This window comes from Sebastes umbrosus, chromosome 8 (assembly GCF_015220745.1).
Source record: "Sebastes umbrosus isolate fSebUmb1 chromosome 8, fSebUmb1.pri, whole genome shotgun sequence".
Taxonomy (NCBI): domain Eukaryota; kingdom Metazoa; phylum Chordata; class Actinopteri; order Perciformes; family Sebastidae; genus Sebastes; species Sebastes umbrosus.
The window spans coordinates 10047289-10186806 of NC_051276.1; the positions used below are offsets into that span (position 1 = coordinate 10047289).

Sequence of the window (139518 nt, forward strand, 5' to 3'; positions counted from 1 at the left end):
CCATCCATATGGTTACTATCCATAAATTAATTTTCAATCATTCACAGTCCGGTCAGAGATTCAGGTGTGTTGTGCTAGTAGCGGCTAATGTAGCCTGGAGCCAATAGCCTCATGCAGAGATGTGGAGCCGGCTACAGACGTCTGTAGGGCCCAATCTTACACCCGGCGCAAAAGCGGTACACAGCACAGCGCAACTTTCAACACTAAGTTTCAGACCCACGCAGCTGTCATTTTCACAACCAGCGCCCAAGTTGTGTAACGGCCGGGACACACTGGCAACGTCAGCAGCGTGTGGTGGAACCTCTTGCTTTTTATTCCGGTGCCCATGTTAACAGATTAGAGCAGCCACACAGCCTGCGTGAGCAGAGCAGTTCGGCTGCTGCGCGGCTCGGCTGCTGCTGCGCGGCTCGGCTGCTGCGTTTCGGATGCGTCCCTTCCAGACATGGACTTGTGTCATGAGCAGCACATTTCCTCTGACCGTCTCACACTCAGCGGCTTCCCCCACACATGATTTTTCTAACAAAATGTGTCATGATGAGTCCACGAGGGCTGTTTTTACGCCGACAGTGCACACACGAACAGGCACGGCGCCAGGATTTCAATTTTAAATGGGCCAAAGTCCTTTCATGCTTGCGCCCAAACTTTTTGTCAGTAATGTAGGCTACTACTAATACAATTTACAAGGGCGTAGGTTTGCATGTGGAATATTTTGACGGCTGACTTGACCGCAATAAATAAAAATGGTGAGGACAGGGGTGAAACCATCCCACGGTGTCATGTTATTTTATTTAGTTAGTGCTGTTGACTGTACTGTAGGTCAGGTGTCGGGGTGGAAGTGTAGCTTCCTGCGGCGCTGTCCGTAGGTAGGCTATATGTTGTACAACATACCCATTAATGCAGCAGTAATCCAATCATCATCTTAGTGAGTGCTTTTATTTTTCATTAGTACTTTTACTTTAGTATAGGAATTTGAATCCTTCCAGTGGTTCACTGTACTGGGCAGTACGATCGCTAGTGGTACTTTAGTTTACTTTATACCAGTGCCATTCATTGTCACTGCTTTATACCTTAATGTTACCTTTCTGGTGTAGTGTTGTTAGCTACTTCTGGGTCATTTTTAGAACGACAAATTTAATATTGGTATTTTCTTGGTACGACTGCAGATTCCCATCAAGATGTCGACTTGGTGTTTCAGGGACTTAAGACACTCATTGCTTTTCACTGGTAATCATGAACAAAGTAATCACTGCATTCAATGACTCATTCTCTTGATGAATGGCTCCTGTCCTGAGTGAAAAAAAATAATACATATAAAGATAGATTACAGATATAGATAGATAGATATTGAGCAACATACAGCATTTCAGTGGATTTAGAGTCACTGGACTCATTCTTTTGGAGAGTCTTTTCCTCTTATATGCCTCCATCAGATCATCATGATGTTCTATAATGCACACAAAAATGTTGTGTCACTAAAAGGTGGTTAAGCTCTATTCAGTGTGACTGTGTACAATTGTTTGATGCTGCATTCGTCTTGAGAAAAGCACGACAGACGAGCACTCGTTCAGCCCACTTCCTGTCTGTCTTTACACCATACCAGACTGTTTTGGGTTTTACATTTGCCTAAGGGCGTTTCCACACCTTTTTGACAATTTAACTAGACAGTTTCAATTTGACAAGACAAGACATTTTAAATTTGACAACACAAGACAGTTTCAATTTGACAAGACAAGACATTTTAAATTTGACAAGACAAGACATTTTAAATTTGACAAGACAGTTGAAATTTGACAAAGACAAACAAAAAGAAAAGAAAAAAAAAAGAATAGACAAATAAATACCTAAACCTAAATAAGTAAACGTACCTTGTTTAGTTCAGTTGAATCGAACCCTGGTGCGTTTACCCTCTTGGTGCGGTTCGTTTGGGCAGATCTGAACACAGCAATCGCACTCGGGTGCGCACCAAAACAAGCGAACCGAGACCTCCTTGAAGGGGTGTTCTCGGTTCGCTTCCAAACCAACTGCGTTATGGTTCGGTACGCTTCATTTATGGTGAGAACATGATCCGACCTCGATCCGGCCCAACTGGAGAAAGCATTGCGCCTTTCTGGATTAAACCAGCTCCGGTAGCAAGCTGCGCTGTGCATGTCAACACCAGACACCAGACAACATTACTACAAAAGAGCCTACGCTTGCCCTCGCTATTCACATCAGTACTAAACAGTTGTAACGTCAGGCTGTGTTGAAGACAATGGGCATACCTGATGGATCTTTGGAAATATTTTCGGCCAATGAGCATGTCAGAGTTTAGGAGGGTTAATGCACGCCTCCTCCTGAACTGTCTTGATATGCGCCTTTGGCGGCTCCAGTGCATCAATACGTTGTTTTCCAGTCGCAGCCGTGCCTCATTTTCAATCTGTATCGTTTGCCTTGAGTGAAAAATTGCTACGAGGTAAAAAAAAATAAAAGATGACCAGGGCCAAGATCAAGCCGCGTAGTTGTCCCTCCATTGTTGCGTTCTGGGAGTCTGCTCTTCTTTGATTACTTCTGGGAGTTTTCCAGCATGGAAATTCTGACCAAAAGTTTGGTCCGCTCTTAAATGCTGTTGTGTGAACACAAACCAAACTCGAGGCAATATGCAACATGGTAACAATTTGGTCCCTGATTCAGACCAGAGCAAACAAACGGCCCTACTTTCATGTGGTTTGATTCCCTGTTCACATGGTGTTCAGGTTCTCTTTCCCTTTCGATAAAGGTTTGTACATTTCCTCCAATGAAAAGGAGAGGAAACTGAATTAATGTTCACTATATCCCCTTGCACTGTGCATCAAAAAGATCCCCTTAACCCTACACAGCATAGCTTTCCTCTCAGTATACACAGAGGACCCTGTAAGAGAAGGAAAAATGATATTTTCCATATCATTATAATTGATCTTGACCTCGGTGCAACAGATGAGCAGAAAGCAGTACAGTCAGCCTGAATGCAAAATTCATGTCTTATCTTAAAGGCTCAGAGGTTTCAGCCTCCTCCCTCCTTATCATCAGAAACACAAGTTGCAGCAGTGTGCCGGGGTAAACGGTGCAGAAATTCTTCCATATGCAGTAGACTCTGTGAGTCTGACGCTGAATGACTATGGAAATAAAATAGGTAAAAACAGAAATGTAGAGTTGTACTGTAAAATTTAGAACAAATTGTTGATGAGCTGCAGTCTCTATTTCCCAGTCTGCCTAGCAGCCCATGAGACCATCAGTCACCTCAACAACTGAGTCCATCGGACCCATCAAGTCTACGGCTTTCACTCAAACTGCCTTCAAAACTGTAACACCATTTCATCTACAACTCCGAGTTAGCTTAGCATCACAACCGACAGACATCAACACTTTCCCAGTTGAGGTGAGCCCACTCCTTCCTGTTGGGCTGCATATCTGTGTGCTGCAGGCAACTGCTCATTAGATATTGTTAAACTGGCTCATACAGGAGGATGAGGTTAGCTAAAACACTGTGATGATGGCTGACTTCATGCAGTTTGTGATGAGAGGCTTTTCGCATTAGTTTTCCCCCATTATCCTGCCGCAGCGCCTCACAGCAGAGAGGACACTTGGAACTGTTATTCACGTTGCACTACAGCAGAACAAGTGGATCCGTCCTCATTCAGCCTGAAAGCACTTCTACTTGTATATATCCAAAGTGACATGTGTGTAACAGCAGAAGAGGTTTTTATTTACATATTTTGCATTTGCAAATTAACTAGGGCCCGACTTCATTTGGTCATGGAAAGGTGGAACTATACTGCTTCAAATCAATCGGTTGAATGTTTCAGATCAAAACTACCCGGTAGATTTTTCAATGTGTTTCACGATAACTACTTTTGTTGGACGATATATTGTCCCAGAAATAATTACAATAAACAATATTATTGTAATTTGGAGACCACTGATATAATGATAATATAAAAGCATAATAATGCAAGTACACCCTTTCAAAGAGCAATGAACTTTTAACAACAAATACAATAAAACCACACAACCAAATCAATAAATAAATTGATTCTCAGGTTCTGGTAACAAAGATGTTCAATGCCCAAGTCTTCTAATGGTATGGAGGACTCTCGCTGTTTATTCTGGCATCATGTCGGCTGACATGTTGGAGACATTCCGGTGTAAACAAACGTGCATGTAAACACAACGGGCAATATTGAGGTCAGCAAAAATGAACGAGGTCATGTCCATATATAGTGCGATAAGTGCAGTGACATAGGATCTGGCTCACCAGGTACAGCGTGTACCTGTAAGGCTGAGTTCTTACCTCAGAGGCCGGAGTTGGAGTCCGACCCGGGGCCCTGTGCTGCCTGTCATCCCTCCTCTCTCCCCTGCCTTTCCTCTCTGTCTCTCTCACTATCAAATAAAGCAGAACTGCCAAAAAATAATCCTGAAAAATGAGGGACTAAAGTCTTACCCAGCATGCACTGAGCGACAGCAAGGAAAAACTTGGACAGGTTGTCTATTACAGAGGTAACACAGAGGCTTTACTGTATGAACAACCATTCACACACCTGTTTCGACCTATGACCTTATGCTGCCCTCCCATTTTAGTTTGTTCCATTTTGGTTTTGTCTCTCTTAACTTCCAGTCGCTAACGCTGACTATACATAATAAACACATTAGACTCATTTCACTCACACTACTATAAACTTCTCAAAAGTTGGAACACGTGTCCACATTTATAGGGAGGATTGAGGCCACCGACGGGTAGCATTCTGTGTGTTGCTTTAGTTGCACTTAAAGGACAAATGAAAGAGAGATTGAGGCAGCCAGTGGTAACGCAGCAGGGTTTAAACATTAATAGAAATGCAAAGTTCAACAAAATTATTATAAAAACTCCATTACGGGACTTTTATGGGCTATTATCCAACTATTCATGTTGTTTTCAAGATTCAGGTGGTTCACAGCCACCTCTGTCTCTGTTGTTGTGGCTACGATCATGTCACTGATGTGACTTAAATGTGACCAAAAGTGTGCACACCTGGTTAAAACCTGTGATAAAACAGAGGCTCTATTTATTTACTTGAGTATTTTCAATGTATGCTACTTTATATTTTACTTCACTGCATTTATATTTGCATTCATTCATTTCATTTCAAAAATGTATTTCGAACATGTAAAAGAAAAAAAAAAGAAAAAAGAAAATTATCATAAAAACAAGTGGGCAGCCAGAAAAAAAGTAATATTTACAGACAATGGAAACATAAGCAAAATAAATTGTCAAACACTTGATGCCTTGGTTTATATATTCGAAAAGGAGTGAGAAGAAGTACAAACTTATTTAATCCCAAGTACCCCTTCTCCATGAGTCATTCATTGATAATTAACCAGCTTCCTTATTGAGCTAAACAACATATACTCTCATGTTCCTAAACTTGTCTAAATAAAATTGTTATTATTACCTTTTATCTCTGTCATACAAAAATATAAATTAATTACTGATATAATTATCCTTATCGAAAATTATTTGAGGATTTGATAAGGATATAATAAATATATATATATATAATTATCCTTATCAAAATAGGTATACTGTACTCCCACTGTATATATAGAGTACTGGCTCCATGTCTGTGGGCCGGATGGATGGTGTCTCTGACTGGAACATCAGCTGTGGCCCCGCCCACCTGATCCAGCCTACGTCACTGTCATTACCTCTAGTCGTCACACCTGCGCTACACTTTGAAAGAGAAGCACACGCGACGCCTGTCAACAGCATTTTGCCGCAAATAAGTGAATGTAATGAGTGATTTTAAGTCTGTGGAGTCAGTCATCTGTGCTAAAGCATGACCGGGTTCCAGACCCACGTCGTTATGGTAAGTTTTAAGCGTCTTTCTACAAGTTTGCCGACTCTTTATCCATCTGAACTTCCTTCATTAGTTGAGATCAGCTCTAACTCTCAGCCGGTGTTGCGGTTAAAGGCAGTATGAGGTGTTCTCTCACACAAGTCATTTAAAGGAGGATATATTACTGTAGGATTGGTGGCCACGTTTTGTCGAATTAGACTCAAATAAATTGGGTTTGGGGATTTTCCGGATTGCTAGTTTGTGTCTATACAAGCCTGTTGGCAGAATGTCACATTTACCTGTCAAAGTCTCTGTTTGTGTGTCTGAGTCCAGGTGTGACATTCCTCAACAAGTAGCTCATTCATTGAAGCTCTTTGTCATATGGACAACTGCTGGCTTTAAATGAACAATTAACATTGAATAATGAAACAAACAAAAAAACTAATAAAAGCTGCATTATGCCCTGATTAGGGTGTCTTCCTGGTGTATTGCCCCAATCTCAATGTAATATTGCGTCAATTTGAAGGTGCTCTTAGGAATTACCACACATTTCCTAAATTGGGGGGCAAACTGTATTTTATGAATTTTTAGTAATCTGTCTTCAATTCGGCTTGGTAGTAATCCGCCAAAAATGGCTTTTACTCACTTAACATGTCAGTTTTTAACATCTGCCTTGCCGCACGTATCCCTCCACACGCTCTGACAGCGGAAGCGACAGAGAAAGTTGAAATTGTATCAAAATAAAATGCTTGGGTTGGGTTTTTTTTGGAGGGGGGGGGATTTTACCCACTCATGTCTCCTAAATTCAATTCAATTCAAACTTTATTGCAGACTCAAGGTCCAGATAAGAAAAAAAAAAACACAACAACAATACATTACATATAAGACATTACAATACAGGAAGCACTATAAAAAGTCATGATTAAAAGATTAAAAAAATCCTAAAGATTAAGAAAGTTTCTTAGATATTTCTGCTTCAGTTGTTGTGAATGGAGGTTTGTATGATTTTTCACATTCATGGAAGACAATATTTTAAGCATGAGATTTTAGTTTCATAATAAAGGCAGGGGAAGTAAAAACAGGGACATGTGTGTGTGTGTGTGTGTTTGTGCTTGTTGGGAGATGTCCTGCATGTGATCTTTTAGCAAAGTAGGGCAGGGTGGATAATGGGTGTGGACAGCAATCTGGTCTGTGATTGCCTTATTTGGTTATTCAATCTGGCCAGGTAAGGCTACAGTAAGTGTGCTGTGTTTGTCCTCAGCTGACTTCCATGCTCAGAATATGGAGTTATGGAGTTGAAGCATGTCTGAAGGAAATCCCCACCTGCCCCAGCCAGCCATGCTTGTTGCCTGATCAGAAGTGCGTTTATTGGTCGGGCAAAGTCTTAAGAAATATTGCGACATTTTCACCTTATCCACAAATACTAAGGAAGAGAGAAATATGACTCATGATTGTGTTATTTGTTTGGAGTATTTAAACTTTAGATAAGTATTCCTCTGTACACAAGTAATTTCCTCTAAGCGGAACTGAGTCATTGTAAGGAGCAGTCTATGAAGGATACAAATATTAATGATTAAAAACACAGTCAGGGGGGGAAAACCAAATGAAGTAACTCTAATGGCTGCTACATTATTATGTAAAATACTAATATTTTATATAGTGGAGACAGCGGTATTGTTCCTCAAGTTTTGCTAAATCAAATAATGCAGTAATTATTTCTGAATGTAAAAAGGGATTTATAGCACCTTTTTATAGAACTGACAAGGAAATACAAACAAGTGGTTAGGGCTGCAACTAAAGATTATTTTCATTACCTATGAATCTGCTGACTATTTTCTTAAATTGATCGATTAGGTGTTTAATCTGTGAAATGTCATAAAGTGGTGAAAAAAGCAGGGCTGCAACTGAGGATTATTGTCATTATTGATTAGTCTGTCAATATTTTTCTTGATTAATTGTTTAGTCTATACAATTTTAAGCAGGAGTTGACACATTTAAATGTCTTGCTCACAAAACCCCAAAAGGTTCAGTCTAAGAAAAACAGTATTCAGGTTTTCGAGCTGGAGCCAAGACATTTACAGAAGTCTTTGCTTAAAATGTTTTTAATATCACCAGTGCTTGAAGTGGGAACAAAAATAGTGTCAGTAGTCCCCTTATTCACATGATGGCGTATGGATCGGTCGGTATCAGCAATCATTATTACATCTGAATTTGTCAGTGCATAAAAGATACTCAGAGATATTGGGTTTGAAGCTCCTCCCTCAAGAAAATTTGAAGGTTTTTGACTTAAAACTACGCAATTTCACATCATTTTGGACAATTGTTATTAAAACAGATAACACAGAAAAAGCTTAAAGACAACGCTTGCTATAGTAAGATAATTATTTTATTATTTACACACATCACAGTCTTCGCCTGGACATTTCATTCTTCTACAAATGTTTGCCCTGTAAAATCATATTCTGTAAATCAAAAGAGCAGATTCATTAATTGTATTTGTTCACAAATATAAAAAAGTTATGATGAACAATTCACTAATTATTTTACAAAAAGGACGTGAGTATTGTATTGATAAATTACAGCACCCTCGTCTGGCGTCTGCTCGTCCACACGCTTCAGGTTCTTTTTATGTTCATATTTGCAAAAAAACGCTGCCGTTATGAATCTCCCAGAGAACCTGATATGGAGACATCCCGGTACCTCAAAGAGTAAAATGTATACCAGCCCAATTCGAGCACTGCATATTACTCATTTCTTCAAATTGTTGCTGATTCATTTTCTATCAGTTTGCGTATTGATTAATAATCGTTAGAGCTCCGCAAATGGTCAATGAATTGATTCTAAAACCGAAATGGAGCAAACAATAACTACATTATTATGTTTTTAACACATTGACTGTCGTCGTCTTTTTTTCCAAAGGTTTTTTCGGTATTGATCTGGAACCTCAAACCCAGCAGGACACTGTCGGACGTCCACTGCAGAGATGACCTGGAGTACTCCAACGGCAACCTCTGCTGTTTAAAGTGTCCAGCTGGTAAGAGACACTGTGTTTAGTCCACTGAGACTGACGTTCTGTCACCACCACCAGAGCTATGAAGCATGTTGAGCTTGATCATGATTGGTTATTATTAAGCTAGAGTGACGGGTTCGCTTGAAGGGTCAATTAAAAGTGTATGTGTGTGTGTGTTAGGTACTCGTATGCTATCGGCCTGCACCAGATCAGGAGAGAAGGGAAAGTGTGTGGAATGCGATGATGGGACGTTCATTCAGCACGCCAGCGATCTAAAGCAGTGTTTCCCGTGCACATCGTGTCACTCAGGTAATTCTGCTGGATGGCTTTACACTATCGATTGAAACCGCTGTGGAAGAGAAATCAATATTCAACCTTTTCAAAGTGCTCCGAGCATAAACTCAGACTTAACAAGGTGTTTTTCTTGTTGCTTTCTCAGATCAGGAAATTGTAAGGCCGTGTACTCACATTCAAGATGCTGAATGTCAGTGCAGATTGGGAAGATTTTGCGCTCCTGATGAAGCGTGTGAGGTGTGCAGGAAGTGTTCAAGGTGAGTCGATGCAAACCAAACAGAGAACACACCTGATGTTTGGTTCATTCAAAGTGAGTGATGGAAGAACAATTGGAGACCGTTGTTCCTAAGACAATTTCACTCATTTTTAATTCCTTCATGCTTTCAATTCATTTTTTTTTTTGCCAACCTCCAAACTAGGTGTAAACAAGATGAAGAGATAGTGAGGAACTGCACCCATGATGCCAACACGGAGTGTAAGAAAATGCAACCCAAAGATGGCTCAGCCTCAGCCTCAGGTACACGACTCAGTAGAAGCTAGAACCACCTGAAAAGACACCGGTCATCACTGGAGACATGAAAAAAAATATATCCCACATATTCTTGTTTAAAGGTCTGATTTCCAGGCCAAAAATGCATTACTTTACATACATGTGAAGCTGCAGCACCATGAAAGAAACAAAGTATGACATGTATTATTACCATAATATGGTGCTTATGATTGTCATTGTGCTTTTTTTTTATCAGCAAAAGCCTCTGTGATTGTGCCACTGGTGCTGGTTGCTGCCGGGATAATATTTGTGATAATTGTTGGTGTGGTCGCTGTGTACCGACATCGCAGAACAACAGGTAGGTCAACTATTTCTAGGAAATGGAAAAACAAAGTAGCAGTATCTTTGATGTACAAATACTACAAACTGGCTGGGAAATATTTAACATCCTTCATTTCCAAGTACTTTAAGAATAGACTGTAGTTGAATTCCTGCCCTGCCTCCATCAGCACGCACTGAAAGGAACAATGACAACATCAACAGGTGCAGGCCTAAAGGGCCTGGGCCCGCCCACTTGTACAACTGGCCCATCCGAAATGACTACTGTAGGAGAACATGTATTTTCTTTACTGTTATTTTTAATTATTAAAGTTAGCGTTTACATTCATAATAAAGACAAAAATAGTTTCCCTTTCTAAAGACGTAAAAGACGACATTTATTACACTACTATCATGTGAGAAGTCTGGACCAATCACAGCAGGCCACTGACGTTATGATTGGTTCTCCCAGCTTTCATGTCAGTTTCTTGATGCAGTCACTGTCTAATGTTGTAGCTGCAAATGCACTGAGACCAGAAGAAGCTGGAGCAGACAGACGCAGGTAGAGCTGAATATTCCTGCCGGACATGATTGTCTCCATCTTACCTTGAAAACAATAGAAACAATAGAAACATAGATGGTTTCTGTTGAGACAAGCTGATTTTTTGACACCGCAGTGCGCCGCTCGTTCTCCTGTTAAGAGTCAACCCAGCTCACCCAGCAGTCCATCAAACTCAAACTGTCGCGGGTAAATAATAAAGTTTTCTCGGCATTAAAAAAAATGTTTTAGAAAATATTTAAAAAGTGTTATAATCAACCAGACGCGCTAGTCGCCTTCTACAGCATATTATAAGTCATCTCTGTTGTAGCGAAAGGGAGGAATGCAAAAACACTATTAACTTCTGTAATTAAAAGGCCCAGCCAAAATTACTTTGGCCTATCCAAAATTTAAATCCAGGCGCCGTGCCTGGTATGACAAAACACATTTTCATTTCTGACAACCAAACTTTGGTGCACTATGGAACTGCTTGACTGGCTTAAGAAACTCACAATCCTTTATAGCAGTAAATGAAGTGCCGTCTTGGGGCCTGATCTTTAAATCTAATGATATTCTTGTCAAGACACTGGGATGTACTAGTACACCCTGATTCATCCACCAATAGATGTTGTTCAGTTGGGACTATGAGGACATTTCAGGACACAGTCAAACATTTCTCCTGTGTCATAACTTTATTTAAACCCAGTCTCAGAAAAGAAAAGTCTTATTCTTGGTAAAACAAAAACTGAGTTGCATAAGGCAGTTAGATAGTTAGTTAGTTGGTAGTTGTAGGGCTGCACCTAGCCGTTATTTTCACTATCTATTAATCCGTCTATTATTTTCTCGATTAATCATTTAGTCTATAAAATGTCAGAAAATAGTTAAAACTTTCCTCACACCTCCCAACATGATGTCATCAAGTTGCTTGTGTTCCATGAACAAAAACTCCAAAACGTTCAGCTTACTTTCAAATCAAAGAAATACAGGAAATCCTCACAACTGACCAGCTGGAACCTGCGAACGTTTACTTAATTGACTTAAGCAATTTATAAATTCTCAAAATAGTTGCTGAACATTTTGTGTCAATCAACTAGTTGATTAATCGGACAAATTATTTCAGCTGCAAATGGTTCCAGATTGATTTTAAAAGCGATGCCCATGTTGAGGATTATTTTGGAAGGGTTCAAGCACTTAAAGGGATAGTTTGGATGTTTTGTAGGTGTGGTTGTATGAGGTACTTCTCCATAGTCAGTGTGTTACCTACAGTAGATGGTGTTTATAGAAACAGACAGGAGTACAAGCACGGGAGCAAAGCAGTGTACTACTGTGGACGGGGGCAGCAGAAAAACAGATTTAACACACCTCCATCCATCCATCATCTGCAACCGCTTATCCCGTTAGGGATAGATTTAACACACCTAAAAAAATCCATTCAGTTTAAGTGTATGCTATATTTACAATATTTTCACCACTTTACCTCACCGTCAGACAGCTCTTAATATAGAGTACACTTCAACAGATTTTATTTTTTAAGGCATTTAAAATCCGTACCCTCTGCCCCCGTCCACAGCAGTACATTGCTTTGCACCCGTGCTGCTACTCCTGTCTGTTTCTATAAACTCCTTCTTCTGTAACCCTTCTACCCTTTAAAGTAGACGCTTGAACTGTGTTTTTGGTCTCTTATCTGCAGCGATAAACTCCTCTATGGTACTTGTTATGGCTTTAACAGGTCTTCTGCTTCAATGCTGTGGGGAGCTCTTTGTCTTTCCTTCCTCCAGTAATCGATGCACTCAGGTGATACTGTTGCAAATCAGTTGGCATGTTTTATGCAGCTCGTGCTTCCAGAGACACAACATTAGCCGATGTCTACACACATACAGGTTTCATCCACTTTTCCAGTAAGGCATGTTGTCAAGCTCTGGCTAACAGGGCTAACAGGGTCAACTGCCAGAGCATTCCAGCATTCCAGGTGGAACTTTCCATCTAAATTTGTCGTTTAATCATCCGCAATTTATACGGTAATTAGACCTGCGAGACTGTAATTATTAGATTCTCAGGGCGTATCACACAGAAACGTGTTGTGTACTGAATGGTTCAGTATGAGAAGTGACGACCAGTGACGTCACTGCAGGCTTTGTGTCTTTGACACATACAGTAATGGGCAGAGCTCCACACAGCCGTGCCAACCTGCTGCATGTTTTAGCAGCAGAAGGGGTGCAGAAACCTGCCGGACTGGACTGAAAGTGACGGGTATGATGTTGACTGTTTCCGCTGATGATCACACAGCAGCAGCAGCCAAGGTATAGCAGATGATGTGCTAATCAAGCGACAACCTCCGAGGCCGAAGAGTGAAAAACTGCAGTTCCTGAAATGGCCACTTGAGTCTCCATAGACCTCCATGTTAAATGAACCCACTTTACAGCAGAAATAAACATATTAATAATGAATAAATAATAATTAACATATAATTCACCAGTTTAAATTATATTAAGGCTTAATATGTATGCATAATTAAGGGCGTGGCCACTTTGAGTGACAGGTGGGTGCTGCTAGATGTCACCTCAGCTAATTCCTCTCGACCGTGTTTGTGATGTTGGTGCTGCCTTTTGGAGATACTTTCATGCACATAATCGGACAAATGTTATGGCTGCTGTGTGGTTAATTGTACGACCGGCATCCTGTTGGCCAATGTGCTGGCGTTAGCTGATGGGCTGCTGCTGGATGACCTTTGTGCCTTTTATGGTGAATAACGTTAACGTTAATGCACTAATTGAAGGAGCTGACGGGATTGCATTTCACTGGAGTTATAACGTTACCTTGTATGATTTCATGTGATTGATTGAAGAAATCTTTGCTCCTGTTTTTTTTGGTGAGGGAAATTTTGACGTTAGTATTATTTTATTTATATGTTGGCACCAGTACCAACCGTCAACCAGGAGCAACAAGACCACAGGGTTAACGTTAGCCGGCTACATATAGCCTGGCTTGTTAGCCTTAGCTAGCTTGGTGAGGGTGTTTCAGCAACTAGGCTTCATTCAGCACCGCCTCAGCTCCATCCACGCTCCACCCCTTTTTCCCATTTTCCCTTTTTGGATTTGCAGCCAAGATGGCGGTGGCTGGAGCCGCCCACTTTGAGCTTAATTTTTACTCTTCAGAAACCTATGGATGACGTCCAAGGGACTACGTCCATATTGTATACGGTCTATGGTGCTAACACTTCCTGCTGATGATGTTGGAATACGGTGTAGTGGGATAAACTGTTATTAGGTCGGCCTATAATCAACACGTTAAACCGCCGTCTGTATCATCATTCAGACCCAACTTTAAGCTGAACTGCTTCCAGTTGTTGGCAAGTACAATAAAACACCTTTCCATTTGGACTCAGCCATGACGAGCCCTGTGAAGATGGTTTTCCCAGTCTCCACTGTTTGCCATGCTGTTTGGTAAACTCCGCCCAGCACAAACTGGTGCTGCAGGGGTCAGGGGTCAGAGCTGACCTAAAATCCACTGCTTGTTGTGGTCAGAGTTGCTGCAACACATGTTAGAACCAACAGCGAGCAGCAGCAGTTTTCTACCTTTTGCTGTTCTGTGTTGATTTATCCATTAAGATGAATTCAGGTCACACGTACTGTACGTGCTGTCAAATAGCTGCTTGGCGCCTTTGGGGAATTCCTTTAAGTTGCATAATCCTCTCCACTTCCTTTCTTCAGACTCTCGGGGGAATCTATCTAACAGGCTGAAACCTGGACAGGTGAGTCACTAAGCAATAAAATACATTCATATATACTTTAGAATTAATTAAAACAAGTTTCCTCAGATTTTACGGATGGGTTTTAATCAAAGAGTAAAGATGAATACAGCAGCCGGTTCCTAATGTAAATACGAAGGTGTTTTAAAATGACCCTTTCTTCAGAAGGACGTAAAAGATGTCTGTTGTACATGTTCCCCGTCTTCTCCAGCATCCCTTCGACAGCTGTCCAACTGATGAAAGGAGTAACGGAGAAACCCGAAGGCCGAGCTGCTCCAATCTGATCCTGTCCCGGCAACTGGTGAGAGCCAAATCCTCCTTCGGCATGGAGGATGAGCGTAAAGTGCTGTGTGAAAGCCTCAGCAGCTCAGCCAGCAGCTCAGCCAGCAACTCCCAGCACAGTCTAACCGGCCTGCCCTCCTCTGCCTTCCCCGCACCTCCCCCCCAAGCCAGCATCGTGGTCCCCAGGCAGCCCGACAGGAGGGTGAGAGCAACAGCTGCTTCCATCCTTGCTTCCTTCCTTGCTTCCTCCCTTGCTTCCTTCCTTCTCTCCTACTTACTCCTTGTGTGTTTCTATTTAGTAATGCTTTGCACTCTTAACAGCTGACCGGTTACACAGAGGCCTGTACTACGAAGCAGGATTTAGGGTTAGCGAGGTAACTTCAGGGTTAACCCTTCAGGGTTTTCAGTCCTACAACGGTGGTTCACTTCTTACCGGGGTAGATCGTCATGGTAACTCATGCTGAACACCTAACCTGCTCCATGGCAGGTTATGTTCTGGACAAGAGTGACCTGTCGATCACAAGGTAGCCCCGCCCTAAAGCATCCCCTGCTTTATCGTTATTTTAGAGGGTTTTCACAAGCCATAGTCCAATTTGGCTAGTCCGAATCAGAGTGAAATTTATACTTTTGATACATTTTCTATGAGGTGCGAAGGAGCGAATTTATCTTTTTCATCAGCAGCTCTCGAGAGCTGCCACTTCTATACAGGGAATTGCGGTCTATGAAATATTGCTGTCGAAAGTGTTTTCACTTTGACTCTGCACACGAATCCCCTCTCCAGTCTACCTCAAAGTACTTTATAAACGTCACTATATTTGTGGACTTTATTTAGCAGATTCTGTATGATCTGTTCAGCCAGCTTGTTGCACCTGTTAAAGGTTAACGTGAAGAGAGTGATCCTTATCGGCCTGCATTTCTTCCATTCAAGCCTGAAATACCTCTTTGCATTTCTTTATAAATTTATTTGACAAACACATGATTTATAATTAAAGCAAGGGAGCATGGGGTTTCTGGACATGTCAAGTAACTGAATAAGAGATGAGTTATATTCGCCAGGTGTTACAATTGATGACTTCCTTTAATTTCAACAGACTTCTTCGGATATTAATGATTGTTTCTCTCATTTTTCATTCAGGAAGATGAGCAATTTCTTAAGCTTGTTCCTGTGAATGGTAAGGTGTTTTTATTCCCATTCCTTCTCTCAAACATTAGACCCTCCTGATGTCACTCAGGTGCACATGGAGCAGTGTGACATACTGGTACACTTCTGTTAAACCACAGTGGATAGTCAGCCTCAGTTGTTCATGATGCCACACTCTTGTTGGAGCCCTGCTTTGTGATTCAGTGTCTTAAGTCAGGTGTACTTAAGCACAAGTTCTTAATGTTTATAATAAATGCTATTCCTACAATGGTGACTACATACCTGAGTGAGGTCACGAATGAAGGTCTTTATCTTTGATTGCAGGTGAAGAGTCTCTGAGGAAATGCTTTGAGTATTTTGAAGACATAGACTTCAACCACCACAAGAGATTCTTCCGTCACCTCGGGATTGTCGACAACGTGATCAAAAGCAAAGAGCACCTTCTCTACGAAGACAAGATCCATGAACTGCTGAATATTTGGGTGGAGAAAGAGGGCAGAGACGCCACCTTAAATGACCTGCTGAAGGCATTACTCGATTTGAATCAAAGACGAACAGCTGAGACTGTGAAGGAGAAAGCTATTCTCAATGATCATTACTTCAGTGAGAACTAATGAGAGGTGAATTGTTTTTTAGAAAACATGGTCTTGCGAGTAGCACTTATGGTGTTGGTTCATTGTTGCTGAAAGCTTATGCACCATCCAGTACTGGTTGGAGTAGCATCACACACGGCTACTGCCCATAGTGGTGTTTTGGTATGAATAGTGAATCTGTTCAGCCATGAAAAAAAAAAAAAAAAAAAAAGTGAAAAAGAGAAAACATGAGTAGTGTAGTTGCTAGACTCACTTATGGTGTCAGGTCGTTGTTGGCGGTAGCTTGTTTATCGTCCAATACCGGTTGGATTAGCACCTCACAAGGCTACCTACCACCACAGTGGTGTTTTGGTAGTTAATTTATTTCAGCCAAAAAAAATCAGCGCTGGTACGCTGTTAGTGCATTCTACTTCAGTAAGGACATGTCACTGCACTTGTACAGCTCTGATGTGGAGATGCAGGGTCTTGTGTAGTCAAACCTGACTTCATTACTTTCCTGCTTGACCTTGCACACACTCCAACATGACGGCAAGTGATTGATTTCCTTCGGCTCTACATGGAGTGAAGTATTTAATTACAACAAGTGTTTGCTGTCTTGTGTACAAAGACTTTTTACTTATATGAAAAATGAGCCCAAATCTCAAGACAGGCTGATTGTTTCACACAGTGACTGTGATGTTCATCACAGCTCATTGATGGTTTTGTTCCTTAAGTTGTGTTTTATTTATTCAGGGACAAATACAACTACCTGTCCTCAGGAATTAATGTATTCATGGTCACACTGATTGAGCAATGGAACAAATTGCATTGAGATCAGTGTGATGACTACAAGTATATATGAAGTTATTATGGTTGAGAGAGCAGTTATGTCTGTTTTTTTTTAATTTAAAAGTGTGTTGTGTGCCTGGCTCTATTGTATACGTGTTGATTGATCATGGTTCAGCTTGGCTGTTTGTTTACTAAAGCACCTGATCAAAAATGGATTCATGTGTTTTATCTCCTGTCTGTGTCGCATTTCCGGTCCGTTATTACAATTCTGTCATAATCACTGACATGTTGGAGGTTCTAGTTCTCCAGGTTCTCTAAAGGTTCTACTGGGGGCCAATATAGCATTGTAGTACTGAGTGCCTTATCTAGTTTTTATAAAGTGGTTAGGTCAGGTCCTGTAGTTTGTGTCATATTTTTTCACATTTACTTTTGAACTGATTCTACAGACCTTTTTCAAAGTTGTTTTTTTACAGAATAATTACAACTTGGTGGGCTCTGAAATATAAAATTTAAACCAGGCTTTGATCAAATGTTTAAATATGACTTGAATGTGTAAAGAAAATAATAAAACACAATTCCAGTGAGTTCCATGTTTTTGTGGTATTCTTCCAACACAGTGGTATTGGTTGTTTTTTGTGGGTAACTGTGCACTGATGCAAATTCACAGACTTGAATATAATTTAAATTTGCTGTTATATTGTTCACTGTAAATTGAGTTGACAAGTGAGCTAGCTAGAAAATTGAACCTGGCCCTTATTGGTGGATGAATAACCAAACAACATTTCCAAGGTTCATTTAAGATGACTACAAAATGAAGAACAGATGATCTACACGAGACATCCAAAGCATTATCAATTTATTTGAATGGGATATCAGTTTTCTGGTGACTTATTAATCAGCTGCCTTCATGGAGAATACAATAATAAATCAAGCTTATGGCGTATTACAAACATACAAAGACAAACTGAGTATGTGTTTTTTAAAAGATTTAGTGTTATGTGTTGTCATACTGGATATACTGTAAATATTATCTGTTAATGCGACATATTTGCAACAAATCTGTGTTGGGTAATTCAAGTCGAGCAATAGTGAAAGTGGAATCAATAACACCCCCCTCCCTCCACCAACATCCGTTATTTATTTGTCTCATTTTGTTTTTTTTTGTTAGAATTGCCCTGTCCCGTTAATTCTGTTATGTCACCCGATGTATTTTATTTATTTATTTTTAACTTTTGTTTGTTTCTGTTTGTCTTGTCAAATTGTACCTGTTTTGTCTTGCTTCACTAAATAATAATAAAAAATTAAAAAATAGTGAAAGTGGAAAAAGTGACCTTTTTCATGGCAGATGTTATGGCTCTGTTCCATTTAAGTGTCTTGGTTAAACATGACAGTGAAGCAGCATGCATCATGCCAGGGCCCTCAAGCTGCCTTAGCAATAATTAATTTCATTAATTACACCGGTGCTATGACATTTCAAAATGTCTGCCATGATAAAAGTCAATTAGTAATCTTTAGGATTGTTCTAATTATTGATAAATCTATTGAATATCTTTTAGATCGACTGTGCTGGTCTAAAACATGTCAGCAGGGAGACGTTGTCAGATGTCTTGTTTTGTCTGACTAATAATCCAAAACCCAAAGAATAGAGCTTTAGCACAGGTGTAAATAATAATGTTAACTCAGTTCTGTTGTTATTCCAGCATGCACAACACCAGGAGCTCCTCTGGAATACAGCCATCATTAATATAATGATTAACATATGTGCTTTTCCAGCTATGACATGGCAAAATGTCTGCTGTGAAAAAAAGGTCTATATAGAAGAGGAAGAACATATTTTATATCTGAGAAGTTGAAAGTAGTACATTTTTGCTTAAAAAACATTACTTAAACAATTACTTGATTATAAAAAAACAGTTGCAGATTAATCGACTAATCTAAACTAAATAATCCAGTGTTTCCTATATTCTTTTAAATACTGATGAATAAAGTATAACAACACAGGACATGACTTTTAATTAATTAATTCTTGACTTCCGTATTTTGAAGCACCAAGTCAGATAGATTGGAGCTTTCAGAAAAGTCAGAGTTTCCCAGTTGTAAGTAGGAGGACTTGAATGTTAACATGAACAATATACACAAGGTGGAAAAATGTAATAAATCGGCACAGCGCTGCTTTAATCTAAATGCCAAAGTCAGCATGTTAACATTATCACAATGACAACGCTAAGCAGGTATAATGTTTACCATGATCACACTGACATTACCATAATAATAAAAAAAAGTTATTACTATTTATCCTGCGTGGGTTATGAATATGTGTAACAACAACAATCTATCCAATAGTTTTTGAGACAGTTCGGTGTGGACTGTCATCGCGGACAAAAAGCTAGAGAACAACTAAATGGAACTTCGGGTGGGATTGTTTTGTCGTAGGTCGTGTTCTTCATTGCTCTGACTCCTGCTGTATAGTTTTGCTGTGAGCCTTATTTCGCCTCATGGTGTCCACAATGCCGTTTATCAGCAGCAGGAGCACAGTAGGCCTCAGAAACCTCTGTTCAGTAGCTTACTGCGCACCTTTGGCCCTGATAGCAGCTGCTCCTTGTTGTGACGGTGACTCAGCAGGCGACATGTAAAGCGTCCTGCTGAGCTCGTAGATATTAGCACTTCCTGCCACTGGCCAAGGTTGATGGGTGGGTGGATGCTGTGTTTGAGTTCATTCCAACGGCGTTCTGAGGGACAGGTATCAGAGGATTAGTCACATCTTTAACGCCATTTCATCTGACAAACATAAGTTCTGCAACAACACATTAATCTGTGTTCATGCTGTGCAGACTTCCCTTCATTTACCAATCATTTCTGCTTGCCTCATTTTCTCATTCAGCACGCTGCGTTAGCTGTTCATTTACTCTGTGTCTTTGACTTACATTACCATTATGAATATTGATGGGATAACCATGTCCGTCAATTCAGATACTATAGCCCTACGGTGTGTACCTCGAAGCCACGGCGCATAATAGAGGTGTCGCGGAAACATTCAGCTAAATGATACCTCTGCTGTAACAAATCCGCTGTCTGACTCTCATGCATCAAACTAATGCTCACTGAGAAGAACATTATTAAACATTCTGTCGCGGCCGTCTCGTGTACCAGCCAAATTACCACTCAGGAAAAGGTGATTTGAAGGTACATATCTATTAAAGATCTGAGAGCTTGGCTGCTCAGCGGCCACATTACACTTTGTTACACGAAATACAAATGTGTTTGACTTTGAAAATTGAAATCAGTCTGCACTGTTAAAGAGCTCTTGCAATACAACGTATTTTTCAAAACAAATCTTTATCATTCAGTATGAATGCTGTTGGATGGTAGGGGGATGAGTGAAGGAAAAACACATAACTCTACTATTACTGTTCTCACTGAGTGGCTGTGAAATCAAAGCTGAGGAATCCAACCACATCTAAGAAAGCGCCCTCATCAAAACTTTTAATCCAAATCCCAAACAGATGCTATTAAAACCAAATGCAACTCCATATCGCAATCTGATACCACTAAAACGTGATTCATGATGTGTGATTGTGGGTCGCAGCAAGGATAATGGAAATTTGAAGTTGCTCAACATAAAAGCTCTTCTGCTCTTCTGCCATGTTGACAGCTGTATGGAGGCAATAGAAATTCTCTGACTTTAGTATTAAGCACCTTTAATAAGCACTAAACACAAAGTACAGCTGAGGCTGATGGGAATGTCGTTAGTTCTGCAGGTCTTTGGTCATAAAATAAAGTATTGGAGAAATTAAAATGTTGACCTGATGATATCAATCGTCCAGACATTTACAGCAAAACGAGCAGAAAAGTTAGAGGATCCCTATAGGCATAAGGATTCATCATCTGGGAACCATGAATATGCCAATTCATCCAGTAGATGTGGAGATATTTCAGTGGGTAATTGATCAGTTTGACCTGATTGATGGTGGACTAACAAAGTGACTATGAAGTCATCAACCAACAAACCAACTGACACCTATAGAGCCATGCCATTAGCATGGAAAAAAACTACTTTTATCCCTGCATTTTATGTGTGGTTTTGAAATCCCTCCAGCTGACGATCAAGTCGTGATCACTCATGAATCCACTACTGCTTCCAGTATAGAACAAATGTTCATTTAGATGACTTCAGTCAGAATTGTTAGTATTTAGCATCCTGATTTAATGATGCTAAAATGCTTTGTTGCTTCAGAACCTCTGCTTGGGAGTATTTTAAGAGGGTTGTTAAGTGTCTGATAACTGGTTGAATGTTGGTATTCAGCACTTGGGCTCTACAAACAGTGTTTGTCAGATCACCATCAATATAAAGGCACTGTCAATGAAAAAGAAAAATCAGAATGGAGCCTTTTAATGAATAGAAACCTCAGGATTTAATGTTCCAGCCTGCCAGTATGGTACTGTACAGTATTGTGACCAAAAGCAGCTGATTAACTTAAATGTCATGTCAGTGTTTCTCTTTCCTCATTGTGATCTTTACAACCAAACCCCGGTTTGAAAACATTGACCTCTGCTAGAGACCAGACACTGCTTCTCTGTGATATACGTATACGCTCAGACACAAAGAGAGCCCAACAAATGGAAATAAGATGTGCATGTTGGCTGCAAAAATGAGATGAGGGATGAAGCACCTGCCGACCCGTCATCTCACAGAAAAAAATCCCTGCACAGGAAAATAAAGCAGAGACTGCGACTGTGAGAAAAGCACAAAGGAGTATAGATGTTGACGACTGAGTCATACGTTGATTCTGGCATGTTTTCACGGATGTAATTCTGTTCAATTAAAAGGAACTGGATCACGTCACTGTAATAAAAGGGTTGAGTCATCATCTTAGGTATGCCTATTATGATTATGCTTTCAAATATTTGTAAGCTAATTGTGGGGAAACTACTTTTCTATTCTTTGTATGAGTTGTCATACTGAAATAAAACAAGGTGACGTATTTACAGTATACATGTGCTTTAAACCACATTAAAAATATTGATTACAGCAGATTACTGCATACAGTATACAGTAAGATGTATGCTGCTGCGGTCATGTGTAGATGCTGTGTAGATTTAGAAAGGGTCGCTGGTGCTTTTTAGCGTATTTCAACACGTTATTTGGTTTTACAGCCCACAATGTCACTGTTTTGATTCAGTCTCACCGCTCTTGTCAGTGTTGTTTTCAGCAAAGAAGCTCGCACCAAACGGCTCCCAGACAGCGTTAGCAGCCAACTGGTGAACACAGTGGAGCGTTTAGCAGCTAAAGAGTCAGATATTTCCCTCAGGAGTTGGTGGAGACCAAACACAGAGCTAAAAGGAGGGTGAATATTGGACTTAAATTCGTTGGGTGGACAGAAACATGACTCCAAATGAATTCTAATGTTGCTTAACGTGTAAATAAGCCACCGTTTGTCACATCAACTTTAGAAGGTGATGATATGTCACTGTTGCCAAACAATCAATTAATGCAGCTTTAATATCCGATTTTTATCAAGCCTTCAACAGGAACCTCATTCACCGAAACACCCTCTGACTCCTTTAGCATCATTTGTCCCTGTTTTAGCAATTTGACTGCAGTTTCCTGTGATTATTGGTAAGACCCCAAGAAGCCCAGCTGCCACTCCAGAGAATCCATTCCCATTCTGTGATAACAGCTCCATTGGCTCTCCACAGCTGCCAAGGATTTCATGGAGCTGAAGGCAGAGAACCAAAACCTCTAGTGTGTGTGTGATCATGGACCAGAAGGCCCTGTGGGATCACATTGACATCCAGTGGCGATATTACTGCTGGATCCTTTTATTGAAGAAAACATCTCTCGGGTTGTTTCCCTGCATCGCTACAACAACACTATACCTGTAATAAAGCCCTGTTCAGCTCGCATCCCCTCAATTTAAAATCACGTTTTCATGTACCTATGTTCATTTAAGAATAATAAATTCGATTTCCTCCAAAATGATCGTGCACAATTCTGGTCACATGCATGCAAGTGCTGTTCCAACAGGATGCTGGCTACTTCTTATGTGCAATTTTGAGTGAATAGGGCCTGATTCTGATGATCACTCCATTCAGGCCAAGTAAGAAGGCGATAAAACAGCCTGCCAGTCTTTATACTAAGAGCTCTGTTAATCAGTGTTGAGAAGGGAATAAAATGGCATTCAATCATACTTTTTTTTTGGCCTTCAGGGCTACTTCATAGGACATAAAGGACAATAGAAGTGTAATTCAGCGCTAAAATATGAAGCTACAAGAGAGAGTGTAACATACTACCTCCTTTGTCGGGAACAAGAGGGAAATTTGCCCCGTCCCCTACTCTGAATTTGTTATACTGATGCACAACACTGTGGAGGATAAATTGCAAAAAGGTAGAAAAGGTCACTGTGACAGAATTCAGGATGACTTTCTCAGAATAAGAAGGGGGTAATATCTTATTCACAAAGTCAGCCTTCTATTCACCGCCATTAGAGCGGCTCCGCGCTGTAGATCAGTATGACATCACAGTTTTCAGAGTCTTGAGTTTGGTCCCGGGCAGAATCGCTCATTCCACTTATTCCACAGCATAATAACCCAAATGTCAGTATCAGTGGGATTCCCAGCGGGGATCGTATATTTCCTCCACCTCGTCTGTGAGGACGCTGAGCTTTCTGACCTGAACTGCTGCAAAATCAAGTCAGCTGACGTGCGAATCAGCAGTTGACATAGCGTGCATTCAAGGACAAAACAAAAAAAGACGATTTGAATATGTAAATATGTGTAAACAAAACCAGCCATATGATGTCACAGCTGGTAATTATCACCAGATGATGTGTGGTGTGACATCTTTTAACCAAATTTATTCCAAGCCAGTATTACAAGTTCTTATTCTTTGGAATTTCTGCTGTATATGACCTCAGTTATCTGGAATAATACCACTCCATTTCCAGTAACTAAGTCCAGAGGAATACACATTGAGGGATTAGCACAGACTGGTCATTTTAGCGCGTGCCTCACAAATATATAAGCATTGCATTTGTGGCAGGTGAGGCCAGTTTTGATGTCTGTTTGGACACAGATCTGGCATCTCTTCCTTTTAGCCCCTCTTTCTTGGGGGTTTGTAGGAAGCTGCTGGGGCTTTCATACTTCTCACCTTGCTGGCACGAGAGAGAGATATGTTCCTGTTACTAATATTATATTGTTTCGTGTGGAAGGTTTGGTTCCCGTGGCATGACGAGGAGAGAAAGGGGGAATAGTTGTTATTAAAACTAATACGAGTTGACTGGAGACACCAAGCCTGATGTGCTCAAGTTCTGCATCTCTGGCTTCAGAAAACAGCGAGAGAGAGAGAAACCACCGCAGGACTGTAAGGATGAGACAAAGTCCATGCCATGCCAGAGTCCAAGAAGGAGTAAAAGGAAATACAGCACATTAACTCAGCCTGGAGCTGTCCCACCGTGTCACACAGCCAACTCTGCCCACTCGACTCAAGCCTCCTCATCCTCAACACTGCTGCCACTGCTGCTGCTGAGGCCGGTCACACTGAGGGGGGACCGAGAGAGGCATTTGAAAAACATCACTTCAAGGAGTCTGTCAGAGGATCTGAGAGACTTTGATAATATAAGGCAGGGACGTGCACTGACAGCTTGATTCTTGTCGGTTTTAGAGAACAGTGCTGGAGGACAGGGCCTCTGTTTGGGAGATAATGTTGATGCACCTCCCCTGAACTGTTGTCAAACCATTAAATGATTCAACCTTGCCGTGTGGTTGGGGGTGAAACCAAATTGTGGTTAGACAAGTCACAATTTGGCTTTTGCAAATTTTGCAAGGTACTTGCTTTTTGCACACAACTTTGCAGCAAAATGGGGTTAGATTTAGGTCAAGCTTGCTTTTATTGGAATGTATACCATCATCTTTATTGCTGCAACACAGAGTCTGCACACAACAGCACACATTACTCTGTACGCATACCTGCTACATCTGACTTATAGGTGTGCTACTCTTTCACAAAATATTTTCTTTTTATCTGTCATTTTTCTTTTATATATTTATATATATATATATATATATATATATATATATATATATATATATGTGTGTGTTTAACTGATGAATGAATCTGCTTTGGTGTGTCTGTTTTTGCTGCAAGCCAAATTTCTCATATGGGACAATAAAGACTGAACTGAACTATACTGTGCATGCCATGTGCATGTGTTCCAAAAAATCACAATGAAATGTAATTATTGACTATTATAATACATTTAGCAAGTAGCAAAATAATACAGTCAGTAAAACAAATAGCCAATTTCCATATCCGTATATGTGCATCAAAAACTGAGCATATATATATATATATAGCTTGCAGGTTTTTAGATGACACTGAGAGCAGCATATAGCCTAAGACCATTCAAATGCATGAAACACACTACTACACAGAGGAGCAAATGAGATAGTGACTAAAACTGCCTCCAGGTGGAGCTGGAAGACAACAGATCTTTAGGGGTCAGCCATCAGCAGGGTCCCTTTTACATTTCACACATACAGTCATTGTAATCACAGCCAACTACCACACAGCCTGTTATTTGAGTAATTTCACCTGTATTAGCAATTCATATGTTCATACAAACCTAGACTTGTTTAGTGACTGTAGAGTTTAACCTTATTGTTTGTTTTAATATTGCATGTGTGTGCTTAAATTATATTTTCATTTTCCCTGCTGAGTCTTATTGCTTTAAACCTCATTTCATTTGTATCATTGGGCAAAAATCCCATAATAACCTTTCAGCATATTGTATTTCAAGTGTTCTGAGAGGAAACTAGACTTCTGCACCTCCTCATGGCTCTGTTTACAGGCTTTAAAAAAGTTAGCCTGTGATGGGAGACTTTGGCCAATCACAGGTCATTTCAGAGAGAGTGTTCCTATTGAGCGTTCCTGTACTCCAGCTGGTGGGCGGTGCTTGGTATTTCCTCAACAGATCTCAACATGGCTGCCGGGTCACAAACTTTCACATTTTTACAGCTAAACAGTACACTACAAGATGATTCTGAAAACATTTGAGGAGAGAAATAGGCATTACAGTAACAGAATATTGATTCATATTTGATCAGCGCTGCCTGGCTTGACCGTTTGATCGCAGTTCGCGAGTGATTGACATAGACGGCAGCTGGACGGCAGGCTCCAGCTCGGCTCTGATTGGTTGTTTTTCTCTGGTCTGTGAAATCTTGCAGATGCCATTAGGAGCACCGGACGACACCGGAGGACACAGAGGAACATCATTTTTTTTCAGATTACCTGTCTCATGCACCACTACGACGAGTATTAGGGCCACATTGAGGAAAAAAAAAAATTGAGATTTCGATAATAAAGTCATAATATTACGAGAGTAAATAGTTTACGAGAAAAAAAGTCGGAATATTTTGAGAATAAAGTCATGAATTTACGAGAAAAAAAAAGTCATACGTTTATGAGAAAAAAAGTCGTAGTATTATGACAATAAAGTCATGATATTATAAAGTAGTAATTTGATGTGTAATAGAGTAGTGGGCTGCCTGTGTGAAAATGAAGAACGTGGAGTATCTTGTGAAGTCATTCTTTAGTTTTGGTTTCACAAATCACCAAATACTTCATCTTTTGGCACATCAGCACCACATTATCATCAGTATGAGGACCTTGAAAAGATTGTACAAGAAACTGTGTTTATTCTGAAGAAAGAACCACACAGACCTGGGGGAAATTAACTCTTTTGTTGAGGAGGAAATTCTTTTTTTTCTCGTAAAGTTATGACTTTATTCTTGTAATGTTTTTTTCTTTTAAGGTTATGACTCTTTTTTCATTTAATTATGACTTTCTTCTCGTAATATTATGAATTTATTGTCACATTTTTCTTCCCTCAATGTGGCCCTAACACTCCGTCGTACACTCCTGTCAGGATATAGTGACCGTTGAATCGTGATTAGATAGTGTGGAGTGCTGCTGGGTAGACTGGTGACAAATAAAACCACATTTCCCACAAGGCCTTGCGCTGTCAATAAGGAAATGGGTCAAGTAGGTAAATAGGGGTAAATATCGCTTCCTGAAATGAACGCGTTACCTGTTTACGTCGCTCTCGTCATATGGAGTATATGTAAATGAGGTACATTAATGTGTGAATTACTCAGACTTTGTGTGAATGCTAGCAGCAGCAGCAGCAGGCTGCGGGACTTATTGGGACTTTTACCAGAGTTGGTTTAAAAAGTGTGCTAATGTTGAGAGAGAAGAGATGACGTCAGGCTGCGGGATGTATTAATGTCACTCTTTAATTCTTTGCACTTCACATGTTGTCAGAATGTGAGCTGCAAAAGGTTAAATAGTTCGCTGCATTGCGTCACGTTGCAGATGTAACATTAGATAACAACCTGCCAGTGTTATAATACTGAGTCATGAGATGTGTCACTTTGCCAGAAAGCAGTTTCCTTTCCACTGACGTTTTATGACACTAACACGGTAACTTTAGCACTTTTGAAAAGTCAGCAAAAAGTTTTCACTCCATTGTAATCTATTTATATTTTGTATCTTTGTTTTGGCAGAAGAAGATATGGCTTTTTGTTAGCTGGATGTTTCTTATTACTCTACACCCAAACTGGTTAAAGCAGCAGTGGGTAGAAAAGGAGCAAATATGATTAAAAAAAAGTTACTTTTATAATATCCTGATAGTAGTGCATGAGATAGGTAATCTGAAAAAAATGAATGTGCGACCTTCGCTGGTGACCTCTGGTGTCCTCACAAGATGTTCCACGTTCCTCATTTTCACACAGGCAGCACGCTGCTCTATTTCCCCTCTAAAATAACACATTAAATTACTACTTTTTAATAAATATTGTGACTTTGTTCTCATAATACTACGACTTTTTTTCTATTAAACTTATGGCTTTATTTTCATAATATTATTACTTTTTTCCCGTAAACTTATGACTTTATTCTCAGAATATTACGACTTTTTTTTTCTCGTAAACTATTTACTCTCATAATATTATGACTTTATTCCTTGAAATCTCAATTTTTTTTTTTCTCCTCAATGTGGCCCTAATACTCAACGTAGTAGTGCATGAGACAGGTAATCTGAAAAAAAATCATGCTCCTCTGTGTCCTCCGGTGTCCTTCGGTGCTCCTATTGGCATCTGCAAGATTTCACAGACCGGAGGAAAACAACCAACCAGAGCTGATCTGGAGTCTGCCGTCTCTGAGCAGCTGTCAATCACTCGCCAACTCCGATCAAAAGGTCAAACTAGGCAGCGCTGATCAAATATGAATCAGTATTCTGTTACTGTAATGCCTATTTCTCTCCTCAAATGTTTTCAGATTCATCCAGTAGTGTACTGTTTAACTGTAAAATGAGAAAGTTTGTGACCCGGCAGCCATGTTGAGATCAGTTGAGGAAATACCAAGCACCGCCCACCAGCCGGAGCACAGACAATAGGAATGCTCTCTCTCTCTCTGAAATGACCTGTGATTGGTCAAAGTCTCCCGTCATGGACTATACTTTCTAAAGGCTGAAAACAGAGCCATGAGGAGGTGCAGCAGTCTAGTTTTCTCTCAGAACACTTGAATTACAATATGCTGAAAGGTTATTATGGAAATTTTTGCCCAATGATGCCAAAAACTTGTTGTTTCCCACTCCCACTGTCCATCTTGTTTCTAGGCAGCAGATGCAGCAGGCTGGTCTTTCACCCACCTCTGACTGCTTCCCCCTCAGCCACCGCAGCTCAGCTCAATGTGGAAGTGAGACTGCAGCTGGAGTAGAGAAACACGAAGTGAGAGCACATAACACAGTGAGTATCAGTTAAAGAGTAACAGGGAAAATCACGAGATAAAGCCAATAACTTCTACCTGATTGGTGTTAAGTTCAGTATTAGTAGGAAGTGTTGTCGGTGTTGCAGCAGCTGCTTGACAAGGTAAGGCGAGCAACACTGGTGCACATTTCTGATGATTAATAAATGTCCAGCTTATGATAAAAGAGTTTGATTTTATGGATTTGATAGAAATAGCGTCAGTTTAAGGTTAGAAGAATATATTGACCATGATTCAATCACTTCTGTTGCAATGTAGTATTTTCATCCAGTGGACAAGTTGACATTGTTTAAATGAATTAAAGTTAGTTTTTACACGCTTTTATATTTTTCTTTTTTTCCTAATATTCGTTTCATTTAGTTAACATTCAACTGTGGCAGTTAGCTGCTGCATTGATCCTGTGGGTGAGCAAGAAGGTGTTTAACATTGATTTAGTGCATAAGCTTTTAAACAGGCTAGATCTGGTTGAAAAGTAAAAGTTTTTTTAGACATATTGCCTTTGTTTCAACACCATTTCAATGGCAATGTGTCAATGTGAAGTTAGAATCTGTCCTATACAGAAATATAGTCTTTTAATTGCTTTTGAAACAGTGGCTATATGTTACCCAGATGTCTAAAAACCTTTTTTCCAAAGTTAGCCCAGTCTTAAAGGGATAGTTCAGATTGGGTTATATGAGGTCGGCTACTTATCTGGTCGTCACGCCTCCAGTTTGTAGAAACAGACGGGAGCAAACCAATGTACTGCTGTGGATGGGGGCAGCAGCAAAATGGATTTTACACACCTAAAAACATCAATATCAGTTTAAGTGTACGCCATATTTCTAATATTTTTCACGGCTTTACCTCGCCATCAGACAGTCCTTTCTGACGAGGAACTGAAGCCGTTATCTATGCCTCTGAAAGACAGTAAAGTCAGTCAGGATTGCGGGTCTCAGAGGGTTAAATAACAAATTTCATTTTAAGGACTTCTGAAGGCACAAATTATTATCTGCATAAAAGATGAAGTTATGAAATAAATGATTGGACAAAGAGCCAAATGGATTTCTTCCAAGAGAAATGCACAAAAAAAAAATTTTGGCTGTAAAACAGCAACAAGTGATTGAAAACTGCTCATTTCTGTGTGACGAAGCTGTTTTAGTGAGGAAAGCTGAAAGGACAGAGACTGACTGACAGGTGCTCTCCTGCTCTGAACATGAACACTGGACTTTGTGGTGTTTCAGGAGGCCTCAGTTATACTCTCATAGTAGTTTCACATTTTCTCCACCAGCTGTGTCTGATAGCCTGAAATGAAGACAGGAAGAAAAGACTTTGTTCATGTTAGTTTATTCATCATGTAAAGCGTCACTTTGTTCACACATCCCATCAGTAAAGTCTGTTAAATGATTATATGATCTCATGTTCACAATCAGTTGGTTTGACCAGAATCTCAGCCATGTGAAAGAGAATAATGAATGATCTCCTTATTAATTATGATCAGGATGATTACACTTCTAGAATACCTCAGAACAACAACAACATTTGGTCTGCCAAACACATCAATGTGATTTATATATCTCTTTGCAAAGAGAGCAAAGTATCTACAGGATAAAGGAGGTCTTTCTCTCTTAAGAGCCATGCAGTGGAAGAGACACAACAACATACAAATACATCACTACAAATATTCATCACACATTTAAAGCTCAGAGAGGTTTACATCTTCATGTAGAGAAACATCATCATCATCATGAGCAGTGAAACAGACAAAGGACGGAGCGCCACTTAAAGACACTCAAACATTTACAACTCATGAGACAATGTCAAAGTACCGCCCACAATGTTTGATTGACAGCTGATCTCTGTGCAGTGAAGACATGATGCAACAATCAGTGACGAACGTGGAGACTAAATGAGTTTCAGAGTTAAAACCAAGCAGGAACCTCGGGTGCTGAGCAGTAAAGCCAATGCAGAAGTGCCAACAAACTGCAGTTCCTCTTAACGCCCACTAAAGGCTTCAAAAGAGAGTCAATCCCCATAGACTTCAATGTTAAAACTGTACAGCAGAAATAAACATGTTTTCAGCCTGGTACAAAAAACTGTTCTGTTCATGACAACTCATTTCCCCGTTCATGATAACTGAATATTTATATAACTCACCCGTTTAAATGATATTAAAGTTATGCATAATTAAGGGCGTGGCCTCTTTGAGTGACAGGTGGGCGCTGTCACAGCCGCTAGCTGTCTGCTGGGCATCGCCTCCGCTAATTCCAGTCATTGAACTCGACCTCTCAGCTGTGTTTATGGAGAATTTTTCATGCAATATTGGACGTAATAATCGCTTGCTATGCGGGGGCGTCGGATGACGGTCTGGATGACCTCCGTGTCCGCATCGGTTTCCGACAGGATATCAGAAACTCTCCTCGTTTCACGGAAACTTGGCTAAATGCTGGAATAACGTTACCGGACAGCGCAATTCGAGTCCTCGTTCTAATTAGCGATCTGACAATTTAACCCACTGTCCCTTAAATGACTTCTGTCTAGTTGAGTTTACAGAACTCAGCAGTGTCTCCACCATTAATATAATAAAACCGAAATCCAGCGTAGAGAGGCTCAGTGAATGTGGTCTGGACGCTGTGGAGGAGAGTCATGGTTTCAGAGACGCTGTAGAAGGACAGAATACCTGCACTGTAATCCAGGTACACTCCTATTCTGGAGGACAGAGGACCTGAGATGGGAGTTTTAACATTGTTGTACCGAAATGTATAACTGTTATTGTCACAATCTAACGCCCAAGATTCGTCATTGAATCCAAATCTACAGTTACCCGGCAACTCTCCATCTTGGCAACACTCTCTTCTGATATTATTGTATGTGACTGCTACATAAACTCCCCATATCCCACTCCACTCCACCTCCCAGTAACAACGTCCAGTCAGAGTCTCTCTACTCAGGACCTGCAAACAATCAGCGAATCTGCCTGGGTGATTGGAATAAGCCTGACTTTGACCCACTAATGTTGCTTTTCTGTTCCCCTCAGTTAATAACAGCCATGTGTGTGCTGTGTTTGGATCCAGTGTGATTTCTCGTGAATATTTTAAGAATCCAGCTCTGGTCTTGTACTCTGGTTGTGGCAGTAAAACATCCACTTCAGTCCCTCTCAGAGAGACGGTTGTCCATTTCTCTCTCAGAACGTCCTTTAGTTTATCTCTGACTTCTGACAGAGCCGCCGTCACGTCCTCAAAGTAGCGCCGAGGATGGATATCGATGCTGGATGTAGACTCGCTGAGCGTCGACAGTGAGGCGTAGCTGTATAGAAACTGGTTGTGATCCTCTGTGTGTGACAGAAACTCCAGCTCAGCGTCTCTCCTCTTCAGCTCATTGATCTCCTGCTCCAGCTTCTCCTGAAGCTCTTTGACTCGACTCACTTCGGTTTTCTGCTGGGATCTGACCTGCTGCTTCACATCACAGCTTCTTTTCTTCATGAGACGGATCAGCTCGGTGAAGATCTTCTCACTGTTTCTCACTGCTTTATCAGCAGAGTGATTGACAACCTCCACCTCTTGCAGGAGCAGCTTCACATCATTCTGTCCGTCCTGGATCCTCTGCTGGATGTTGAGTCGACTCACCTCCAGCTCTCTCTGCCTCTCAGTCCTCTCTGCTGCAGCTGAGACGGTGTCATGGCCTTTATGTTCATCCACAGGGCAGAGATAACAGATACACTGCTGATCAGTACGACAGAACATCTTCATCACCTCGTGGTGACGAGAGCAGATGTTCTCCTGGAGCTTCTTGGAGGGCTCCACCAGCTTGTGTTTCTTTAATGGAGCCACATCATAATGAGGCTGGAGGTGTTTCTCACAGTAAGAGACCAGACACTCCAGACAGGACTTGAAGGCTTTCAGTTTCCTCCCAGTGCAGACATCGCAGGCCAAATCTTCAGGTCCAGCATAGCAGTGATCAGCAGGAGCAGCTTGGAGTCCAGTCTTCTCCAGCTGCTCCACTAAATCTGCCAACATAGTGTTTTTCATCAGGACAGGCCTCGGTGTGAAGGTCTGCCAACACTGAGGGCAGCTGTGGATTTGCCTCTGATCCTCTCCATCCCAGAAGCCTTTAATACAGTTCATGCAGTAGCTGTGTCCACAGGGAATAGCCACCGGATCCTTCAGTAGATCCAAACAGATGGAACAAGAGAACCTTTTGTGGTCCAGCTGATTTTCTTGCTGCGCCATTTCACCTCTCAGAGACAACGCTCGTCTGAGTCTCACTTCCCGAGAAGCGAAACTAGTTTGAGCTCTGATCTAAACAACATCTGCAGTGAATGGGGCCTATCAGCTTTCACTTCACCACCATTTAGGTTACACCCATTTTTCAAACTGTAGATCTAAAGGGGAGGGAACAAGGAAATAAGAGGACAGAGTGCAGCTTGTTGTGTTTGAGAGGAGGAAGAGGAGGGAGGGGTTATCAGGCTCTGCTTCATTACAGGAAGAGGAGCGGGACTTTGTATCCTAAGTTACAATAGACATTACAATAGTGCATAGTTGCACACTGTTAGCCCTGTAGCGGAGCTGAAAATAAATGCACTCACGAGCATGCATGACATCACATCCGTTGGATTTTCCCAGAAGAAAACATCCCGCATTCTTCACATTAAAAGCAGTCTACAGGCTGATCGAGGAAACCCAGAAAGCTGCTCATTTTTTGGGTTAGGTTACAACCTGTTCACATATTGGCAATAAAATATGATTAAAACATGTTTATATGTGTAAAAATGTACATACAGTCCCTTTTAAAACACCAAAGTTACAAAATAACACAAACAAACTAACAGGCAGCAGTAGATCAGCAACTCCTGAGTTCTGCGATGTAAAATGATGACAATGACAATGTTTTTGTCAAAGGAGTCTGTGGCTTTAAAGAGAGCATAGATTCCCCATCGGAACGGGCTGTCTGATGGTGGTCTGAAAGTCTGGAAGTGGTGAAAATATTCTAAATATAGCGTACACTTAAACTGATATTGATTTTTTTTAGGTGTCTAAAATCTGTTTTTCTGCTGCCCCCGTCCACAGCAGTACATTGCTTTGCTCCCGTGCTGGTGTGTTTCTCCAGAATCCATCTACTGTAGTAATTCACTGACCATGGAGAAGCACCTCATACAACCCCTTTTCAAAAACATCTGAACTATCCCTTTAATCCATCCATTTAGACATCCTTTGACCTGCAAATCACCAACTCAGTGCTTACTGGGCAGTGACTCCCTCATGTTGGGACTGAATCGGCAACATGTCCCTCTGTCTGTCTGACCACTTCACTGTCCTGCCACCACATCTGTTCTGATTTTGTTCTTTTGTATTGTTTTAGCCTCCAGGTCTCTCCAGGATGTTGTCCATTGTGAGCTTCTACATATGCTACCTGCTGTCCCTGGGCCTGGGCCTGGCCTGCGTGGTGTGCGTGTGTTTGTGGAATAGCCAGTGGCTTGGCGGTTTTGCGTGGGACGGTTCGGCCCTGCAGTTCAACTGGCACCCCGTCCTGATGGTAACGGGTCTGGTTGTGCTGTACGGCAATGGTGAGTGCCTTTTTTTGTATTTTTGAATCAAACTGTTTCATTTCTATTTCTCACTTCTGCTTTTCCTCGTAACAGTTGGCCTGTATTAAGATAATTACACATTACAGGTTTCATAGAGACTTAATGTATAATTAGATGCATAATTTCAGTTGCACAAATGTGAGCTAACGTCCACAGTGACTGTTTTGCTTTAAGTGCCACACCTCAGTGATTGCAGGCTCAGTTTCTTTCTGATGAAAAGTACAATTTTATCAATTTTCAGGAAGGAGCTGTAATGTGTCTCCACTGTGGTACATTATGTTGTAATGATGGCTACTGTTTGGATTTATGTGAACACAATCAGTCCATACAAGGTAGGAAGTAAAATCACAGTAGATTTGTTAGCACTTTGCTGCCTAAATGTCCATAGTAATGTGTGGAGAAAGGAATATTTGGTCATTGATGCATAATGCTTTGTGGTTGTCCATCTGTCCGTCCATCCGTCCCATCCTCGTGAACGTGATATCTCAGGAACACCTTGAGGGAATTTCTTGTCTGACTTGATTTTTGAAATTGTGTATCCCAGTATATAAACTGTGTTCACACTACTGATAACACTCGGCATTTAGACGTTTTACAGTAAACAAGAGGCACATTCACTTCATTTAGATTGTTAGGCATAGTTCATGTTTTTGTTTTATTTGTCGTTTCAATTACAAAATATACAGTTGAAATATATATGCAAATGTTCGTATTTGCTGAACGACGGTACTACAACTTCTGTGTCCGTCACATGATGCCATTGGGCCTAAAACGACTTTTTCCACTAGAGTTACATTGGGAAAGAGACGTCTGTAACTCAGAGGATAATTTATTTTGAGGTGAATCAACTTCCCAGTATGAACACTCTAATAGTTCTTATTTAAATCATTAGGTCCTAAAAGTTGTAAAATGCACTAATAGCTGTATTCAGAGTTATTTCCCTTCCTCCGTTCATGTGAATGAGACCCTGACCGAGGCTGGAGCGAGGGCTCGGAGGGGGAGTTAGCAAGCTGTGACGACAGCGTGACGGCTGTGACCCCGTGAACGAGCCATGTGACCTAGTGGATGCTACTGCGCCTGCTCCATGGGCTCAATGGATGCGGAAAATCGCTGGAAGATCCGGGTTCCTTTCTACTCGGAAGTCGCGCGATTTTGTCTTCATGCACCACTTAGACACTTTCATAGGAATGAACGGGGCACCGCCTCCAACGCTGTATCCAGTTCTCTTTATACATCTACGCAATATACAAATGAAACTTTGCATCTTTTCTGTTGTTGCCTCCTCCCTGCAGGAGCTGTGTTGTACCGCATCCCCCTGACCTGGGGCCAGAATAAACTCCCCTGGAAGCTGTTGCATGCTGCAGTGATGCTCACCTCCCTGGTCTTGTCAATTGTGGGGCTTTGTGCTGTGTTTGGCAATCACAATGCTCAAAACATTCCCAACCTCTACTCTTTGCACAGCTGGATTGGAATCGCTGCTACAGCTCTTTTCGCCATACAGGTATACGACTTTACATGCAGAAACTGAATCCCTGTATTAGTCAATGAAATAAGGTGGACATGATTTTTTTCTTTTTTTTCTTCATTTTTATCTCATTCTGAGACATGATTGGGCTTTGGTTATGTGCCTTTGTGTTCACTGTCCCTTGTGTTCACTGTCCCTTGTATTCGTCCATCCAGTGGGTGGTGGGTATGGCTGGCTTCCTCCTGCCCTGGTCCCCCATATCACTACGAGCCCTCCTGAAACCCGTCCATGTTTGGATGGGAGGCAGCATATTAGTGCTCAGCATTGCTGCCTGCATCTCCGGAATCAACGAGAAACTCTTCTTTGTTCTGTAAGTGCCATATTTCCAAGTTAGGGATGTCACGATACCAGAAATCTAGTAGTCGATACCAATACCAGTGAATTTCCACGATTCTCGATACCAATTTGATACCACGCTAAAAAAAACAAAAAAACAACAACAATAAATCCCCTGTACTGTAATTCAACACGCACTCTTTTATCAAAAACATTTGAACATTACAAAAAACAGAGGCATGTAGACTTTAAGTAATAAATACAAATAATTGACCCATTTTGTTCAATTGATAGTCAGACGACGGACACGACATACTGACCGTGAACGCATCTGGTCCGTCAGCTCAGAGTAGTAGGAGCAGGAGGCAGAGTGTTTATTGTTGAAGCGAAAAGCAAACGCACCTATTTGGCAATATTTCACGTTTAATCCCAATGCTATAAGGGAACCATAACGTAATGAGGTAATCGCCGCGAGGTGGATGGAGCCGTCACAGCCGGTGTGCACGGAGCAGCAGCGCCAGGTAGACCCCCGCAGCGGAGCCCCGCAGCAAAAGCGCTTCAGGAGAGGCCAGACACACCGCCACATGACGGCAAAGATTAGAGTCAGCGCTCTGCACATGTTGACCGTCATCTTTTCTTTTAAAATGTCCGGTGTAATCGGTAACACCGGTGTTGTCACAAGTTTATTAAACGGTGGGTCCCTACCAATGACCATTACAGGCATCGTACGGTACCTTCGGTACTGTAGAAAAAGAGTACCGTCACTTTTTAAAAAATGTTGGCGTTGACTTGGTACCGAGGTATCGGTTCTCGTGGCATCCCTATTCCAAGAGTTACTTTTTATTTATATTTTCCTTAAAGATAAAGTGATAAAATTGCCCTCCTGAATGTGTTTTTTTCCACAGCAAAGGCATTGGAGGTCCGGCGTATTCTGCCCTTCCACCCGAGGCTGTGTTGGGAAACACATTGGGAGTTTTGATCGTAGCCTTCGGCTTGGTTGTCCTTAAGATTTTGTCCAACCCTAAATGGCAGCGACCAGACTCCATGCCTGAGGACCTAGTTTACACGGTGAGAATATCAGTGCAGTTGATATGCAATAAAAGAGATTAGAGGTTATATTTTAATCAAGTATTTAATAATCATCTTTATCTACTCTCTCCCACAGCCATTGCTTCAAGAAGAAAATGAATGAAAAGAATTTAAAAAAAAATGCTCACTGCATCAAATCCGTCCATGCAGAATCAATTCAACCATCACAGATCACAATCCAAAAGTTCCACTTTGAATGTAAAAGCAGCTGTCTGAATCCTGTGAGAATTATCTAAGTCTGTTGTGGATGTAAATATTTATTTGAAATTATATTTAAGATTGCTTTTTTGACAAAGATTAAAAATGTGTGCTTCATCAAAGCTGTGACATTTTTCCTTTTGCTCTGTATAAGCTCTCCCATGACGCACTCTAGCTAGTTAGCAACGGGAACCTTGAGTTTTAGAATAGTTTACCAGAGGTATGTTCTCCTTTGGTGAAGAATGGATTGCCAAGCTAAAAAATATCCAAAGCTGGTGTTGGTTCATATTGTGAGTTTAATTGCCTGACTAATGCCTCTGACCCAATATTAGTGACAGCGTTCAGCAGTCCACTCCCTTCTGCAAAGAAATTTGCACAATCACTACATTATGAGTCACCCTGAGGTCCTGCAAGGTTACAACGAGACCTGCCCCAAGGCTGTCCATTAGAATAGTAGTTCTGAGTCGACACCCAGTGGTGTCCTGCTGTAACCCTCCTGTGTTGTACACATTACATTACATACATTCGCTGTAGACTTCCCTGTGGGGTTTTCTCTACTTCTGCCTTTTGTGGTTTTGTCTAACAGAGTACCTCAGCAATGATTTGTTATTAAAGTGGACCTATTGTGCATATTTTCAGGTTCATACTTGTATTTTGGGTTTCTTCTAGAACATGTTTACATGCTTTAATGTTTAAAAAAAAAAAACATTTTACGTTTCTCATAGCGGCTCACTCTGTTGTGATTGGTCAACCGAATCAAACTCTTCGGACTCCGCTCCAGCTCTGCTCTAACTAGCTTTGTTTGGGGGTGTGCCAAACTAGCCACTAGGCAAAGTGTGTTACTTGGTGACATCACCACGTTACGGAAGAAAGGCAGGACTTTGTAACTTTGCAGACCTTTTACATGCACAAATACCTATATAACCCCCCTAAAGGAAAGGGGAAAAAGCACGAAAACATAATAGTACCCCTTTAAGTTAAACTTTTACAGCAAACTCTTGTATGTACTGTATGTGTTCAGGTCAAGGGACCCCCTGATAATGGCTATGACAGTTTTTCCTTGCTAAAATTTAGCTTAACTTTGGAGCACTATCTAGCCTCCTTCGCGACAAGCTAGTATGACATGACAAGATCGATTGTGTTATGCGTTAAAGAAATTAGTGGCGTTAAAACAAATTTGTGTTAACACGTTACTATCGTGTTAACTTTGACAGCCCTAGTGTATATATATACAGTATATGTGTGTGTGTGTGTATATGTATATATGTGTATATGCGTATGCATGTATAAATATATGTTTTTATGTATTTAAATATGTATGTATGTATTTATATGTGTATACAGTATATGTATATATTCCTATTGAAGGTGACAGCAGGATAGAAGCGACTCCAGCATACAATGGGTGGGTAGAAGTCGTCTTTCTAGTCCAGGTGGTCTCCGTGTATCTGGATGCAGGAGAACAACCCTAGCTCTTTACCATTGAGTGACATCGCTAATAACCCTGATTTGATTATAATGGCTGTGAAATGTGAAATTGAATGGCAAAGATGTGATGCAGATTTGTCTCACAGGTCCCCCCTCGACAGCTGAAGCTGCTCTCTGGGCTGCGTGACAACTCGGCCGAGCAGAAATGAAAGAGGGAGAAGATGAAGTGAGTTCATGCACCACTGATCATGATCAGTCACTGCTTGATGTGTCTGTATCTTTGTCTCAGAAATGAAAGGACTGGCAGCGGTGCAGTAACAGCCTCCACTGATGCTGCAAAGGCGTGACAGTGAAAGTGGAGGAACACGGAATCACGATGCAACAAACACATGCAACGAAATCCACAAATGGTAAGAAACCTCCCTCATGAAAGACATGACAAGTGTTAGAGAAATCACACAACAAAGGCACAACAGAGCCCTCTGTCTTTCATGCCTCGTCTGAAACTTTCATATGAATGATATGACTTCAGGGCACTTCACACACACGAGCATTATGGAGGCCAAAAGATTGTGTAATTGTTCTGCATTCTCGATCTGTATTGTCTTCTTTCACACAACCACAGCTATCCTCACAACACACACCGATTCCCTCCAGCAACAACAACAAAACAACACCCTGCCAAAGCTGCATCGCGGAGTCATCAATGATCAGACTGGTTCATGTTGAGAGGAAAAAAATCTTGGAAGAGAAGGTTGACCTAACACAACTAAGACATAAACACATCATTTTACAGCTACATGATGTGGAACATTAGCTGAAATTGTTGCACTTGTGTGCCACAAAGTTGTTGTTGTATAAGAACAAAAATCCTCCGTCCTGTTTTACACAAGGTGGCAGCAGAGTAGAGTCCAGTCCAGTGAATGGTTTTACACACCTTAAGGATACTTGTGCTGGACTCTTTTGATCAGTGTTAAATTAAAAGATTGGCAGGAAAAAAAGCCTCCTACACAGGTCAAAGATGCCTTCATGGACTTTCGGCAATATAGGGCGAGGGTGGTAAAAATGGTAAAGGAAGTGTGGCATACCAGCAGAGATGTGACATAATTGGAATATGGAGACAATTTGCTATTAATGTCACTATCTATTAATGTGCCACATGTATAATAGTAAACAATAATACATGTTTATAATAAGTTAATTAAAATATCAATTAACTACATGCTTGATGGACATGTGTTCCTCTTACAGCGCAGCTCTGTGCCTCTTATTTCTAGAATGAGAATAACAACATACTCCAATTAGTTTAATTATCATCTTCCAGCCAAAAGCACTTAAAAATCCGACAAAGCATATTCAGGGTTTTATTACTAATGAGTTTAGAGGAAGCAATGCTACATTTTAATGAGAACAAAAATTCATAATCTTACTTTGTTGTCTCTTTTTTTGTCTCTTGATTACTCTGCCTGTCTACACATCCAGTGGATATGGAGCAATAGAAGCATTCATTTGGAGTTGCATTAGTGGCTACCTGATGAATGGAAGTCCAATATTTTTAGCTCATTTTGGTCGCCACTCTTTCCCTTAGGACTCTTTAGCTTGTGTTGTTCACCTGCCGCTGCTTTTTTCAAAACAGCGGCCTGCTGCAGTGGAAACACAACACTATGAGAGTAAACCACAACAAAGTTGTGGGGAAAACCAAAACAATTAGCTGAAAGATACTAAAACGCTCTGTAGAGCTGAGATGACTGCAGTCAGGTGATACATAGATACATCAGCGAGCCCTTTCATGGGCTGTCAGATTTTCACTACGCGATTATTGTGGCCTAATGAATTCACGATAACTGTATTATCACGATATCTATAGGAAAAAAAAGAAAATGGTATTTGTCAAATTAATCTTTAATTTTGTTTATTGTGCATTTTGTCTCTTTTTTTGGCAAATTAATTACACTGAAAATACGAGTGTAGGGAAGAGAGAGAGATAGTCTGCAACATAACTGTACAAAAGTGGGATTTAAGAGGCGCGGGATTATTTACATGATATCATATGTGTAGAATATTATTAACATGATATCAGTATTTCATTTTTTAAATATCATGGTTATCGTCAATACCGGTATAGGGTATTGCGACCCCTTCACATCCAAGTACCAGTATTCATATGATCCATTGTTAATAGGCTAAAATGTATTATATTTTGGCCTTTTTTTAAAGATTTTAGTGTAAAATAAAAATGATTACCAATGAATACATGATTAGCAGTATTTACTGTATGTAGTTACATCATTTTTTTGTAAGTTAAAGGGATATGAGGGTTGGAAGTAATACAAATTAATTGATAAAAAATTATATGATGAAAACAGAGTCATGTTTCATCATTTTCACCAGCTTACATTCATCATTCACAACACTAAATTGCCATTTATCATTTAAGGAAAGTGGTCTCAATGGTGGAAGTAACAAAAAATAATTGAATAAAAGCCTCATCATATCACGACTGTTTTAGTCAAATTGGCTTTAAATTAATCAAATCACTTGATAATTCATCACTCCATTTTTCAATTTACATGCATCTTCATCAACTCCATTTTTATCAATTATTTTTTGTTACTTCCGCCCCTCATAAAGGGACATCTTTAATGTAGGCTACTTTCTTATACTTCCTAGAACAGGGGTCAGCAACCTTTACTATCAAGAGCCCTTTTAGGCAAAGAAAAAGTAAAAAAATCTGTCTGGAGCCGCAAAACATTTGAGCATTGTGATGAAGGTAACACAGTTTATAGTCTAAGTATATAGTATATAAGTCTGATGCAGTGAGGGCCAAAGTGCAAATGTACTATGGAGTATTGGGGCCACATTGAGGGGAAAAAAATCAGAGATTTCCAGAATAAAGTCATAACTTTACGAGAAAATAACACATAAAAATTACTACTTTATAATATTATGACTTTATTCTCATAATAGTACGACTTTTTTTTCTTGTAAACTTATGACCTTATTCTCGTAATATTATGACTTTTTTTTCTCGTAAACTTCTGACTTTATTCTCATAATATTACAACTTTTTTTTCTCGTAAACTTCTGACTTTATTCTCATAATATTACAACTTTTTTTTCTTGTAAACTTCTGACTTTATTCTCATAATATTACAACTTTTTTTTCTTGTAAACTTCTGACTTTATTCTCATAATATTACAACTTTTTTTTCTTGTAAACTTCTGACTTTATTCTCATAATATTACGACTTTTTTTCTCGTAAACTTCTGACTTTATTCTCATAATATTACAACTTTTTTTTCTCGTAAACTTCTGACTTTATTGTCATAATATTACGACTTTCTTTTCTCGTAAACTTCTGACTTTATTCTCATAATATTACAACTTTTTTTTCTCGTAAACTTCTGACTTTATTGTCATAATATTACGACTTTTTTTTCTCATAAACTTCTGACTTTATTCTCGTAATATTATGACTTTTTTTCTCATAAACTTCTGACTTTATTCTCACAATATTACGACTTTTTTCTCGTAAACGTCTGACTTTATTCTCATAATATTTTGACTTTTTTTTTTCTCGTAAACTTCTGACTTTATTCTCATAATATTACGACTTTTTTTTTTCTCGTAAACTTCTGACTTTATTCTCATAATATTACGACTTTTTATTTTCTCGTAAACTTCTGACTTTATTCTCATATTACGACTTTTTTTTTCTCGTAAACTTCTGACTTTATTCTCATATTACGACTTTTTTTTCTCGTAAACTTCTGACTTTATTTGCGTAATATTATGATTTTTTTCCTCTTAAACGTCTGACTTATTCTGATAATATTATGACTTTTTTTCCTGTAAACTTCTGACTTTATTCTCATAATATTACGACTTTTTTTCTCTTAAAATTATGACTTTATTGTCATAATATTACGACTTTTTTTTCTCATAAACTTCTGACTTTATTCTCGTAATATTATGACTTTTTTTCTCATAAACTTCTGACTTTATTCTCACAATATTACGACTTTTTTCTCGTAAACGTCTGACTTTATTCTCATAATATTTTGACTTTTTTTTTTCTCGTAAACTTCTGACTTTATTCTCATAATATTACGACTTTTTTTTTTCTCGTAAACTTCTGACTTTATTCTCATAATATTACGACTTTTTATTTTCTCGTAAACTTCTGACTTTATTCTCATATTACGACTTTTTTTTTCTCGTAAACTTCTGACTTTATTCTCATATTACGACTTTTTTTTCTCGTAAACTTCTGACTTTATTTGCGTAATATTATGATTTTTTTCCTCTTAAACGTCTGACTTATTCTGATAATATTATGACTTTTTTTCCTGTAAACTTCTGACTTTATTCTCATAATATTACGACTTTTTTTCTCTTAAAATTATGACTTTATTCTCATAATATTACAACTTTTTTTCTCGTAAATTTCTGACTTTATTTGCGTAATATTACAACTTACGATTTATTCTCGAAATCTCAGATTTATTTATTTTCCTCAATGTGGCCCTAATACTCTGTCGTACCGTCGTACCATAGACCTACAACAATAATATATAAAAATAAAAATGTAAACAAAAAACACTTATTCATTTCCATTTTTATAAATCCACAGGGAGCCACTGGAGAGGGGCTGAAGAGCTGCATGTGGCTCCTGAGCTTCATGTTGCTGACCCGGGTCCTAGAACAACTATATTTAATGACCCCAACTGGGGTGGTTTATTATTGCATATCACATTCCATCACCTGGTATTCCTCCAGTAAAGAGATGTGGCCCCATTAAGTCTTCCACATGGTTGTTTAAACATCACTTCGGTGTCTTTAGCAGTTCATGTTGGTCCCATCATGGTCCCGGGACGTCTCCCGGTGAGGTCATCGTAAAGGTGGGCGTCAGTGGGCGGGGCCACCGCTGCCGGAGGTCTGCGATGAGGAGGAGTGAAAGCTGAGAGAGGAGGAGGAGAAGCAGCTGACACTCGGTTACTGCAGCCTGCAGGAGCGCTCAGCCCCAGGACCAGGACGGACCAGGACCAGGACCAGGACCCGGACAGTAAGTTCAACTCCAGCCTGAAAACATGCAAAAGTTACCTCAACAATAATCCCAGCTAAAGGCCTGATGTTACTGAGATCTACTGTTACTGAGATCTATACTGTTAGTCTGATGTCTGATGGTGTTGCTGCAGGTTTTGCATTGAGTGTGACCTGTTTACATCATGCTTTGTCCTGTCTTTCTAAAATCTGTGATAATGCAAATGATAAAAATGTGAGCTAGAATTATAGAAACAGTCTTTTTTTAGGTCAGTTTTTACTCCATTTAAACAAATCTGTATTGTGTTAATTGTGCTTTACCTCTGAGCAATTACATGAGTTATTAGTCAGTTATTAATTGGTCAATAGTCAGAAGATTTATTGTCGATTGTTGCTAATTGTTGAAGTCATCTATCAATAAATACCAGACATGTTGCTGTATTGTTCAGTATATCTTCAAAGTGAGGATTTGCAGCTTTTCTCTGTTTTTGTGTTATACATATAATGGCTTCATTTGGGCTTCCAGTTGTTGGTCAGACCCAATGCGAAGATGCCACTTTAGCCTCTGGAACTGGTAATGAGCTTTTTTCCAGTATTCTGACATTTACTTGATTTAACGATAGATTAGTCTGAAAATAATCTATAATGAAAATAATCTAAAAAAAAGTCTTATTATGCACCTAAGAAACAATATTCTCCTCATATCAGTCAGGTTGTTTTTCTTGTTTTGGTCATAATGATTTTAAAAAAGGTCTGTCAAAAGACATTGTGCCATAGAGAAACTGTTCCAGTCCAAACTGGTCCTTACTGGTGTATTTCAGTGTCTCTGTGAAGCTAAGAGTGTTTCAGAACAGGGCATTCTTACTAAACTGACATTTGACCTTTTCAACCAAAGCATAGTGCCCTCCAGCAGGAGGTGGGACTCCTGTCTGACTTCCATGGAGGTGAAGTATACCTATATACACCTTCCTTACAGCACGATGCCACTGAGATTATAAGAGTTTTTTAAAGAGGATTTCATCTACATTTTGTTTGAGCATGATTTCTTCTCTCCAGAAACATCAGCCAGTGTTTCTTGAGCAGAAGGCAGCAGAGGTTTCAGATTTCGAGATCTCTGGTTCAGGGAAGTTTCAGGGAAGTTCTGGACATTATGTTTTGTGCTCGATGCAAAGAGGAGCCAGAACGTCCTGGATGTGTTCCTCTGTTTTGATCCGATGTTGCTAAGTGGCTGCAGCTTTTGTCCAGTCCTCGTCCTGTCGTATAACGGACACTCTTACGCCTGAGAAATCATGAAAGGGATCATTCGTTGTTGTTGTTTTTATATCTTACATTCAGAAATGAGCTTGTCTGGAGACAAAGTTCACTTCTCCAAGCATTACCTGAACTGAACCTATAGTTTAGATGTTGACCATGTTTTTCTGATGACAGCATCGCTGTGAGGACTGACACATTGTACGCAGACCCAGAGGCTGTGGGCTTCATTCCATCTGTTCATTTTGTAATGTGTCTGTGTGTGTGTGTGTGTGTGTGTGTGCTGTTTCTAGCTTGTGTAACCACTGCCACGTTACAATGAGCAAAGTGGAAACCCTGCAGCTGAAGGATCATCTGTCTCCCACCACATGTTGTTACACAAAAGCACAAGATTTTAGCTTTTTAAGTATTAAACATTTAATGAGTCGGGGAAACACAGCTGTTGACGAGTCTGCGGATGATTCAGCCGTGTGGGGATATTTGAGTCACGTTGTGTCCGACCGTGAACTCTTGGGTTATATGATGCTGACTTGGAATTGTGATTTATTCTTCATCGTTTTTTAGAGGGGAGGTAGAGCAGAGGTGTTTTTCTGTGGGAGTTTGGCATGACGTCACCCTGCAGCTCTGCTTCAGGCTTGAGCCCAGCTGTTCCTGGACTCATTTTCTGAACTTATCACAAAGAAAACTATTGGATGATCATCTGTTGACACACAATAATTTGCATAATGGTGTTACTGTTTCACATAAATTTATATTTAGCTACTTTGTACCATCTATTGACATATCACAATAATAATTCAAGCCGTAGCCGGTTATGAAAATGTTTTCTTTCACTGTCTTAAAGACCTACGACTGTGTGAAGAGTCCTCTGCTGCATAGGACATTATATCTTTACCATTACTCAAGCACAATGTGCAGTTTTTTGAAAAGGTATAAAAATACATGTTTGGACAGCGCCTTTTAAAGGCACTATATGTTACATTCAGAAGTTCCTTGTTATTAATGACACCTCTGGCCGTTAAGCGAACTGCAGTCAGCATCCTGATGTCTCTCCACGTAGTCCATTAATTCCGGATAATGGACAGCTCGTTGGCCATTATCCCTTACATAATGTTCTGTAATGTTCCTTTATTTTATTTGGACCACTGGCTCCATGATACTTACTATAGCTTGCAGCTAGCACATTACTTTATCAGCTAATGTTATGAAGCAACCAAGCAGATCCATGCAGCATAGCTACTGTAAGTTATAGCAAGCTGGCCAACCATAGCTTAAGACAGCACTCAAGACAGTATTTTAGCTGCACACTGTTGGCGCTTTAGGGGAGCTGAATAAACGCATATAAACGTCATATTCTTTGGAATATGAATAATGAATAATAATTTCCCGGTAAAACAGTCCAGAGTCCTTTACATAAAAATCAGTCCACAGGCTGTTATAGGCAACCGAGAAAGTCGGGGAAGGTCTCCGTTTTTAGGTTCCGTTACACTCTGTACACACATTGGCAATATAAAGCGATCAAAACATGTAAATTGTTCAATATAGTACCTTTAACTGGCTGCAAATTATTATTACATTTCAAAAATCATAAACGCAAAGATTTAGCAGATAATTACTTTAAAGCTGCATTAACAGATTTGCAGTGACGGAGGCTGTAAACACAACATCGACATATCGTCACTTTATGAAGTAGTGTTAGCAAACGTTAGCAAACAGTTGGGCTTTTACGCAGCCAGCAGAGTAACATCAGCATTTATTTGGTGTTGTTTAAATCCAATATTCACTCTCATTTTAGCTTTGTGGTTCTCCACCAACTCCTGTGAGAAATATGTGGCTTTTGAGATTCTAAATACTCTAGTAATACTACGCTAGTTGCTAAAGTTGTCTGCTGTGTGGTGCTATACTGTAGGCAGGAAGCATACTGTAGGTTTATCAGAGCATTTTCATTAAAAACAGCTGCCGGCTCTTGCTGGAAATGATGTTGATGAGGGCGGAGAGGGGGAACAGTACAGAACAGTACATCTACAGACTCTTAAAACCAAAAATGAACACTACGGGAACTGCAGAGTCTTTTTCAGAGTACAACTTTCACATTACATAGTGATTTAATCTGTTGTTATTAAAAATAATAAAATAAAAAAAATAAAAGCAGCAGAGTCAGAAATAAACTCTATATCCCCAGTTAGTTACACATTAGTCCTCAGTGTGTAAAATCAGTGGAGTGCTCCTTTAATTAATTATTCTTCAGTCTGGTTCCTGTCAGATAAACAGAAGGCACCGTTGTGAAGAACCATCTGAAAGTGCTTTTCTCTTTTTCGTCTTTTCATCAGTTCCAACCAAAATGCTGCCCAGCCGGTGTCTGCCCTGCTGCACTGTCATCCTGTTAGTGCTGTTCGAGCTGGCTCTTGCCCAGTACGAACACCTTGGCTACCCGCCGGGCTTCCCCAACCCAGAACAGGAACAGTACTCCGCCCCCCAGCTGACGCCAGACACGCCCAGGATTCAGCTACGCTTGGCGGGCGACAAGAGGAAACACAACGAGGGTCGCGTGGAGGTTTTCTACAACAACGAATGGGGCACCGTCTGTGATGATGATTTCACCATCCACGCCGCTCAGGTGGTGTGCAGGGAGCTGGGCTACCTGGAAGCCATCTCGTGGTCACCATCCTCGAAATATGGGAAAGGAATAGGTAGGCAGAGTAAAGCACTCTTACGTCAATGTTTTTCCTCTTGTCAGAGTGGAAACACATTCAGTATGCAACACGTTCTCACTCCCTACGCGTCAAATACGGCAGCCTGGCCAGTGGCCCTACGCTTCAATCTGCAACGCTCTACGTACTCCTCTAACACCAGCGCTCCACGTGGCAATTTCTGATTGTTACATGGACACACTTCTCAGAATATATTTACGTGTTCACTGGAAACATACTTGGTTAGGTTAAGGAAAAGATCGTGGTTCGGGTTAAAATAAGTATGTTTGCTATGTAGTTAAGTACGTTACATACACAACGTATTACTGTTATGTAACCTACATAACGTAAAATTGGTTTCACACGGGCCATGAACACTGGTCTCCTGGGTAAAAGTGCTGTACCATCCGTTACTCTTTATCGCTCTTCATTCTACGTAACCTGACTTCCTCCTTTACTCCCGCCATAACTACGGCCACGTAGAGCGTCATGGTTTGAAGCATAGGGCCACTGACCAAGCTACCATATTTGACGAGTTGGGAGTGAGAACGGCTGTAATATGATATGTACTCTAACAAATATCATCATATTCCTCACAATAAAAATGTATAACATCTCATTTTATCATAAGGCCAATACTGGCTGAACCTGCAGTGTATTGATGGAACTGCAGTGCATCATCTTTCAATGTATGACTTATTTTATTCACTGGAAACTGGTTCATGATAAATGCTTCAGATTTTTTTTGGAGAAACTAGATTTCAGCCTTCAAGAGAAATGTATTTTCTTTTGTTTCCACTACTAAAGGGAAAATCCCTCCCCACGGAAGCACTGATGAATTTCTCTTTTGTCTCATCAGGACCCATCTGGTTCGACAATCTCCACTGCACTGGCAAAGAAAAGACCTTGGCGCTTTGTCCTTCCAATGGGATCGGAGTTTCGGACTGCAAACACAGTGAAGACGTGGGCGTGGTGTGCAGCGACAAGAGAATCCCGGGATTTAAATTTGTCAACACGCTGCCCAACCACGTAGAGGTAAACATCTCACATCTTACACACTCCATCATCAAGCACAAAGGCTTTGTAGACTTTTCGTTAACTCGAGCTGTTTGTCGTGACGTCTTTATTACCATCTGCCCAAAAGACATTTGTTTGCTCACATCTTGCACGTTGACAGCTGGGTTTTATGATCTGTTTTTTTGTATTTAAACACCTGAAGTGTCAAAAAACCCTGTTCAGATGTGGAATATACGTAACATTACTGCCTTTATCTGACTGTTAAAGTTATGGGGTTTTGCCATTAAGACAGAGGTGTCTGTTGTTGTACGTAAATCGCCGGTTCAGACTACACGATATCAGCCCAATTATAGCCCGACACGGCCGTCGTAGGGTGTCGACGCGGATTGCGAACGATAAATGAGTGTCGTGTGCGACGATCGATTGTTTTATCTCGTATAGTGTGTTATAGCGCACGACAACCGACGCCGGTTCTGGGATGCCTCATGACGTCCCGACAGAAAGTCTAGCATGTTTGATTTTTTTTTTTCCTTTCCACGACGTGTTCCGTCATGGCCGTGAATTTGACCGGCTGAGTACAGATGCATACAGCTGTAAACAGAAGCACATGGCTACTTATTATGCAGAATGATGTCATCGGACCGTCCCAGCTGAACTGCTGCCGGACCTCGCAGTAGGATATTCAATCTAGGTTGTGTCGGAGTAAAAAACACTACCGCCGTTGCGTCTTTGCGCATGGAGACCGGTATGGAAAAGGTCACAAGGTTCATACTTGATATAGCACCTGGTGCACGAGAGGGAGCCGTGCACAGCTGGGGAACAGTGGTATCACTGCTAGTCAATGCAGTCAAGTTCCAAAACCGCTACATTTCCCATTATACAACCCAATTTCGTAAGACCCTTCTTGCATGGTAAATTCCCAACTCTCAAACTTCACACCCCCAGTTTGTATTGAAAAGCATTGAAGGCATGCTTTCTATATCAATATCTAGACTCTAAGCTAACCCAACATAACCCCGATGACATCGCTGGAGTTTTCTTTCAAACTTGACAAAGCTCCTCCAGAGTCACAGAAAATATTATACGATTACGTTTTCACAAGCTTATAGTACTCCCGATTCCCCTTTTAAACAATAAATCCATCCTGGGGTTTGGCTCTGTGCACTTACTGTCAGTAACCCATAGTCACTCTTGTTTTAATAACAGTCTTTTCTAAATAGCCTGCAGTCAAAGAGTGTCGGCGAAAGTGAAATTAAGCTGGTAATTGTTAGGTGTTTGACTCATAACTGTCAGAGTTGTCTGGTTGGACCTTTTGAAAGGCTCCGCAGAGCGTCTCTTTCTGGGCCGGCCAATAAGCTCCAACCTAATCACCACCAACAACAGAACGCTATCTCTCTGCTCGCTGTGCACGCCTCATGAATCCACATTCCAATGTTATGAGCAAACCGCAAACCAGAGCTAACTCTCTGCCTCTCTCTCTCTCTCAGACCCACTCCTCTTCCTCTTTAAAGACTAATCTATCATTTTCATAATGGCCTCAAAACTTGTGAGGACATCTCAACAGAGCACAGCTTTGCTTTCTTTTCCAACAGCAACTGTCCGGTTGTAGAGGTTGTTGTGGTTGGCTTGAATTGAAAACAAGTGTATTCTAATTGAGTCCCTGAGCTTGCCAGATGTACTCTGACTGAAGATTTCATTAAAGCTGCTATAATCGATATTTTCATAATAACAAGGTATCAAATGACCACGAGAAAACCATGTGAAAGGGGTCACTTATAGTGATAAACCTCCAGAGAATTATCACCTGAATCTGCAGCTCATCTCAAGCTTTATAGTGAGTTTCAGCTCATTGTTTATCTGTCTGTTTTCATTCACTCTCACCGCTCTCATATTGTTGTTTTCAGCAGCAGCAGGCAGCTGTTTTCAGCAAAAATCTATATCTATAATCTAATAACACTACCTGCTCAGCACCAAACACGTGACAGAGTTAGTGACTAGCTGGTGAACATAGTGGAGCATTTAGCAGCTGTTTGCTAATACGTTCACCATATCAACTTAAAGGACCAGTGTCCAACATCTGGCAGCATCTGGCAGCATCTAGCGGTGAGGTTGGAGTGTGCCAAGCTCGTAGGAGAACTACGGTGGCCGATGTGAAAATGTGAAGGTAGATCATTTGGAGAATAGCACAGAGAGGGAGTTTTGGCGAATGTGTGTGAACAAACAAGTGAGCGGAGCAGAAGACAGAGTTAGTTTAGCTCTGAGAACAGCTCCTCCAGACCAACAGAGGTTTCCTGCGTCTTGTTTCCTGGCGGCCGAGTGGAGTGACGGCTGGGGTTAACTCCGGAGTGAGTAACGTCATCGACTCCGGCCCAAGCAGGGAAAGTTAACACAGTGGTTTGTCCGTTCTGGGCTACTGTAGAAATATGGCGGACCCGCTCCCTATGTAGACATAAATGGCTCATTCCAAAGTAACGAAAACACAACGACTCTTATTTTCTGGTGATTATACATGTCTTAATATTTTATTCCATTTCTGCTAATTGATTCCCCTAAATGTTACATACTCCTTTTAAAAGGTGATAATATGTCAATGTGGTGTTCGCAACTTGTTTCTACTGCCCCCAAGTGGCCAAAAACAAATCAGTTAGTGCAGGTTTACAGTGTGAACCTACAGAGCACCGGTGTAGCACTGCACTCCTGTAACATTGTCAGACTCACAATGGATAGTGGATGCAGCAAAACCAGTCATATTGTCTTTTTTTATTCCACATATTCTTCTTCCATGTCAAAACCTGATGCATACATGACCCACAATGCAACTCAATCGCTGACAGTTTGGGTCAGCGATTCGGGTGTGTCATATGGTAGCGGCTAATGTAGCCTGGAGCTGTGAGGAGTGGGCTACAGGTCTAGTGAGATCACTTCTCAAAGAGGCTTCATAGAACTGTTTTCACATAGTACAGTAGTTCTCCCCTATAGACCTGTGAATGAGTCCCCCTTTAAAGCCGTTATTGTGCGAGCAGATACATCTAGCTGACTTCCTGCGCAGAGGATTACATCGACATATGGCAAAGATTGCGATTCTCCAGCGAGCACAGCTGGAGAGGTCTAGACGTCTGGAGTCGAGCGGGGATAGGGTCAGTGTATCTTTTGGTCATTCGATTTTCCTTTCACAAACTGATATTAAAAAATAAAAAATTAGTTGTTAATTGATTTTCGTTTTAAAATACAAAAATGAATATTGCAATACAAGACGTTTTTCTTTATCAGGGTCAAAAAGGGGATGAACTAAACGTAAAAAAACGGATTGATTTTCATTTTCTATTTCTAAAAGCAAAAAATAAAGACACGAAAAAACGCCTGTTTTTTCATATTCTGCGACCGGAAGTTGCACATTTACAAAGTAAGAACGCGTATGAGGACGGTGCTGTGTATGAGAGAGAAAAAGAAGCACGGTGCCGGCTGTGTAACTGAAGGTGATGGACATGGATCGGTACGTAGTTTTTTGAAACAATAAGAGAGTGTGTCTTAGGGAAGAAGACATGTCATGTCGCAGCACCGTCCTCATACACGCTCTTACTTTGTAAATGGCAACTTCCGGTTGCAGAATATGAAAAAACAGGCATTTTTTTTTCGTTTCTGTCTTCTAGTGATTTTATTCTTTGTTTTTAGAAATAGAAAATGAAAATCAATCCTTTTTTTAAGTTTAGTTCATCCCTTTTTGACCCCAATAAAGAAAAACGTCTTGTATTTCAATGTTAATTTTTGTATTTTAAAATGAAAATCAAATAACCACAATTTTGTTTGTTTTTTAATATCCGTTTGTGAAAGACAAAAAATCGAATAACCAAAAGATACACCGACCGGATAGTAGCTGGAAAAAAAAAGAAAATCAGACCCACCTATCCCTTCACTTAAAGAAGTGATGTGAGCTCTGAGCACGTAAAGCACAGCCAGCCCCAGCCAGCCCCACCCGGGCCCACGGGCCCCGCCTTGCCTTATCATCTGGAAGTGGTAATCTGGTGACTCACAAACACACATTCTGGTCTGCAATGGCAGCCATGACGGCATGTCGCAGGGTGTCGCGGGGAGTGTGGGTTGTGTGTGTGGTTAGTGCTTATGAGGCTGCATGTAGAGGCACCGCTGCCCTCTCCGGTGATGGTAACCTCAGTACCAGCCAGTCCACCCAGAGGAAATACTCAGAGAGTGAGCTAAGAAGTGGGAGGTGAAACGTGAACCCCTTTGCATGCACGTGTTGCTGACCTTTGACATCTGTGGTCAGATTCCTCTCTGACCGCTTTGTCTTGCCAGTGTTTTTTTTTTTTTTTTAACCGACTGCAGAAAACAAACATCTCGTTCCATGAATCTGTTCTGCGGTGGTGTCAAGTGGCTGTATATTTAGCATTGTGTCTCAGTCAGCTGCACAGTAAACAACACAGATTGACATCCAGTGTTCAGTTCTGCATCTCTGGAACATTTACAGTCACATCTCTCCGATGTTTATTTCTGTAATTCCTGTAATGCTTTGAGGAAGTCTGCTGCCTCGCCTCAACATTTCACTTTAAATGCAGAAATGGCTTCAGAGAATTACTGAGGTCGGACCTGTGATCACGTGCGTTCATTCCATTCCATTTCAAACCTATTTCAACATGAAGAAATTCCAGGGTTTATTAAATGTGATGTTTGGCAGTGCCCGTTTCCACACCGGTTCAACAGGCTGCCTCATTTATCCAAATTACGTGAACAGGGATGCAGTCAGATTTCTCAACCTGAGTTATTCAAGTCAACACCCAGAAAGGGACAAAAAACAACAGTTAGAAATGTCTGAGCAGCTGCCATGTGAAAGAGGAATATTCTTAGTCATTTGACTTTATGGGGAAATGTCAACTGATGTGGGTACTGGCTACACAATGGAGCATTATAGAAATGTCTGTCAGCAGTGGAGAGAAGCTGCAGAGATGTAATTAGGGCTGAGTATTGTAATCGTTGTAGCCATTTTTGGTGCAAACGTCCTCAATTATAAGTCATCAAAAGCTTTTGAAAATGGGTCATAATGTTGGACTCTTTCGATGTGTTCACACAAACAGAGACATCTGCCTTGTGAATTATACTACCACCCTCGACTTTCACTGGGGAACGTGTCCCAGTCACTATTTTCTCTTAACTGTGTCCTCTTGTTGTCCAGCCGACATAAATAGTCATCAACTATTTTGATACTCAAATGATCTCTTACGCAAACAGACATTACGTCGCTCCATCTGCGCCGATGTTCTCGTCTTTATCAGAAGTCATAATGAACTGAATATCTTTACAGTTTGAAGTATTGATTGGATAAAACAAACCACTCGATGATATCACCTTGGGCTATAGGACATTGCGTAGCATAGCATCATTATCAATTCTTACATTCTAAACGATTAATTGATCAATCAAGAAAATAATTTGCAGATGAACGAATGTAAATAACTGTTAGTCGCAGCCCTGTAGATGAGATTAGAGTAATCTCCAGTTGTTGCTGTGCACTCGTAGACATGTTATTAGAGATAGCGCTGCTTATTTTATTGTATTTTATTCTCTCCGCCAGGCGTAAACCTGAGGGGAGATCATGTGTTTGGTCGTGTGTGTGTGTATCTGTCTGTCTGTCCGTGGCTAACCTATTCTGACCTACCTATTTGAAAGGTTAATATGAATGTATATAAATGAATGGAGCCCCCGCCCCTACACTTAAAGGACCAGTGTGTAACATTTAGGGGGATCTATTGGCAGAAATGGAATATAATATATAAAAAGTATATTTTTCTTTAGTGTATAATCACCTGATAATAAGAATCTTTGTGTTTTCGTTACCTTAGAATGAGCCGGGTCCTCTCCACGGAGTCCGCCATGTTGCACAGCCATGTTTCTACAGTAGCCCAGAACGACTTGGGTCAGAGTCGATAACGTTACAGACTCCCGTCGCCACCGCTGCTCTCTCTCGCTTCACCACTCACTTCCCACGTACACACACTCTATGCACTGACTCTGCTCCAGATGACCTACGTTACTTTTACAACAGCTGGCTCCAGAGAGAGTCATCCATGTTTTCACGTTAGCCTCCTACACGCTTGGCACATGGGAGAAGTTTCAGTTGGTTGAAATCTCAACCTCACCGCTTAGATACTGCATAGCCAGATCCTGAACACTGGTCCGTTAATAGAACTAAAACTCTCCTCTCTATTTGCATTTTCATCTTTACCTCTTTTCTTTTTTTCCTGCAGCTTTTCTCTCCCTCTCCCCCGTCCTCTTTCTCCGCTGCTCTCCCTCTCGTAAGTAGATTACAAGCAGCCATGAAGTCACCCCTAGCAGAGTTTACAACTCCCATTTTCCTCTCTTTAGTCATTTTTTCCCCTCTGAGGCCTTAAGGTCAAATCTTCCACTTTCCTCCCTGTAAATCTCCAACCATGTCGTGGTTGGGCGCCATAAATTGCCTTGTCAGCCCTTCAGCACGTTTCCACCGTGAACGTGGATTAATACACGTCTGCCCTTTGTGTCACAAGCTTAAAATGCTTTTAACTATTTAATTATTTTTCACATAGCTGCTAGATGTTTCTGCAGCTATGTGAAAGCTTTCGCCCCGAGGCATCACATTCCCACAGTGCAACGCAGGCGGATGTTTAGCCTCTGGAGACTCTAAAATGAAGAATCCATCTGACATGAGTGTGAATAGATGATCTCACTCGGGGCAGAGCGAGCTTTCTTAGGCAATGTGATTTTTTTTTTTATGTTAAAGTAAGAAACGTCCAATCTGTTCTTTAAGGCTGACAAACGTTTATCAATGTCAAAGGAAGTCTGCCTTTGATTATTCTGACTGTTGATGTTTTTCTAGTCATGTGCAGAACAGATTTGTCACGTTTAATCCGCTGTGTTGTTGAAGAGGAGTGAAATATTGTCCGCTAGTTTTTTTATTTGGCACTTCTCCACAGCTTTTCTTCTTTTCTTTTCTCTGTCACAATGTGTAACATGTGTCACACGTGCTGACAGGAAAATACACTTGTTATCCGACCAGCGTGTTCAAGTTTAACTCACATTTAAAACTAAGCATTGAAGCTCATTCTTGACCTTGAAAATAGTAATTTGACAAAACATTTCCTACTCTAGGTCCAGTTACCAGCATTTTATAGAGCTTTCAACCGTGCCACACGATCATACTTGCCAACCCACCCAATTTTCCTGGGAGACTCTTGTTTTTCATCACCCTCTCCTGGTTATCTTCTGGGGGTCACAATTTTCCCGTTTTTCTCCCAATTTTCACACCTTTTTTTTCTCCTTTTCGTTATCACAACCTACTTCTGGCGCTGTACAGAATGTATAAGCCTTACTGTTTTCACCCGGACAACAGTACAGCTACATCAAATGTTGTTTCCCCGGTGGAAGAGAGCTGCTCGCGACACAATGCGGTTTGAGCTCGCTGCACATCACAGCGTGCAGCGCCCAAAGTTGGGTATCGCTAGACTTAGCGAAGAGCCGTAGTGGGGCGGCGCAAAACAAATAACGGGTTTCAGAGCGCAGTTGGTGATGTTGTCTCGTTGTGTCTGAAAGGACCTTCAGTGAGGGAGAGACAGAGAGAGAAAATACTAAAGCAGGAGAAAAAATAAATAAAATCTGATGAATATTAGTTTATGCTAGAAATTCACACACCAGAGGGGCCAATTATCCAGGTTTCTTTCCTGAAAATTAAAAGTGAAATTAAAAGTAGGCCTGTTTAACATTTAAATGCTTTTGCAGTGTACTTATTATTTTGTTATCACTCTTTTAAAGTCGCCAGAATGCAGGAAACAAAGTCTCTGAAACTCCCAGATCCCCCCGCGTTGGGTTAAAAATATTATATATTACTTTAAATTATATTTTAAAGTTTAAGCATGAAATTTATTCTTGACCTTGGAAATAGGATTTTGACCAAACAATCCCAACTCAATGTCCACTCACTGAGCAGCTGTAAGTGTGTCAGTGTGCTGACTTGACTTTGACTTGTCCCAAACTGCATGTGATTATTATAAAGTGGGCATGTCCGTAGACTCGTGGGTACCCATAGAACCCATTTTCATTCACATATCTTGAGGTCAAAGGTCAAGGCCCCCCATCGAAATTGGCCACGCCAGTTTTTCCTCGCCAAAATTTAGCGTAACTTTGGAGCGTTATTTAACCTCCTTCGCAACAAGCATGACATGGTTGGTACCAATGGATTTTTTAGGTTTTCTAGTTTCATATGATACCAGTATCTTCACTTTAGCTTGAACACTGAGCCGCTACACTTCAAAAATCACATGGTGTGTTAATGTGTTTAAGAAATTTGTGGCATTAAAACAAATTTGCGTTAACGTGTTATTATCCTGTTAAGTTTGACAGCCCTAGACAGGAATTACATTTGAAAGGACTAAATACAACATTGCAAACAAGAGCTCTTTGTGTCTGCAGTTTTTATGCAAATGGAACTCTGTTTTTATACCTCAGTGTGTGCACAAAGGTTTTGTGTTTGTGCTCTGTCTCCATACACAGAGGAGCGATGAGAAAAACACAACAGCATTGTGGATTTCTGAATATTGCTACATCTGTCTAATCTGCTGTTGTTTATTTAGTAGGATTGTCACCCTGTCAACTTTGTCAGCTCTAATAATGATTTACTTGGCTGTCAAAAGAACAATGCTAATAACTTTTGCTTTGAAATACAAAATGAGACTACAGCAGGACCACCAGCCAGATCCCCGCACCCTGAAATCACTCCCAAGTGTGTCTTTATTTTCCATGTGTTAATGTCACTTGAACTTTAATGCCATATAAAAGCAGTTCATTTCCATTCAATCATTGTAACCTTGTAATTTACGCTCCGGTTCGGGGTTTGTCCCGACTTTGTGAAACATCTGCTTTCGGTTTGTTAACAAAAGCTCCTTTAATGGATTTTTAAAGGAGGGAACTGCAAACTGCGACACTCTGCGTTCTGTAAACACCCTCTCCGAAAACACGTCATTTTCAATTTACGTTGCAGCTGGTGGAATAATCAGCCCTCAAGAAAGACTGGGTATTAATTAGACATGTTTTCACTTGTTGAAGTCCAGATAGGACTTATACAAATGTTGACAACTGACATATCTGAAAATGGCGTGCAGCTCATTCAATTTCTCAGAAAGAGACATGAATATCCCACGGCATGTGAACCCAGTGTCTTCTGGTATTTTGCTGTGGATGTGAGGTGATTTCTGCTGGCAGAGAGACTTGTTGAAGCCCTCTATTGGAACCATATGTTCCCAAGTTCTTTGCCCTTTGTTTTTTTTCTGGTAAGTCTTTGCTCCACTCTGGACTGCATATTCTAAGTTCACTCTTCCTCTAGTAGTCACAGATGACTGTAGGCAATATAAGGAAGCTGAAACAACAGTCCATAACTATGGAGGTATTTCCTATTTTAGACGTTGAGCTGTGGTTTGTGACTTGTTAGGAGTGAGAGAGAAATGACTCGGACTAATGATTGTTGATGGGTCTTTGGCCGTCTCCCTTTCCCTCATCCAACAGTAATAGCGGCTCTGTTGAATATTCTTGCAAGCCTTATTTTACCGCGTTGTCCTGCTGCTTTCATGTTTGGTAATTTTCTCAGAAAGATACTGAGAGATCATGATAGCCTGTTGTTGACCAGGTTACATCCCCTCGGGAAGCAAACCAGCGTCTTCTCTGACGAGCTAACAGTTAGTCATTTGTTTTCCTGGAGAACCACTCGACATGAAATCTGCAATTGTTTATATACCAGCTGTTTGCTTTAGAAAAATATCCTGCGGCTAGCGGGCACCGAGGTATTTAATCTCAAATTTTTCTTCAAAGGGCAGACTTTAAAAGAAATACTAACTTCTGCCAATGATGTCAGCAGTACTTGGCAAATAACCAGTCCATTTTTTTATTTTAATTTTATTTGCACATATATAAAACTGCACAAAATCCAGTCAACGAAAACAAAAAAGAAAAAGAAATGTGTCAGGAGAGGTGGAAAACAATCCAATAAAAACAATGAAATACATACAAAGAACAGTGCAGAAAAAAAAGAAAATATAGCTAAACCTATCAAAAGATAATTAGACATCATGAATTAAATGTGATGATAATTTTCTTTTAAACTTGCAAATTGTGAACTGGAAATTGCAACAGGCAATCAGCCCCACTTGGCATCAGATTTGTGCAATCTGCTGTCATTACCAAAGGCTTTGGGTATGCTTACTGTATGGTTGTTTTCACACACTCGGGACACTTGACATTGCGAGTGAGGGGCTTTCCTGTTTAAAACTATTCTATCCAGCCGCTGACCTTAGATTGTAGAATAATGATAAATAACAGCGGCAACTGTGAATTGTTTTATGTCAAGCATTAATCCAGAATTATGTTGATTCATAAGTTATTCAGTACCACTAAAAACCACACAGGTCAGGTTTTGCCCCACTTGCCACCAAATTACCCGTCGCCTCTAATTCCATGACCAGAGTGAAGTGGTAATGGTATTCCAAATCGAGAAATTAAGACTTGAAGCAATAAAAGGAGCATTTGAAATAGCTTAAAAATATGTATTACAACCTGGAAGTAGCCTCTGTGAATCAGAGCTGAGTTGCAACAGACCGAGGCCCCTTTCACCTTCTCCCGTAACTACTTATCCCATTAATGGCTTTTCCATCTGTGCCACTTTTCCTCCTGGACAAGCAACGGCTCCGGAAAGGCCCCCTTCCCCGGAGTGTGCCGAAACAAAACACACATGTTAGAAATCAGCTTTTTTTTTTTTCTGCGGTCAAATCTCCCATTTTTGTCCACGTGAGGAAATCTAAACAGGGGTTAGGGGAGGGCACCCAAGGAACAAGTTGGGTGTCGAAATAAACTTGAAAAGTGTTTTCAGACTCTTATATAAGTTCTCTTATACAGTATGCACAGACGAGGGTTTGGCACGGGTGTTGTTTAGGGTTGATCTGTTGGTGGGACAGTATTTTGTTTCTGTGGTTATCACTCATTCAATCTCGATATTTAAGCAGCATCAGCATGCTCATAGCAACCACCGAGTCATGTACTGTACATCCTGTAAAGCCAAACAAGGTCACCATCACCATATTTCCATGATTTCAACCTTTATCCAGTTCTTTACCCTCTGCCGTCCAGACCTCGTTGCCTCTGACCACAATGATTAATGTGGTTATCTTTGGGAGAAAATAGCAGAGGGTTAGAGAGACTGGTGGTTTGTACCTTTCACTGCGGTGGCCTCTGCCCTTCCCTGGAGGTAGATGCCAATTTAGGAAACCCTGCTTTCTCATTATCTGATGTCTAGGTTCTTCTTGGCTGTATATGAGAGGAGTCTGTACCGGCCCATCTGTTGAGCAAAGCAGCATATTCCCCCCCAAGCCCCCACAGCCAGACAGAGCTCCCTCCCCTCAGCCTGCACTGTCACGTAGCACAAGAATGTGGGTTTGGTCTACTGGAGAGGAAAATGTTTATTTAATCCCTGCAAATAGTCTGAGAGGAAAGGCTCTGAGCCTCACACTGCCAGCGAGCTGACAGGCCACTGACTGGGTTCTGCTGCTCAGAGGACTCAAACACATCATTCCTGATGGAAAACTGTTGAATTGATCAGTGAACCTAACCAAAACTAAAATCATCCGTTAGTAGACTGATGGGTCATTCCGTGTCAAATCAGATAGAGGTTTTTGTTTACATGGTAGGTTTTGTTCAAACCATATGTTTATGGTATTTGAGACCAGTAAATTGATGTAAAAAGTTCTGTAAAATATTTGAGCAGGATTTTGAATTGTATAATTTTTTGCCCCTAAAAAAAGTCTGAAGCGGGATGCCATTTTTAGGGTTCAACATCTTCAGACATGTAACTCCTACAGCCATGAATTTTAGTTGTGGCACAGACCAAATGGCGTCCAGCAGACCCAAATGATTGAAAGGCACAAGCAGATGTCATATTTTTTGTTACTGGCCCTTGAAAATGGAACAAAAACAAAGTGGCAAATGGGTGGTTTTGGGGCCCCAGGCAGTCCCCCCAAAGAATATATGGAGGTTTCAATATTTTCTGCTGAAAATACAGCATTTGATTGGGGCTGTGCCAAATTTCAGCTGCTCTGACATAAACAGAATCAGATATATGGTATGTGGTATAAGTATAACAAGCCAGTTGGTATGTGTTGCCGTTTTGAGATGCAAAAATGGTGATGTGGACTCATTTCTAGGACCAAAAAAATTTAACAAGATATAAGGATTATTAATGCCCAACTGATTAACGTTGCACACAAAATAAAATGCAACTAATGTAGACTTACAGTTTGAACTTAAACTTTATAACATGCGTCTTATACACACAGGTACATCCATGAAATGTGATGCCTGTATTAGGATGTGAAGCGCCCGTCAACATAAATTTAGCACCCTCCGTCAACGGACAGCGACAAATAGTAAACGGAGTGCCGTGAGAGTTATTGCTGAAATAGCGTCGGTCCGATATAATCATATAAACGGTTTCACCAAATCAATTTCTTTATTTTTTATTTCCATCGTTATTCTAGTAACTACCTGATGGGAAATCTTCCTCCATCTGTCTATCCGTGCAGATTTGTGGTGATGTGTGTTCATGTCGTGACGCTCTGAACCATCCACACATTTCTTGAGGTAAATAGTTCCGTTCACTGAGCTGGTGTTATCACGTTTAACTGTGATTGGCTCAGCCGAGACGGTGAATTGACTGGCTGAGAGAGCATTTAATAATCACCACACCCGCTGATTTATATCCACCTTCACCCAGCCCTTTTGCATGTTGCTGCTGCTGCAAATACATGAACCAAAATAGAAGGTGCGCAAAGAGAAACCCCCATGCACCTAGACCTACCACCGTGCGCTTGGCATTTATTATACAAATTTCAACTGAGGGTAAAAAAAAATATTAAACTGAAGGTGCAATGCATGTCTTTGCACCTTGGTAGAATCTGCAGCATCATCATAAGAACAGTCAGGCAGTAACCACAATATGCGGTGAACTACAACCACTCCTAGCAGTAACTTATACCCTGTCACATGTAGTGGAGGTGGTGGATGATACACAGAAGATTTCATACACTTAAAGCAGCATCAATTTATTTATTTCTGGTCACTTAGCAACAGCAGAACAAGCTGTAAACAGAGAGCTGACATAATATCCCCTTATAAAGTCGACTAACGTGTAAGTAAACGGTTGCTATACACATATATAGCACACACGGCATTCATTTGGAGACGTGTTTCCGCCACATACTCACTCTCCTCGTAGCGCTCAATCAATGCCTGAGGGAAGATTCTGGCTCTTTTACTACTAGATGCACTGTTTTTACCTTACAGAACACACCTTACTAACTTTGTCTGTCTGCTGTTTGGTGTTGGAAATGTAGTGGACCGTTATTAGAGCTTTTTTTTGCTGGAAACAGCTGTTTTCTTCTGCAGGAAACAGAAATAATAACAGCAGTAATTCAACCCAACAAAAATAAACACTGAGCTGACAGATGCTAAAAAGCCCAACAGAACTAAGAGGAACTGATTATTCTCTGTGGGTACATTATTACAAGCCACTCCTCACTCACATCAAATATATTAATTTGATCCATTGTTCATATGAAATATTGACAAGAGCAGCTTTAATTACACAGCAGACAGTTTACCTGGGTCTAGTTTAACCCTGGGTTGCTTATTGCTCAAAGGGGGATGTGGAGCAACAGAACTAGTGAAAGTTAAACCTTTAACAACACCAACACAAACTAACCTCTGGGTGCTGAATGTGTCTGGTAGTCTGGGACTGTCCAGGGCCTGGACCGCTCCAGTCTCTGGTTGATGATGATGATGATGATGTAGACGTAAGGCATCTGGAAAGAAGTGGCAGACTCCTAATTACCTCCTATGGGCTCACAATGCTGATTTTGTGCATTTTTCCTTTACTGACACTAAAACGTGTTGCACGTGTTACCATGGAAACCCCTTGATACTTTTGGCTTTTAAAGCCCAAAACAGTTGCTGGCCAGCCGGTCGTGGTGTTAAGCAGTAATAAGGTGCTTTGCTGTAAAAATGTTTTGAGCAACCTGGAGAAGATTTACAAGCAGCGCACACCGAGCTGAGCGGCTGGTTGCAGCGTGGACCTGAGGTTGATTGCATGTTATGTAACTCAGGAAATGCTGTTCGTAGACAGATGTATAGCCTTTTTACGTCACACACAGACTGCAGAGGGAAACATAAGAGCCTTTATGGCCCCCCTGAGCAAAACTAATGTATTTCTCACGTGAACATGTACAGTTACAGTTACAACTATAAAGAAATGGACCAAACACGTACATACTTTCTATGCCAGTAAGATTAACAGGTACATTTGTTGCTAAAAATTATAAGTTTTATATTTTTACATCTGTGATTAAAATAAGTTACTTGACTTATGAGTGCATTTCTCAATGTTTTTGTCCACAGAACCTTGATATTCAAGTGGAGGACGTGCGCATACGAGCCATCCTGTCATCGTACCGTAAGCGAATCCCTGTAACAGAGGGCTACGTGGAGGTCAAAGATGGCGGTAAATGGAAGCAGATCTGTAACTCGGAGTGGACGGAGATGAACGGCAGAGTCATCTGTGGCATGTTTGGCTTCCCAGGGGAGAGGAAGTACAATGCCAGAGTCTACAAGTGAGTACTCCACTGCTGAATGTGTGGTCCCGGGTCACTCAGAGAGCAGAGGAGGAGGATTTGGGGCAGGAATACTCAACTTGCTTTGCCCCGGGGGCCACTTTTTGCAAAATGAAAGGAGGCAAGGGGCCAGTTAATAAACAAACACAAATAATATTTATCAGATAAAATGAATAAACATTAACGGCTGCCTGCTTTGCATGTTGGGTAGTCCAGCCTTGGTTAGCAGCCTGTCCTGTAAAGACCTCATGTCAGTTCACTGAAACTCAACATTTCACCGGACATTTAAACTCTACTAACAGATGTTACACAGTTACACAGTGGGAATGTGGTGGGTTGCTTTTCTGACCTCAAGCTTGAACCTTAAAACTTCTTCGTCAGCTCATCAGAGCCCTGACTGAAATTAGATTATTATAGTATGTAGTGTATCATTTGTTACCACCATCTGTTCTGCCATCAGGATGCTAGCACCAAAACAAGAGATCTTTAATTAAAATAATCCAATTCACAGCAAAGCATACAACTGAAACCTTAAAAGCCTCCTTACCTTCTGGCAGTCCTAACTTCGTAAAAACTAATGATCAAACAGTCCATTTGATATCATTTAAGAACACTACCACCAAAAGTTGATGTTAAAGGGTTAAAAATACATTGGAATAACCCCAAATACTACATACTACATCAGGAAATCCTTTGTCCCCCGAGCCATCAAACTGTACAACACCTCTCTAGGGAGGGGGGGGACAAAGGAGGACGGTCTGCAGGACGGATAATAATGCACTATACTCACTTTTAACAGTCTCTTCTGCACTATATTCACTTTTTTAATAGTCCTGTATCACAGCTGTTACTCTGCACTATATTCAGTTTTAACAGTTTTCTTCTTCATCTTGTTTTTTATATCTGGTATATTTTTTTGTACTTTGCACTACTAACTTTTTTTACTGCCTTTTTACTAACATGTTTTTGCACTATGGAACTGTAAGTAAAGTTACTATCTATGAATATTCAATAATACATTGAACCCAATGTGACTCCTGTATATCCAACATCAGCGCGTTCCACAAAGCTGTCGTAATGTGTGAGCTACCACTGAGGGATCTAAATCTTGCTTACACGAGGAAGCGTGCAGCCAAGCGGCCACAGGTTAATCACGGCCGACCATAAACCATCCAACAGTTAACCTTGAATTTACTGTCTGTTCCTGGGCTGGAAGTTTCCTCTGCGCTAGGTAACCACAGCAGAGCCCGACGGCTCCTAACTTTCCATCTACGTGTCAGTCCGCTCTCGTTTTCAGCCTTACGAAACATGTGTTTTTACAGGCTGGCGTTTGAAACGGCCGTGACACAGAGCCAAGCGCTGCCGCTGTTTCATAATCCTGAGTTTTGTAACTGTGTAGTTTAGCTTCACAATGGCCGGCTTTAAATCCAAATGTCTAAATATGGATGTGGACAATTTGTGGTTCCCTGTATAGTGTGTGTGCAGTAGAGCTTTCTAAGTTGGAGATTGTCATGTTGTTTCATGCCACAAAAAGTATTCAGTGTTTTAACCCAGAATATTATTATAGTAGTGTCAATTATTATATAAATTACTTTTATTAATTATTGTGATGATGCACTTCCATAAAGTTGGGGAGACTTGTGAGAGTCACTTTGAATAACGATCAAATAATTCTCAGTGATTATCGACTAGTATTTTTGCTTGAAATGCTCGTCCCTCCTGCATAAAGTGCTCCAGAAGACACAATGAAGCCACGAGGTTCACACCCTCTCCAAAAGTGACGTACCAGTAGCTAATGTTAGCAAGTCAGCTAAGAGGACATTAGTCTCCGTGTCATTAGTCGTGGATCGCTTCCAGTCTGCAGCTTCCCTCTCGCCAGCTCCCAAATGAAAAACAAATGCTGCTTGTCCCATTTTATTCCATTTTTTTTTTTTTCACGTACACCTCAGACATGAGACACAAGGATAGGGCATGCTGCTCTGCAAATGAGGCTCATTAAATACATAATACGGCCGCACTAATAAACGGGGAAGAAGAGATTAGAATCCCCAGCAGGCCTGAAAGAGTGTCATTAACCCCAGTTTGTTCAAGTTCATATGGAAGAGTGTGAACTCTCCAGCTGTTAGCTAACCTTTCACTTTTGGTATTAATTATACAATGTGCTAATGGCATTGCCCTCGTCTGGTTTTATGGTGTCGAGATAAAGCATTGTGATAAGTTTAATAAGTTCACTCCAAATCTTGATAAATGTCTCGAACGGTAGATCTTTATAGAATTTCAACCGCAGGTCTGTTAATGAAGTGCCCTTTAGCAAGTTAATGTAATCCTATTTTCTCAGGGTACTTGCCTGAAATGACAAAAAAAAGTATTAAAATGATTTGAGAAAAGACTACAGACATAAACCTTCATGTGCATTACATTACTTTTTGCCACTTGGTCACAGAACTCCATTACAAAATGAACATCACACACTTGATTGCCATACGGCCTTATAAATTGTCACGCTAACGTGTTAGACATGTGTTGCACATCCCGCAGACACAAGTCCAATATTCTCTCTCTTTTAGCTCGGTTTTGGTCTCCACCATCTCCTGATGAAAATATCTGGCTCTTCAGCGACTAACTTTGTTTGTCAGCTGTGCTCGGAAAGTTGTGCACATTCGGTTTATCAGCTTTTTTTGCTAAAAGGTTAAGATGAGTTGGATTACACTGAACCCATCAATAAAGTTGCTTTGCAATTAAAATGTAGACTATTATTATTATTATTATTATTATTATTACGATTATAAAGCTGCAAGCCCTGAAACCAAAACAATTAGCTGAATAATGCTTAAAAATGTCTGCTGATCATTTTCTCTGGATTCCGCAACATCTCATACATTACACTAGTTCAATTGACCGATTGTACATGTGAAAAATATAAATTAGTGGAGCTTTAACTTGGACCTTTTCCAATGGAAGTTGTCTCATTTTGAAAAAAAATAATTTTGTGTGTGTTTGATATACCCAGTTGAAAATGAAATAACCTCTCAACCGCTCAAAGACTTTATTAATATCTTTTACTTCTCCGTTTTTAGGATGTTTGCTCGTCGGAGGAAGCCCTCATACTGGGACTACGCTGTCAATTGCACTGGTAATGAAGCCCATTTGTCCAGCTGTAAACTGGGCCAGGCTACGGCAACGAAGTCCAATGGGACCTGTGATGGAGGGTTGCCTGTGGTGGTGAGCTGCGTGCCCGGCAAGGACTTCGCCCCAACGCCCATGGCGGGATTCAGAAAGGCATTTAGGCAAGAGGTAACGTCTACTCTAAAGTTCATCTACACACACCCGACTAGTGATACAACACAATGATTCATTTTACTATTGTACTCCACTAGGGCTGGGTTTTGGGGCTTTTACAGTTTTTACTCAGACATGAAAAAGAATTGAACTTTCAGTACACTCGTCCAGGGCTCGGACGATACACCTATCTCCCGATTCGATACTATTACGATACTTGGGTGCCGATTCGATATGTATTGTGATTTTTAAATAATTCGATATTGCGATTTATTGTGATTTTCATTAACTTTTTTAATACTAGACCGTCGGAAAAAGTTGAATTATACACATCTAGGGACTTTTACTTTGGAAAATCTCTAAATGAATCCAATAAAAATGTTTGATTTTCAGCATGTATGTAGTCAGAGATGTCCTGAAGTCAAATATATCAGTCATTGTCAGGAATTATTTATTAATTTTTTTCCAGCAGTCCAAAAATCAAAGAATAAAGACATTTCCCTCACAAATTAGTGGTATTTTCTCTTTTTAATTTATAAGGGACATGCATTGTTTTATACTTCTGGTGAATATAATCCAATCAATCTTATTTCCATATATGTATTTTGTATATATACTATAGTTCTCTTTGTTAAAACCTAATTTTGAAAACCACACTCTAGCTCTCCTGTCAGCTCCGTTCTCTTTATACATCCATGGTCAGCTCCATCGGGGCCGTTTGAATGCATTTAACATAAATGTCAGTATATGGGTGCTCTACAGTTGTAGCGTCGAACCATTTGACCTCGGAGATGAGAGGGGCGGCTGGCTTGACGCACGTTACCGCGATACGATAACGTTTCCTGTCGGTGACGGAGCTAGCGTGCAGCTTTAGCCGTGATGTCTAGCTCGGCTTTTCCTGCAATGTATGAAACCCAAAGTGTTTCCATACTTTACTGTATATGTGTTGTTTACCATTTTGGATTTGAAATGGGGGGTTGCAGGTCATACCCACGCAGACCCTCCAACGTTTTTTCACTTTTTCGTTTCGGCTCACGGCGGCCGGCTGGTTTGTTTTGGTTGACAGAGTTGGAATGGATACAACGTATGGCTGACCTACACTCGTCCTCGTATAATGAGCCACTGTAACTGTCTTCTGTCTGAATGGTGTCAATAAACTGAAATAGTAAACAAAGCTGATAGAAGAAATAGCTGCACTGCTTCAGTTCAGTTCTCTGGCTCTAACGTAGATGGGAGGACCACTCTAGTGTTTTGGTTAGACAGCGAGCCAACGCTGGCGTTCGGTGTCACTTTGTGAACTGCAGCTGTAGCTGCTGTGGACACTCCGTTCTCATCATAATGAATTACAGCTATCTTGGGGTTTCAGAGATGACGTGATGTAGTAAAATTCTTGGGACAACGCAAGGAAAAACATTTTCACATTTTACACTATATAGGTGCTTGAAAAACTGCACGCAGTTTTTATTTATTCACTAAAACGTCTGGAAAATCAAAGATGTGGTGCAAACAAGCCCTCCAAAAGAGAGCTGTGCAGGAGATAGTTGACAGCTCAGACTGAGTGCATGAGTTATTGTAATTCACATTCTCTGGAGGGACTTACTCTTCACGAAAAGTCTTAACATCACATGTGAAACTACCTCAAACATGCTAAAGTTATTTGGGGATTTGGTGCTGTGCCAGTTAAGTGTCTGCTATTTTTACATATAACTAAATATACTATGTGGCCAGAAGTGTTTCGACACCCACATACTTTTATTTGTGTTCTTTTGGTCTGGGGATGTTGAAAAAAGACTTTATTAGAGAATACAATATAACTTTGTTAGACATTATCTGATGATGTTTCAACCTTCCTTCCACATTAATTCATTTCCTGTTCAGCTGTTCATCAGATGTGCATTAGATAACAGTTTGGTCTGGTTTGGACAAGAGGACCTCATTACAAGATAAGGGAAGCATGCTATTTCAAACAAATAGTGTGCTTTCAACTTTGAGGCAATAGTTTGAGGAAGACTGCACTGTCAGGTCCAGAAGGAAATGGTTTCCCTGTTTGGAACCCCATCCAACTTGCCCGGTCACACCTTTGAATCCGCCCACTCCACCGAGTTCACTGATCCGTCTGGCATCCTGACACGAAACAGCGAATTCTCAGTTGAACAAGCAGTCGATCCAATGAACGTTGAGGAGAGAGTGACGCCATTGTCAAGCTGTTAGACGCCATGTCTTCTCAATATCGCCCGGCATCATAGTTTGTTTTTATTTCACTCTGCTCCAAACTCCAGGCAAAAGCAGTATGTAAGCATGGCTACCCATCAGTGTCGACTTAAGCTGACGTTAGATGCTGGCGGATACTTTGGTCTTGAGATTGTTTAGATTGTTCTTTTGGATGAACTGGAACCTTATCTCCCAGTTTCAGTGTTGGACCTCCATGGTGCTCTTGTGACTGACTGAATGAGAGCAAATCTCTGCAGCCAGGCTCCAAAACCTGGTGGAAAGCCTGAAAGCAGAAGAAAGTGGAGGATGTTCTAGTAGCAGATTAATGCCCATGGTTTTTGGAATGACCTGAGCAGTCATGTGTGGGTGTAATGCTTGGATGTATGTGTGCAAAAATAATCACATTTATGCATGAGGCTCAAAGATAGCCTTTAGATTTTGTCAAACAGAAACTTTTTCTTAGTAAGTCTTCACTTCTTTGACTTCCTACTGGCTCTACAGGTGCTGTTGTCTTCCTGATTCTGACCTTTGAGCTCTCCAGTGGCTAAAAGAGAGGAGTTTTCTCACTCCCACCAATAGCAGACTAAAATAGGCTTTATTTTGTCTCAGGGATATGAAACTCACTCAGTCTGTAAACAACCACAACAACTTTCAAATGAAGCTGGGAGATACTAACAATGTCTAGAGCTCCGCTACACTGACATGAAGCTCTGTCTGTGACCCTGTTCACATTCCAGTATGAGGTTTGAGCTTGCCTGCTCTCTGTCACGTTCCACAGCCGGCTGGGAGCAGCGTGCTGGACGACACGTCCCAAATCTTCCATCACACTCAACAAGTCTGACTCGAAGGAATTATATCCTAAAACCAGATATTTACCATTTTGAAAAAAAAAGAAACAAAGCTGACTCCTCCTGTCTGATAAAAGTACCTGATAGCTGGAGTGAAAGTACATCCATGTCTTTGACTTTCACACTGATTACACATTAAATACAATACACCGCTCAGATCATATTTTATTATTTTCTCTCATTGTTACATTACATTTACCTCACTGAATCTTGTAAGTCCTCATATTTATTATGTTTTTGGTGTATTTTCTTTTCACATCCATTAATTTAATTAACATTAAGCTGATAACTAAAGATTATTTTTAAAATCTGTTGATCAGTCCATTATTGTTATGATTAATCCATTTATTGTTTAGACTATAACACATTATTTATACTTTTCAAAACCAGAATTACAAATTGCTTCACAGTTACAAATGAAAGAGTAAAAAAATGCCTTTGGGAAAAATGTAGATAAACAAATTTATCAGCAAAGTTATCAGTCATTTGTGAAACATGATGCTGTCACCATGATACATACATAAGCATTGTTTATAAATTGCATTTGTGAAAACTCGCCCACCTCGAGTCTTTGACCGGTGCACAACCAGAACGCCTGATGACCTGAGACGCCTATTGGGCCTATACTGTATGTGCTAAGCAACTCAGGGATATATAGGGATTGGAATTTATAAGATTTTATTGATACCAATTGAATCTGCTTATCGGTCTGATTCTTTATTGATTCCTGATCAATTTTCTGTGTGGAAAGAAAGGATGTCTCACAGGTTTTCAGCATTAGTGCCACTGTTTTATTATTAAAAAATGAGTAGCACTGTTTTCGTCTTTCTTCTTGAGATGAAGCCACGCTTTAGACCGTTTCCTTCCTCTCCGCCATGACACCTGTTTGTTGCAGGAGTTTGACATCAGACCTCCGGCCAAAGCTTAGAATATTCGCTGTTGATTACTGCCAAAGCTCCCGTGGCAGCCCTACACGCAACTGTCAGAAAAACATGCCGGCATCAATAAAAGAAATTGGAGGCATACTGTTCCACTGGATCAGACAATTTGGAACCGGTTCTCAACTGGAACCGGTTCTGTTTTCCCATCCCTGCTGATATATGGTGGAGTCAAGATGTTGAAGGCTTTGGGAGTAATTAGAAGGATTTGGATTTCAATCCTAAACAGGAATCCTTAACGGAAAGCCAGAGATTTAACAAAGCCAGCAACAGGGAAGTCTGCAGAGTAACGTTCTTAAAATGCAAGAATATAGTCCCTCGCAATAGTGAAGACAAGAGGAGACTCAGCGGTGCCGAAGTGAGTTTTGAAGTAGTGGGTTGGAGGTAGCGTTGGATGACGTAATACGGTGTTTCCCACAGGATTTTTTAGAGACTGTGGTGTGGTGCTCCCCTGAAAAAAAATTCTGACACCCTCCATTCTGGACATGCACAGGGTGGAATGATTGAAATGTCTTTTTTACCGTTACTCAATATAGGGGCATTTGCAGGGAAACAGTGATTCTCGACCTTAAAGGTCCAATATCGTGCTCATTTTCTGGTTCATACTTGTATTTTGTGTTTCTACTAGAACATGTTTACATGCTGTAATGTTAAAAAAAAACTGTATTTTCCTCATACTGTCGGCCTGAATAAACCTGTATTTACCCTCTGTCTGAAATGCTCCGTTTTAGTGCATTTCAACGGAATTGCAGTGGAATTACAATAGAATTGCGTTGCCTGGCAACAGTTTGGGTCCATGTTTACTTCCTGTCAGCTGATGTTATTTACATACACTGCAACCAGGAAATAAACTGGGACACATTTAGAATGTTTACGTTTAAAACCGTGTAATGGTCTAAATATTGTATATTTGTGACATCACAAATGGACAGAAATTCTATAACGGCTTGTTTCAAACGCACAATTTCTGAATACGAGCTGTGTGTATTTCTCTGTATATTGAGCGCTTCGATACTTTCACAGTATTTATAAAGCACTTAAACCTGCTTTATAATATAAAAGACATTAAAATCTTACTTTTACAACATGGGACCTTTAAAAAGAAAGTGGTACAGGGCCGTAAAGTGAGGGGGTCAATGGCCTCTTGGCCCCTTGGCCCCCCTACTTCTGGCGCCTATGACTGGACTTTATAACTAAGTTCATGACTAGAGTTGGTTGCCAAAGAAAAGCTGTATTTGTAGATTTGATAAAGTAGTGAAAATGCCCGTTACAAAGGTGATTTTCTGAAATTACTGTCTAAAACAATACATTGGATTCATTATCAGAATGATTTTTTTTTAAAAGCCAGAAAAGCAGTGAAAAGTTAGAATCAGAAATGACTTATTCAGTAGAGATATCTCTGCAACACATCAACACTGTAACCTCTTCACATTCTGCTGATAATGTTAGTTCATTATTTGAATGTTTTAAACTAAAAGAGTGTCCAGATCTTCCATACTGCACCTTTCCTGTTAATGCCAGTAAGTGGAGGATATGTACAGCGGGAGTTAAGGACTGTATTACAAAAGCGCACACATTAAGACATCTGGGCTTTACTGTGTGAATACCAACAGCCGTGCGTCAGATTAAACTGCTACTAATGTGTTTACTTGTAAAATTAAACACTTCCAGTTTGTCTAAACAGTTCACGGTAGAACCACATTTATAGCATGTTGTATAAAACAGGAAGCCACCCAGTCTGCTGCCTCGGCTTTCACCTGAGTCTGTTATTTTATAAAGAACCAGACTGTGGTTTTACTATTTGAACATTTCAGCTTTTTAACAGTGACGTGTTTTACTCTTTTTCCTCTGCAGCAACCGTTGGTTCGTCTTCGCGGTGGGGCCATCGTAGGCGAGGGCCGAGTGGAGGTGTTGAAAAATGGAGAGTGGGGCACTATATGTGATGATCACTGGACCCTGCTGTCTGCCACCGTGGTGTGTCGAGAGCTGGGCTTCGGTACCGCCATAGAGGCCCTGTCAGGAGGTCGCCTGGGACAAGGTATGCTTTACATTTTCTCTGTTATGTCTGCAAGAAACTAGTCTTTTTTCAAGGGAATATGGATTTTAAAGTGTTTATTGATTGAAACTACGGCATTAAAATGTGCCTAATTTAGGCTAGTGCTGCAATGGGAAAAAAAGCCATAAAGAAATGGGTTGTGAGCAGCAACAGCCTGGACTAAGTACACAGTAGACCTGAAACAGTCCCCATGAGCTCACAATGACAGTCTTTATAGCTGGAACAACTGTGCATGTATAGGCCTATTGCCTACATGGCACAGGATGGAAGGTTATGACTGGGTAGCAAAACCACATATACCAAACATTTCAGGCAGTAATTCTATCCTTAAAGCGTTCCTCCTCATGTCACCGCAGTGTGCCACTGAGCAGAGTCTCATGAACTCCCAGACCTGATGGTAAACGTGATTTAGCTCGGTGGAACAGGATTAGTTACGTTATGCAGGTCTGTGAGGATAAGGAATCCGTTCCTGAGCTGGTATGAACTCAGATATCTTTCTGTAAGGATGTATGAAGATTCCTGTGGGTTCAATGTGGAAGTTTCTCACTGAGGGAAAAAGGAGATAAGTCAAGCCCCTATAGCTCAGCTGGACTGTGGATACAACCCGTAGAGAACAGTGTCTGTACTGAAACTTAAACCTCTATCCCATTACTTTGTGTAGATCATAGACTAGAAGTGGATGTAGTCAGTGTGACGTCACTCGTTGGTTTTTGGACTACCGTTTTGAAGCCTTTTGGCCGTTGCCATCTTGTTTTTTTGGAACCAGAAGTGACACGAGAGGATGGAACTGGAGAGGGGCGCCCCGGGGTCACTGCAAATATTCTGACAAAACACTTCTTGACATCATTTGTTGGACTGTTTTATATTTTTAAGGATAACTCTGTTTTCTTACGTATTGAGTCGTATGACTTATAGCAATAATTCCTCTTAGTAGACCACTCGTGTTTCCTGCCCCGTTGGGCTTTCCTGTAGTCATGTTGCCATGTTTCTGCTAGAAAAGATGGTCCAAAACTACAAAACTAAGACCCAAACTGTAATAAACCGTAATTACTCTTTAATCTGCCAGATTAGGCGTCACAATTTGTATAGGTCTGTATTTGATTTGAAAGTGTCCATGGCAAAGCTTGTGCTTCCTGAGGGGTTGGAGAAGAGGAAGAAGAAGAAGAAGACCCCTCCTTGTATTGACTAGTTATTTTCTAATGGAGGCCTTCACTCCGAGCAGTCTCTCTTTATGGTCTCCACTTTATGGTCTCCACTTTATGGTCTCCAGCAGGGTTCTAACAACGGCTGCATGAAGAGTTTTACAGGTTTGGAAGTTGGGACCCCCCCACCACCCCCACCCCACCCCACCCCACCGAACAGCAATGTGCCACCGATCCACTTCTAAATTACACACTCAGCAGATATCTACCCTGTGGTATAGAGTGTTTTAAAGCCCTAGCTCATCTGTTATCAGGATGTACTATGGAAAAAGTTCATTTTTCTGTACCAATAACTGGTAAAAAAAGAATCCCCATACAGCATGGCACTTCTGTATAAGAGCTGTTTCCTTTTTCATAAACAGAGACATGCTGCACATTCCAGTAACATTAGACATGGAAAATGTTGAAACGGAGGGTTTCCTTCTCCAAAAATCATTTTTCCATCATGATTTCTCATCAGTGGCTCTCTGTAACCCTTCCTGGAGAAAAACAAACCTCAGATGGAAGTAGTACACCCTGATAAAACAGTGAAACGTTTCACAAAAAGATGAAGGATTATAGATGAAGTTATGTCTTATTAGCATATAGTAGACATGAAGCATTAATCAGAGCGGTTTTGAATCTCCCCGTATGTATGAGCCTCTCTGTTCATGTGTAGTCTACAGTTCATTGCTATCCTCTCTTTCCCTTAATGGACCGTATTTCATGTGTCATCCTGATTATTTTAAAGGAATAGTTATTTGGGGAAATACACTTACTCGCTTTCTTGACGAGAGTTAAATGAATATTAGATTAACTATTCCTTTAATTTTTTTAGATTGTACACCAGAGCTGTATTTTTGGTGAAATTACATAAAAATCAAGACACAACACAGACATCTCTCGGCCATAGTAACCGTTTGCTTTTCGCTCTCGGTTTCAGTGAGCAAGCATCTTTTGGAAACAGTTCCTTCTGTCTTTCAGGTATGGGCCCGGTCCATATGAATGAGGTGCAGTGCTCTGGATTTGAGAAGTCCATCACAGAGTGTTTCTTCAACAAGGAGGCTCTCGGTTGCAGCCACGAGGAGGATGCAGCCGTCAGATGTAACGTTCCTGCGATGGGCTTCCAGGAGAGGGTGAGCCTCAGTGTTTGTTTCAGTAAAAAAAACTCTACAGCAACAAACTCACCAAGAAACACCGCTGTGTAGTTTAGAGGCTATACATTTTTCTTTCCATGTCTTTTATGCACGTGTATGGCCTTCTGCAGACACCTTAATGTGAACATACGTGACGATATTTTGCACATCATATACAGTATATCTCTATCACAATCATCAAAAGCTGATTTTTGAGCTGCTTTATGTTTATTTTGTTCATTTTTAATAATGTGTTGTAAATATCTTACATTAATACTGATCATTTTCACTTTATATTTTCATTTTTTCAGCATTCTTTACTGCATGTATTTTCCGCATCCTCCTAGTGCTCAAGTCATAATCTTGTTTTATTATACCCATCATGCATTAGTACCTTTTAAAGTTTTTTCCAAAACCTTAGAATCATTGGTTGCATTCAATTTGATCACCGTCTTGCAAGTTATCTTATAATCTAACATGTTACTATTACTTGATACCAAATGTATCTTTACTTAAAAAAACAAACAATCCCCCTCAACATTTTAATAATTTTATAAAAAACAGCCATACATTGATGTAACAGTGAGGGTTTCGCCTTTTAAATCGGCGCCTCTGTTGTGTTTTTCATATCAATAGCTGCGTCTGAGTGGAGGTCGTAACCCCTATGAGGGCCGTGTGGAGGTGCTGGCGGAGAGGAATGGGTCTCTGGTGTGGGGGACGGTGTGCAGTGAGAGCTGGGGAACCATGGAGGCCATGGTGGTCTGCAGACAGCTGGGCCTGGGCTTCGCCAGCAACGCTTTCCAGGTACGTTTTCCATTTTTTTTTAGCTCCTTCAGTTCAAAAGTTACAACCTTTTTAAAGTAAATATCTGAAATGCTTAAGAACAAAACCAACGAATGGCGTGTGTTGTGTGAATGTTCTTCCAGTCTGTCAAACCTAGACTGTACAAATCTGAACACAGGAGGATCTTCAGCAGGGAAAATCTCATTTTAACCCTGATTTTCATTGCAGCTCACATGTCAAAATTACTAATTTTTTTTTCTAGATCTCCAAAGTCTTGATGAATGTAATGCTGAGTGCACACAATTTCTCACTAATTATAGGAATTTACTTGGAAAGAACTATGCAATTTGTTAACAATAGGGAAAATAAAGACAAAGTCCTGTGACAGTTATTTGAGTTCAGTTAGTTGTATTGAGTTTACAAACAGTTATTGATTTCCTTAAAACACTTCTGTATTGAAACCGAATCAATTATTGATTTATACTTTTGACTCATTGTTGTGAAATTCATTCTCTGTGTCTCCATTTTCCTTAAAAGTAATCCAGTCATTTCCTACGAATTATATAGCTACATATCAGCTGAAAGCATCCAACATACCATAGATGCTACGCTAGACATGTTTCTACAAAACTTTGGAACCAAGAAGGCCAAGTTTGAAGACAGGTGTGGTCTGTAACTCACCTAATACAACTTTTGACAATTTGAAAAAAGTTTTTTTTTTTATGTCAAATATGGTATGCTCACACAAAGGTAATGCATGATGGTGACTTATCACTGGACCCGAAAGAAAGAATAGGTTCCCCTGAATCATATGATGTATAACACTTGACACTGACTGAAAGAATGAGCTCAGAATTGACAAAAATATGAAAAAACTCTGTCCAGGTGTTTCTTTGTCTATGTAGGCTTTAGAGGGTTAAACGTAATACAATCATTTCTTACAGATGATATAGCTGTGTATCAGTCGAAAGCACTTTGGCATTTAAATTTGAATTATGTCCTGATTTTTAGATAATTTCTTCACATCTTCATCTAGCAGCAACATTGCTCATTAATATATTCCAGTCATAGGAACATAAGTTGCACAGCCCTTATTTGGTAAAACAAAATACAATCATATATCAATACAATATAATGGCCCATCTATGAGGATATAGATTCAAGATTCAATCATTTATGGCCAGAGTTAATTAGGAATCCGTTTTGGTGCTCAACAACAAAACACATAATCATATAACACACGCAACAAAACATGCTGCCACAATAACAATACAGTAACCACACAATAAATACAAAAGTGCAACCAGATGACTCATGCCCTCAAAGTGACAAGTTAAAGTGCATGTGCTTATCCAGCCAGTGAAGCATTTAGGATGTGGATATAAAAGGATAGGGTGTGCCCTCTAGTGGTCAATGTAGAGAATCACCTTTCCTTCACAACAACTCATGGTAGCACTGTGAACACTATCCTCAAAAACATGGCATCATCACAGTGATACATCCAGACAGTACAGAGCTTTTCTTTGGTAGCAGACGGTTCTGTATGTAGGTTTGGTATCCTATTGGATTACAAAATCACTGCATGTATTTCACAACTATAGTTAATTTACAGATTTTCATCAGTCATCATCTACAACGTATGATCAACCTGATATATAATCCGCTGTAATATGATGCCCTGTCAGTTCCATATTATTGCATTAGTAATAATAATCCAGTGATATGATTTATAATAATAAAGATACACAAAGGGTTTATTTTGCCTAATGAGGACATTTACTTTACTTTTATAAGTACATTATACAGATAACTCCTCAGTACTTTACATTTTAAATGCAGAAATGTTACTTATAATGGAGTATTTTCAGATGTTGGTAAAATACCTGAAATATTTCTTCTAACACTGCCAGAGAAATAATAAATAAGTTTAAGCATGGATTTTAAATAAGGTTTTACTGCAGGCATCTGTTGAGTGAAATCCTCCCACACATTCATGTTGCAGCATCTTCCAACTGTTCACTTCTAAAGTAGGCATCGACTAGCTGTGATCATATCTGAAGTGAATGGATTATATCTATGTTTTTTCTAGGTCGGTATCACATTTGATATCAAACATAAGTGTTTATGGTCAAAAAAGTTGCATTACAATTCAGCTTAAAGGCTTCCACTTCTACAAGTCCATCATAATGCATTATTACCAGAGGTGGATGTCGTCCTGATGTCAGCTGTGAACCATGACTCATGTTTTCTCAACAGGAGACTTGGTATTGGCCGGGAGCGGTGAGTGCTGACCCCGTGGTGATGAGCGGCGTTCGCTGTTCTGGTACTGAGATGTCTCTGTCCCACTGCCTGCACCACGGAGCCCACCTCAGCTGTGCTAAAGGAGGCGGACGCAACGCCGCCGGAGTCTCCTGCTCCGAGAGTAAGATCACCCTAATTCATATGTTGTTGTTGTTGGTGAATGCTTTTGAGTATTAAGTGTCAGAAACGAGCTCACGAATAATCACTAAAATGTTATATGGTCATGGGATGAAAAGACATTTCCAATTTTTAATTATACTTCGACGAGAGCCTTTGGCTTCAATTTGTCAGTTCACACGTTCAAGCTTCGACTCTCCTGCTCTTCACATTGAGTTTTAATTCAACAAATGAAATGATCTCTGCCTCTGGAGAAAGGTTTGCATAACTGGCACTCCAATATCCCTCCTGAATCACAAGAGGGCTCTGCAGTTTGAAACAGAAACACCTCATTTACTTTAGAGCTTTTTTTTTTGCTTTTTTTTTTGCCAATGACAGTGCCATTTCTCTATGTTTCTAAATGGGGTTTGTCTCTGTCTGCTTCTCTATGGTTTCTCTTTCATCCTCCTGTCCACAGCGGCTCCTGACCTGGTGTTGAACCCTCAGGCGGTGGAGCAGACCACCTACATGGAGGACCGGCCCATGTTCATGCTACAGTGTGCGCACGAGGAGAACTGTCTGTCCTCCACCGCCAGCCAGGCGCCGGCCAACACGTACCGCCGCCTGCTGCGCTTCTCCTCCCAGATCCACAACAACGGCCAGTCGGACTTCCGGCCCAAAGCTGGCAGACACTCCTGGGTGTGGCATGAGTGTCACAGGTCAGTGTTACACGCTTTCATTATGTCCTTTGAGCTTCATCCCAGATTTCACCATAATGATAATTCCACAGTAGCAATCTTTTTTAATTTAATGGACACCAGAGCCAGACCATGTGTTTGCTAATACAAAGTGTTGAAATTGTGTGCCAAAACTCAAAATATTCAACATTTTGGGATATATGATTATGGAAATAGGAGTGCTTTCTCTCCGAGAGTTGGATGATAAAACTGTCTGTTTGTTAAGCACAGAGCTGGAGTCAGGAGGCGATTAGCCTGCCTTAGCATAAAGATCCTGGCTTTCTACAAAGTTCAAAATTACGGCTACCAGCACCTCTAAAGCTCACTAATGAACGCGTTATATCTTGTTAATTTCAAGGGGACATATCATGAAAAACTCACATTTTTCAGTGTTTGTGCACCAACCCACAAACTGTGAAATAAGACAACCCAGTTAGTTTATTGTGGGCTGTCTAGATCAGAAAATACGTGATTCAACAAGCCGTTCAGATGTGGCTCCCCTTCCAATGTCACATGCAGGATCATTAGAATATACCGCCCACAGCTTGAGAACTACCTTTGCAAAGGTGCACCATATTTTTCTCGCAAGCCAATCAGAGCAGACTGGGGTCTTAAAGAGACAGGCGCTTTAACGAAGCGTTTCAGACGGATGGTGAATACAGGTACATTCAGACAATGTCCCGTGGTTATGTCTATTCTTTTCTACCGTCACCAGAAAGAAAATCTGGTGGTGTGGTGGGATAATAACTACTCACTATTAATACAATATTTCCATTATATACTTGGAGTGATAGGATAATTTAAAGGACACTAGTGCAATCCTTCTCAAAGAACAATGAGACTACTGAAATGCATGGGACATTTATCATGCAGGATGCAGTTGTAACGAGTTTGTATTCCAGGAACATATAAATCAAATTTCAATTATAAATCACAAGCATAAAGTCTTTTGTAAACCACGTAGCAGAAGAGGACATTTGACTGATTCAGAAATGATGTCTCAAATTAAACTTATTAAGTGACAGAAAGAGAGATGACTCAGCCCCCCATCAGGTTTCTGGAGTAGTTTTTTTTTTTCCTTCCATACGTTCTGCTGCCCTGTAATTGGCTGTGTGCTGTTAAGCTATAGCTACCGTACAAAAAAGACCCACATGTTTGTGGTTCCTGTGTTGGCTGAAGGAACAGTTCACTGTTGGCAGCTTCACACAGCTACCAGCCTTCCACACGTCAGATCTTTGAGTGGCAGAACCTGAAGAAGCACATTGGGCCAAAATCCAGTTAAAAGAAATGTTGTGACTGCAGATGCCAATTTGTGATTTTCTTTTTTTAATATATATATATATTAGAAAAAGAAAATCACAATAGGGATATATATATATATATATATATATAAAATGATTGTGCTCTTTCTTCAGCAACAAGAAGTGCCGTTCTTGTACTTTTGTTTGACATTTTGAGCCTGATTTGTAAAACTACCACTTCTATCTGTGTGCGCAGGCATTATCATAGCATGGAGGTGTTTACAACCTATGACCTGTTCACCCTCAATGGAACCAAAGTGGCAGAAGGACACAAAGCAAGTTTTTGCCTGGAGGACTCAGAGTGTGATGAAGGTAAGAACCAAATAGGATTCCTACTTTGATTTCATAAAAATACACTTATTACACCTGGAGGGAGCTTCTTCAGATTTGGCTCAAACGTCCACTTGGACTCAAGGATGAACTGATTAGAATTTGATGGTCAAAGGGTCACTGTGACAAAACACGCTTTTGGCCATAACTTAATAATTAATATGCTAATTATGACAATTCAACACAAATTTCTAACAGGATAAAATAATGAAGTGATGATATTTTGAACAAACATGGATGTAAACTGTAATCTGACTTGTTGGCGGAGGTTATACAACCGTGAGGTGGTAATTCTAGTTATTTTAAGAATAGATCAGATCACTCATCGGTTGGTCAGAAACAGGATTACAAATAAATGCAAATGTTGCTCTGTGTCTGCAGGTATGCATATTGTTGTTATGGTGAACACCCGTTCACCGATAATAATTTACAGCTCGTTCTGTTGCCCCCAATTGTGCACAAAAATCAATTAATGCAGCTTTATCATTTTAAGAATGGTTCTCAACATTTTCTTTTTTCATGTCGTCATGTCTTGCAGGTATTGAAAAGAGGTATGAATGCGCTAACTTTGGAGAGCAGGGTATCACTGTGGGCTGCTGGGATACCTACAGGCACGACATCGACTGCCAGTGGATCGACATAACTGACCTCAAACCTGGAGATTACATTTTCCAGGTAATGTTTCCCACATTGCATTGTTCTTTATTTCTCTAAATAAAGAGCGACGTTATCTACACACTGCAGCCATATTAAGCAATCCGTGACTTGTTCATGTTCTTCCTCTCACAGATAGTAATTAATCCAAACTATGAGGTACCTGAGTCAGACTACACCAATAACATCCTGAAATGCAGATGTCGATACGATGGCCATCGTGTGTGGACGTACAGCTGCCATAATGGTAGGACCTCGCAATTATTTGGAAGAATATCTGTAACATCTACTGTCCTTTTTAATGTTGATGATCTTAGAATGTAAAGGTGCAATGTAACATCTGGACAGACTTTTAGTTTAAAACATTACAAATTTGAATTGAATCCAATAAACACACTATCAAAACGTACACGGCCCGTACAGTAATGTCACAGTAAACACAAAGATGGCTAACGTAAACTGTAGGTGAAGATTATAAGATAGCAGTGTATTCTCGCCCTGCCGTTAGTAGTTTTTATAACTGATGACAGTAAGTTTAGGTTGCATGGACCCAGTTGTAGAGGTGAAATGCTGCCCCCTATTTGATTGGAGCAGGTGGTTAGTAATTACACATTGCACCTTTACGCTTATTATACTGTTATTCTTGAGGTGACCTCAAACTGTAAATGTAACATACTGTACATTGACATGAGCTCATGTAGTTGCTACCGTGATTTTGATATCACTGAATGCAATTTTAATGCATTATAGTCATGTGGAAACATTGAGTTTTAAGAAACGCAAAATATCCACCATCGCTTTGGTCATGATTCCTATCAGTAGGATAAACTGTCAAAGTGAATCACTGAGATACGTCATATGTTTTTGATCACTATTTAATTTACTAAGTTATTTGAAATGATATAATATGACAAAAGATTATGGTCCATCCATGCACTAGGTTTTTCTGAGGCTTTCAGGCCCCATCTCATGGTCTTCATCAGCAGATGGGAGTTAGCTCAGTTATCATGGAGTCAGATTAATGACCTGTATGAAACGTTGGTCACGCGAGAGCAGGTGGTCCTATGGGAAGGGAGGTAGTAAACCCTGTCTTAGTATGACTCCATGTTCTGAAAAAATAAATATAATACTAGAGCGTAGTTTCAACAATAATATGCCATGAGACACTATACAAAATGTACTTAATTTTCTGATTCATTATCTAATGTACTCATTATGCTAATTGAAGACTAGTCCAAGCGCTTGGCAGCGCTTACATCCATCACTGGAGCAGATTAAAACTGTTAGTATCAGATGTGAAACAAGGACAACGTGTGGAGGTGGTAACTCTGTGTGTCTCTGCTATAGGTGGCTCATTAAGCACAGAAACAGAAGAGACGTTCCCAGGCCTCCTCAACAACCAGGTGACTCACAGGTAAAGACGACGCAGAGCAGACGGACCATCTGCAGCCAACCAACCACTACACATCTCCATCTGTATAGTGGATTCACCCTGCCAGCCCTGCTCTGGTCAAACCATCTTTTTATGTTCTCCCTAATCCACGAGGCAGCAGCTTTCTTCGACCCTACCCTAAAGAATATTTGATTCCCCTGCTGTCCGAACAGAGGCAGCTACAGCCTTAGTGACACTTCCAACCTCCTTGGTCAAGATCAAGAGAAAGGCAAAAGCTCTCCTTGTGCCCTCTGACGTTTTTATTATTTTTGAATGAGTGATAAAAATAAGCTGGCAGGTACCTTCCACAAGGTGCTGCACTGGGGAATGACATCACGAATGTGTCTTCTCTGAAGTGCAGCACTTTAACTAAACCCTCCTACAACACTTTTTGTTTACCCTGGAGAGGTTGGATGTCAGCGAACAGGTGGTCTCACGATTGAGAGGAATCACCGATAACAACAGCAGCAGTGGTCTGTCTTTTGGAATTAAATGCAGTATTCTTCCACTTTTCTCAAGTTTCATAAAAGTGCGTTTTACACACTAAAGTCCACACACACTGAGTTTCATGTTACACAGGTGAACTGAGCATTTCTTTTGCATGTCACTTATTTAGTTTCACATCCTCATTGAGGATTTTTTTTGCATATCAAGCTGTAGAACAAAGCAAGTCCTCAAAAAGCAAACAGCCCATTCATCACAAATTACTAGTGCCTGATTCAGCTGTAAAACGAATCCACTAAGACTGAAATGTTACATGCTGAAGAGCCTCAAACTACACCAAAGCTTTCTTTTAAATAACTGGAGCATACATATATTATTTTCTGAATTAAGTCACATTTCAAAGAGGAGTTGCACAACAATCTTTTGTGGGCGTTGGTGTCACAATGTGTGTTGGTATAGCAATCTCAGTTAATCCAGAAGTTCTTATTTAAAAAATGATTTGAGCAAACATTTGCTCACAGATTTGCTTATAATTTACATTATAGTATGCATAACCTAAGAGCAGCCCTGTTAGAAAGCTGTCCAGTTATTGTGCACAATTAGCCAAACAAATATTGATTTTAAAAGTTGTTAAAAGTCTTAAAAGTTTTTACGTTGGGGCCTTTTCAAACTGACTGAGATCAATTTCAGCTCCCAGACATTATCTTGTTGTTCTGATATATTATTCATTACTCTTTCATTTTATGATAGGCCTACAGTGTGTAGCAGTATTTTGCTTTTGAAGCTAACATAGGACCTCATGTTTCCTTTTTTTTCCTTTTTGGCATCTCTTCGTTTTATTGATAGTGAAAGGAGAGAGACAGGAAAGGCAGGAGAGAGAGAGAGGCTTTTCAAAATGCTCACATTTAACACCAACTGGAAATCTTGTTTTTGCTCACACTCAGTGGTTTAACACTGTGAGCAAATGACAGATTTGTTCTCAAATTAATAAAAGTGAAGTTAAATAGCAAATAGCTCTACAGCCTACAGGTGCACTCTGTAAGTCCATATTTTCTAGTCTGTCGGCTTAGGACGACACCGCATTGGTTCTTCGTCTGTGTATACAGAGAACCTATTCACATAGCCAGTGAAATCATTGTAAAGGTGCGACCACACCAGCATTTCAAAATGGCAAAATTTAGCTGCAATTTCAATTCATTCCAATGCAATCACAGAAATGAGTGGAATCGCTCGTGAGGTCAAAGTAAATCAGAGCAAAATGCTTTGCGTCAAGTTCAACTTTGGGGAACTTTGACTCACAAATTTGCGCCGTTGAACTATAGCAAGCCATATTGATAGTACTGAACTGTGTGAAGTTATTATGCTATTATGAAGCTTTTTTTATTGATCGAAATGTCAGGGGGAGTAAACAGAGCAGTATAGAGACGATAACGATAATCTGTGGGAGCTATGACTGACTATAGACTATAGTTATCTCACCAGGCAGCTACAGCAGTTCACCAACTAGCCGTGAGACTACAGTCACTACGTCACTTAAACTTCTAGAACCAGATATTTCACAAAAAATACATTTTGCTGTTCCACTTTCTGGTCTAATCTTAAAGCAGTGACACCACTGTTCTATCACAGGCTGGATAGCAGCCTGCAGACTCAACATAAAGGAAGACAAACTTTGAACAATCTCACATTAACTTTCTAGCTATCTTATTCTAATGTCTTCTTCGCATCTACTGTACGACAATAAAGCTATATCCTAACTGAACAAGCTACTAACTACCTGGGCAGTTTGCAGGGTCATCTATGTTATTACCTATCTGCAGCACATTCTACCAACACGACTGCTTAAAAAAACTGCTGTCTGACGACCTCATAGCTTGTTAACTGCCGTTACCGTTTACATGTGTCCCTGTCAGCTGTCAATCAAACATGTAAACACCCAGGCATTTTCTAATGTTTCTCCAAAGAGCTTTTTTTTTTCTTCCTTTGAATAATAAAAATATTAATGATACATTAAAAAAATGAATTGTTCTTTAAGACACTTAAATGTTACTAAAGTGAGTCCTAAGTCTTCCACAGCCAGTGGCACTGGGCTGGCTCAACAGGAGGATCATAGGACTGTTCTACAGGAACTATGCTTTCAAATCAAGGAGGGTTTCAGTCATTTCCTCTCCCTGCGACGTATGTTGCCTTTACAAGGACACAGAAGAGCACAGATAGGCTATCATCTTCTCACAGAAAGCAGGAATAGCATCTCCCTGTTTAGACAGTCAGAGTTGCAGATATGTACTGTTATTGAAGATTTTTTTTTTACAGTTTTATTCCTTGTTTGAAAAAAAAAAAAAATGTTACGTACAATAATGTGTGTGAATCCTATTTTTATTGTACTTTTTATAATGGTGCTATCGAACTGGTCCTCTGTTTTCTGAGGGTACAGTAAGGCTACATGTTGAACAGCTACATTATGTATACTAACTGTATACTTGAACTGAGCGTAATTTGCTTTGTGTGTTAAACTATAATAAAGGTCTGAGTTATGGGGCAACCAAATCTTTGTAATTAATTCATTATCATTATTTTTTGTGCATGTATTCATTTTTCAGCATCACTCTGCTTGGCATACTGTTTCCATTACAAGAACTGTAATCTGAGGTGGCAGTGGCTCCAAGGTAGAGCGGGTTGACCACCAATTCTCCAGTCACTTGTCAAAGTAACGAGATAAACTGCTGAAGGCTAAAGGCTGAACCATCAGTGTGTGAATGAGTATTTAGATTAGATCTTTGATGGGCATGTTGGCTCCCTGCATGGCAGACTCTGCCATCAGGGTATGAATGTGTGTGTGTGAATGTTGACATGTAGTGTAAAACGCTTTGGGTGTTCGGAGGACTAGAAAGGCGCTATAGAAATGAAAGCCCATTTACCATTTGTAATCCACAGCTGCTGTTTGCTGGAATTTTATTTTAGCTTGATATATTTTCTTCATCAACTTTCTTTTACATCTTTCCCTTACTGCATTTAAACCATTGTGTTACACTAAAAAAAACCAGATTACAATAGAGAGGAAATCATTAAAATGCACAGAGGGACTTCAGCTCTCCACGCTGCCATCAGCTGGTGTCTCTGAAACAGACTGTGAACTAAAAGATTCTCTGTCTTGTTGCAGTCGATTTCCCAAGAGTCCTTTTGTGTTTTCTCCACATCATGTTAAGCTGAGGTAGGAGAAACAATCAGTCGTCTTTGGCAGCATTTTACTGCAACAGTTAACTCCTTCTGATTCTGACTTCTTCTTCTATGCACATTATAAAAATGCATCATAATAAACATTCTGCTCCAAAACTTTTCAGACTTCGTACCCAAGTAGTAAAAATAGAACATTATTTTACTTAACTAAACTTAAAGAGACGCTGAACAGTTTATCAATCACATAAACATGGCCAGCAGACACATTTAACTTAAAGCTAGAATCTTCTTCAAACACATTTTTGTTGTTATATTAGTTGAAATTCTCATTACATCCCGACAGCAATCAATAAATCAAATGCTCTGACAAAAAAGAAAAAAATCCAGTATCTGTGGCAGGACTGTAATAAACAGTCCTATATATATATATATATATATATATATTATATATAATAATAATAATAATAATAATACATATATATGTATTATTATATTATATATATATATATTATTATATATATATTATATTATATTATATTATATACATATATATATATATATATAAATAGGACTGTTTATTATATTTATTATTATATTATTATATTATGTTATTATATATACTATATACATATATATATATATATATAGGACTGTTTATTACAGTCCTGCCACAGATACTGGATTTTTTCTTTTTTGTCAGAGCATTTGATTTATTGATTGCTGTCGGGATGTAATGAGAATTTCAACTAACATATACAAACCTATGATGTGGAATTTTAAATTATAAAATGTAAACTGCAAAAAATCTGTATCACAATTCATCAGAAGCCTAAAATGATGCAGCACTGACCACTTGTGGTTTAAAGCGAACATTGCACTTTCTTCTCTCTAGAAGAAGTGAGTTCCAGTAAACTGTCATCTGTGACCCATTCATCTTGTCATTGGGGTACTGGAGCCGATCCCAGCATACATTGGGATAGAAACAAGGTCCACCTAACTAGTCGCAGCGCTTTCAGAGAAATCTACAGTCACAATCTCACCTCGTCAAGAGTTTCTAATCCACCTAACGTGTTTCTGCACTAAAGCACGCAGGCATGAGAGAAGATACAGCTGTGAGGAAAAAACAATAGGACATAGCTCGTCTTCATACCAGAAAGTCTTCTGTTTGCCCGTCTGCCACAGACAGATCTCATTTCAAAGCTCACTGGCAGAGGGGAGGATGTTTACAGTAAAGTCCAATTATACTTTTTTCTGCCAGAGTACATCCAATAAACCATAAAGCCCATGAATTACAGTTGTCATAAGCACAGTCATTTAGAAGTGGGGCAGTAAGCTGCCCAAAATCTTTATGTGGTCTTTAAATTACGGCTGCTTTCTCTGTAGGAGAACATTAGCTGTGGATGCTGGAGGGAAGCCAGACATTGCTCTGTTGTGCTGCAAATGTGCAGTGTTTCATCTTTAAATGCAGCATTCACACAGGAAGGATTGTGATTCATATCTGATTTTTTTGTTCATTCATGGCTTTTAAAAAGAAACTACCTGGAGTTTTTGCAACCGCAGCCCTAGATGCGTCAAATGTAGGTATGTAGGCTTAACCATAAATGCTATCAGAGGGAATTATATGAATTATTCTATTATGGTGTACTTTATTGTTGAGAATCCCAAAGACTACATCAGCCACTACTAGCATAACACAGCTAAATCTCTGACTCAACTTTTGCATTGTGGGTAATGTAGGCGCTAGAAGATTAAAACAGACACGTTATCTCTCCTTTCAATGCATCGATTTTGATCTTCTTTTTTTTTAATTGTCCATCAAAAGTTCTGAAGTGCAATGCTAAATTTGTGGACTACTCCTTTAATTCGGATTATAATCAGCAGATTAATAAATTACAATTATAAAATTGTAAGTTCCAGCCCTAAATGTTTATTGTCAACCTCATAGCAGAGCCCTATGTGGATGTGACCCTTATCTTTGTGGACTTGTTGTTGTGCTATGCTCATGTTGCCATTATAGTTTCTGCTAACTACATTTAGGACAAACACGTGTGTATACAGACATGCACATATTTAGATATATCTCTATATATGTGAATTATTTTGAATAATGAAAATGTCAAAATTTTTTAATAATATAAAGAACAGCAAATGTAGTAAACTAAAACTGCGTACATTTCTTTTACATGTATCACACTTGGATATGAAATTGTATACAATGACCCTAAATACACCTGAAAAGCATTTACTACTTTTTTTTTTTTGTCAATGTGTAAGCATTATTTCTATGTTATGGTCTTAGAGCAGTGAACACATTAAAAAAGGGGGATCTTGCATACCGTTATATCCAAAGGATTTCTCTTCAGACTTGGTGTTGGCTCCTTCCAACAACAGTTGTTTGGTTGATTTACAAGCTTTGAGAAATGTCAGATTTTGTTCTATGAGGCCACTGAGGACTGTGATCATGTTTTATATGTGTATGGCTGGCAGTAAACAGAGGGCAGGGGGTCCCACTGTGGCCCATTTTTATGAGTTTTTAAAAGAAAGTTGGTATGCTTCCATATCCTAAAAGTGCTGTTTCTTCCTGCTTTTCATCTCCAAAAAAGTAACAAAAGCTTACTCATTTTAGGCTCCACCACAGTCAGCCTTTCTGTGGAGATAAACAGCTGAAAACCACTATTTATTGCAGTGAATGTATGAGAATAATTGTAAAATACATTATATTTCGTGTAATATAAATCATTTCCAGGACGATTTATTAAATTCTCCCATTTCCTCTGTGGCATTCCTGAAAAACACTGACGAGATCAATATAAATGAAATGTTTTCATTCTCCAGTTATTTAAAAACTAACTACACATTTTATTTTTAACCTTCAGTGGGATCAATCATAGTACAGTATGTTATAAAAATATAATTAAATAGTTATAGCATAGTATGTAATAAAAATGTCATTTAAATTCATAGTATAGTATGTCATAAAGATATAATTAAAGTCATAGTATAGTATGTCATCAAAATGTCATAAAACTCAGAGTATAGTATGTTGAAAAAAGTTAAAAAAAAAAAAAAAAAGTCCTACTATGGTATGTCGAAAAAAGTCACATTATAGTATGTAAAATTTAAAAAAAAAAAGAAGTCAGTAAAGCATATCGAAAAAAGTTAGTGTATAGTTTGTCGAAAATAAGTCATAGTTTAGTATATCATAAAAAGTCATAGTAAAGTATGATAAAAAAGAAAAGAAATTATAGTATAGTATGTCAAAAGAAAGTCATCAAAAGGATATAGTATAGCATGTCGAAAAATAAAAAAGTCATAGTATTTAGAAACAAGTTTAAAATGTCGAAAAAAGTGAGAAAAAAGTCATACATAAAAAAAAAGATAAAAAAGCCATAGTATAGTATGTCTTCTTTTTTACCTGAGGGTTTTTGTTGGATGATTATGTGACATATTTTGAGGTCCTCAAAGTCTTTTTGAAGCACCTTCTTCTGCTTCGTTTTGATATTATTTTGAACCTCAGCGGCGATCCTCGTGTTGATGATGGTCTCTGAGTCACTGACCCTCTTCAGCCTCTCCAGTTCATCACGTCTGTCCTTCCATTTTTTAAATGAACATTTATTTTAGGCTCTTTCGATGAGCCAGCTGTTTTTTAGTCCAGTCCAGTTCTTTGCTGAGCCACAGCCTTGTATTATACTCCCAGATGTTGTTGGCTCGCTCGTGCCTCAACAAATCATTCAGCTCCCTCACTCGGTCCTGCAGGGTGCTGGGGCCCCGGGGCCTCCTGCTGTTCCTCCCCTGCTCCATTTTGTATCTGGTAGATCCTCCAAATGTCTTGTGTAGATGTAGTCTGTCAATGATGAACATATCTGTCTCTATCTGTGGTATGTCTCAGTTGAAAATCCATTCTCTCACAATGTGTCTCTATCGAAAAGTTATTTCTACAATTCTACAATTTCATTTAGCAGACGCTTTTGTCCAAAGCAATATATATGTATATCTGAGAGTTCGTACAACACAAGCAAGGATCTAGATAGAAGGGAACAACATGAGTAAGTGCCAACAAAAGCGTCAAGTGCAATTCGACCCAGGTGCTGACAGGTTGTGGCACAGAGGCAATGCACAGGGTGGATAGAAGCAGATATATTTTTTTGTTTTTGTCATCATCATCATTAAGCAACGATGTCAATATCATCATCATCATCATCATCATCATCATCATCATCAACAACATCCTCAATATCATCATCATCAGTGTCATTAGGTGCGGAGGTGTTCATGAAAGAGCTGAGTCTTTAGCTTTTTTCTTAAAGGTGGAAAGGGACTACTCAAGACATAAAGGACATAATGACCTCATCTTTAGTGATTTGCACTGGCTGTAAACTACCAACCTCACCGACCCTCCCAGTGTCAACACACACACACACACACAGGCACACACATGTACTTTCATGAGGCTTTTCCTTCTACAAACATGCATATGGTTTTCATCTCTTTAGGATAAGATCTCTGGCATAATGGGTCAAAGTTCAAATGTATATCATCTTTGTTTAAAAACCCCACTGAGGAATGTTGTACATGTTATGTAACGCAACTTTACTGATCCTTGATAGGATTTTTTTTCTCCATCTTGCGTTCCCCCTACAAAAGGTCAGAGGTCAGAAAAATATACACAAGTCACTGAGGAGCGGTGGAAATCTTCTGCAGATACAACAGCTTAAACTGTGGTTCACAGAGTGAAGGATGGTTCTCCTCCTGTTCCTGTGAGAACAGAACCGCTGTGAGAAATAGAAATGCAGCTCTGGTGGATTTGGGTGAACTTTCCTGCGAATTGAAAACAAACCAAGTTGAAATGAAGCTCCTGGAATTGGGTCAGCTCTCGGTTCTCCTCGGCTCTAAATCACAACAAACACCAGGGACTTTGTGCCTTGTTGCGAGGGTGTACTGTAAAATCTGAAATGTGCATTAACTAACTCAACAACACTAACACAAGAAGCCAGCATGGTGTAAAATATATACACATTTTATTTGTTAGCATACAAGTTTTAGATTAATAAAACATTGGATTTCAACTGAAAAAAAGAACATAGAAAAGTTCAATTAACCGAACTCCAGATAAATAAAGTACGAGCTAAATCAAAAAATTATGAATGAAATTGTATTTACATATTTAGAAATCAAGATAAATGGATCAATAATAACTGATCTTTAAGCTATGGCATTCAGAAATCTATACTTGTGCATGTAGTTATTTCACAAATCAACATGACCAGCCATACGTACTACAGTATTATTCAAACTTTGTTAAGGTGTCGATAACATTAGATCACAATCTTAGGTTTTTAAATGCTTGTGAGCAATAAGTGAACAAAGCCCAAGATCTGACTGACAGTATTTCACAGTTAAGGTCTGGTCACACCAGAAAGTGAAATGAATCTGCTCATCTTTGCTTATGGCTTGGTGACATAGTGGCTACTTGCAGGGCTAGCTGGGGAACTGCTGTAGCTAGCGACCTAACTTCTAACTTTGGCCCAGTTGCTAACAGGATAATAAGTTCACACAGTTTAATCAAAGTAATATTATATTTGTACCATCGACTCCCGTCTCTGTTCATACTTCATCAGAGCATGTTAAACTAAAGTTGATGGTGCATCACAGCTAATTAGCTAAAGGTGAGCACTGTGGAGATGGCTTGGTATCGGTAAACAACGCAAATTTTAAGGGTGAAATTCACCAAAATTGAACTTGACGTGAAACATTTGAGCTTTTCCCCCCATGAGCAAATCCACTAGTAGCTGCAATTCCATTGGAATGAATTGAAAATCTCTGTAAAAAAAATGTCACTGTTTTAAATCCTGGTGCAACCAGCCCTTTTAGACTTTAACAAAGGCAACATTCAATATAATTACAGGCACTGTCAACTAACAAGAGCACTTTCAATACTTCGGTCAAAGGCAATCTTAACATATGAATATATGCTTATTTGAAATGAGTCAAAAAACAGTAGTCACCAAACACTATGCATAGCACAGTTTACAAAAAGAAAAACAAATTGAGGAGTAGCATTAACAATAGTACATGCTAAAATACAGAGCGAGCACAGGTTTTGGCTTTTCTTCTTCTTCTTAAATCACAGATGTACATTAATCTGTCAGAATCTGTTACGGTTTGACTGGAATGTTCGGATCCTGACGGAGATCAAGTATGAGGTCAAACGCTACAACGTAAACATGCAGGTAAGACGATAAACTACCAAGCACCCTTCGCAAGAATACATGAATACAAAATAAAGCAAACGAACCATGAGGTGTGGCACATGCAGCAAAATCACACTAATAACCAGAGTTTTCTTGATTAAATGATATCCTCAGTTCGGCCGAGACGATCACGTAAAGCATGGGTGTGGATGAGCTCCATATAGTCCTTTATAAAAAAATACGTTACCCTGTCTGTTGGCTTCATTATTCAAAACCGGAGTGTCCAAAAAGAAATATACAAAAGTTCAAGTTGTTTTTTTTAGTCCAAATTAAAGGATGAAATTACTTGTGGTTCAAAGAATGTCAATACATTGTGTAAGTGAGTTAGTTTTCTATATAGTAACCCTCAATTAAAGGGACTGTTTGTAAGAATCAGAAATGCTTGTTAACAGCGACACCTGTGGCCGTTAAGTCAACGAAAGTCAGCGTCGGGCTCGCGCTTGTGCTCGCTCCAAATAGACATGAACGAGCATCACTCGAGGCAACACACGTCAGCTAAAACCACAATATCACTCTATATTTCACCTGCTGGCAGTAATGTTAGCTGACCAGACGAAGGTCTCTCCATGAATCACTGCTGATCCTAGTGTTGGCTTTTCCTGCTTCAGCCTCCCGACCGCGGCCGGGGAGGGAACAGGGGAGACGCCGGCCCCCGGTCGGAGACGATAACGTTTCTCGCTGCGGAGCCCCGTCACTTCACAAGACACGGGAAACCTCTGTTGGTCTGGAGGAGCTGCAGCAATTATTTCTGCACAAACGTCCACTGTACATTCACTAGATATACTCAGAGCTACGAAGTCTTCTGCAGTGTGGAGTGTGCGCGCATGCACGTGAGATGGAGCGAGCTGAGTGAAGGCAGGCAGGCAGAGGAGCAGACTACAGGAGAGACTCCGGTCCTGGAGACCGAAGCTACGGTCTCCCCCGCGTCCTCCGACCGCGGCCAACACTGTTTTGCAAGACGGGCTTCTCTAGATATAACTTTGCGGTTTTGGTGCTTCCGTGTAGTTTGTGTTGGAGTCTCGTCTGAACAGCGTAGCCACACGCGAGCGCGCATATGCGAGCGCGCATGGGAAACCGACCCGGGTGATTTATACGTGTTAGAAGTTACAAACAGTCCCTTTAATAAACAGGGAAAGGGACGTCACAAATAATGATCAAATAATGATCAAATAATAGATGAATAACTGAACTTGGTCACAAAGGATACTCTGAATGGGACATGCACATGAAAGTTAGTGGACAGGGATATAGATTGTAGAGACGCAGTATTAGGGGTACAGGTCTGGGGGTCCTCCTCAGCAAGGTGGGCTCTGGTGCTGGGCTGCTGCTAAAGAAACACAAAGATTCATTAGTGACCTGACAATGAGTGAGCATTAAATAAAACCTTTTTCACAAGATACATTCTGTAGCAATGCAGTCATTAATAATGTTATTAAGTACTAAATTAGGCAGAGAGACACACTTGAACTGACAGTTCTATTGCTGTCATCGCTTACTCATCAGCTGATAGTTTATCTGTTTTTAATCTCATACTTTACGAGAGTTCAATGACTTTCAGTGATTAGATTTTAAAACTTCAACAGTTTTTAGCTCTTTCACTTCACCAAAATCTTCAACCTTCAACTGACACTTTGATTCCTTTCAATTCTACACTTCAACGGACACTTCAAACCCTTTCAGTGACATTTAAAATCATTTAATGCTTCAAATGTAACTCATCTACTTGATGAACAGCGTATTAGAGCGACTTAAAGTAAAAACAAAAATAATAATAATTACTGAGCTGGGCGAGAGGGGTAATATATATATATATCCAAGAAAATCATAAATTTAAGAGAAAAAATCTTGGACATTCTCTGAGATTAAAGTGTCAAATCTACGAGAAAAAACTCAAAAATTGGTGAAATTATAAAGTCGTAAATTTACGAGAAAAAAGCTCTGAAAAACAGTGGTAACGACAGCCACCATCTGAATTTTGTTGTTCCTAAAATAGTGTTCTTATAGTAAGGATGGCCTCTGAGCGAGGCAAAGGTCCTGAAAGATACATATACGTATGTTCTTTGTGTGCTCTTTTATAATCATAAGTAAATACTGCTATTACAGAAGTTACAGGAAAGTAGAGACAAACAACTTCTACTTTTGAGTACACAAAGACATGCGTCTTTTATTTCAGCACAGATAAAACACAAAAAATCAACCGTTGAGAACACATTACTCCAAACGCACTGCGTTACCATAGTAACGCACTGACATGCCCAACTGTCACGGTGTCAGTGTGAAGGGAAAACGACACAGAAAAAGCTCATAACATAACCGCTTGTGTTGAAACCTCCTACGGCTCCGTAACTTTTTTTTTTTTTTTTTTTTTACCAACAATGGCGCTAATACACCGTCGTACGCATCACTTGCATCGCCGGCACTGAATGAACAAATGAAACATCAAGTACTTTTAAGGCTTACCCACTGACTGACACCTATGTGTGTTCACTTAAAGGCTTAATTTTTCCAGGTGTGCCTAAATGTTCAACAAATAGTCAGGATTGAAGTAATAGGACTACAGATGTGGATTATTCACATAATTGTGATGGTTGAGACTTTCGGTCACACTAGCATGAGATTTAGCTCAATTAATATAACATTAATTAACATTAATGATAATGTATCATTAATTAATATAACATTAATTAATGCTACCATTTTTCCCCCCATTTTCATCCACAGGAACTTTTTTATTTGGTGTATTTTACCTTTACGCTGAAGATTAACTGCCTCTGCCCTGACTGACAGTGATAGTTATTGAGGATTTGGTCTAATTCACAGATCTGTTTGCTGGCTCACCACAAGCGGAGCACTCTTTGAGTTGGCATAGATTATACAACTATCAAACTAAGCCATCTCTATCACACATGCATTGCAAAACACTGCATTTGAGGCTTGGTTTGTTGAAACAAGCCTCAAATGCAGAGCACATTTGTCTGTGTTGACCAAAGTGGTATAAAATCCTCAGAATGCTTTATCACATGTGTTAAAGAAAAGACCGTATTTCAATGAAAAGTCTCTATTAGTTTGGCATGTAAAAAGTATTCTTGGCAGGTAAGAATTAACACTTTTACAGACAATGAAAAAGAACAACAAATTAATGATGAACACCATTTATGCATTTGCCTTGTCCAACATTCCCCACTGACACTAAATGCTCTCAGGTGTGCAGCCTCATTTGCAGATTTTTTTTTTTTTGCCGTGCTGTGGCCAAGCATCGAGTTTGTACGCGGAGCCAAACAACACCTTATCAGGAGCAGAATGTCTTTTGGACGAGATGCCAGGACACCGACTTGGCGCCATCTGCCTCTCAATGAATGCTCGGCAGTCAGGAGCTATGCGGGCCAAGTTTGGTTTTCCTACAGTGCAGTCATCCCACTAGAGGCTGATCCATCATGCTGTTCAGCCCTTCACCTGGGAGGCTCCCCGCCAAACTAAAAGCCCTGCTTTAAGCCAGCTAGGCCTTCATCCACAACGGGGAAGGAAGAGAGGACGGCTTGAGAGATATGTGATGATGATTTTTTTTTAAATAAATACAACACTCAATTAAAACAACATAAATAATCATTTTGAAAACAAAAAAAGGTTGTAATTTATCCCAGAGTGATATTTTTGAGTGGAAAAACGGAAGTGGAAATCTCTCCAAAACTCTCCAGATCATAGGACACTTAAAACTGCCCTATTAATATTTTCTATACGATGGATCAAATGTGTAGTGTAAAGATATTTGTAGTGATGAAAACACAGAATAATCATCCACCTCTGTAGTTCCCTTCAGCTCTATAATGTTTTTCAGCCCATTGGTTTTCTGGCCTGCAACTTTACTGCTTTAGTTTAGTCTGTTTAGTCTCACTGCTCTAATCAACCTCCTTTCCAGGCAGCTGTTCTCAGTAAAAAAGCTTCTAAACACAATATACGCTACTTGCTCAGCACCAAACGACAGACAAAGTAAGCTACTTGCTGGTAAAAGCCAGATAATTGTCAGGAGTTGGTGGAGACAAAAACAGAGCTAAAAACAGGCAAGTGACAGGATTCCCCTCAAAACATTATAAAGTGATAATATATCAGTTGTAAAATGCTGATTATAGCTGCTTAAAAAAACAACAACAACAACATACTATTGAACTGGAGGTATCCTTATAGTAAAGACAGAGGTTTCTGTATAACGGCAGCAACACAAAGTTTGCTGACCCGGCGGGGAGCCGCGGCGGTCCGGGATCAGATCCCCGGCTCTGGGTTTGGACTGGCTGAATTCCAGGTGCTACAGCCGCTAACGTTAACTGATGATCTGTCTCCAGAGCTGCCGTGCGCTCTCCTCACGGCAAGGTGGTCTCCAGCAGCGGGGAGTGAGGTATAGACAGAGGGATCGCCGGGTGCTCCAGCTCGCTAATTCTTGTCTCATTTGCGGACTGATGAACAGTAAATTCATCAAATTCAGTGCCTCATATCGCTATATAAACAAACTATAAAAACCTAGGCTACACCGACCGTAGTTCTGTGAATCTGCACTCAATTGCTCTTCCTCGACGATCGGATATGTGGCTCAGTAAACTGAAATTGAATTACAAGAACTGAATTTGAAATGTGAGAACTACTGTGTGAGTAATGTGAGAGACGGTACTTCAGTTAGTAGTTAGCTTGAATTCAGCCAGCACAAACTATAGATCAAATATCAAAACGTACACAGACCGTACAGCCTTCAGTTAAGTGTCACAGTAAACACACAGATAGCTAACGTAAACTACAGGCCGACGCCACACGTGAAGATTATAAGACAGCGGTGTTATTTTGACCGAGTTTCAGCATTTTGGATGTTTGTATTTGTTACAAAGTTTGGATTGAATGGACCCAGTAGTAGAGGTGAAACACTGCCCCCTATTTGTTTGGAGCATTTGGCCAAGCATTAAACACCTTTGATGATGACTTAATGACCAACATGAGTTTTAATAAAAGGCTGATGTTGGATTGATATGCTGGTGTATCGGTCTAAGCCTTCAGGAGACAGAGAAGAAGAGACCCTGGCAGGATAAAGAGACTTAAACACTGGGATATATGGATGGATATACTGCATGTGTGTGCTCAGTCTGCTTGCTGGCTGTGGGTTTATCCTCTTTGACCATGGCAAAGCTCCAACGAACTCTTCTCTCAACAGCTACTTATAAAAAGTCCTGGGTTTACATTCCTCTATAAGACATGTTTATGTATCGAGGAGCTCAGCAGGAATTTCAAACGAGGAGATTAATCCCTGTATGCTTCTGTACGGTAATAGGGCAATGGTTTATCCATCCACAGTGTCTTATGGTCTGAATAACTGTTGCCAAACACAACATTCCCCATAGGTTAAATATTTATGGGATATGTCTTACTCTGCCTGATGGCAGTGACCACGCTACAGTGCAGACTGGGCTCTGTCCAGCTTCCATACAAAGTACTTTTCTGTATGATTTCGGGCCCGGCACATCCTAGGACGCAACAGTTAAAGAGTGGATTTACTGTGACAAAGATTGAAAGAATTTATGGGGTGAGATGTGCTCTTGAGGGCGTCTGCCAGGGCAAACCCGTTCTCACTCCCAACTCATCAAGGACCGCAGCTTGGGCATTGTCCCTTGGCATCGGACACCAACGCACGGAGGCCCCCCGTTATCGACTGTATGAGACGCACCAGGCTTTCAACTAACTCCAATGTAAACACCCCCGTGGCATTTTTAGACGGTAGGAAAGGACAATGCCATCACCAGATAATCAGCCATTACACTGATTCACCAGATTCTGTAATGTGCCGATGGCTAAATTTTAAGTCGACAGAAAAGAAGAGAAATTGCTTGTGCTGTGCTGTCACTGTGATGCTACACTGGTTACGGAAAATGAGCCCGAGGATAGACGCGACTGGGCGTGTATTAGCACTCCTCCCAGCCTATGTTGACACTTTAATCACGTTCTAGAGGCATTTTTCATTCAGCCAAAACAAGGGTATAATACAGTAATTATCACGATACATTCGGACAGCACTACAAAATGGCGAACTCACTATATAGGTGATTAAATAGTGAGTAGAGAGTAATTTTGGTCTTTTCCAATAACCTCACAATAGGCAAGAACAACATTGTAACCATGGGAACTGTACACTGAAGACTTAAAAATTACAAGTAACCAAAATTTGCCTAATATTACATTCTACATTTTTGTCAAATAACTTAAGACTACAACTACATCAGGAGCCAAAAAGTGCAGAAGCAGTGTGGCACAGCGGAGAAGTCACCATGACTCACCACAGCCACTGACTCTAAGGTGCTCGTGGATGAAAAACATCTCACAAACTGAGGCCGACTCTCCCACTTCCTCCCACACGACATGAATGTGGTAGAAGCCTGGCAAGCCAGCAAAGTAAACAATGTGATAATTGTTTGATTATAGCTTCTTAAAGACATATAACTGACTGATGTGTGCTGCTATGGTGAAAGGACACTTAATCACTTTTTGGATTCAGCTGCTGGGTTTGGCTCGTTCACGAGCTCTGGATAGCAGCACTCTAATAAGAGTACTTCATGTGCATACTGTATAGCCTTCGGTGAAGTAAGTGACAAAACACTGAGCGCTAGATATGCAACATGAAGTCGTGAAGCAGAATAATCCTTTAAATGCTTTATGAAACAGCCCTCCTGACTGTAAAGCAGTTAACTAATATTACTCACAGATGAAGAGGCTTTAAACTTTGATGTGGGATTTTGCTTTGAATGCAGAGGAGGCATTCTGCATGAAAGCGATGGTACATATAAAGAGTGAGCCCTTTTTTATTACTGCTCTTTGACTCAAGCTCTTTTCTTTGCACTACTGTGTGGAAAATGTGAGTTTCATAATTGGAAAAATGTATTTTGTACACTTTTAAAATGTTTGTGTGTCTGTGTTTTTTACATTCTTAACAGCCCAGCATCAAATCTGTATTAGAAAGAAAGTGTAAGTCCTCGTTTAACATGAAATATTGATTATGAGACTCACCGTGGCAGCTTTTATCTAGTCAGGCTTCTGTCTTCAAAGATGGTGACCTCAATCTTAACAGGATTCAGTCAAGGAAAAGCATTTGAAGTGAAGTTGGGTTCATTGTACATTCAATTAAAACCCACTGAATTGAATTTTCATTGCTTTTTACATAAGAAAATATTAACTATAATGATACAGATTCAGATTTGGTAATGCAATATGACCTTTAATTGGGAGAAAATGCTGCATTTGGTTATTTCAAAATTTGAAGGTGCTCTATACAATCAGCATTAATATAGCAGCAAACAACTATTTGCTATGTAAGTTATAGAGGAGTAATGTCTACCTGAGTCTATGATATCACAGCATTAATATATCTTCATCAACTATTGTCTATGTAAAGATATAGAGGAGTAATGTCTACCTGAGTCTATGATATCAGCATTAATATATCCTGTAGAGCTTGACAGGAACGCTCACATAGAGCATTGGTTTACGTAGAACAGGAACGCCCAGTAGCTGCGACTTTTTTTTGCCCAGTAACTTTATAGTCCTACTTGCATCAGTGATTCAGTAGGTAGTAGCTACTTACAATAGAAGTCAACGGAGCCAAGTTAGCTCCTGTTAGCATGACCTAAGCTTAATCAGCAATGATCGTTACGCCCTCGTTTTAAGTAGCAAACAATTCAAATAGCTGGATAGCTGACATGTTGGGTTGCCATCCGTATAGTCTTAAAATGCTACATATTAGACAAAAGTATACTTACATTTGGGTTTTGATTAGTGATAGCACTTAGCTGCTCCTTTCTTTTTTTTTTATATAGCGTCAAATCATGACAGAAGTTATCTCAAGATGCTTTTCAGACTATACTCTATAGAGACCCAACAAGAGATCCCCCATGAGCATGAATGGTCTGCCATGTTTATTTTTTTTGTTTTTTTCTGTTCAGATCCAGGGGTTGGGAGTCGATTTGGCGATACCTATGCCATATCGGGATCATCATGATCCAACCTGCCAATTTTAGAAATACTCGGACCAAGTCAGTGAGATCATTTTTGATCCCTGACTGAGAAAAAAGATTTCATATCCGGATCATTCTGATCCAGATTATTAGTTTTCAAATACCGGCCCCAGATAATGAAACAGTTTTTGGACATGTTTGTCATGAGGCCTTCAAGCCTCTCGGTGGGTGTTTCCCGTGGCAGTAACTGACTAACATTTGACTAGATTAGATTCTTGGCATGATTTTCTTAAAAAATAAAGAAAATCGGGCTGCGCCATCATTAGCAAAATTAGAGTTTATGTTTTACATAAGGAGGAAGGACTAGTATGTGATTAAAAAAAAAATTTGAACCCATCAGACTTGAAGGGTAATGTAAACACTCAAGATGGTAGTATAAAGCAGTCAAATCGGTTCAGGTGAGACATTCCTGTCAATCTCCAAGCGCCCCCATGCTGCAGTCAGCACAGCAGCCCCAACAGTGTCGGAGAAATAATCCAGATCACTGCCAAAGCTTCACAATCACAGGGCAGAGAAGGAACAAAGCTCAGCTGTGAACAATTTCAGTCATATTTTGTTATCCCTAATCCCCCATTGCTGCTCAGTCACAATTAATTGAGATGTTGAGTCACCCCACACACACACATGCTGGTACAGCCAGGATGTTGGTGCAGCCGCTGATTTTATGCAGATGCTATGGATTACATACTCACTTTTATCTGGTGCTTTTACAGGGTATTCCTACATAGCGCTGGATTTCCTGTAAGCTGCCCGGACTGCTGCTTTCCATTTTCATCCAGCAGTTAGAGGCAAAGACATGGTGGGGGCAGAAGGCCTGTAAATCACTTCATCTATTAGGTCATTGTGAAAGCTCCTTGTTCTACTTAAAGCTGTGGTGTGATTATGTTCACGTCTCCTGATCTCAGGGTATATTTAACAAGTTAAAGTTACCCAAACTATTCAACACATCGTTCCTTTTTCCCATACAACAGCAAAAGCTTTGACAGTTAGGGTTGAGGAAATCTCCACCTGAGCAATGAGAACTAACTGTATTGTCTGGCTACAGCACTACAGCGCTGAAGGGTAGGATACGACTCGCAAGCCTCTCTCGATGGGGTCGGTGAGCAGGAGGCCTCGCGGTGCGTAGATCTTGTCATTCTGCTCCTGAATGTACTTTGCAATCTTCTTCAAAACCTAAAAGGGCATAGCAATGACAACATTTCAGATACATTTCTCCTGGATGGCAAACCACTGGTGTAATTGTAACAGAGCATGGTCAGCATACATGTTTTTTTTTTTTTCAATAATCTCAATAGCTTACTTTAGTATTTACACAACACACAAACTGAAGTTTTCATTTTCTGTCGATTGACTTATCAGTGAATCAACTTGTATTTTCAGCTCTAGGGATCCTCTAAAACGTCAGAAAATGGGGAAAAAAGCCTGTCATAATTTCCTGGAGCCCAGTGTCGTCTTCAAAATGTCTTGCTTTTTCCGAACAACAGCCCCAAACCCAAAGATATTCAACTTACAATTATATAAAACAGAGAAAATCAGCAAATCCTCAGTTTTAAAATGCTAGATCCAGACAACGTTGGGCATTTTTGCTCAATAACTGACTTAAATGATTAATTAAAAAGCTGATTAATTTTCTGTCAATCAACTAATCAAGTAATCAACTGATTATTTCAGCTCCACGTTGTCCAGTTAAGTATGAGTGATCTTGTTTTTTCTGTAGTAGGTACTGTTGCTACCTAGAACCGAACTAGTAAATCATTCTCTGATTAAGTAGGCGGGCAGAGGATCCATCTCGCCAACCCACCACATTCTTGAGCTGAGAAGCTGAATAACAGACTCCATCTTTACTTCAGTAAAGACCAATCAATTTAAACTGCTTGACTTTATGAGTGCTCATAAAAAACAAACCAAGCCAAATGTTGTTTTATTTTTTATCCCAGTTCACTCCTGTCCACTAAAAGACAAATTCTTAGAACAGGAAAAGACCACTGACATACTGATCCATTTATTACTTTCAACATGAACTGGGCCAAAAGAGATTTTAGATGTACACAAATCATTCAACTTATTTGCTAGCTCTCAGGAGGTCATCAAATTATTGATTTACAGTCAAGCTAAAATGTTCCACACAGCAGCAACATGACTTCGTATACTTCTAACCCACTTCAAACATATCCAGTGTCACATACACACTGTGTCATTGATATGTCTACATGCAGTAGTCAATGCATGATTCAGGATCTCCACACTCTGCATCTGAAATGTTTATTATTAGAGCTGGGTATGATTTGAAATTTTAGTAGTTCCCCTTTGATATATAGTATTACTATTATATGTTGTCTGTATGTTTGTTGTGTATGTATGTAGTCTAACTGTTTAGCTTAGTTTGCCACGTATCTTCAAATTTGGCAAACTCTTGTAAACTTATCAGGTTGGCTGAGACACAGCAGCCTTTCCTCTCTCTACCTGTGGTACTTGCAGACAGTGATTCACATCAGCAGAGGGAGGACAGAGGACAGAGGACAGGAGGAAGGACTGATGTCTGTATTCTTCATTCATTTTATTGATATCTTAGATTTGTTTCCAGTAGGGTTGACCCGAATGCTTCGAAGCTTCGACCATTACCATGGTATTCAATCTCCAAATTAGTATTTGAATGCTTCGGTTTTTATATATATGTACAGTATGTAATAATAATAATAATGTATAAATCCCAAAATAGCTAATGAAACAAGGAATAATCCCACAACATTATTCATTCTTCATATTCAACATTAATTATTATTAGTTATTCTCCGACGGATATCAGTTTGTTGTGTGCAGTAGCGCGGCAGCGGCACTGAAACGGGGAAGATGCACTGCGAAGCTTCAAATACCTTCAAATATTCCTCACCGAAGCTTTGAAGCCCAAAAAATGGTATTCAGGATAGCCCTAGTTTCCAGTGAGATATTACTGAGTTTACATGGTGACTATGCTGTTGTAAACATTACTGTTGCAGCTCTTAGAAACAACATTTACCCTAGTTATATTTTAAATATTCAATTCACATCCAGTTCTGAAATTAAAAAACAACCACGCATAGGACATAGGATATGTACAGTCTAGCTAATATGCACACTTCAATATTTGTTTATTTATGCCATGTCATATCGTCATCATTATATTGAACAATGTTATCGCACATCGCATATATTCCTCATATCATGCAGGCCTGATAAATACTTCATACAACGCCACTTCAAAACATCCAAACATTCCCTTTAAGTGTTTTCGTTGACGAAAATTTAGTAAAATGACTAAACTTTTTCCCACCATCAAAAATGACTCCAGACAAGAAGGACGATGCTGACTAAATATGACTCCAAACTAACTCTAAAAACAAAAATACCTAATGTTTTATGTTACCAAAAAAGAGCATTGCGGTTCAATATCCCAGCCCCATTCATTCTTACTGTATGCATCTAAGCTGGAGAAATGTCTCTCACCTTCTCATAGTGAGTCTCCATGCACAGGAAGATGGTGTACGCTGTGAGGCAGGCCAGACAGCCTTCAATATATGACTGGCTTCCCAGCTTCTCCGCCTCAGCGTACAGGTTATTCAGTGTCCGCACGGTCTCTTCAAACTGCTGTTTGTCAATCTGAAATACATGGAAACATAAACAAAGGGTTAAAATCATTAGACAAAGGCACGGAGCCACGGGGAGATTTCGACAGAAGTGTGTGAGGGCTTTCTGCCTTTGGGGATATTCGAGTGGAAACTCGTCTTACTAGCACCAGATAGTTTTTCTCCCATTCTTTCCATCTCTAGATAAATGAGGAGCTGTATTTTCTTGGACTAGTCATACATCAGGAGATTGCTGGGCCACCTTCCCACACTGGAAACACCTCCTGAAATGATTAGGGGGCCTTGGCCAAATGCTCTGTGAATGTTTTCACTTAATAACTGACAGGACAAACGTGCTGAAAGCAGAACACGCACAGTGACAATCCAGGAAGGAATCTTGATGGTTTCTCCTTCTCCAATGGCACAGACACACCTTGAATAAGATAAAGACGTGTCTCAGCTGTTCTGTAGACTGCAGACAGCTTCTGGGATACAAACTGTAACCAAGACTGGCTGATGATCCAAACAGTGTTTCTCAAGCATCCCTCAAATGAAGGCTTGCTGCGGGGAAGACTGATGGAGGGTGGAGAACTGCTGGACTCTGAGGCTGTTTTGACTGGGGTGTCGACACTAGGCCCTGTCCAGAATGGATCTGGAGATGATACTGAGGGGAAAACGAGGAGCCTCCAGACCAGACATGGAGCCTGCCAGGGCCTCCTGAGCCTCTGTAAACCCTCCAATGTTCTGCTTCCTTGTGCCCGAGGAATGCAACAACAAGCTCCAACACATCAGTGGTCTTAGGCGTGTTTCATTACTGCCATTGACAGCCTTTGTTCTCCTTCTAATTTTCCAATTCAGAGGCTGCGATTCAAACCACATTTCTCCGACCGTGCGTCTTTCCATTATGTCTGACGCAGCCATATTAGCATTCCAAAAATGTTAGATGAAAGTGCAAGGCTGAACAGGGCTTACAAATTCAAGTGAGGAAGAGAATATTCTATCTTAAAGCTTGTGTAGGTAACATTGGAGAAACCAGAAAGGAGTACGCTAGATTTCAAAAGTGATCCAACTAAAAAACCCAGCCCAGCGTTGCCAACTCTTCTCCAATGAAAGTAGCTAGCAGCACGAGCTCCAAAAGCCCCTAAATCTAGAGAGGAAGTCGCCAAGTCAGCAACACTGACAGAACGTCCCTTCAGGTCTCCCTCCAAAGACACTCCCCCAACATTATCATTAGGTAGGTAGACAGGTAGACAGTCCGTCCCTTAAGGTCTCCCTCCAATGGAGGAAGATACTGGTGACAAGCAATGAGTGCACGCAGGTAGATAGGTAGGTAGACAGGCAGGCAGTTAGGTAGACACGCAGGTAGGGCGGCATTTCCCTCGGGCCGATTGAAATGATTTGACGGTTTTATTACAGTCCTGCGACAGCCACAGATAGCAGATTTCTTTTCTTTTTTTGTCCGAGTATTTCGTTTATTGATTGCTGTCGGGATGTAATGAGAATTTCAACGAATATAACAGAAATGTTTCCAAAATCTTTACCAAACCTAGCTTTATTGTAACTCTCACTAAATATGATGTGAACCGAGGAAATACATATTAGACAGAGGTCAGTGAAAACTGTCGGATCCCCAATTAATGAAACCCTCTTGAATGGTTTGGCAATCTAGCTGCCAAATACATTAAGAACAGTGAGTGCCTTCCAAGTTATTTGGTAAAGTTCTCCTAAAGCATTATAAAAGGAAAGAACTACCAGAAATAATAGAGCACACAGCCTAAGATAATTATCTGCAAGAATGTGATGTTACAGTGTGTAAACATCTGCAAATCAAGACTTGAACTGCATGGCAAAAATCAAACACGGGACTAAAAAATGTTGGCCGCAACATACACCCCACAACATTAGGTTCTGCGAACACCGTCACAAAGTGACATAAATGGATATCCTATAAATGGAAGCCACTGAACAACTTGGCATTATGCTGCCCGTTTCATAAACTGGGATTACAGTAAAACATAAATATACATGGGATGATATTTTGATAGGGGGCTTAAGCTTTAACCACCCAGGGGGGGGAAGCATTCTTCATTTGTCCAGCAGTGCAGTGTGTCTGTGTGAACTGAATCCTGAAAACATGGGAGACCACCCAATCAAGAGGGAAGTGCCAATAAACCGCCAGTGAGCGGTTTAAGTGTTGAGAAGCTGCTCTTTTCATGTGGTGCATGCATTTCAAAACTGAAGCTTTCTGTCCTTCGATCTCTGAACTGTTTGGCTGGCACCGTCTTTATTGTGGCATTGGAGGCTGTTCAGTGTCAGCGACCTGTTCTTCATCTTCCACATCATTACCGGTGCCTGCTCTTAACCCACTTCCACCGTGGTTCACATAAGGACAAAGTCCAGCAGGGTTTTCTCTGGAGAAGTTGCTGACAGTAGTTTTTCACTTTTAGCTCCATGATTTCAGCCGCCTTTTTGGTTCCAGTGTCAAAACAGTGACTGTGCATCTATTCTGATAAGGCTAGCAGTGTTTCTCACATGATTTTGAGAGACTTTGGTCAGCTCGGCCCCTCTAGGGGGAAGCGGGGGCATGCTCCCCCCGCAAGAAAATTTAGTACATTAGTTAAATGCATCAATCTGATGCACTTTGAGAGCAAAATTAAGAGGCTCGATCTATGAAGAACTTTGTGCTCTGGTAAACAATATTGTGCTCTAGAAAACAATTCAATCATAAACACATTGGTTGTATAGATAGAAATTGTGATGACGCAGCAAAAAAGTCACACCCACAAAGCATGGTGAATGAGACGGGCTCCGTGTTTCAAGACCGGTTGGGCGGGTTGCCAACATCGGTGTAGACCGCTGATGCACTGAGGACAGTTGCGCCGGGAGCAGGGGCTGTGTTTCCCATGAATTACCTTGTCTGGGTGGCGGCTCGCCATAGTCTAGGCTGGCTGGCCCTCACTGAGCGCATTTGCTCCGTGATGGTGCGCACACTGCGCATCAATCGGCTCGGAAAGACCCAGGGGTGAAAGTGGCTCATGGTTCCCGCCGTCAGCTTTACAGCACTCCTTGCCCTTTCTCGGTGCTCGTTGTGCCCTCTCTCCCTGCGAGGAGGGAGGTGCATCACTGTTCTTGGCGCGACTGTAAACCTGGGAAGACTGTCCTCGGGTCTGCGGCGATGTCGGCAACCCGACCCGTCTTGAAACACAAAGCCCGTCTTGTTTACGAGTGACCTTTTTGCTGTGTCATCACCATTCATATATATATACACACACACAACAGTCCTGCATTCAAAATGTTATTTAAATAACAAAACAGAAGTATTAGCATCAAAATATACTTGAAGTTCCAAAAGTAAAAGTACTCATTATGTAAAATGTCTCATTTCAGAATAATATATATTATATCATTGGATTATAATTATTGATGCATTAATGTGTTCATCACTTTAATGTTGCAGATGGTAAAGGTGAAACAAATTTGAACTACTTTACAAAATAATATCTAATCTTATCTTATGAATCTGAATCTGATTGTAGCTAGTAACTAATATTGTAAAATAAATGTATTGAAATTAAAATGTTACCCAGTGGAGTAGAGGTATAAAGTTACATAAAATGGAAATACCAAAGTTAAGTACATGTACCTCAAAATTGTACTTAAGTACAGCACTTGAGTAAATGTAATTAGTTACTTTCCACCACTGTTAGAGCACAAAATTGTTTACTAGAGCACAGAGTTCTTCATAGATCTAGCCTTTAATTTTGCTCTTAAAGTGCCCCAGATTCATGCATTTAACTTTAAAATTATAAAATATTCTCCCGGGGGACCACGTCCCTGGACCCCCTAAAGGGTCTGGTCCACCAACCACAGTCTCACAAAATCCTGTGGGACCGGGCAAGGCCACCACACTCTAGGTAATTAATGGGAAATGCTGGATAGTTTGCTATGATAAATGCTCCATTTCAGCAGTGTTTTGTTGCACATTAAGTGATAATGTTTAATTAATTCTCTATTTTCGTTTGTAGCCATGGTAATATTTTTGTGTAATGTCAGCTCGTCAGTTGTCTGTAGATATCAGGATGATATCAAGAGACACAAACATCAGAAGCAAATTAATTAGTGCAGACTTTTCTGTTCTATCCGTGCTGAAAATGGTTATTAAAGTGGATGTCCTGTTAGGTGTTCAGCTGTTTAGGATAACCCATATTTTCTGAATATGCATAACAATCAAAGTCCTGCAGGCGGCGCATGTCTTACATAATCATTTCTTAACAATCTTTCACACCAAGGCCTAAAAAATATTATGTTTCAATCATGTTGTAAACTCCCTGCATTTTGATGGGAGAAAAAAATTTATGAAAATTGTGAATCGTTCCCAGGAGATTTTATATGTTGGTCATATCACCTACCAGGGTAGTCCTTAAATCAGTCTGAACACCAGTATCAGCTCATCCACAAGACAAGGGAGTGTCTTATGGATGTCGTGGAAACATGAGGCCACCATTTCACCAATTCAGTGTTTTACTGTGATTGAAGTCATTCTGAGGAACAGTGAAGAGGTGTATCCTACCCGGGTCTCCAGCTCAGAGGGGAACTTGGTTTGGAAGTGGCACACAGTGCCGTTGGTATAATCTCTCTGAATGAAGACTTTGGCAGCGATGGCTGCCTGTTGCCTCATGTCCTGCAGGCTGTGGGTCTGTGAAAACAGGAGATTACAATTAATACATGATCACACGTTGATACAAGACCACTCTGGAGTCTGTCTATTCATCAGTGAATACACTACTGAGCAGGTTTTATTTATAATAACGGTATTTTGTATTACAGCTGTATAATTAATTGATGTTCAATTAAAGCTTCCGACGATTATGAAAACAAGATGATCGACACAAAAAGATTATTGTGCCACATTCCATTTCGCAATGACGCTCAAGTTTTATCTTGTGTCAGTGCGGGATACGTTTTTTTAGAGGTGTCATCACTATTCATATATATACAACCAATGTGTTTATGATTAAATTGTTTACAAGAACACAAAGTTCTTCATAGACCTAGCCTCTTAATTTAGCTCTCAAAGTGGGTGATGATGTTAGTCCCCATATTAGCCATTTCATTGTAGTGAGAAACTTGACCTCCCTGTATAAAATGACCTATTGTGCCCGCTAGGATAATCACAGCCTCGTGAAACTTTACAGCCACAAACAACAGACCTAGAGCATTCATAGGATGGATGGCTTTCCTAGCTAGATCGACAACAAAAGGGTTTCTGAGCAGTTTACACAACAGAATTGCTCGCCATCCAATCGCCGAAAAATGCAATTCTTGCAGAGATTTCCAAATGTCAAAAGTTTATGATCCCAAATCACAGCATGGCTTTTTTTCTCTGGTGTTCCTCAAGGTCTTGGTGTCTTAATGTTGTATTTTAGAGGGATTATTGATCGTATCAATTCGCCAGTGGTAAAAATATTGTTAAATTTAGCACCAAATCTTTGTAACAAATGGTACCAAACCCAAAATTGATGCAAAAACTTATGAGACATAATAGAGCATGGGGATGACCATCATATACTTTGATAATAATGATCTAAACCCTTATAGACTGTCACAATTCATTTTGAATAATTAATTCATTCATATTTATTTCTGATTTATAACAACTAGACACACAGTGCTGAGCTGCACCTCAAATTAATCTTCCGGTTCCCAGCTTTCAGATGATGTACACCACTACTATGTGACATCTACTGTTGAGCTTCTATCTCCCCCTAAAGACCCCCTGTACCCCCCTAAAAATGACTAAAAACGGGTCTGTTGTGGGTCTCAGAGGGTTTATGACTAACACGATTATATAAGTGTCTTTTGGTTTTCTGGAGTTGCATCTAAACCTTCAGCTACAGACTCATCCCCTCTCGGCACAAAACAAAGCGCCTGGGTCAGTCCTCCATGCTGGTAGCCATCAGGCTCCACAACCAAGACTGACCCCCTTATGAGAACTAGGAGGACTTTAAGTACTTTAAACATGCACTATCTGCCTTTAAACATGCACTATCTGCAACCATCTTGGACTATAACCACTGGCTTTACACTATACATCCTATATACCACTTTATAGACTGCACATATGCACATACTACATGTATTTATTGACGGACTGTACACACTATGTTCACCCATTCACTCTGTATCATTTACATCTCTATTATTGTTTGAATAATTTCTGTATACCTTTATACCTCTCCTGTGTTTCACTCTGTTTGCTGATGTTTTCTGATGTTGCTGCTTTGATACCTGCATTTCCCTCCGGGGATTAATAAAGGTTCATCTCATCTTATCTTTTCTTAAACGCTGTTTTGTTCTGCTCTTCTGAACTGTTGTGAACTTCTATCAGAAGATCATGACGTCACACGACTAACGTTACTGTCACCAAACTATCCTCACTAGCGTTACCATGGTTACCTCGTCAGAAGTATATTGATATATGGTCTATATAACGTTAGCACATTGATAACTGCTTATTAAAACCCAACTAGCTGATATAACCACCCAGCTTCGCTCCTCGTTGAGATAAAAACACGTTGCACCCTAACGTGTTAGCACTGATACAACAACTAGCTACTAACGCTGCTGGTAAACATGAGCTACCGGCTGAGCGGTGAGCTAACATGCTAACGCTGCTCTTCTCCTCTCAACCAGACATATTAAACATTAATACACATATTCAATCATAATAATAAACACATAAAACGTCACATTAGAGAATAAACTGCTCACACACCACTGACATACTAATAAAGATAAGGTTAATCATAGTTATCTTACCTCTGCCATGTTGAACTAGATCTCTGTTTATGTTCCACTGACAGCTTTCAGCATGTTCTACGAAATAACACATCCGGGTGGGGAACTTGTGTGTAATAACAAAGGTTCCGGTTGTAGAGGACCGCTCCAGCCAAGATTCAAGATTCAAGATTCAAGATGTTGAATGAATGAATGAATAAAAGACTTTATTTCGAACATATAATAAATAAAAACAGATACAAAATAATAACAAACAAAACAAGAGTTATAGTGTCCGAAAAGGAGTAGGTAGAAGAAAAACTTATATTACCCTACCCCTTTCTCACTTCTCCTCTAATAACTCATATATCATAGAATGATAATATAATATAATATAAAAACTATCCCAGATTTATTTACATCCCAAGTTGAATATATGAACAGCATCCCAAGTTTATTTACAACCCACAAATACATCCGGAGTTAAAAAGTATATAACCAACCTTTAACACAACTCTTCTTCAACCATATACCTCCCAAAAATATCTTTCTTGTATAGCTTTTTAAATTGATTTATATTTGTGCTCCCCTTCAACCCATCACCTAACCCATTCTACAAATCCACCCCACAAATGTTTATTGTCACTCCGGTTATACAGGTACAAACGTGTGAAATACTTTTTGCTGGGAAGCTCCATTAAAATAATAAGTTATGTTACATTTACATTACAATTACATTTACATTACAATTATAAAAGGAAATACTTTGTACAAGGGCATATTAAGAACATATACATTAAGAACATATACAGTATAAGATATATTTTTGTGTGAGAAGGTGTCGTATGAATTATCTATATCTTTAAAAGTCTGATGGCCTGGGGGAAAAAACTGTTCCTCAGTCTGCTAGTGAGAGTCCTGGGGGTCCTGTATCTTTCACCAGAGGGCAGGAGGGAGAACAGGCTGTTGTGGGTGTGTGTGTTGTCCTTAATTAATTAATCATTAATTAACCAAGGAAGTCCTTAAAGGTCCCATATTGTAAAAAGTAAGATTTTCATGTCTTTTATATTATGAAAGATCATGCACCGATGCAGTGTTAAAATGTAAAATGTGTCCATACTTAACAATTAAATAACAACAACCGTTTTGGAAGTTGACTGAAGTTGAAGGCACTGAAATGAATGAGCACCAATGGTTGCCTGGAAGATCCAGCATCCTTTTAAAATGGTTGGGAATTGGCCGGGTTATTTGTAGTAAAACATGAACAAACACTGCTATTGTTCTTTTAATAATGCATGACCTTTTCTATGTAAGTCAGATGTTTTTTTGTTTAAAAATCAAGTCGGAGTCTCAGTTTGGGTTTCTGTTTCCACAACAGCATTAAGCCTTAATACCCAAGAGGGGCAGATGTTTCTGTCCTTTCCTTGGACCATCGCAGACCCAACAGCTGCAGTTGTGCAAGCAGACATATTTGCAATTTTGAGTAAAAATCCATCTTTAAAAAGGGCTTTGGGCCTAGAAATAAACTGTGTTTGAGAAAATACAGACACACAACAAAATGGCTTTCATATTTGGAAGACATATTGGGACCATCCAGATAGTTTGATAAGTTCAACAGCTAGCAGCAGAAAAACTACCCTCACTACATGCCTCTTTAGAGCAGTAGTATAACATCCTTGGCAAAGTCAAGACAGATTTTCAGCCTGTCAGGAGCTGTTGTTCAGTTTGGAGATCTGAGTTACTTACCCGTGAGGAATGCGTTTTTCACAGCCTGCCATCCCATGCATCACGAGGCCTGATCCCGGCTTTCAGGGGGTAATTAGTGGATCTGTATAAATGTAAAAATCCAACTATTGCTCCTGCGCTGGGTTTGTTTGTCTCCTGGCAAGGGGGTGGGCCTTTAAAGCCCCTCTCCTGTGTGGTGGCGGGTGTGGGAGAGACCACTAATGAGCACCATTTGGGCCATTCATTTACAACACATGCTGGTTAATAGCCCACGACAATAGTTTTACTACTGCTCAGGCCGCTCTTGCTGAAGTGGTTCTCTAATGGAAATACTACATCCTCAATAGAACCGCAGCTGGATCATTCAGCTCAGTAAATGTCACTCTTATTGGACTACATATACTGTATATATAAATTTATATACAAACAAATGGCAGGGAGAACAGGTTTTCCAAAATGGAGAGCATATCACTGAAGGTGTTTTCCACTGGGGCGTTGCAACAAAACATGCACTGTCATACTGTAAAGTGGAATAAAATTGGCCACCAAATAGCGTTCTGTGAATGTTAGTGAACGTTAGGGGTAGAGTTTAACCTGTGAAGTCTGTGAAGGGAAAATCTGCTCAATTATGCTTTTATGTTTTTCTGGTGATTTTTTAGTTTTGATGACTTTGCCTGAAGCACCTGTGTTTAACCGTAATGACTCACATCTCGACTCAAGCATTAAGCATTTATCGCCAAAGGTAGAGACAAATTAAATAGAACACATCAGAGTAGATGAAGCACCAAAGATGAAAAAAAGGGGATTTTCGCATCACCATTTTAAAGCAGAGCACCCCGTGTCCAGACTCCAGGCAGTATCCAAAGATCAAATCACTTCTTGACACAGTTTATTTCTCAGTTGGTGAAATGTAACTAAGTAGTGTATGTATTTCAGAAACAAACTCAAGTACAGTTTTGAGGTACACATACTTAAAGGTGCTCAATACATAATTCAGAGCATATGTGTTGCTTCCACATGGCTCTCAACTTGGCGACAGACAGAGCAAACAACGGCAACACACAGAGAGTGAGAGCAACATAATTCTCTCCTCTATATCTTTACATTGCAAATAGTTGTTGCTATATTAATGCTGTGAATTTAAAATTTAGCACCTTCACTACTTACTACTACTTGCTACTTTAGAGGGAAATACTGTACTTTCTATCCACTACACTTATCTGACAGTTATTACTTTAATTACTGCATTAGTAATAATGATCCCATTATATAATAAATAACAATATAACGTGTCAGGGGCATTTCTGCTGCACATTGGGCACTTTTACTATTGTTTTTTTGGGGGATTTGACTTTTACATATAAAGACAAAAATTTTAAAATCCTCTCTTTCGAGTATTAATTTGTGTTTGATATGTTTTTTACACAAAAGGTACAATTACATGTACATGCCTTGGCCTGAGATCCGCACATAGCCTACAGGAGTTCATCCAGACACAAGGCGGTTCCTTTAAAACTGAGATTTATAGTCATTTGACTAACAACTAGTGGAAAGCCTTGCCATGTTCATGTCCTTGACAGAAAGTTATAGCTGCTTCTGCAATTTGAAATCCCTCTATCCCTTAATGTACTCTCTGGCCCAAAGCTCCACACTGCTTCCCTGTGAACATGCAGCGACAGCCAAGTAGAAATAGCAGCAGCAAAAAATATTGCTGAGCTGTTTCTGACAGCAGCCAGTGTGCGCATTTGTTCCAGGTATTTTACTACATTCACGTTATGAAGAGGTGTCATGGGATGTGTGCCTTTTAGTGACCTCTGTTGGCAGCTTGGAGGAACCGCAGCAAGTTGAACAGATCTGGCACATGTTTGCATGTAACTGAACAATAAAGTCACATTTTAGGCTTTTTAACCATGAATCGCCCAGGAAGGACAAATAAATGTCGGAATACATAAATAAATAAAAATAGAAATGTTGAAAGACACAAATAACTTAATAAATATTTTTATTTTTTTTGTATTTTATTCTATTTTTATTTATGTATTTATACTGCTTTGGATTGAGGTTAGTACAACCTTATTAACATATAGACACAGATGTAAATAAAAAAATAAATGTAGAAATCGTTTATTTTATGCAATCAATTAGTATTTATTTCTGTGTTTACTTCAGATTTGATTTATTAATGGCCATGTTTATGCATATATTCCTGCATTAATGTATTTATTTCTTTGCATATTTATTAATTATTAAGCCATTTGTCATCCTCCATAGTCAGCCTCTACTGCTGAGCAGCTGAAAATGTCAGCGTGCGGAGGAGTGCGTGGACTTTTTGTTCCAAATCAGGCTGCTAAATGAAAGCCAGAAAGCTCAGCACCTGCCCACATAATTATTTAGCCATTGGCATTTGTTGACAACCACATTAACCACTATAGACAACAGGCAAATTAACTCTGGGATAATCATATAATCTTATAATTTAGGCCGTTAACATTAAGTATAAAGAAGTGGGATATTCTTCAAAGCGACGTATAAATTAAAGAATTGAGAAATTTGCTGTATTTCATGCATGAATGCCTCAGTCACACATGGTTTATGTGTAAAGGAGTCCCTCATGCCACCCTAAATTACCAGTCTAATGACATGACGTTATTACCTCACCTCCTAACTGACTAACATCAGTTGTGGTCGACAGTATAGCATTCAACAGACCGTGGAAATTTAAACAATCACTTTCCTCAAGATGCCTGGAAGGATTTAAAGTGAAACATACATGCCTCTAAATGTTTATTGGCTGTTTAATATCCTGTTTAGGGTGTCTTTTTATCAGTTTGCTGTTGTTAAGTCCCTTGGTTAAGTCACCGTTTCCTGTAGGTACCAGTGTTCCCCTCCTCCTGTAGCCGCTCTGTTTCACTGGCCCGTGAAGAAATACAAATGATCTAAGACAGAATCCACATAGCATATATTATGTGCTCATACGCACAACCTTTGCATCTGAAATTAATATTATACACTTTTGTTTTTGTCAAAAACCTGCAAAACGTATTGTGCGGTGCAAAATATGACACAGAATGGCAAAAGCTCCCTATTCATTGTAGCAGGATGTGGGTTACCCTCATGTTGGGCATGTTTTGACTGGGATCAGGGAGTCAGATTACCTCATATTTCATTCAGCCGTCTGAGAGGCATTAATCATCCCGTTAAATCCAGACAGTTTTATAGTGTTGTGTGTGAGAGTGCTTATAACTCACATAACTCTACTGCTCACTTAAGACCTATGTACCCAAATGTCCAACTTAACAAGCAGAAATCTCTGCAGCTGGCCGTTCCTTCGCAGCTCCAATGACCAAAACCTTCCTTCGCAAACACAGCGACCAAAACGTGCTCACTAATAAAGACATTTCAATTCTGTGTGTGTGTGTGTGTGTGTGTGAGTGATGTAAAACTATAGAACAAAGATCTGATACTGTTTATCTGCTGATTCCACCATCTGCTAATAAGATACTGAAGATACTGTCAGAACAAAACCTTCTTTCCAATTCACTGATTTACAGCTGGAAGGGTTTACTGGTAAAATACATTCAACAATATGAACTTTAATCCAAATTAATTCAGGATTGTGATTATATAGTAGTCAGGAAAAATACTTGATTATTACTTGGAATTTTTTACTCATGCGAACTTGCAGGAAATGTCTTCCTTACGGTTTTTAACAGGGCTTCTTGAAGAAAGTATGCTTTTGCATGCTCTGCTGACTTGCTGTGCACTGACTACAAGACTTAAGGTTAGGCTGACAATTAATGGAAATTATTCAAACTGTTATAATTCATTTGGTATTTTGATTAGATCTGGAAGGTTATTTGGGGATACTTTTATACTTTTATACTGGAAAAACAATAAATAAACATGAACAATATTTATATTTCATGTCATGCTTGCTATTGGTGAAACAGTGTGCTTTATGTTATGTGTTTCAGTAGCATATAACATGCTTATATTTAACCATATGCAGGCTTTAAGCTGTGAAGTTGTACTTGTCTAATTTTCCAATGCATTAGAGATAAACTATACAGCCATATTGCTTTACTGACTTTTAACAGTTTAAATAGATTTGGAAAGAGAGTTTTTGGTCTGATCACATGCTTACAATATTGCATTTGAAGTGTACAGTGTACACAACATGTGCAGCAGGACAGAATCATCTTACAGCAGAAGAGAGAAGCTTGGCTTGCGTCTCAAGGAAGAGACCAAAACAATCATGTGGTGCTGATTGGTAGGATACACACAGATGTTGTAGATAAATGTTGTCGCCTATGGCAACATGCTTACCCTCCCATTAAACAAAGCAGACTTTGTGCTAAAACTGATTCCACTATAAAAAACATATCCTTAATCAAAAGCTGTATTTCCCCATTAAATGTTTGATCAGCAACACAAATGTCTTGTTTGTATACTGTCTCTTTCACTTTCATTCAATTCATGTCCTGTCGGTCCCTGCAGCAGGTAACATGGCTTCAGATTCTGCAGAATGTCATTAACAGAAGCGTGGGAGTTTCTTTTAGTGTTTAGTAAACTGGTGGAGTAGCAACAGTCATAATACGCCTGTTTTGGCAATGCAACCTGACACAGTTTTGTTTTACACTGACTGTATGTCGCCATTGGTTTTCTGATTATCTGTGTTTTCGAAGGAGTAATTGGGTCGGGGGTCATACGGAAAAATGAGCCACATGCAGTCGACCGCGATGTTTAAAATTTAAAGAAAGTGTTTGCAGATTTTTATGGGTGCTTTCACATGTTTGTGGAGGCCGGTGCAGCTTCAGAGTCTACAGCTTAGCAGCTCGGTGAAGCTGTAGCATATCAACGTGCTAACATGTTCAGCGACGACTCGAACATACTGACGTTTAGTATAATTTTTACCATGTTTGCCATCTTAGTTTGGCATGCTCACATTTGCTTATTCGTACGAAACAAAAAGTACAGCTGAGTCTGATAGGAATGGAAAATCAGGCTTCTACCCAATAGTTATTGAGATATTTCTGTAGTGCAGTCTGTAGTGGAGGAGTGACCGACTGACTTGTTTTTGTCTTGCTCAAAGCAAGCGAACTGACTTTAGCTTCCGTGCCCCAATCTAAAATAAATGCATCTCCATTTGTCGTTGTCTTGGTCTGCTATTGTGGTTTAAATCAACTAATGGGATTATTTTGGCCATAGAGCAGCTCTGTTTGTAGTTAGCATAACTTCAGTCCGCAGTTTACCCTCAATACCTCAGAGCTTTTAACCACCTCATACGTTATTCCTGTCCCTCGTCACATGTGACGGACTGAGAACATTCAGCCCACAGTAAATGTCAACCCTTTGCACAATTTGAAATCGCTCAGGGGATTAATTGCATGGTATTGTTTGGACTTCTCACTGCTCTGTTTCTGCTCAGTACCAACTGGCAAAATTCTCACCCTTCTCAGAGAGAGCAAATTAGACTGATCAAAGCAAACCGCAGTCTTAAGACAGATCTCTCTCCCAACACTGTCGTAATTACGAGCTTCATAAGAAACATGATAGACAGTCACAATGAGTGACTTGCGCAAACCAAGCTGTCTAGAAGACCGATCGTGTTTATCCCTCAAAAACCGAGCCATGGTCCAAGATTGAATCATCTTCTCGCTCCTCTGGCTTTCATTACCTCGTTCTTGGAACTCTTGTGTTCTTTTGTGGGGGAAATGGTACATTCCTTGTAATTTCATGCAGCGATTGCCAAACAATAAGGTGCTGGAAAAGCCTGGTGTCAGAGCGGGCTCACATAGGGACTATTGTTATAAATGACCCCCCCTTCAAGAAGCCCCTCTATATCTTGAGATATATATATTTTTAATTCTTATTCATTAGTAATGTTAAGTTAAGGAGTAGTTAATGAGAATATTTTTCCTCAAGTGTTCTATTGGATCTAATAAACTGTAGCTGGTAATTTTGAGGTGCAGACATGTTTCCAATACGCTCCAAGATGAAAGCAAATTTTATGACCAAATGTTAAATAAAAACCAATGGTGCAATCATACTTCCATGAGAATCTGTAGAAAACACACTGGAAGAAATTATTGAATGTAATTGTCCTGAAAGGAATGAGTCAATAAGTTTAAAGGATTGTTTCTGATTTGTCTTAATTCAATACTCACATGTGTGTGATGTATGTACGTTGAGAGAAGAATCACTCCTCCTGTCCCATAGTGGGACTCTCCCTCCACTCGCCCTGTTTAAACATCCCAATGCAAATACTGGAGACGTGACAGGAGGCCATATGTTGTGAATTGAACCTCGAGAAACTTGCTGGCGCCGCCCACCACTACTCAAGAACACAAAAAGTGCCCATCAGCAGGATATGCACAAGTTAACTGGTTCCGGTTCCTATACTGTCTGTGTGTTGAAGTGTCCTTGAGCGAGAGATACTGAACCCCAAGTTTAGGGAGCTTTACAGCAGCCCACTGCTCCTAAGGATGGGTTAAATGCAGAGGTCAAATTTCATGTTCCTGTATGTACTGTATATGACGAATCTAATAAAGTTTAAGTTGAAACCAGAAAATAACTGCTCAATCAGAGCTGAGTATGTAAGTGTAAGTGCTCAGAGCAAACAAGCTCCAGGATCTTAATGCTGCATTCAGACTATAATTATGAGCAACTAAGTGGGAAAAATGGTACACATCAGCCACCAAGTTGTAATCCTGAGTCAGTGATACCTGAAATTTCTGACAGCTACGATATCTCCCACATGGTGAAAAGAACTTTAGAAGTACAACGGCGTACTGGGACATTGTAGGTAACATTTTTAGATAATTACGGAGCCAAGGGGGTAATATTTCGAGAAACAACTCAGAATTTCTGAGATAAAGTCGTAAATTAACAAGAAAAAAACTATATATGTTGTTTTCTTCTGAATGGGCCCAATTCATGGCAATGTCTCTTCAAAGTCCTGATACTGATGATAATATGGTGTTTCTGGGCTAAAATCATGAGTATTTCTTTATTGCAAAGTATAATTTAATTAGGTCATCCACTGCATGCATAACACACGGCAAGCTGTTGCGTCTGTGGTGTGATGAGGTTGATCAAACCTGTGTGAAGTGATGTAGTTCCTCGTAAATGTATGACTTTATAATCTCAGAGAATGTATGAGCTTTTTTCTCGTAAATTTACGACTTCAATCACGTAAATTCTGAGTTTTTTCTTGGAATATTACCCCCTTCCCTTGGCTCTATGATATATATATATTTTTTAATGGCAATAATATGCCATGGTACAGAAGTGTCAACAATCTGCAAAGAAACATGGCTGCAAAGCCTTCACTGTTGGTGGTAAGCTAAAACAGCTAAATCAAATCCAATATTAACACATAGAATAGATTAAGGTGATTGAAAATAAGTTATTTTGTTGGCATCTGCTTTCACTTGTTATCAAATTGCCACAGATATGTAACACAAAAAAAGAAGCTCATTTAGGCTGTTTAAAAAGTGTGACTACATGTTGAACCCACAATTAGAGGTTGGGGAGAAAATCCACAGTCCTCAATACTTTCAGAAATTGTGAAGTTTAGCCAAGGTAAATAAGAGTCTTCAGCAGTCTGAGTTTGCCAAATCAAGTGGATATCTTCCAAAGATACAGTCTTTTAGCATGACATTCCCTACTTGCTGCAGCTCAGCAAGGAAACACGGTTTGGGGAAACACAAAGAGGGAATTGCATACATGAAAGAGTGGAACTTTGAAAACGACCCACTTGTTTTAGCTAACTCAGACATGGCATTTTTGCTCAGAACAAGGACCGTGGATTTTGTCCCTCATTTATTATCGTGTAGTCTCACCAGGAAGGGATCACTTCATGGCCTGTATGGACAGGAGGAATAATTAAAGGAACCAAGAACTCTTCATGTATAGGTATGTGAGTACAGTATCAAGATTGACAAAAACTTGAGACAAGTAAATCCAAAAAAGGGAACTGTCTTCAGTTCAAAATCAACTTTTAAAATTAAGCATACTGTATTCTTGAGCATGAAAATTCATTATTAATCTTGGAAATAGTTCGATCTTAAGGTCTTCATCGGTTGTCAAGGAGACAAGGAGGATCTTTCTATATCAAGGAGGTTGACCAAGAACAAGTGGGTAAAATCATCAATAAATTAAGCTATTTAAATGGAAAGGATCTGTTTGGGTTGGATACGGCACTAATGAACACACACAGCTCCACCCTGATCAAACCTATAACACATCTAATAAAACCTCTCCATCAGAACTGGTTAATTCCCCACAAAGCTGGAAAACAGCAATCATCAGGCCAATAGACCAATTTGTATTCTACCTGCTTTCTCAAAAGTCCTGGAAAAAGTTATTGCAGAACAACTAGCTGACCACCTCGAAACAAACAAACTCATTCATCCTAAGCAACTTGGATTTAGGCAAGGATACTCAACAAAAATGGCCAACTGTTACCTCACTGAAAACATTAAGAGCTCCCTAGACAAGGGTAATGTGGCCTTAAAAAGGCTTTTGATACCGTGAACCACGACATACTCCTGAACAAAACTAGTACCTTTAAATTTTCAGAGCCAGCAACAAGCCGGTTTGCATCATATCTCGAATGTAGAAAGCTACGTGTTAAAGTTAATGAAAAATATTCAATCCCCCAACAATCCAGAATGGGTATTCCACAAGGCTCCATCTTGGGCCCGCTGCTTTTCAGCGTATACATAAATGACTTACCATCATGCTGCAAAACAGCTGGATGTCAAATGTACGCTGATGACACAGCCATTTACGTGTCAGCTAAAACTCCTTGTGTAGTAGCAGAGACTATCTAATGAAATGGAGGGTGTATCACAATGGCTCAACAATAACCATTTAACCTTGAATCTTAAGAAGACTGTGTCAATGTGTTTCTCAATTAGAAGGAGAGCACAAGATAAGCTTACAATCAAAATGGATCAAGAGGAAATAAAGGAAGTCAGTGATTTTAAATATCCAGGTGTCATCTTGGATTCACAACTCAAATTTGATAAACATGTCTTATGCAAGACATTAAAGGTAAATCTGAACTGTTTCAGAATGATACGACAATACATACCCATAAAGGCAGCTCAACTGTTTATGCATGCCATGGCATTTTCACACTTGTCTTATTGTTTTACTGTAGCGAGCCAGTCTTCACAGTCAACTGTCAGACCTGTTGCATCGCTATAGAAACAAGCACTGAAAATAATGGATCAAAAACTAGTGAAATAGCACCACTGTATAATTCTGTAAAAGTATAAGCTGCTCATTTTTTAAAGCTTTATCAAGTTCTCTTTTATCAAATAGATTTTTAAATGTGTGAACAATCTCGCCCCAGCTGTATTTTCTCCATATATCACAGAAAATGAATACCAATAGAGGCCACTAGGAGATCACCAAATGGTAACTGCAGAGTGGCAAAAGCAACCTTCAGTCAGTCGTATTTTTCAGTAAAAGGAATACATTTCTGGAACGCTCTAACAACGGAAAGCAAAGTAACTGACCTGAAAACGTTTAATGAAAAGGTGAAACACTGGCTGAAACTAAACCACCAAATCACTTATTTTTGATTGGGAACATACATATGTAAAATTGATTGTAAAGTAAGATGTTGTAATATGTGATTTTATGTATGATGTTGTATTATGTATTTTTATTTTTTTCTTAAAAGCCTAACCAGGGACAAGGTCTGCAAATTAGCTACAGCTAGAAGTTCTATATACATTGCATCAATTGCACTTTAATTAAGTGTAACAATGCCTACATGTATTGTCCCTGTCAAATAAATGAATACATAAATAAATGGCTCAGTTGTTATCACTTAGCATACTTCCATACTTATGTCAGATGATGACAACTGAGCCACCTCCATGACAAATGGGAAAACTCCATCCACTGATGAAGACCCGAAAATGCAGTTGAAAGACTAAAAAACGCTAGAAGGTGCACCTTGAGTCAAGATTATTTGGTCAAAATACAGTATTCTCTTTATATGACCGTGTAGTGAATTACACAAAGTGACTGGTGTGAGACCAAAGACACAGAAAAGTAGGTCATACCTGAGTCCAAGCACCGCACCACACTGTGACCATGAAAAAAACATCATGCTTTCTGATGTTTTGCATTCATTTGTAACAAGTATTATGTAACAAAATCACAACTTTGGAGAGTGTGGGCTGCTTGCTGGTGGGGCTGCAGGTAAACTGGGAGGTAAAGTTGAGCGGGGGCGTAACAGCAGACAGTATGTACCTTATAGGGAGCAGTTAAAAAGCACCTCAGTGGTCCCCGGGGGGAGAAAAGTCTCATTGATTGGTGAATGGTTATGGAAATGCCATGTACAATGACCCTGAGATCAGCCACCCTCGAGCCCCCAAACAAATCCATGGGGTCTGACTATGGGGAGCTGGATAGAAGGCAGGGGGAGCAGAGGAGGAGGGGGGTTATAACCATGTGAAACCAGCCCAAACAAAGACTCCCTGTTTCTCGGGCCAGACAACCCCCACCTCTCCGAGCAAGATAAATAAATAAATACAAATGGAAAAAGAAACCATATACGCCCACTGAAGAGAGTGACTGACAGACAATTGAAAAGACAAATTGTTACATTGTCTTTGGGTGGGGGTGGCCAACGGGTTGATGCGCAAAGGTAATTACGAGGAGACGTGGACCAGGGGGTCAGGGGTCGGAGTATGTGTCTGACCTCAAGTTTTAGGCCATCACTGGGGAAGAAAGAGGCTCTGAATTGGGCCAATGTCTCTCTTAACCCTTTAGCTAACTCCTGCATTGGTCACCCGCTGACACAAAATGTCTTAGCTCTCTTTTGGAGGGTTTTCTTTTTCACTTTCAATACTCTTTCTTTCAATACCCCTTCTCGAGGAAAAAAAACAAAACAAAACAGCAGCTTTTCTCTGGCTGAGCTGAAAAACGCTGACGAGGCATTTGTCCTGCAGCTACTCACCCATGTTTGATTTAATTGCTTTTCCACCCCTCTGTGCCACGGCTCTCAGCAGCCGGCTCTGACGGACAGTGCTGGAAGCCGGAGGGGAAGGTACTGTTATTTTGACAGTCAGGCGAGGAGACAAGGTTGACCTGACCCACGCTCACTTGGCTGGCTTTCCCATGGTGCTGAAGGGGCTGGGAACGGGATCGCTGGGAATAGCTCCAGTCATCCCCACGTCTCTGCCTCTGCTACTGGGATTCAAAGGGCCTCCTTAGGTTAAAGGGAAGCCTGAGTTAAGTCAAGAGCACATCAACATTAAGGCATTAACACACCAAGCCGCCGCTGGCCCAGCCGTCAGACAGTTTGGTGTGGTGTGTATCGCACCATTGGCTCTAGTCTGTTCGTGTTGGAGTTTTTTTGGGCGATTTGAATGAGCTTGCTGAATCGGCGGCGGAGTTCGTCGGTGAGGGAAATCTCTCTGATTGGCTGTTCAGCTTAAGGCCCAGACACACTAAGCCAACATCAAAGAACTAGCGACGATGAAGGCCAACAGTTGCGATGCCTCATGTCCCCTTTGTCTTGGCCTACAAGTTGCATTTGAACACATCGCCAAGATGACAGCCGACGGCCAGTTAGCACACCAGCAGCCAACACGTAAACCTACCCATTCATTGTCAGGGGTTGCTGCTACCTTTCTCTGTGATCATTAATTTTAAATGTCATGATAGCTGATCACACAGCATATCTGTCAAACACCACCATGATGTTAAATAATGATTTGATCAGCACCACAGTCTCACATTATGAGTCTCACCTTTCATATGATACATGGTAATTTCATCAAAATAAGAATATTGACTGGAGTAGCTTTAATGCAAATAAACAATATGGATTGTGTGTGACAAAAGGTGAAATGTTGTACTTTGAATCAGAACCAGCAGTGCTTAAACACACTGAAAAGCAAAGCCCTGGACCTTGCAGCTTTTTTATACATTACATTTTTTTTTTCCCAAAAGTGAGACAACATATGCACTCCAATACAAGTTTGTGTTGTATGAAATATTAATAAAAAGATTGCATGAGTTTTGAGTTGGAGCGTAAGGAGGTAAGGGGGGAAGGGATCGTTCAAATGAGTTATGAATTTCCCAACAACGGGAAGCGGTGGAGACAATCTGCAGTTGTGGAGAACGGCTGAAGTCAGGGCAACATGCTGTCCTGATTAACTGCAGTGGGTTCCTGATGAACCCACACTGGGGTCGGTTTGGGGGTTGAAAAAAGGAAAAACAACTGGAAGGATTCCCATTTGGTTGTTCTAAGACAAGAATGATGCATTTGGCCTGCATCACCCGAGCTGTGTGCAACAGCTCTTGATAAAATGCAGTAAAAACCCCGCTGGCGTATACCGGCACTTTCTCTGGACAAAGTTTAATGGCCACCACTGTAGCAGCTTACCTCCGCTGACTCCTGTTATTCAATACTGCAACAACCGGACGGATCATTTAACATTAATTTAATCTAATCTAGTATGTAGCTCGCAATTGCAATTTGTGGCTTCACTGATATGTGATTGTTTTACATCTCCTGCCATCATGTGAGCTGGAGCACCAGTAGTAATGATGTAGAGCTTTTATTTGCATTTGAAAAGCTATTGGCTATATTCTCAGTGACCACAGTATGGGCAGTTTCCAGAAGAAGAAAAGGCCCCACACAGTCTCTATTTGAGTAGAAAGCAGTGTGTGTGTGTGTGTGTGTGTGTGTGTGTGTGTGTGTGTGTGTGCGTGTGCGTGTGTGCGTGTGTGTGTGTGTGTGTGTGTGTGAGGGAGGAAGGGGGGAGAGCAGCTGGGTTTGTTTACCGTTGCACACTTTAGTTGCAGCGTTACTCTCAAGGTGAGGGATGGGACATAATCGATCAGATGATAAATGGCTCTAAATGTGTTAACGAGAGGGCAGGGCAGTCTTTTAGCTTGTGCTGTCACAAAGGCTCATTAATTGTAATGTTTATGCATGTTAATGTTATCCAGAACACCTTGTGTGAGCGCTGCTTTGTGTCAGATGGACAGCATGCATCACGGGAGAGCCTGTTCGAGCTGCTGCGTGGGTGTCTGGGAGAGCTGGGCGGCTACAGAGCCCATCTCTGTGTGTACACAGCGCTGTGTGCCCGGTGCACTGGAGAGGTCCTCGACTGCTTTCACTCAAGTGGTTTACCTACCTTGTTAGAGTGCTGCAAAGATGGAAAATTGCTAAAAGGGCCCCATAAAGCACCTCCAGACTGCTATCCATCTCAGCTGTAAATGCTTTTTCTCGCGTCACAATGTTTAGATGTCAAGTCAATGTGGAACACATTGTTAGAGCATAAAATGGAAAACGGAGTGTTAAAGCTTTATTTAACATGTGAAAATAAACCCATGCTATAAGCCTACATCATGTCACATAACACAAAGTTGAGCGATCGCAAGAGCGTTCCGTCATTGCTCAGTAATAGACTGTAACGGAGGCTAGTATGCTTCAAACAAAGGGTTTTTCTGGTTGTCAAGCAGCACCTGAAAGACAGTCCAAAGACATGCATTATACTATTTTACCACCAACAGTAAGCAGCTAATCCAAGCACAAATCTATCTCCATAAAAGGATAGTTCTGGTTTATTACAACTTGGGTCTTATTTTTGTAGTTCTGGTCATCATTTCTATCGGTTTTGGTAGAATTTGACTCCTCAAAGTAATGAGTCTGACCTGGGAACATGGCGACATCAATACAACTCAGTTTGACTGGGCAAGAATTAAAGCAGACAGACAGATTGTAAGCAAGCTGGTAGTTTAGCCAGATTATCTAAACCACTTTATTTAAACTGATAACAATTTCAAAAGTGAGTGCACCCGAAATGTCGGTAATGGTGCCTCATAACAGAGGAAAACGATGTGCGCACATCTACGGTAAATACTGTAGGTCAGAAATTAACCGGGAAGTCGGTCTGTAAACTGTGACGGATGTTTACAACTGACAGTGTGGGTAATAATTTTACCAGTCGCCTATGTTTTTCATAAACCCGTATGATTGACTGCTCGTCTTTCTTGCCCCATCAGACTTATTTTACTGATGTCACCGTGTTCCCAAAATCTCAGCAAAGTAATGAGTATAAAGTAATAATCGTACTGATAGAAATGATGGACAACACTACAAAAATAAGAGCCACCATGACTAATGAACACCCTTTAAATGTGGCTTGACATTTTTGATATTATAATGGTGAAGAGAGCAGGCACTTTAGCAGAAAACCAGCACTCTGTCCAGAGAAAGTTCACCTTCCACAGCAGCTGGATTCTCGCGATATCATGCGAGATCACGAGATCAATCGAAAATCCATCTCGTCAGGCTTCAAGCGATGCGTTTGTGTCCGAACCACAGAGGTTCAGACCAATCAGCGTCCTGTGAGGATACTAGCAACTACGGACGTGGTTTTAGTGTGTGTGACGACACAGAGAGGCGACTCATTCTAAACAACAATGGCGGCTTCTGTAGAGGTTAACGTAGACGGCTGCAGTAGCATCAGTTCTATCAGAACTGGAGACTATTTCGTCATTGAAAGAAGAGCAAAGAACGACACTGAAGGCTTTTCTAGATGGAAAAGATGTTTTCTCTTCTCCTGACTGGCCTCGGCAAGAGTTTGATTGACAGATGGTTCATCCAATCACCTGCCATGTCTTTTTTGAGCAGTGCCTGCCCTTTTCCAAACAGTTTCCAGTGATGGCTTCTCAGATGGTTCTGTGCAACAAACCATCCACCTTTCTTTAAGAGAAAGGTGGACACACAAACATTAGATGTTTTTTCCTTGTTGTCCAAAGTTGGTCCAAAGAATCACAGACCGGCCTGGTTGATAGGTCAGACTGTGATGTGAGGAGACATCTGAAGATCACTTTTCCCAAGCAGCTTCCTCTCAATGCCATTTGGATCCACCAAAGTGCAAAAGTCACCCAGTGCAGCATTGAACATTTGAAAACAAAATCCTGGTTGATTAAGACTCAGGCTGAGTGAGTAGAAGATAATATCCAATTGTAAATTAATACCATGAATTATGATGATGAATGGAGCATTGCCGGGGCTGAAATCAAGTCCATGTAATTTTTCACAGATGGATGATTTTAAGCTAAAGTCCTCCTTCCTAACCACATATACACAGTCTCACTTCCTTCACTGTGATGTCTCAGTTTTTAGATCTCAGTGTCTTTCAAGATGATTATTCATGATGGTTTTCTCATGTTCTAATGGAATCTTGGCAGGTTTGAGAGCGCAAATTGAATCATGATGAAACCATTTCATCGATACAGCTACATAACTGCTGTGGACATGGCCACAGAGGAAGGTTGGCTGGAGATATCTGCAAATTGAAGAAGGGATTGTGGTAGAGTAATGTGGTTTGCAGAATTGCAGATAATCAATTCTTGCACAACGCACCACTATATACAGTATATAGAATATAGTATATACATATATAGCTGTCAGTGTGTCAGTGTGCTGACTTGACTGTGACTTGCCCCAAACTGCATGTGATTATCATAAAGTGGGCATGTCTGTAAAGGGGACACTCATGGGTACCCATAGAACCCATTTTCATTCACATATCTTGAGGTCAGAGGTCAAGGGACCCCTTTGAAAATAGACAAAAAAAAAGATTTATAATTAAACTCTTAAAAATCCGACGGGCCGCCATCGGGCCCGGCCGCTATTTGATCTTTCAGAGCTTGTAGCGGGCTCAGTTTTTTAGTGAAGATACTGGTATCATATGAAACGAGTAAACCTCAGGAATTCATTGGTACCAATCATGTCATACTAGCTTGTCATGAAGAAGGCTAAATAACGCTCCAAACTTACGCTAAATTTTGGCGAGGAAAAACTGTCGCAGCCATTTTCAAAGGGGTGCCTTAAACCTCTGACCTCCAGATATCATATGTGAATGAAAATGGGTTCTATGGGTACCCATGAGTCTCCCCTTTACAGACATGCCCACTTTATGATAATTACATGCAGTTTGGGGCAAGTCATAGTCAAGTCAGCACACTGACACACTGACAGCTGTTGTTGCCTGTTGGGCTGCATTTGCCATGTTATGATTTGAGCATATTTTGTATGTTAAATACAGTACCTGTGAGGGTTTCTGGACAATATTTGTCATTGTGTTGTGTTGTTAATTGATTTCCAATAATACATATATACATACATTTGCATAGAGCAAACATATTTGTCCACTCCCATGTTGATAAGAGTATTAAATACTTGACAAATCTCCCTTTCAGGTACATTGTAGTCTTCTGTGATCGTGTTTTTTTTTTTTTTTTATGAAATACTTTGTGATTGTGCTGCAAACCGTGGGGATGAGTAAAGTATCTATCTATGATTTTGAACAGATACTAAATTAATTTGCAATCAATCATAATTAACTATGGATAAACATGCGATTAATCATGATTAAATATTTTAATATATATAAGCAGGCTATTTCATCTTCCTGGACACAAATATTTCTTTTCATGACTGGCTTGCAGACAGAAAACATGCGGGTGAATATGTGGTGAGAGCTGAAGAAGCAGCACATGTTATGCAACACACTGAGGTTTCCTCTGTGCTTTAAATCTATGGTCGTGCTCATCCACTATGAATCAGGGGGCATTGCCACAAATAAGCCCCTATTTTCCATTCCAAATTTGCAGCGGTTACTTGAACTATTTATGGACAGACGGATTGAGTGAAAGTACATCCCAAATCAAGTGTGGGATGCAGCATCATGACATTTTGAAACCTACAATGAGCTGTCTGGGAGTAGGACTCTCGACTCTCTGTGGGCCAGATAAGCATTCACTCTCCCCCCTGCTGAGCAGTAATGCTGCCTCCCCAGCATGAGGTATGAGTTATGTGAGAGGTATTTTGGCCTCAGTCTGCAAGCTCACAGAAGCATCATTAAGCTAAAGTAACTGCAGCATGGTTTCTTCTCGCTTTTCTTCTCCTCCTCGTCCAAACCAAATGTCACAAATCGCCTGCGTTAGTCGAGGGCAAGTCATCACAGGCAGCCGAGCGCTGCGGCTCGCCGTCTTGCGAAACTCCCTCGCAGAGAACTGCTCGCCTTGATTATCGCGACTGGTAGCTGTACAGAAAAAGATGGAGCAATTGGTTGTTTTGGCAGTACAGCTTCTTGTGTAACATAAACTGTTGACTGAGCAGAAGCAGTCTGATACTGAGGTCATCGCTGCACAAACCTCTGATATGGATTAACATACAGCGGGTTGACCTAACGTGTATCCATCTGCCTCGTCAGGGCGATCTATGACACCAATTTATGCATCTACTCCTGAAAATCATGACTTCTCTCTGTTCTGCACCGCTAATTGAGCCGATTTACACAAATCTCACGCACTTTTCTAGTCTTCCGACCACTCAAACCGCTTTACACTACATGTCAGTATTCACCCATTCACACACACATTCATACACTGATGGCAGAGGCTGTCATGCAAGATGCCAACCTGCCCATCATGATCTCATCGAAATACTCATTCACACACCGATGGTTCAGAATTCAGGAGTAGTTCGGGGTTCAGTATCTTGCCCAAGGACACTTCGACATGCGGACTGGAGGAGCCGGGGATCGAACCACCGACTGTCCGATTGGTGGACGACCCGCTCTACTCTGATCCAAAGACACCCCTAGTAGATGGCGGTCGGCACACCCCCAGTTTGGAGAAACCGACAGGAGTACCAGCACGGGAGCAAAGTAGTGAACTGCTGTGGACGGAGCGAAACGGATTTTAGACACCTAAAAAAAATCAATATCAGTTTAAGTGTACGCTATATTTATAATATTTTCATTGCTTTATCTCGCCATCAGACAGGTCTGTTAGCTTGAAGGGAGAGTGACAGGATATCTACATGACTTCATCAGGCACGCTCTGAAAAAAATCTCCCCCCTTTCCTCCCTTCTCTCCAGCTGCACTAATAAATGCAATAAAAGCCCTAAAAAAATAATCTCAAATGTTAAGAATCATATCTGTCAAGTCTGTTGCCAATCACCCCACAATGTAGCAATTATGTTTTTTCCATCACAATCCCTCTTACAAAGCTGCTCATGGAAAGAGAAGTACACATCCCTTCATCATAAAAGCACGTCTCCAGAGACGCTAGAGAAAACAAAATAAAACCAGTCGACAGTATGTCACTAAATAAAACAATGCCATTCGTGCTCTCCGCAACTCTCCTGGTGTTACCTGACAAAAAGCAGGCGTGCTTGTTATTTCTATATTTTAGCATCCGTCATGTACACACACCTCGTCAGTCTACGGCTGATGTCGTCGCACCGTGAAGCAGATCCAGTGTTTAGCCAGCGCTCGCCGATGACAGATGCTTAATGACATACATGTTCGTTCTGCCAGGGCCAAAAATGCCCTTTCATGGCAATACATGTACATGTATGTGAGATTGCGACTTTAAACACTAGTGAATGCAGTCTGTCTTTGCGAAACTCCGTCCTCCCAGAGGCCTGAAAGTCCAAATATTTAGTCTCTCTATTGTTAGTCACACACTGTTAAAGCACAAAGTTTGGGAAAGTGAACGTGGTAGTGATAACAGTGACATCCACGTCTAAATAATCATATCTACTTTTGTTTGCAGAAGCTTTTTGTTCTCCGTTTCTCTGCTGTACACTCATATGGAAACTAAACGCAAACCTCTGCACTCGCTGCATTTCTTTGTCTCACTGAGGTTTTGGCTTGTCGCTGTCCCGCGGGTGGTTTTTAGCAGGCTTAGTGCTCCTGACAGGAGGCTTCCTTAAGCATTTGAGCAAAGCCAGGTCTAGTCTGAAAGGAAAAAAAAAAAACTCCTGTCTCCTAAATTTGAAGTTTGCCTTAGCAACCATCTATGTACAAACTGTTGTTGGATGCCATCAGCCCATAAAACAGTCTGTGTATCATCGCCAGAAACATAGCCACCCTTATTAAACCATCACCGTTAATTTGAAATGTTAACAGAGGTGTCGTCTTTAAAGTGCTTTGGAGAATCAGCTGGCTTTCTTTTCAACGCACATCACCACTTTGGCATACAGATTACTATGCCGAGGTCTTAGTTAATGGATAATTTAACTAGGTGAGCAATCTAGGCTTGTATTATTTTGTTCAGCAGTTCATGTTGTCCTGTGATTCTGGTTTGATTATAGCTCCAAATGATTTACAGCAATTTTCTGACACTTTTATTTTTCACGTCAACCTTTGCACCCAGTACATTTTGATTATGGTGCCATCTGTCACCATCCATCCATCCATCCATCCTGCATAATGCATTTAACATTCTGCATGCTGGTGCAGAATGTTTTCTCCTGGCCTCCGTTCAAGAAGGAGAAAATGGTGAGGTGAGTTGCGTCCTCTGTGGTATACGTGGAGACAGCTGTAAAACACATTGATTTGATAAATAAGTTCAACGCAGCTATTACTCTCAGAGGGTCTGTGTGTGCTGCATCTACACTTAAAATCAAATTAAGTGCTGTGTTTTCTGTTGCTCCGCAGGAACTGTTACCAACACAATGGAATGCAAATGGGCCCACATTTAAATAGAAGGATTTCACACCTTCGGCCTTATCGTGAAGCGAGGTGAAGCTGGGGGGAGATGGACACTTGGGGCTCTGCAAATTGACTTTAGCCTGTAGTGTGTAATTAGGTTGGATAAGGAAGCACTTCCCCAACGTTTGCATGTCCAGCCAGCACAAACAGAGACCGTATTGGATCACCAACCCCCCCCATTTGATGAGATAATGTCCACAAGAACTCCTCAAGACAACTGTTTATTGTGAGATAAGACTTGGCTCTGCACATCAGAACTTTATTACAAAGTTAAAACTTTGATCAAAGCAGCTTGATCTAATACATTCTCTTGCAGGGGGACAGTTAATTTAATATAAGTGAAAATACTTTTTCCTCAGGACTCACTGTGTTCCCTGCAACACATTTTGGGAACCGCTGGAACGAAGAAGCCCTTGACCCAGTTTGTGCCTCACATGTATTATCATTAGGTTTGAGTCGCAGATAGAGAGAGAGGGTAAACACCCACTGCAGTTCTGGAAGAACTCAAAAACTCTTCTAATAAAAAAATATTCTCTAAACTGCAAGATGAAGAAGATTTTTCACTTGTTTCCCAACTTGCTCCTCTTTTTTTTGCTGATCCAAACAAAGATGGTATAGCCAGAATAACATATTTCATATCATTTACATTTGTCCATATTGATGTTATACTTTACATTATGTTACATTTTTAAAACTGAATAATGCTTGGGGTTGTACAAAAGAGTGAGGAGAAAAATCAATCCCAACTTGAGACAAGGGTTCAATTTTTTTTTTTTTTATGCAGTGCAGAAGATATAAAAAATGTTCTCTTGAAGTTTTGTTAAACAACCTATTATTTATTTTTTCAGTAATACAGGAGAGGGGCATAAAAAAAAAACTGAGGCTATTCTCCATGTACATTCTCTTGTGGGGATATCTGGTAGTTAATTTCATATAAATGAAATTAGCCTCACTTTACTGGAGGGATCTTCCTCACTGCACCACACTGTGGGAACTGGAATGACAGAAGTGCTCCTTAATACACTTTTTTATTCTGTGCAACTTGCATGAGAACTCATAAACACAATCCCAGGTTTATACCGCTTGTGTGCCTCCATTTGCCATTCTATAATAATTATTATTTTTTTATTATTCAGTATTTTGTTTTGACAAAGGAGCACAAGCAGAGGGGAGTAAAAGGAGGTTGGTGGGGAGGCTCCTGGAGAGTTTTTTACACACTGTGTAATTAAGCCTTTTTGACTGACAGCAGAGTGCCAAAAGGCGCAGCAGACGCATTCTGATTGGCTGGAGCGCACTTTACAATCTCTTCTAAGCTCTTGTTTCCAAGCTCCGAGCAGGCAGAGCTTCTTTACCTCTCCAAACTCTCACCAGAGGAGTCAGACGCACCAGAGGAGGAGCGCGTTACGGGTGCTGCATGCAGCCAGAGGAGAAACACAGAGCCGGTGGACTTTTACCCAAAAAAACAGAAACTCCAACACGTTTTTACGCGCAGCCTCTTTTTCCCCACTCTTTTTAACATTTGTTTTCTAGTGTTAATGTCTTCATGAAGTGAGTGTTTTTTGAATCGTCTGTTCTGAGCTGCAAAACCAACAACAGAAAAAAAAACAATGAGGTCTGCTTCTCAGTCCTTCTGGAGGATGGTCCGACTGGCCGCCACAGTCGCGCTCATGTCCGGGTGCCGCGCGTCAGAGTACGAGTACCTGAGCTGGAAGTCGGACGTGTACACCGCCGGCCGCAGCTACGGCAAGCCTCCGCAGTGCGTGGACATCCCGGAGGACCTGCGTCTCTGTCACAACGTGGGCTACAGCCAGATGCTGCTGCCCAACCTGCTGGAGCACGAGACCATTGCGGAGGCGAAGCAGCAGGCCAGCAGCTGGGTGCCCCTCGTGCACAAGAACTGCCACCCGAACACGCAGGTCTTCCTGTGCGCGCTGTTCGCGCCCGTGTGCATGGAGAGGCCCATCTACCCGTGCCGCTGGCTGTGCGAGGCCGTGCGCGACGGCTGCACGCCCATCATGGAGTCGTTCGGCTTCCCGTGGCCGGAGATGCTCACCTGCGACAAGTTCCCACAAGACGACGTGTGCATTGCTATGACGAACTCCAGCGCGACCGAGGCCACCAGGCCGACAGGTAAAACAAAATACACATTCCGATGCAATTGACAAGGTCCTCCTCACTGATGGATTCATATCTGTTTAATAAAAGTGATTATTATTACTTTACTGTCAGGAGAAAGCCAACACACCTGTTATTTTAGATGGAGGGCGGCTGTGGCTCAGAGGGTAGAGCAGGTTGGTTGTCCACCAATCGGAAGGTCGGTGGTTCGATCCCCGGCTGCTCCGGGTCACATGTCGATGTGTCCTTGAGCAAGATACTTAACCCCAAGCTGCTCCCGAGTGTGTGCCAGCGGTGTGTGATTGCGTATTTAGATTAGATCTTGATGGGCACCAAAGTTGCCACCTTAGTAGCCTCTGCCATCAGTGTGTGTAATGGTTGAATGCTGACATGTAGTGTAACGCGCTTTGAGTGGTCAGAAGACTAGAAAAACGCTATATAAATGCAAGTCCATTTACCAAGTCCATCCATGGAGTTGCCCAGTAAAACCACAGCGTGCTGATGGTGGTCACTGAGCAGCTCCACTGGAACATCTGGGGGTTAGTTAATGCCCATGGCTCAAAAGCACATTAGTGGTATAGCTGGTGGAGAGGTGATGCTGTTATCAGACTTTTTTTCAATATATTGATTAATATTTTGGCTCATACAACCCTAGAAAATAGTGAGAAATAAAGCATCAAACTTTGACTGTAACCAGAGTTTCAGAAGGTCATGACCTCCCCCCGCACCCCAGAGAATGGTTTTCAGTTATGTGTTCAGATATGTTTTCTGTAAATTTTAAATTCCCTATCAAGGTCTAAATGATGAGGGCCACATGTGAAAAATGTATTTTAGTGTATTTTAGTGTATATAAATGTATATACAGTTAGTATTCTGACTTTAAACTCAAACAAATTTGCTTCACAGCCTTCTCCACACCGCAACCAGTTAAAAGTGGCCCAGAAATCGTCACATATATATATATATATATATAGTCTAAAACAGAGAAAAGCAGCAAATCCTCACATTGGATTCCCATAGAAGCTGCAAACATTTAGCAGTTCTTGCCTGATAAATGACTCAAATGATGAATCTGTTTTTTTAAATTACAAATTTTCCGTCAATTGGCTCCAATGCAGCCATTTGGGGTTCCTGAATGTAACAAAGCATGAACTATAGCTTAACTAACTCAGAGTAACTACCTGACTGAGAAAACAAACAGCCACCACTTTGGCACGGAGTAAAAATCGACACCCGTGCAGTTAAATGGGCTTGAGAATGTTGTTTCAGGGCTGAAGGTGTGTTTGCAGATGCAAATCCCAACACAAACGAACCAAATATAACCTTTTGGGGGGGAAATCAGCTGTGAAGCCCTGGATTTGATCTCATTTTAACAATGCCAACACACCGGCAACCCCCCACGCTCCTTAAAGAAAGTCTTATGTGGATTCCTTTTCTATCTCTGCAGCTGCCAAACTCCGGCTTCGTTGTGAATGTGAAGTTGCTTGCTATTGACTCAGTGTAATATATTGAAAAAGCTCTAACAGATGGTAGTGATTTATTCCAAGGTGTTTTGTTGAGCCGAAGCACAATGCTGGGAGGAAGTCCAGCAGCGAAAAGTGAATACCTGCATCTATTAATTCCCATTTTATGCCGAGCCATCTCTGACCAATGCATAAAAAACTGCCGAAAGACGGAAAGACAAAGAGCTAATTTGAAAAAAAAACACACTTTCCAAATAGTGTGCGTTAAAATCCGGTCTGGAGGTGCTTATCTATCACTAATGGCTCCGTGGCTTGCAGATTCCCCAAACCTGTTGGCACAGTGTGTGTGTGTTGGTATGAAACAGAATCAGACACCTCATCAGCTGCATAAGTGAAGGGGGGATGTAGTTACATAGTCCAGAAAAATGTTCCTCCTGCACTCACCCGACAGGTCGAGCTGACAAATACCAGAGAAACCCTGAAAAATGCACAAGATCAACACGTCTGAAGAGAAAGCTCAGGCTGATTCGCTTCGGTGTCCCTTTCTGGTCGCAGGTGTACACCACCAGGGAAGGGGAAAACACAACATCTCATTCACTCTAACCATAAAATCGAGGGGATTTCCATCATCCCATCATCAACCTACTTCGATTTCAATCTTAAACTGTAAACACACCACACACAAAACACACACGAGACATCTTTGCTGAAGAAGTTGGCCTTAAATGGGGGACTGTGGATCTTCCAGCAACTACACAGTGCTCACTGTATCTAGAGTGTGTGTGTGTGTAGAGGGGGGTGGGTGTTACTGACTGACATGGTGGTATGGACGGAGGCCCGTTTTTCTGGAAAAGACTCCCTTTTCAGGGTTAGGGGGACCACACAGAGCTCCAGCTCTCCCGACATCAGATGTTATCGTTGGTTGTCAGCGCCGCTGATAAATAAAGGCGGCGTTCTCCGGCAGGACATAGAGTCCGGCCTGTTACTCTGGAGGATCACGGGACTTTCTGCCATCAATAGTCTCCTCGAAAGTAGTTATATATGTGATCTTAAGGTTGATGAAGAGGTTCTCAGCCGTTCCCCTTAATGATTGTTAATAGAGGTCAGCTAACAGTGCTGCTGAATACAGGCTGGTGATAATTGATTTAAAGGGGAACCAGGCTCAAGCAGGCAAAGGGACCCGTGACTCTGTAAACAGTGTCTGTTTTCATAAGCTCTTGACACCTGGGTGTTACTTTCACAAGCTTTCGTTAAACACATGTAATGGACAACTGGCAACGGAGGGGAAACCTATTTGCCCCCACCCCACCCTCGCCGCTGAATTGATCCAGATCCACGCCGTGACATTGAAATGCAGTTGGTCTGAATTAAATGCTGCAGGACGCCGCGATCGCATTGCAGGTCCAAGTTTGTTTGGAAAGTGAACTCAGCTGTTTGGCATGAGGCGATCATTTGCGGTAGTCGAGAGAAAAAAAAATGAAAAATTGTGTTGGTAAAATATTCACAGATATGCCTCTAGACTAAATTACTTTTTGGCAAAAACACATTTTGGCTCTTTGTCTTCGAGCCGGCTATTATTATCTTTTTTTTTGGAATGTCAGAGCATTCCTTCAAGCTCGAATTGAATATCATTACCATTTATTCCTTCCACATTTTGAATCCTTTTTTTTTTGTGCATTTAAGGTGTATACATCGCTTTATGGAAAGATCCATTTTAAAAAACTGTCTATATGTAGCAGAAAGAGAGAGGAAGAGTGTTTACTGCAGCCTCTTAGTTACAGCCGGCTATAAAAGCTGAAGACATTCCTCACTGAGGTCAGGTCATCAGAGCGTACGAAGCCCCAGAGAGCAGGCGACTCACTCAGACACTAGGGAGGATCTCTGCATGCAGAGCAAGGTTCGGTCTGTGCAGACATTTGCTGGATAAATCATTTAAAAGTGTATTTTTAAGGGCAGTGTGGTAATGTATGTTTATTAACTCCCCTTCATTTCTAATGAGACATTAGTGTTTTGTTTCCCCTCTTTTTCTTTTTAACCACATCCCAAGTGGGTGGCAATTTGAATAATTCCAGTGCAAAGCCATGTGAATGATTCATTGCAACTTGCATTTCATATTTTGTCTCTTTTCCACTGATTTCCAAACATATCCCTTCACTTATTTCACTACAGGTTACTCTCCCATCTGCCCTCCATGTGACAACGAAATGAAAACAGACGCCATGATCGAGCACATGTGTGCCAGCGAGTTCGGTAAGTGTCCCTTCGACACCAATTGTGCCAACACAACATGCAAATTTTACACAGCCCCCCACTTTGATAAACCCATGATATGTATCAAAGCGCTCCATGAAATCAGCGGATCAGCATGATCTAATATATCTTCCATCTTCAAGGCTTTAAAACACTCCATACATCATTAACAAAGTATGTAAAGCTGCATTTTTTTGTCCTAAAGTGCACCCTCTATCTGACCATACTTGGTGAACTCTATAGAACTTCTTCCATATTTCTTGGTTGGATTACGGAAGCTCTCGGTGTTTATGTGAAGGTTACATCTCTTGGTCAGGATGTACCAGGCCTGGTGGGTTTGGTAGAGCATGATGTTCTGTGACTAATGAATTGGGGTCATTAAAGTCTTTATGTGGCAGGTCCTCGCAGTAGTAAAGTGGGATGTTTGTTCTGCTGTCTGGACGGGCTGTTACCGCAGAATACCTTCTGCACATGGTGGCATTAAATGTCTTCCTAAATAAACCATGCTTGTTTTTCCTCAATAACATCTATTTCAAATATGTTTTTTTTTTTTAAATCCAGATAGAATAAAATATATATATATAAAAAAATCACTTTAGTTGACCCTTAAAGGGATAGTTCGGATGTTTTCAAGTGGGGTTGTTTGAGCTACTTTTCCATAGTCAGTGTGTTACCTACAGTAAATGGAGTTTATAGAAACAGACAGGAGTACCAGCAGGGGAGCAAAGCAATGTACTGCTATGGACGGAGACAGCAGAAAAACTGATTTTACACACCTAAGAAAACCAGTATCAGTACAATATATTTAGAATATTTTTACCGCTTTACCTCACCGTCAGACAGCTCTTTCCGACGGGGAACTGAAGCCGTTATCTATGTTCTTCAAAGCCACCAGACTCCCTTGATAAAAACAACAATTTTACCTTGCAGAACACGGAAGTTGTTTGTGTTATCGTTTAATGTGTTGTTTGTGTTATTGTGTGACTTTTGCGTTTTAAAGGGTTTGTTTAGATTCACCAAAGTCACACAATAACACAAACAAACAAACTAACCGAATCCCATCTGAAAGGGCTGTTTGACTGCAAGATACAGCTGGGAAAATATTGTAATTATAGCGTAAAAAAAAAAAAATATCCCTTTGACCGGTGTTGGTTAATGAGCTCAGATGGCTCTTTTTACTACATAGGCTACACATACATAGCAAGGAGGAAATGAGAAATTCTTACTTTGCTAAAA

At 40.4% G+C, this 139518-nt stretch overlaps 6 protein-coding genes across 15 annotated transcripts in view; 4 read left to right on the forward strand and 2 right to left on the reverse strand.

Moving 5' to 3' along the window:
* Positions 1–5638: 5638 nt before the first annotated feature.
* hdr (hematopoietic death receptor) lies at positions 5639–16376 on the forward strand. Of its 3 annotated transcripts, none has more exons than XM_037778860.1 (10): positions 5640–5858; positions 8748–8862; positions 9019–9147; positions 9278–9389; positions 9552–9649; positions 9879–9980; positions 14189–14229; positions 14438–14527; positions 15644–15680; positions 15974–16376. In XM_037778860.1, exons 1-10 carry the CDS (start codon positions 5829–5831, stop codon positions 16261–16263), a joined length of 1044 nt encoding a protein of 347 aa, XP_037634788.1. In that variant the 5' UTR covers positions 5640–5828; the 3' UTR covers positions 16264–16376. The 3 variants fall into 3 exon arrangements, with proteins under 3 accessions (XP_037634787.1, XP_037634788.1, XP_037634786.1); XM_037778858.1 differs by having other exon boundaries at positions 5642–5858; positions 14438–14710; XM_037778859.1 differs by lacking the exon at positions 9019–9147 and having other exon boundaries at positions 5639–5858; positions 14438–14710.
* Positions 16377–27041: 10665 nt separating this feature from the next.
* LOC119493493 (cytochrome b ascorbate-dependent protein 3) lies at positions 27042–37601 on the forward strand. 4 transcript variants are annotated; one of them, XM_037778845.1, is made up of 7 exons: positions 27042–27063; positions 28683–28812; positions 34166–34370; positions 35684–35892; positions 36072–36226; positions 37098–37260; positions 37358–37601. In XM_037778845.1, the coding sequence occupies exons 2-7, from the start codon at positions 28690–28692 to the stop codon at positions 37382–37384; spliced, it is 882 nt and encodes a 293-aa protein (XP_037634773.1). In that variant the 5' UTR covers positions 27042–27063; positions 28683–28689; the 3' UTR covers positions 37385–37601. The 4 variants fall into 4 exon arrangements, with proteins under 4 accessions (XP_037634773.1, XP_037634772.1, XP_037634771.1 ...); XM_037778844.1 differs by lacking the exon at positions 27042–27063 and adding an exon at positions 27111–27137; XM_037778843.1 differs by lacking the exon at positions 27042–27063 and adding an exon at positions 28533–28555.
* LOC119493492 (tripartite motif-containing protein 16-like) lies at positions 30138–33104 on the reverse strand. Its single transcript, XM_037778842.1, has one exon. The coding sequence runs from the start codon at positions 33034–33036 to the stop codon at positions 31345–31347; it is 1692 nt and encodes a 563-aa protein (XP_037634770.1). The 5' UTR covers positions 33037–33104; the 3' UTR covers positions 30138–31344.
* Positions 37602–43839: 6238 nt separating the features above from the next.
* loxl2b (lysyl oxidase-like 2b) lies at positions 43840–85870 on the forward strand. The gene is made up of 14 exons (XM_037778426.1): positions 43840–43973; positions 47533–47892; positions 48752–48927; positions 63385–63596; positions 66674–66890; positions 72727–72910; positions 75094–75245; positions 75882–76049; positions 78285–78450; positions 78904–79144; positions 80660–80775; positions 81332–81468; positions 81583–81694; positions 82795–85870. The coding sequence occupies exons 2-14, from the start codon at positions 47544–47546 to the stop codon at positions 82863–82865; spliced, it is 2301 nt and encodes a 766-aa protein (XP_037634354.1). The 5' UTR covers positions 43840–43973; positions 47533–47543; the 3' UTR covers positions 82866–85870.
* A 7882-nt stretch (positions 85871–93752) lies between these two features.
* On the reverse strand, positions 93753–111346 carry LOC119493582 (golgin subfamily A member 7-like). Of its 5 annotated transcripts, none has more exons than XM_037779028.1 (6): positions 111212–111346; positions 108963–109088; positions 104274–104426; positions 101862–101963; positions 99787–99839; positions 93753–94072 (listed from the first exon to the last, which is right to left on the reverse strand). In XM_037779028.1, exons 1-5 carry the CDS (start codon positions 111218–111220, stop codon positions 99798–99800), a joined length of 432 nt encoding a protein of 143 aa, XP_037634956.1. In that variant the 5' UTR covers positions 111221–111346; the 3' UTR covers positions 93753–94072; positions 99787–99797. The 5 variants fall into 5 exon arrangements, with proteins under 5 accessions (XP_037634956.1, XP_037634953.1, XP_037634952.1 ...); XM_037779025.1 differs by lacking the exon at positions 111212–111346 and adding an exon at positions 110618–110784 and having other exon boundaries at positions 93753–94075; XM_037779024.1 differs by lacking the exon at positions 111212–111346 and adding an exon at positions 110618–110783.
* Positions 111347–133778: 22432 nt separating this feature from the next.
* Positions 133779–139518, forward strand: part of sfrp1a (secreted frizzled-related protein 1a) — a 13215-nt gene continuing 7475 nt past the window's right edge. The window contains exons 1-2 of the mRNA XM_037779079.1: positions 133779–134584; positions 138202–138282. Coding sequence (XP_037635007.1) covers positions 134062–134584; positions 138202–138282 — 604 coding nt within the window. The 5' untranslated portion in view covers positions 133779–134061. The remainder of the gene's footprint in view (positions 134585–138201; positions 138283–139518) is intronic.

Excerpts from the sequence above, each read along its gene's own strand:
- loxl2b (XM_037778426.1), top strand. The coding sequence starts at position 47,544 with ATGCTGCCCAGCCGGTGTCTGCCCTGCTGCACTGTCATCCTGTTAGTG. Across the intron at positions 47,893-48,751 it reads GAAATATGGGAAAGGAATAG|GACCCATCTGGTTCGACAAT; the intron begins GTAGGCAGAGTA and ends TTGTCTCATCAG. Across the intron at positions 81,469-81,582 it reads CTGGAGATTACATTTTCCAG|ATAGTAATTAATCCAAACTA; the intron begins GTAATGTTTCCC and ends TTCCTCTCACAG.
- LOC119493582 (XM_037779025.1), bottom strand. The coding sequence starts at position 110,686 with ATGCAGGTATCAAAGCAGCAACATCAGAAAACATCAGCAAACAGAGTG. Across the intron at positions 104,427-108,962 it reads CCTCTGAGCTGGAGACCCGG|ATTGACAAACAGCAGTTTGA; the intron begins GTAGGATACACC and ends CATGTATTTCAG. Across the intron at positions 101,964-104,273 it reads TGGAGACTCACTATGAGAAG|GTTTTGAAGAAGATTGCAAA; the intron begins GTGAGAGACATT and ends ATGCCCTTTTAG.
- hdr (XM_037778858.1), top strand. The coding sequence starts at position 5,829 with ATGACCGGGTTCCAGACCCACGTCGTTATG. Across the intron at positions 14,230-14,437 it reads ACAGGCTGAAACCTGGACAG|CATCCCTTCGACAGCTGTCC; the intron begins GTGAGTCACTAA and ends CGTCTTCTCCAG. Across the intron at positions 14,711-15,643 it reads CCAGGCAGCCCGACAGGAGG|GAAGATGAGCAATTTCTTAA; the intron begins GTGAGAGCAACA and ends TTTTTCATTCAG.
- LOC119493492 (XM_037778842.1), bottom strand. The coding sequence starts at position 33,036 with ATGGCGCAGCAAGAAAATCAGCTGGACCACAAAAGGTTCTCTTGTTCC.
- LOC119493493 (XM_037778843.1), top strand. Across the intron at positions 28,813-34,165 it reads AAGTGAGAGCACATAACACA|CCTCCAGGTCTCTCCAGGAT; the intron begins GTGAGTATCAGT and ends GTATTGTTTTAG. Across the intron at positions 35,893-36,071 it reads CAGCTCTTTTCGCCATACAG|TGGGTGGTGGGTATGGCTGG; the intron begins GTATACGACTTT and ends TCGTCCATCCAG.